Source organism: Spea bombifrons, chromosome 7 (assembly GCF_027358695.1).
Source record: "Spea bombifrons isolate aSpeBom1 chromosome 7, aSpeBom1.2.pri, whole genome shotgun sequence".
Taxonomy (NCBI): domain Eukaryota; kingdom Metazoa; phylum Chordata; class Amphibia; order Anura; family Pelobatidae; genus Spea; species Spea bombifrons.
This window is the reverse complement of record NC_071093.1, coordinates 37,332,224-37,476,402: the sequence shown is the minus strand read 5'-3', so window position 1 is coordinate 37,476,402 and position 144,179 is coordinate 37,332,224. Positions and strand designations below refer to the sequence as shown.

General features: G+C 38.3%; 5 protein-coding genes across 7 annotated transcripts; 3 read left to right on the top strand and 2 right to left on the bottom strand.

The window, feature by feature from the left end:
* The first annotated feature begins 33,658 nt into the window (after positions 1-33,658).
* CCP110 (centriolar coiled-coil protein 110) lies at positions 33,659-48,968 on the top strand. Its single transcript, XM_053471762.1, has 14 exons — positions 33,659-33,775; positions 35,173-35,322; positions 38,831-38,959; positions 40,548-42,114; positions 43,352-43,476; positions 44,577-44,754; positions 45,066-45,199; positions 45,836-45,952; positions 46,092-46,193; positions 46,412-46,528; positions 46,918-46,997; positions 47,318-47,380; positions 48,000-48,059; positions 48,564-48,968. Exons 2-14 carry the CDS (start codon positions 35,185-35,187, stop codon positions 48,637-48,639), a joined length of 2,886 nt encoding a protein of 961 aa, XP_053327737.1. The 5' UTR covers positions 33,659-33,775; positions 35,173-35,184; the 3' UTR covers positions 48,640-48,968.
* A 2,950-nt stretch (positions 48,969-51,918) lies between these two features.
* Positions 51,919-78,937, top strand: VPS35L (VPS35 endosomal protein sorting factor like). Its single transcript, XM_053470770.1, has 31 exons — positions 51,919-52,001; positions 53,513-53,612; positions 54,094-54,258; positions 54,440-54,556; positions 54,654-54,678; positions 54,825-54,901; positions 55,311-55,439; positions 55,635-55,719; positions 55,908-55,967; positions 56,683-56,779; positions 57,422-57,469; positions 57,631-57,724; positions 57,814-57,891; positions 58,300-58,422; positions 59,005-59,051; positions 59,265-59,376; positions 60,098-60,214; positions 60,774-60,827; positions 61,114-61,194; positions 61,707-61,769; positions 61,862-61,947; positions 62,573-62,653; positions 63,452-63,515; positions 65,131-65,229; positions 66,113-66,190; positions 66,491-66,605; positions 70,510-70,649; positions 71,306-71,471; positions 73,496-73,614; positions 77,284-77,430; positions 78,584-78,937. The coding sequence occupies exons 1-31, from the start codon at positions 51,973-51,975 to the stop codon at positions 78,680-78,682; spliced, it is 2,895 nt and encodes a 964-aa protein (XP_053326745.1). The 5' UTR covers positions 51,919-51,972; the 3' UTR covers positions 78,683-78,937.
* A 991-nt stretch (positions 78,938-79,928) lies between these two features.
* KNOP1 (lysine rich nucleolar protein 1) lies at positions 79,929-87,380 on the bottom strand. 2 transcript variants are annotated; one of them, XM_053470773.1, is made up of 5 exons: positions 87,290-87,380; positions 84,592-86,230; positions 84,043-84,105; positions 83,806-83,859; positions 79,929-80,887 (listed from the first exon to the last, which is right to left on the bottom strand). In XM_053470773.1, exons 2-5 carry the CDS (start codon positions 86,224-86,226, stop codon positions 80,579-80,581), a joined length of 2,061 nt encoding a protein of 686 aa, XP_053326748.1. In that variant the 5' UTR covers positions 86,227-86,230; positions 87,290-87,380; the 3' UTR covers positions 79,929-80,578. The 2 variants fall into 2 exon arrangements, with proteins under 2 accessions (XP_053326748.1, XP_053326749.1); XM_053470774.1 differs by lacking the exon at positions 87,290-87,380 and adding an exon at positions 86,530-86,583.
* Positions 87,381-87,394: 14 nt separating this feature from the next.
* On the top strand, positions 87,395-120,071 carry IQCK (IQ motif containing K). Its single transcript, XM_053470786.1, has 9 exons — positions 87,395-87,495; positions 89,023-89,087; positions 90,069-90,126; positions 90,747-90,844; positions 99,568-99,620; positions 99,704-99,781; positions 103,901-103,985; positions 109,215-109,326; positions 119,870-120,071. Exons 1-9 carry the CDS (start codon positions 87,435-87,437, stop codon positions 119,974-119,976), a joined length of 717 nt encoding a protein of 238 aa, XP_053326761.1. The 5' UTR covers positions 87,395-87,434; the 3' UTR covers positions 119,977-120,071.
* On the bottom strand, positions 113,323-139,925 carry GPRC5B (G protein-coupled receptor class C group 5 member B). Of its 2 annotated transcripts, none has more exons than XM_053470782.1 (4): positions 139,673-139,925; positions 131,710-132,716; positions 127,553-127,665; positions 113,323-113,686 (listed from the first exon to the last, which is right to left on the bottom strand). In XM_053470782.1, exons 2-4 carry the CDS (start codon positions 132,710-132,712, stop codon positions 113,633-113,635), a joined length of 1,170 nt encoding a protein of 389 aa, XP_053326757.1. In that variant the 5' UTR covers positions 132,713-132,716; positions 139,673-139,925; the 3' UTR covers positions 113,323-113,632. The 2 variants fall into 2 exon arrangements, with proteins under 2 accessions (XP_053326757.1, XP_053326758.1); XM_053470783.1 differs by lacking the exon at positions 113,323-113,686 and adding an exon at positions 125,584-126,175.
* Between the last annotated feature and the right edge of the window lie 4,254 nt (positions 139,926-144,179).

The following is a 144,179-nucleotide window of genomic DNA, read 5'->3' as shown; positions in this document are numbered from 1 at the left end:
GAGATTATACAGGGTTTAAGATAAAAACAAAATCTTCAGTTTCATGAATTTGCACAGCAATCCCAATTCTCTCCCACAGATCATGTTAGCTAGAATACCTGAAAAAAGAAAAGCTTTCCATATGCAAAGAATCCAACTACCCCAACACTAACTATCAGCATTTGCTATGCTTAGAATAACTTTGGTTACACTGAGCAAAAAGGTCCACATCCTGGCTCATCTTTATAATTGAAGAGAACCCCCAATAGAACATTTACATGGACTCTAGGGGTCCATCCTTGGGGGATCTGTTCCTTCCTTGGTTTCAGCAAGGGAGGGAAGGAAGGGACTACATACACCCCTGCGGGGATCCACTGGTATTCACTATGGCACCTCACCTCAGGCTGAAGAAATAAAAAAAACAGTCACTGTTTAATTGATACACTGATTTTGTTGAATTCCTTAACATATCTAAGGTAGACCTGGTTTCCCCAAAAGATTTGGGGGGGTTTTGTGAGGGAGGCATGGAGCCCTTCGGTCGGGAAGGGAAAAAGGGGTTCATATCCCTTTAGGAGCGCGATCCCAGAAGATGAAAATGTGGTGCAAATTATGGCCACGTTTTTGTCACCTTTGCTTTTCCTTCTTGGTGAAGCACTGACCTTTGGGCTTATTTAGAAATTCTTACAATTAATAATAAGCAGAGAGTAATAAGTCTCTGGCTAAATGGTTACAAAGGTAAAATAGTTTAAGATGATTAGAGCCACCAGACTGTTTAAAGTCTCTTTATTTCAGTAGGCTGCAGTGCAAGTTGCAGTCCCCTCTTGGCCTTAAAGGAGGAGGATGAGCCGGAGGAACAGAAAGAGAACATGGGAAGGCAATTTAAGGGGAAATCGAGGCAACTCAAATTCAGGTCCAAATTGGAGAACCTTGAGAAGTGACTGAAACGCAGTCCTTCCTTTTTGGGAATTTTCATGTGCATGCCACTGACCAACAGAGGTAGCTTAGGTGTAATAAGACATGGGAAAGAAGAGGTCTAAAATATAGTCCTCATCTACTACAAGGGTCTCTGCTCCTCTAAGACAACAGATCCCTCAGCTACAGATCTAAAAATGATTTAAAGTACAAGAGGAAAGTTTATTTTAAGAGGTTTTGTTGCAGTTTCCTAATCTTGCATTGAAAAATGGGATAAGCAGTTCTATGTAATGATTTTGCTCATAGGTAGCGTGTAGCAGATGTTTAACTTCATTTGATGCATGCAAGATCCTTGGTGTGATTTGCACTTTTGTAATAGATACTGTTATGTTCTTAACATGTCAACATATGTGTCAAAAGATCAAAAATAAATTCCTATCTCTTGAAAGCATCAAACAGGTCAAACGTAAGTTAAATGGAACAATACATTGCACATCATGCTTTCTATTTTTGATCTTTTTGCAGATGCCCAGGAGGCCAGTCTGACTATACAGCGAGTGGTTTGTTATATGAATTATGACCTGCTGTGAGCCTGGGGATTTTTGGTAGTAGTAGCAGTAGTTCTATAAAATGTGTACAACTTGATTGCAACATCTACAGAATCAGTAGTTGGGTGTGTGTGTGTGTGTGGGGGGGGGGGTTATTGCATGGTATATGCATATATATTTGGGTATGTTAACCACATTTTTTCCAGTATCTGGTCATAATCAATCAAAATAAACTTGGTATCCTAACATTTTTGGAGAAAGAACAGACAATATCTTCACATGGTTGGTAAGATTAATAGATTTGGAAACAATGTTTAAAATGCATTGGTTCTACCCCTTTTTAAATCATCCAACCCCATATGCAAATTTAGGCATTCTCTGTTTCAACCATATAAGAGATGTCACAAAAAACTCCACCAACAACCTTTTTCTATCACCATATTCATTGTAATTAGGTTAATACAATAATTTTGTAAAAAAAAAATAGGCACATAACATACTGTTCAAGGTGACAGTGCCCATTAATAAATTAACTATCTCCATCCCCATCTCTTGTGCTGTGAAATGGAGGGACTTGCGTATATTACATTTTATTTAAATTATAATAAAAATAAATATTTCTACGCGTCCCTTTAACATTTCTCATAACATTATGAAGACCATCTTAAAAGAAAACCATTAACCTAGCCAGGAGTTGGCGGTGGTACATCGAAAGCAAATATATTATTCAAAGGGGTTTAAACATTGGCGATATATATATTTTTAATATTGCTTTGTGGCTTGGTATGCAAATGAACATTTTCAATAGAATTCATTTGCATATCAGGCTACTTGGTAGTCAAAAAATGGAAAAATATCACCACAATTTGAAAACTCTTGTCTAAACATATAGAATTGTGATTGTATGTCCAATGCCTACAACACTTTTATGCTATTTTTGCAATCGCAGAAAATGTCCTTCTGTTTTCTCTCTATAATGAGATCCAGGCTGTAAAAGGTGGCTCATTAACTGAGTTGTAATTAAGGATTTTTATTCCAACTACACTGCCAGGAATTTGGAACAATAAAATGTTCTTCCTCTGAGTACTGCACAGTTGGCCCCTACTTTCTGGATCTATTAACTATTTCACTGCCGAGTGTACCAAGCAGAGAACCTGTGACCTAAGCAGTTCAGAGGACCACTTTGCTAGGTGGTGCCCCCAGTTGGAAGAGGTCAGACTGGGTGGTCTCTAGAACTGGAGCCGCTGCTGCCGGTCCCACTTAGCCGAACTCCCAGGTGAGTGTGGAGCGGGTCAGACGTCCAAGGAGAGGCTTCGGGTGTCTGGAGCAGTTGAGCAGACGGAGGAAGGAGGTGGGAACGCCCAGGGCTGAGGATTCAGTGTGAGATATTCTGGAGGGGGAAGGCGCTATTGATCCTGGCAGACTGGAGGAAGACTTGGTGACATTGTTCTCCAAGTCCGTGGATGCAGATTTGCTGGACTTGGTTGAAATGGGTCTAAAGTCTGCAAAAGGTAAGATAAATTTGTTTCCACCTTTGCTGACTAACTGATGGAAGGTACTGATGTTTGTAGTGAAGGCGGTCTGTTCCCCTCCACCTGCTCGGAAGCAAAACACCTGGTAGCGATGGTTTGTCTATTGAATTCTACTGTGCGTTTTGGGAGGTGTTTTGGGAGGTGTTTTGTGAATGTCTGTATGGCTACCCTGGAAAGAAATGAGTTAGTGAAGTCGATGAGAGAAGGAACGATTGTGTTCCAGAAACGGGAGAGAATGGATTTGAAAACGTGGAGGCCAATTACAAAACCATTTCAAAATTGGTAGCTATTAAGTTGAGAGATGTGGTTTAGGAACAGGTGCATGTGGTACCTGCTACACTGATCAGCGAGAATTAAAAGTGTTTACAAGATGCGGTGTGGATTGTAAGGAGATGATGTGGCCTGTTGAGGTGGCAATGACTGATTTTAAAAAGGCATATGATAGGGTAGTGCATGAGTTTATGTTAAAGGTGACGCAACCCGGAAGGGAATGCCCGATCGGGCACTCTCAAATGTAACAGCTTACCGGCTTTCATGCCGGAAGCTGTTACGGGAGATCGGGCAGCAGAATGCCGGCGATGCCGGCTTCTGCTGCCAGGGGGGAGTCCAGGCTGTCAAACGACAGCCTGGTCTCCCGTGCAGCGGCAGGGATGTGTCCCTGACGCTGCACGAAGGGCTGGACGTACTGGGACGTCCATAGGGGTTTCTTTGTGGGCGTTTTTTGGACGTCCCGGTACGTCTATAGGGGAATGAAGGGGTTAAGGTAAATTGAAGTAAGTGTAGGGGTTTTGGATGCTGGGGGGACATGGATGCTTGCGGATGGCCAGTGGAGGTTGGTGATAATGAAGTATTGGGTGTTAAATCTCATATTGAATTAAAAAAGGTACCAGTAATCTAGAGATAATTATGTGCAGTGTTCATCAGAAAACAAGGTTGCGGTGCTTTTGTTGGGACAATATGCATTTTTTCTGCAGTATGAACATGAAGATTTTATGTATAAGCCTGTCTTAGACTTACTATGGAAGATTGAATGGTATAATAAAATCTGTTCTTAAAAATAAAAAAATCTGTTCTTCCTCTGAATGCAGGGAATGCACAATCAAACGTGAATGTAATGACTGGCTCCATCACAGCTATGATACCAACTCTTGAATATAATCCCACCATGTTTTATGGAGAAACTAGGGAAGAATATATATTGTTATGCTGTCTGTAATAAGTAATCCTCATTGGATTTACAGCAGAAAGCGTGGCTCAAGGCAAAGATGAAACCCCATGTTATATAATGTATTCCTATCACAGTATAAATTACACAAACAGCTCGGGATGAAGCCTATTTTATAAAAGAGTGGTATGGAAATTCCATTTCATTTTTGTTCTTTTTAATTATCTTCAAAATTAGACGTTTGTGCGACAGAACTAATTAGAGAAGGGACTTATACGAGATTCCTGTAATTCTCCTTTGTATTGAGGTAATTTTACTCAACATTAAAACAGTTTCATGGATGGGTAGTTTGTGAAGTTATAGGCAGCACAAGATTAGTGTTACAATATGGTCATAATCCTACACCTGCTTTAAGCTTAAAATCCATTGTGTAGGGTTATTGATAGATAAGCTAAGACACTAAAACATTTGCTAAGTGTTTACAGAGCCAGGATATTAGAAATTATGACAACCCAAGTGTGGCAACAGCCACCTTGGTCCTGCTCAATGAGTTGTACACACGGACGGAGACACACTTGCCCAAAGGACGCAGAATGTTCTTCTGAGTGTCTGGATATTTGGATAGACTCTGTCTCACACGCCTTCCCTCCTGACAAGCCGGCTTCAAACAACAGCTAAGTAGTGTTTACCTATACACAACATGGTGACAAAATGAACAATAGTGATGATCCATATTTATTACAAATAAGATCAGTATTATGTGGACACAAACAGAGGAGATGCTTGAAAAATATTATAAAAAATTTGTTTTTGAGTCTGGTTGCATAGTCCCTAATATACAGGCATAAAAGAAATCTCTATGAAACAATCTAAACTATTTGTTGAAACGCATGCACAGCTCGGTACTGTTGTGGTTGCTATGGATTCTAGCGTATGATTCCGTGTCTGCATGTTGAAAGTGAAACCCACACAGAATCGTTACACGAACAGCGTGCGGTGGGTTTTAGTACCGAAGTATAAACAAATGACTGTAGTGGTTTGGCAGGATCATAGATAATTAACGTCATTGATCTGTAATGTAGCGGCGAAGAAGAATGAAAACAAAATATGTATATATATCTATATAATTATTTTTTAGATTATTATAATTATTATATTAATCAGTTTTTACGTTTTATTTTAAGGGCTTATTGAAGATTACGCTAATGTATTTTTATACAGTACAGCATTATTGTACCATCTATAATGCAACTTTTATTTAACCCGTTCCATCATCTTTAGACATACTGTACTCTCTGATCATCTGTCCCACAATGCCAAGAATTGTGGGACCATGGAGAAGGGGGGCAGCTGCAGCGTCTACCTTAGGTAATTACTTTATTGTTTTTGCATTAAAGTACTCACAGTAATTTAATATATATTCTTTATATTTCTTCTTTAAATGGTTTTTAAAAATTAGCCTTTAAAACAAACTTGGATCAGTGAACACAACGTGCCATTGGAACACAGGAGTGATGAGAGTGATAAAGGGCCTTTGTACGCGTATGAAGATATTCCATTAAAAGTCATTTCAAGCTACAATAGTCATTTCCAGCGTTAACACCGTCTGCACTGTATTTCTGATCCATTTCATGTTTAAATTGACAAAATTAGCTTTTTCTTCCAAAAACAAGGAAATTTCAAAGTGGCTAGAACACTTTTAAACGGTGGTGTACAGAAGTCCTTACTTAGCCTTCTTACGCACATGTCAATATCGTCCTGTGTGTTTCTTAGAACTTAAGGGATGCATTACGTCTGGTTTTCCATTTTAAGGATACAGTGAATGGAACGAAGCCTGTGGTTACACACTGGAAGCATATGGCGTAACAGTATGACCCATTGATTATGAACAACGCATATGGCACAGTGTTTTCCAATAAAAACACATTTGTAGCATGTTAATTAAATTCAAATTTGTGTCATGTAGTCAGTACAATTCTGATTGTTAATGTGACATGATGCAGTCCGTGTCACGCGTTTAATGTGTAACTAATGTGATCTGATGTGCGGCTCAATGCTTATTTAAGAGCAGGTGCGAGAACACAGTGATTAACGGTGACGCGATCACCCTGCAAAGACGATGGAAGCAGCCAATCAGTGGCAGGAAAGTGCTCGCTTTGAAATCAATAGGAACGCTTGCCATGCATGCACACAGGTAGCACAGACGCACCTAATAAATGCATTAATGCGCATAAGAGTGTCCCTTTATTGCATATGATGCTGTGTCAATTAAAGTGCCAATTAAAAACCGAGTGCTGACTCAGTGAGAGCTCCAGGGAGGTATCTAATGATACCTCTGTGTATATTTGCAGAATACCCTCATATTGATCTCAACACTTTCTTGTCACTGATTTGCTGCTTCAAGCAACAACAATGACCAACAGTAAATATGTTATGTTATTGAAACAAAATATTGCAAGATAGTGTATTAATTATTCTTCCCTTTCTAAACGTTACATTATATTGCTTTAGTACAATATACCCAACTTCAATTGAAGAATGGGTGAAATTAATTAGAAAATTAAACTAATTCGTGTTTTCTGGCTTTGATGCTGGTAATATTGTTCACAAGAGCGAATACACAGCAATGCAATAAAATGTGAGCACAGTAGAGGTTAGCCAGTTCTAGCATTCAACCAAAAATTGGAACCACTGAGTTTTAGAAGTTCGTCACAAAGGGTCAAGTTAAAAAGCGTAGACCTTTAAGAACTATCATCTAACAAACTAAAACGCTAGATTCATTCTGCTTTGAACTCAGTGAAAAGTGACTTCAATGAAATGTGCATTAAAGGAGACCTGACACAGACATTGGTTGCTGAGCCACAAGGTCCTCAGATTGAACAGAAGCACAGGAGAACTTTATATTCTCCTGTGAATAGCGAATTTGCAGAATGCTCTCATACTATGTCCATATAATTTGATAATTTATAGTATATGACACAATATTCTTTTCTCTAGCAGGTGTAGTGTACTTGCAGCAAGTCAAATATATCATTTACAATTTATAATCCATTGAAAATCTGGTGAAACTATAATTTTTATAATGCAGAAAGAATTGTAACATTTGTTTTAGAATGGCTGACATTTATCTTGGGCACAAAATGAGGCTACGTTGGAATTAATTGAAGTACACTTAATTCATTTCGGACATCATGATCATGAGTTATGGCTAATAAAATACATCCTACTGGGCCCTTAAAACATAACAGAAACATCTGTACAATGCAAAATCATGTTTATGATTAAAGGGAAAAGATTATTAAGCAGCTTTATTATACTCTATTCCCAGACCTGATATAAACCAAGCTTACTGTTTAAAAAAACAAAACTCTAGTGAAGTCAAATATCCTTAAAGGCAAATTGCCACTTATTAATATTTAGTTTAAAAGTTTGAAACTTGTGTCCATTATTTAATCTCCTGTCCTTAATTATGCCTTTCCATGAAAAGATCATAATACAAATTTAACAAAATTGGATGGAAATACACTAATGGTGAGGAATAATCTTGCAGATCCTGACAATGCAATGGGGATGCGACCACACCTTCCTATCTCCCCATGTCAGACCAAAATTGGTTAGAAACGGCCCTTTCTGAACAATTTTGAAGTGGCATGAGGAAAGAGGAACAAGTGGTCGCAGGGGTCGCCCAGGGGCCCGTAGAGAGACGGGCTGCGCCGCAGTTGCAACCCCTGCTGTTACACCACTGAGTGTATAAATACCAAAGCGATCACAGTTCTGGAATGCTAGACTATTTCTGAGTTACTAACCTAGATAATCACATCTGTAGACCAAATATTAGCCCCTCAATCTTTATTCTTCCCTGAAAACACACAAATGTTTTCAACAAAAATGTGTAGCTGTACCCAATGTTTGGCGTGTAAAAGACATCATTCCGATTTATCATTAGTAGTTCACTGGTACGTGGCACATAACTTATCAAATATTTTCTGTCTTATTGTTTATTACATAATAGTACATCAAAACACTATCTCTTATTTCTGTGCTTCTCGCAGAGGTTGACCATGATAAATAAGCAGATCATTGTTTTCAGAGAACATGTTGCTATACAGCAAAGATCTCATTATTTCTAGTTTCTGGATAAATATCAAGTCCTATACTGTCAATGGTGTTGCTTTGAAATCTTGGTGCTTTGTAAGAACACAAACAGCTTTTAGACAGGGTTTTGACTATTAATTTCGGAGAGTTCACTTTGTATGTCATGGCACACTTACCTTTTTAAAGTTCATGTTGGCTTGATAGTGACATTAAACTTCCATGTTAAATGATTTTGTTTCATCAATTATATCTGCAAAAATACGATCATATATAAGTTTAATTTCCCTAAGTAAAGTGGCACAGAATGTACTTGTACAGTGTCCAGGGTCCGTTTGCTTTGCTCACTCCTTATGAATCTTTTCCATAACAATGGCTGTGGTCAGAAGCTACAAATTCTTCTAAAGGGTTATTCAGCATGGTTCTTTTGAGTAAGAAGAACATTTTTGGGTAAGGAAAAGATTCCCACCGGAGCCTTAAGGTTTAGTTGTTAATGATTATTTATGGCTGTGCCAATATCATTAAGAATAGGCATTTTCTTTTATGTACGTTATTTCATGCAAATAAAGACAAGCGTTGTCGCATTTGAATCATAAAAGCTATTTAAAATCAATCCAATAATGTTTATTTTCAGAGGTGACCCAATGCTCTTCCTGGCCTATTTCTATTAATCTACAGACCAGTATAAAATAGAATGTATCATTGTTAGAAGTATATTGTATGTGTTGGATATCAGAAGATTCAATTAGTAAGGATAGTCCAAATGAGTGACCCCCTGACGTGTCTAGATGCCATTTATGTGACGCATAACCTTTAGACAGCAGGTTGGAGCTTTATTAAAGCAGCTGGATCTGCACTGACAGCTAGTTCCCCTGGGCAGCACAGGATGTATGGAACTAATATGTTCTGCTAATTGCAGATGCTCATCTTACTGTGAGAGCTGATGTCTTCAAGGAATCAAGTCATCTCCGAGCAGACAGCTCACAAGATAATACAAGCCTACACCAGCAGCAGGGGACCCCACATGAATAAATAAACATCACTTATTTATCTTCATTTTAGGAACACAGTGATGAGGTTTGGCTAAAGGATAGCCACATATAGGCACTATATCTATCTAAGATAATATAAAAACATGATTGTGTGCAGGTGGAACCATTATCACTGCTCCTGTTCTCTGGAACCCGACAATCTGCAAGCTTCATCCCTATACAACCTCAGAACCAAGTTAGGAGGAGAGCCATCGCACTACTGTAATATAAACACCAGACTTAACGGGGGAAGTGTCACCATCACAGCTTTCGGCATAACTGAATTCATAGATTTGGGAAAATACCTACGGTTTATACTCAATGTAATTATTGTGAAGGTGTTGAGTTTTCCTTAATAAAGTGAAGAGGGTTAAAGTAGCCAGACACACACATATATAATATAATGTCTTGACTATTAGTTGTTTTATATAGTGTCATTTTCTGTAGCGCTGTACTATGGGTAGACAGGACATTTATAGAAATGGATCTGCTATACCCGTCACAAATTGGATTTACTCTTTGCATTTTCCTATATGTGTCCACAGCACACACAGCTTTAAAAACTTTTTATGCTATTTTCCATAGTAAAATATGTAATTTCATCAAGAAACATTTGTATCTCCTAGAGATCTATTTTAAAATAAATCTGGACGGTCTTTTGAGGATCTCTAAAAATTTCACTGTATACTACGTATTAAATAATTAAAGCTACCTGAAGTAGGTTTGTATTTCATGTGATAAATGTAAGGCGTGTTTTATTGCGAACATTTTCTATAAAGAACAATAGTATATTTCGATATAAATAACAGGAATAAACATTTCACAGGTTGCATTATTCTCCTGTTGTGCTTCTTCACAGTTCAAATATCAGCTGGTTGCATTGATGCATTTGATTAAATCCAAAACTTGTTTAATATACTAAGGCTAAAAAGTGTTTCAGCATAACTTTGTTTGACGCTGCAGAACTTTACCATTTAAAGTTGGGCAATTAAATTATTTGAAGTTAACATTGTAAGAAAGTTACAACCACTGTGTTCATCATTTTAAGTTCCAAGCTTTCTGAGTGTTTGTTGTATAGAAGCTGTTTTCCTAGGCTACCAAATCAAATTGTTAGAAAATGATTGAAGTACTGTCTCTAAAAGCCGGTATGTGTGGAACAGGGCCAATTGTATGGCTGGGAGAGGCAGAATTGGTTTCAAGCTCCATACCTGTGTCAGCCAGGCTCAACAATTGTAGAAGAGGGTAAATATGGTTGAGGCATCTCAAATTCCTCCCCCCCGTTGAATATTTTGGTTCTCGCAAGCGGCTAGACACTTTAAGGCCATTGGACACATGTTTATGCTATTGTAGAGTGCTACCAGGCATTTCCAGCCGCTGGCCATGTGCTGCAATACCCGAGCTCGAGCAGCAGATCTGATAAGTGACACTGTCGGCCACTGGCCAACCGGCAAGTGCCAGATGGTCAGCCCAGTCCTGCTTGTAATGAATGTTGTAAGGCTGCATGCAAACCTCTAGTCAAATGCAAGAAAGATAGTGGTGTTTAGCAAAGACTGGTATGTGGTGCATCGTGACCCCGTACATATACAGGCCTTGTCGTGAAGGGGTTAAAATAATAATACAAACTCCTTCCCTTGTACTCAGCATAGCTGCGGCGAAGTAAGGGCATCAGATGGGTTAATCGTCTAAAAAACCTCAGAGAAACACATCTAACAAGTTTAATAAATTATTTTCACTGAAATTATCGTACGGCTGCATGTTTTTTCCCAATGGGAAAACACCATTTAATTTGTGTGATCTTGGTGGTTGTTTTGATGCTTTTATAAAAATGAAAGATTGGTGGCTACAAGAATAGGCATCATTTGGCCATGCATTTGCTTTGGGTTACAACTTCCATAAAGTATACTTGGAACTAAAATAATTAAAATTTCCAGTACTTAATGACTTATATTCAAGAATGAATGGTATCAGAACAGAATGTAAATCTGCACATTTATCCTGAGACCTTTGTCAGCAATTGGTGATGAAACGACACAGGGAAGTGTCAAAACGGTCCTGGTCAAGTACCCTGGGATGTCTATGTTTTAGCAACATATGGTTCTATGGGGTGGTTTTGATATCTGTGACCTCTACTGCAGATAGAGGCCCACCATGCCAAATCTGAAAAAAATGAGAGTTTGCAAAATGTAACGAGCACCTTTCCCCTATAACAGCCAGAATATGTGTATATATGTGAATATGTGGGTATTAAGGATTGTTTCCAAATCAGGGCAAGTTCATGAATATTTCTTGGGGATTGGTTCTAGCTGTGTACAATTTATATCCGTTACGAAAAAATTACTGCATTTTTTCTGAAGTAATACTTCAGTTTTTTGGACATGAAAAAACTGCAATACTGCACTTACTACACAATTACTGCAGTATTACAAAAATATTTGTATTTGTCTCTTCAAAACTATAACCAGGGGATCAACCAATTGGTTGATGCTAGAGGAGGCCCCTGCCAGCAACCAATAGAGTCGTTCTTATGGACCTTTAACTTCTGTTTTCCTCCCCAGGCCAAGTTACGGCATCAGGAGTCAAAGGTCGATGCAAGCGACTCTATTGGTCGCTGGCAGGAAGCTCCCCTGACATTAACCAATTAAGGAGCTCCCTGCCAGCGACCAATAGAGTCGCTCTTAAAGACCTTTAACTCCTGACGCTGAAACTAGGCCTGGGGAGGCCATAGGTCTGCCTGCTCCAGGAGTTAAAGGTCCGTACAAACGACCAATAGAGTCACTCGTACAGACTTAACTCCTGACAGCGGAACTGGGCCTTCAGAGGTTTCAGGAGTTAAAGGTCCGTGCGAGCGACTCTATTGGTCACTGACAGGAAGCTCCTCTGGCATCAACCAGTGAAGGTTTAACTGCTGGAACCTCCCCAGGCCGAGTTTCGCCATCTGGAGTTAATGGACTGTACAAGCGACTATTGGTTGCTCGTACAGACCATTAACTCCCCGAGCGTGGAGACCAGTCTCCCCAGGCCGAGTTTTGGCTCCAGGATTTTAGAAGTCCGAACGAGCGAATCTATTGGTCGCCGGCAGGGGGCTTGTCTCACATCAACCAATGAAGAGCAGCTAAACTTCACTGGTTGATGGCAGAGGAGGCCCCTGCCAGCGACCAATAGAGTTGCTTGTACGACCTTTAAAATCCTGGCGCCAAAGCTGCTGCATACCGTGTTAACCCTGTATTAACTCCTTCGGAAAAAAAACGAACACGAAGAATGTACATGAATAAAGGCAGAAGAAGAAGATCCCCCCCAAAGACAGACACAAAGAGTTGGCCGGCACCCAAGTCTAGTTTATACCCACTATCCTTGATGATGGTTTAGTGTAAAGAGAGTAGTTCCAACCACCTACTCCTTAATTCCAAGAAGTTGAAGAATATTCGTAAGTGGTATTCATTTGTCTTCATGATTCCAAATATAATCCGCTGCAACAAGTGTCCTTTTTTGTCTACTAAGATTCATGGGAGTTTCAATTCAACAGTTGTATAGCTGTTGATTGCAATAAAAGGCCTAATTTTCTCTACAACGTGATTATCACCTGTGCTACCAACAGTCTAACTGCAGGGCTTATGTTATGAAGTTTCTCCATTAGTAAGGGATGATCTGGTCCTGTACAATTTAACTATGCATTATGTAAGGTCAACTGGAGCAGAAAGCCAGTAGTGTTTGCCCTTCCTCATACAGAATGCATTTAGGGAGGTATAGAATTTTGGAGCAATTTACCAACTAATCAACTAATGGTTACCGAAAAAAAAAAATTGGTATGACAAACACTGAAACCCATCCCATTATACAGGGCTATGGAATATGATGGTACCTAAAAAGCGTAGACAGAGGAGGGTTTTCTGGGACAGCATACAGCAACTAAGATTTTTTAAGAAAGGGTATTAGATCCTTTGAATTGTGACCCAAATCTGATGTTAACAATATATGTAACAAAGGACTCTTTTAATCAGACCAGATACTCTGCAAGTCCCACTAATAGTAGTTTGAATAGTTACCTATTAAAGCAGCCAAGTTACATTCAACACTTCATGGGGTATATAGTATTTATCATTAGTTTGATCACTGGTCAAAATTGCCCTTCCAACATATCCCCTTAGGCAGTCATGTAACATCTATTTCAATCCACTCCGAGACATTTACTAATTTAGACGGGGAATCAGCTCACTGAACATGTCCTAATGGCTGTTACCATGGATATCTATGATTAAATTTACTGTAACTACATCGCTAAAAAATGTGTTTGACCTTTAAACCAGAAAAAGGGTGGTAGGTGTAATGTATCAAAGGCTTCTACCTAGATGCTGGCTGTCACTGCCAATAACGTCTCCTTTAATTAGCACTTAGTAAATACGAGGTGAAAAAGGGGAACATTAAATGTCTACCCTCAGAAAACAAGTAGAAATATTATGTAGGGGATAGAGAGTACTATGGAACATCAAGTAAAGACTCCCCAGGTTCTCTTACATTAAATACAGCTTATTTTTCCTTTGACCCTACAAATAAACTTTAACTTCACAAGCAAAAAGGTTAGTAGTTTTTTTTTGAGCTGTGATCAGCAAACAAAAATATAAATTAAACATCAATTTTTTACACCAAAATTCATTCCATAGGTAGGCCGGGGCGTGAGGACATGATGACATAACGCAGCCGGAAGAGGCAGGTAATAGGCGCCTGTCATGAGGAGATACCCGCTCCGAGGAAGAATTGGCGCGTAACGGCATGGCCGATCTATCAAAACGCCAAAAGAAAACTCCGTTCTGACGGTCAATTGGTGATTACTACGACTGCCGCTGCTGCTGACGTCCCCCCTACTCCTATTGTCTTGCCGATGCCGACTGTCACGGAAACTTGCTGCATCGGGCGCTGTGACCACCACTAGACATTGAAGCCCTCTGTGACGCAGAAGTAATAAACCTCTGAAAAAACGTTTGAACGCTAAGCCAAGGATCTCTCTCCTTTCCCTCTATGCAAGAATGAAGAAATCAGATAACTGAATGTGGAGAAGCACAATTGAAGACAACTATGAGATAAGTCTCATTTATTCATTCCGTTTTTAGAAAGCATTTCTGGTGTTCTGTGCTATACCTAAGGATTGAACCTTGGCTTATCAGATCTAACCAAAACTTTGTGCTCTTTAAAACCTCGTAATAACTAATGTACACGTATTCGAACTAAAAGCATTGCTTATAAACACTTATATTTATATGTATATCAACCTCCAACTAAGATCCAAATTCTACACAAACACAGAGACAAAGTGATCTAGTTCCTGATAAATTTATGGTCGACTTCTGGAACAATTTCTCAAAATACCACTAATATATGTTTTTATATATAAAGTTTTTTTTTTTTGGCACATATAACCAATTACTGTATACAAACTTGTATCTGTGGAATTACTAAGAATACAGAGGGTTGGAGGTCCTGATGAAATCTAGAATGACCTAAAGAACTGCTAATAACTCTTGAACACATTATTTGTCTATAGTTTGATACTGCAGCTGAACTGCTTTCAAAATCAATGTTGATGATTCTTGCGTATACACAGCTCTTTCTATTCTCCGAAATTAAGACCTAAAATATAAGGAATCCCTAGACAGTAGGAGAGGCGGGCACAAAGAAATAAGAGGGAAGGAGAGAGAAGGGAAGGAGAGAGAAGAAGAGGAGAGGGGAAGAAAAACAATAATAAAAGGGAGACAATAAGAAAAGAAAGCAGGGAAGAATTCCGGTTATTATTAAAGTGCAGCCGAGCTCAAAATCAATTTCTAACACAGATGGAGAAATCTAAGATTTTTTTTTATAAAGTTTTTTAATTTTTTTTTATTCTCTCGCTCTACATATAAATATACATAAGGAATATGGCAAGTAAAAGAGAACAGGCAAAAGAACAGGCCAGAAGGGATACGAGAGAAGAAAAAAAGGGAGACAAACAACTCAAGAGGGTCTCGGGTTTTTTCTCACCGATCCCGAACAAAGAATCAAGAGACAAAACTATAACAGACCTTAATGGTTCTATTCACCAAGACTTATATTTTTCTCAAGACGCCTCGGAGGAATCGAATGTTAGCAGAGACACAATTACACAAGATTTTCTGACTAGTAAATTAGATTCTCTGCTAAAAATCATTAAAGAAGAAATAAATAATAGCTCAGAGATAATTAGTGGAGAGATTAAAAATCTTTCTACTAAAATTACAATAATAGAAAAAAAGTGACAGAAATCGAGTCACTTTGTGTAACGTTTCACCCTTCGCTGGCTGGACTTCAAACTTTGTGTTGCTCATTTCCGTTTCCAACCACTAGTGGCCACTCTTGTCACTCTGAACCACTCAGACTGATTATCAGGTCCAGTTGCACCTTATTACCTGATTTAGCCAGCCTTTATTAACCTGCCCAGCCTTGACATTGACGTTATAGGATCTGTTCCTGCGTTGCGACCAGCACAACACAAGTAGACTCCCAAGCTGAGTACCCTGCAAGTGGGCTATCTGCCGTGTGCCCTGCAAGTGGGCTTCCTGCCGTGTGCCCCATTCAGAGGGCTTCCTGCCGTGTGTGCCCCATCCAGAGGGCTTCCTGCCGTGTGTGCCCCATCCAGAGGGCTTCCTGTCGTGTGTGCCCCATCCAGAGGGCTTCCTGTCGTGTGTGCCCCATCCAGAGGGCTTCCTGTCGTGTGTGCCCCATCCAGAGGGCTTCCTGCCGTGTGCGCCCCATCCAGAGGGCTTCCTGCCAAGAGACTTTCTATAATTTTATGTTGTTGTACCATTTGCAATACAACTCTTATCAGCATCTTCTGTCTGTGGTTTATTTCCTGCGCCTGTCTGTAACAACCCCAAGCCATCATGCATCATGGGGTACAGACAGAGCCCCTCGTATCCCCTGCACCTGGGCTCCTATTAGACCTGCTCACCCGGTCTGTGACACTTTGTTCCACCCTTGATGTAAAACAAGAAACTACTAAGAGAACGGAACATCTGGAGTTAAAATTGAGAGAATTGGAGGACAGATCCAGGAGGAGCAACATGAGATTTAGAAATATACCAGAGGAAACATCCCAAGAGACGCTTGGAGAATATATACTGGACTATCAAACGGAATGGGGTCTAGATGTTAAATCCCTAGAAAATGTAATTGAAAGATACCACCGTATCCCAAAACCAAGAAGAAGTATAGAAACCTATCCAAGAGAAGTAATTGTGAAGTTCCACTCACTCCAAGTCAAGGATAATTTAATGAGAGTCAAGGATAATTTAATCGGTTACTCAGAGGCACAACTAAAATAATTTATCATTAGTCACCAAGAGAAAACCAAGCGTCTGAATAATTTGATACCTTTTGAGGCGAAGGGAACGAAAAACAAAACAAAGATATTTTATCACTTAAATACACATTTTGCTAAAAAATATTTCAGTACTTGGTATTAAGAGAAAAAGAGTGGTTTGAATAATTTAATACCTTATCAATGCACAGGAAAATACTCACACACAACGGGGTTCAATTAATTAGTGCTTGTATATCTTGACACTTAATATTATATAAACACTTGCACGTAATAATACCTCTCTCTAATTCTTTCTAAGACATTTGTTACTATTTACAATGATCTTCTAATATAGGGAGAGTTGAAATGAAAAAAGGAAGCCAATAACATTTTTGCATAACAAATAAGCGGCTGTTTAGAGGTGAAACGAAATTTTCTAATAATTCACATTAAGTGCAATATGTGAATTCCTAAGCAACATACAAAGTAACACTTACACATACTAATTATATATATATATATATATATATATTTTTTTTTTTTTTCCACTCTTGTTTAATGAATCCCCAAATAGTGGCTTTTCCTCATGACGGGAGGACGCCTCCTGCCTTATGTCTTAATATGACAGCTTTCGGATTAACTCTGTAGATGCGAAAGATGACTGAGGTTTACCAGAGTTTACCTAGGGTTTGGGAGGGGTAAATGGGCCACAAACTATGTGACCATGTTGTTATTTGTTGTTTGTACCATGGCTTGGGTTACGGATAGGGAAAACTATTGCGGAAATAATGGTTAAAATCATCTCGTTGAATGCACAAGGGATAAACACTACTTTTAAAAGATCACTAATATATAATTTCTTATGTAAGGAAAAACTTGATATTTGTTTTAGTCGGTAGTCGGTAATTTATTTCCCAGAATTTTTCATTCCTCAGATAAGACTAAAAAGAAAAAAGGTGTGGCCATAATGTTTTCCAATAGGATACAAGTCAAAATCGATCATCAAGTACTAGACTCAGACAGTAGATATATAATATTGATCTGCGAAATTAACAATGAAAAATATACCCTTATTAATATTTACCTCCCAAATATCTTACCTACAGCTTTATTAAATACAATTTTAGGTGAAGTGGAAAACATTAAGATGTGTCTTAGATACTTATATGGACAAAAAAAACGATCAAAGAGTAATAATGCACACAGTGTAATAGTAAAACAAGCTAAAGCTCTAAATAAGATTTTAAATCATAATAACCTCTTTGACATTTGGAGGACTTTCAATCCACAAGAAATAGCTTTCACTCATTTGTCACGAGTCCACTCTTCCTACTCAAGGATAGATATGATTTGGGGAGACGCAGATCTCCTTCATAAAGTAGAAAGAATCAACAAAGTATAACACATGGTCTGACCATAGTATTGTGTGTTTGATATTAAAAGATAGCCAGTCTCTTAAGACAAGAACTACTTGGAGAATTAATGATTTCATCTTGAAAAGTCAAAAAGAAAAAACTGCCCTTTCTAATTTAATAACTGATTATTTAAAAGAAAATGTCCTAATAGATACTTCCAGCAGAAATAACTGGTGCGCGTTTAAGGCTGTTATTAGAGGACAACTTATTAAAATAAATTCCAGCCTAAGAAGAGCCCAGGGGAAAAGCTTATCTGAACTCTATTGCCAATTGAGTAAAATTGTTAGAGAAAATATGTCTGCACCGACACAAATATTAGCCCAAAAAACGAAAGATATACAAGATCAGATTAATCAGAAATTGAAAAAATAACTAAAAATATGAAAAGATTAAAAATTAAATTCTATGCGAAAAGCCAAGATTCTTACTAATAAACTGAAAAAATAAAGAGCAAGTAATAGAATCACAAAATTAGTAGACGGCAGCCGAATATTAACTACGCCTAAAGATATAGGCAATTTCTTTAACAGTTTTTATGGCGAACTTTATAATCTCCCAAGAGTAAATACAGAGGAAGAGATAATTAACTACTTAGCTAAAACAGAACTTCCCCATATCTCTAGTGAACAAAGAGATATCTTGAATAAACAAATAACTGAGGAAGAAGTAGATAAAGAAATTACTAAACTTGTGAATTATAAGACACCAGGACCAGGTGGTTTTAGTAATTTATTTTATAAAGCATTCAGACTACAATTAGTACCACAGTTAACCTTTTTGTTTAATGATACGGTGGAGAAAGGGGCTTTTCCGAGAGAAATGACGCAAGCTAATATTCTACCAATATTAAAAGAAGGCAAATCCCCTACGATGATTACAAATTATCGCCCGATATCCTTAATTAATGTGGATGTTAAAATATTCGCCTCTATTTTAGCCTTGAGGATGAAGTCTATTTTAAATACAATACCAAATTGATTTCGTCCCAGGTAGATCATCCACCTATAATAATAGATGTTATGGACGCAGCTACTAGATTAAAAACTCCCTTACTTACTATTGCAGTAGATGCAGAAAAGGCGTTTGACCGGGTCAGTTGGAAATTTTTGGATTTGGTATTACAAAGAAATGAAATCCATGGATGGATGCACAGAGCTATTTTTTCTATGTACTCAGACCCTTCAGCTAGAATAATAGGCCCAAACCTGTGCTCCCCATGGTTCCAATTGAGAAATGGCACCCGTCAGGGATGCCCTTTATCACCTTTACTTTACATTATTTCAATAGAACCTCTAGCTATAAATATTAGAGGTAACGACAAGATAAAAGGATTCCAATCCAAAACTAAAAGTTAAAAATTAAATAAGTACGCAGATGATGTACTAATCACACTAACTGACCTGGTCGAATCCCTTAAATATTTGATTAACGAAATTAATAATTATAGTAGGGTTTCAATACATCTAAGACCGTCCTCCTGGGAAAAAACTTAAAGATATTTAGGAAATAATAAACAATCGATATGATTTTACTCGGGCAAAACGGGACTTTAGATATTTGGGTATTTCTATTTCTCTGGATATTAAAAGACTTATGGAAATTAATTTCCTAAATTTGATGAAAAATACAACTAAACAACGGAAAGAATGGCAGGGTATAGAACTATCGCGGTGGGGTAGGATTAATTTAATCAATGCTTATATTCTACCAAAGTGGTCATATTTGTTCCAAATGCTACCTTTAAAAGTTTCTGACCAATGGCTCTCCTTGATCCAAAGAAGTTTTTCAAATTTTATATGGAGGGGTAAAAGACCTAGAATAAAACAAAGTACATTAACTCAAAAACCCCATTTAGGAGGTATTTCTTTCCCTCAGCCAACATGATTGTACATATATATAGGATGCAATTAACCCAAGCTAAAGAAGAAGGCTGGTATGAGATAGAAGAACCTCTAGGCGGGGGGGATCGCGCTAGATTCCCTTCTTTGGAACATTCGAGGTTTAAAATATATAAAAGGATATATCGAAGGTAGTTTAATTCTAGATCATTTGATCCCCTTTTGGGAGAACCAAAAGAAATATTGGAAAATAGATAAAAAACTATTTAATTTCCATCGGTTAGAAGTTTCGATATTTAATATTGAAGACCTGCATATAAAAAGATGGAAACAACATGGATTAACACATATTGACCACTTGCTTATAGATGGCACAATTAAACCTTTTCCCAATCTACAAAATGAATATTAATTTCCACCAGCAGAGATACTTAAATATTTAAGAATAAAGAATGCTCTTAGCAGTTCTAGAATGAAAAATACCCTGCAGATAGATAAACTCAGTGAAATTTTTAATTCAAATAAAGTAGACCGAGTCACCGCTAAAGTCCTTAAACTAATACGAGAATGGGACCTAACATCAGACCCCCCCAGGTATAAAAATCTGGGAAAAGGAACTAAATTGTAAAATTAGTCGTCCGGATTGGTTCCATGCACAGCTAAGTATCAGTAAAGCTGTACATTGCATCACTCTTTTAGACTCAATACAAGGTCGCCAATAGGTGGTATTTAGTTCCTTCTACATTAAAGAAAATGTATTCTTACTGTTCTTCTATATGTTGGAGGTGTAACAAAATAGAGGGTACCTACCGCCATATATGGTGAAAATGTGAAGAGATCAGTTGTGTATGGACCAGACTCTTTGACTTATTGGAATCTCTAATAAAAATCTAATTAAGAATAACTCCAGAATTGGCACTTCTTCGTCTAAACTAAAACATTTAGTACAAGTGAGGTTTGCATCATCATTTTCTTAAGATTAAACAAAAGCCCAGATGCTCATGGTCAAACCCCCAGGTTTGTTAACTCTATTTCTCGCAAAGAGACATAAGATATAGGACTATAACATTTTTCTGTGGAGCTTTTAGAAAGGTTCTTAAAAACCTACATAATTAGCTTTCTTGGTTCAAACATTTTTCTTGCTTTGTCATCAGACAAAACTCCATCAGGCTGTCAGCTGCAGTCTTACTCAATTACATTTGCTGTATAATTTGATCTATGTATTCATCTTCACACTGCTATGATAGCTGTCAGCATACATTTCACACCGAGAGGAAACTGGTGAATTAGCTATCCTCAGCAGATTCATGGATGAGGAAAGCCCTGGTAACAGTGAGATATTACTGCAAGCTGTAGATTAAATTGAGTATACATGTTTTTTGTTCTAATACAGTTTGAGAACATGTTTCTTAAGAGTAACTGACATTTAGAAGAATAGTGTCAAAAGAATGTGTGGCTCTTATGAAAAAAATGTGCAGTGATAACCGTTCTTGATTTTTTAAAATTTTCACCTTGCGAAACCGGTCATTATTTTTTTCCCCTTAGTTTTACTACATAATATTAACAAATTTACACTATACCAAGGAAAACACACACAATTCAGGACAACTTAATATATTCAGATATCTTGTTTAAGGCAACCTGAGCATCTGATCACATCACCCAAAAAAAAAACCCGTACTTACTGGCAGGTGCCAATGAATTCTAAACCAATCGTAAAAGTAATGGCATCAAGATCATTTTCATACAAGCCCCTATCATTTTAGTAAAATTATCCAATAGGTGAGGTCGAACAAACATGAAGATTGCACGTGCTGCCCACAAAGGTCATCGTACATAAGTGGCAAAGAAGAAAATACATATGCCTGTAAGCATGACAATCATTTGCTGTTTAGGACTTCAACTCCAATTTCCTTTTTATCATTCTAGCTGACCGATTGGAGTTGTAGTCCACTAAAGCACAGAGATGTATTTTATTTACAAAATAAGTTGCATTTTTAAAGTATTTTCTCATTTTATTTTATTTACTTACGTATAAATTATTTCTGATGAGCAGGGGGTATAAAGTGGGGCTGGCACCAGCAACATGGTAGCAAGGATCAGGCTTTTTTTGTCAGGATAAAAAAGAAACAGATTCCTAGGCTTCCAAAGTTCAGATTCCATTATGTACACAAAAACAGTTTATTTCCACATTGGACCTCTCCTTACTGAATTCATGTTATTTTAAGTTGGATAGATAAAAAACAAAGACCCAACAAGAATAGGATACCTGTTTACGAGCAATATCACATCACTATGACGAGGGCATCTAAGAACAGTATAGTCCACAGTTTGGATTCACATAGAAAAGTACAGAACTTTAAGAGGGATGGCCACCACCAACAGTTGAATTTAAAAGTATGTAACAGCGTGCATTAATGTGTATCCAAACAAGTCTCCTACCCCAAAATAATTGCACACAGATAATATATCTACATTTTCAATGATACAATGGCTTTGAACTTTGTAAATCCACAAAATAGATATTTTGCCAACTACCCTTAGGTAGTTAAGTTGTTTGTAATGCAGTGATTTTAATCTCTTTGATCTTGTTTCATGTACCTGAATAGCCAGTGTAATTTATGGCCCATATTGTAATATTTAATACCAAGTAATATTGATTATCTTGTACTGATAGCATTAGAAGACTTGCAAACAAAGAATGTCACAATGGAAAAAAACAAAACAAAAAGTAATTTTTTCTTATAAAAACTCGATTTATAAGAGTGTAATGCCACCAAGTGGCTAAAGGGGAGGGAAAGCAACCCATTCATACTATCCAGTGATTCTAAATAAAACTCAACAAAATGAGCTGTAGGGAGAAATCCTGGTGACCATAGAGAATTACCCCTTTTGCAAACATTTCTTGTTATCATGGTCTAGTTAGGGCTACTCTAGTAAGTGATAGCAGGACAGTAGTATGATAAGTCCTCCAATAAACGTGATTAGAGCAAACACAAAATTGTTTGCATGGCCCCAGTTACAATACTGTTAACTAGGCTACTAAAGAAGAAAAGATAATTGGAAACAACTCATTTGTTAACTTTGTTTACAAAATCTATACAGCAGATGTAAAAATGCTGGCACGTTCGTAAAGTCAGTCAAAAAAGTTCTGAATAATTACAAGCTGATTTTACAAACACATGAAGAATTTGCAAATTCCAGAGGTAGTGGAGACACATTCACATGCACGTGGTCTACTTCAACAATTTTAGGCACAGGAAAATCCTGTTAGGGCTTCAAATCTCTCGTAACATCATGGAGAACTTAGAATGTCTGAATTAAGACTTGCAAGGCAAACAGCAAAGCATTTCAGCACATCTGTTCAGCGGACCCATCATGCTATAGAAATGTTACGCTGTGGCACGTCTTTTGAAATATTTCTTACTACCAATATACATTAAGTTGGAAAATACCAGCTAAAATAGTTTACTGTACCAAGGCAACGCAAAATTCCGAATAATCTTTAACATGGGCCAACTGAACAATTTCATGTAAAATCTGTCAAGGAATACTATTGTCCTCAGTATTTCCAACTAATTGATGCTATTTTAACTCAGTTAATGCAGCGCTTTGACCAAGAAGGCTTACTTGTATATGAAAAAAATGGAACTTTTGACAAGACAAGCTAGTGAAGGTCTTCACCAGTATTCAGAGACTGAATGTCATCTTCTCTCTGACCAGATAACCACCTTATCTAGTGTTTACAAGTACACTTCAGACTAAGAGGTTGTGGAAAAAATCTGGTTGAGGTCCACAACAACACAGAAAAGATCAAACCATGTTGCTATATGCAACATCCATAAAAGACATAATGGATGAACTAGACGTAGATGCTATAGCAAAGGAAAACAAACTCCACTTTAGCTTCCATATGGCCAATTTATGACACTGAATGGTGTATGATGGCTATTCAGGTAAGACGGGAGGACTTATCCATGACCCAACCCATTTTCTGTACAATTCGAAACTACACCACCACTACTTACACTTATCTATACCTCTCACCCTACTTATTCAACTTGTTCGCAAAACACATCATGCAATGTGCTGGGCTAGTCTAATCCAAGGCTGGAGTTAAAAAGATATGCAGATGATACGACTTTCGTAACTGAAAGCGAGGAGCAGAAGAACCTTATGACAAAAGGTGAAAGAAGAAAGTGCTAAAATTCACTGTGAAGATTAATATCCTGCCGAAATTGCTGTATTTCTTCTGGGCTTTGCGTATAGCTATTCATACCCCCGACATTGACGCCTTCCAAAACTGTATCTAGCGATTACGATACCTCCAGATACGACATTTCATCAACTCTCAGCTCCGGATAGCGGCTGTCTCTCCCCTTACCCGCTTTGAAAATCGGTTTCTGACCCGAAAGAGGCTGAAAAAATCTATTTCTTCGCACTATACTCACCTTCTAGCCGCTGCCTACAGTGCACCCCCATCATACCGAGCACGCTGGCATGACGACCTCAAGGAGGTATGGTTCAGATGAGTCGTGGGATAAGGCGTCGACCAACACGCATCGAATCACTACCAACACGATCAAGGAACTCTCCTATAAGGTTATGGCACATTGGTACCTCTCCCGTGCGCCTCTCTCGCCTTCACTCTGGCTGCGACGCCACTTGCTTCCGTGGCTGCGGTGATATTGGCACCTACCTGCATGCTTGGTGGTCCTGTTCGCTGGTTCACCCTCTATGGGATGAGCTCTTCCGCGATCTCTCCACTGCCCTAGGTGTCTCGCTACCTGCCACTCCCCAAATAGCTTTGCTGAATATGGACATACAGACACCTCGCTGAGCGGCTCATGGCCAGAAGTTGGTCTACAGAGTGTGTGCTGCTGTCAAGCAAGCTTTAGCTAGGAGATGGAAGGGCGCCCCTCCCACTCGCTCTGAAATTCTATCCAACATCTGGTCGGTCATTACGATGGAGAAAATCACAGCTAAACTACATGACGAAATGAGTAAATTTGAGAATATCTGGGGCCCCTGGCTCGACACCCTCTCAGGTCCTGCTGCTTTACCGCTGGTCCTTCTATGATTGAGCTTTTCTGGCTTCCTGGCTTTTCCTTTCCCTTCTCCCTCCTTTTTTTTCTCTTCTCTCTCTCTATCTCCCTCTCTTCACCTCCCATGTGGGTCTATGTTGTCCTCCCCCCTTCCTCTCCCCGTCAAAAAAAACACGAAAACCATGTGGTATACTTTCGGGCTTCATTGCTTTATATCCTTGACAGTGCACCGTGTTTTCCACGTACATTTGTACTTTGCCTATATGTGATGAAACTGTCAATATCTCGACGTATCTTCATACTGGCATGTCTACATTGACTCTATTGGCACTGCATATTACTCGGTGTTCTATTCTCCTGTTGTTCTACTTTTATGCAACTGTCAAACAGATTTAAAGAAAAAAAAATTCCAAAAGATCTCAAAAAAAGTTTTAAATTTTCAACACACCTTATATTTAACCTTTAGGTTAAATTCAATTGAACACCGCAGTTATACAGTAAAAGATGGTGAGAATCTTCTGTTTTTGGCAGATGCTCCAATGTGAAAGATACAACGCTGCAGTGGACTGGTGGGCATTTGGTATCATCTTATATGAAATGTTTACTGCAGAAGAACCATTTTACTACCGTGACACAAGGGAGGTTGTGGTCAGGTGAACACTGCAGGATATTTCATGTTATCCTAAGTAGCTAAGCTCTGCCACTTAAAAAAATGTGCTAGTAAGTATAACCCCCCCCCCCCCCCCAAAAAGTATGTTTTGTATAATCTTAACATAAAAAAAAACATTGTATTGTGGCATTTTAATGCTTAAGGTCTTGTGTTTGATAAATGTTCTGATCTCTGGTAGATTCTTTGCTGCGGAGATGATATGGAGGCTGCAATGTCTCCATGTATGAGGGATTATCCATCATTAAGCAATAGTGTACCTTGTTTCTACATGACAATGTTTATTTTGGTCCATCTAGCAATACAATTTATAACGGACAATCATATAAAATCTAAAAGCTAGCTTCTTATTCAGGAGCTAGAAATGATCAAATATCCTTTACATCAGAGGGCACTTTTACAGAAAGATCAGCGAGCAGTTATGCTGGAACCCTGGTCTCCATTGCATCTGAAGCGAGAAACAGACAATGGATAAAATGCCTTAATATCACCAACTCACGGCTGTCATGTATAATGTGACAGTAACTACATTTGTGATAAACGGTAAAGTAAAAAAAAAAGAACACTTCATGGCATATCAATTTTTATACGATATGTAATTTTTTATTGATATGTAATATCAATTACATTTGCTAAAATCTCAAGTTTTAAATTTTCAACACACCTTATATTTAACCTTCGTGTTAAATGAAACTGAACAACTCAGTTATACAGTGAAAAGATGGTGAAAATCTTACATATTTTATCCATTTTGGGCAGATGCTTCAGGGTGAAAGATACAACACCGCAGTGGACTGGTGGTCATTTGGTGTCATTTTATATGAAATATCTACTGCAGAAGAACCATTTTACTGCCATGACAGAAGGGAATTTGTGGTCAGGTAAACCCGGCACGATATATCACGCTAACCTGAGTATCTGAGATCAGCCACTAATGAAAAAGCGGGTGTAATACGGCTCTGCAGAATGATATATGGCGTTATGGAGTTTTACTGTTAAAGATTTGTTTAGCAAATGTTACCATGGTATAACAGCAGTTGGGGCAACCAGTCACATTCAATCCACCCCTTTTTTCCAGTCTCTTGACTGGGAAAAGCTGGAGGCTGGGATCCAGAAAATCGCTTTTTTAATATTTCCAAATGCTCTAAGAATGGAAACCCAAGTCATAAACGTGGTGTAGTCTCCTGTAATTGTAGAGAGGATAAACAAAATTTGTGAACTCAATACACTCAATTTGCTTCTGCTTCGTGAAATGGTTCATCGCCTTCCTGGTGTATTTCAGGCAAGGGAAGAAAGTCTGTAGAGACCAAAACAGGATTTCCCCCCCCACAGTTCATGAACCTTTACGATAGTTTGCCCTGTAACAATAGTCTTGGTAAACCTTGCCCTGATATTCGTCAAATGCCGGCGCTCAGCAGTGAGAGAGAGTGGCACCACAGGCCTTCAGCACGGTAAGTGAACTACAATGCGGGGTAGGAGAGGATAGATAGTGAGAAGGGATAAAATATCAAAAACGGGAGTTTAAGTATTCTTGTCTTCTGAATTTCAGGGTATTCTTCCTAATGAGCCATGCTTACACAGCAACAAACTAAACTCTTTCTAGAGACTTTAAACTGGAAAATATGTTGAATAACATGGGCCATCTAAAGATTGCAGATTTTGGTCAGGCATTAAAGGGTATCTTCATCAAAAGATCAGCGAGTAGTTATGCAGGAACCCTAGGCTTCATAACATCTGAGGCGATAGACAGTGAGGTGATATGCAGTAATGTTACCAACTCGCAGGCTGTCATATCTTGTGACAGTAACTACATTTGTAATAAACAGTAACGTAAAAAAAGTTATACAAATTGGTTGACATACTGTCCTCATTACGCTCCTGTTCAGCTATACGGATTAACTCTAATTTGATCATTTGGATTAAAGCTACATATTTATTAAAATTCCAAAAGATCTGAAAAATTTTACATTTTCAACACACCTTATATTTAAGCTTTAGGTTAAATTAAATTGAACACCGCAGTTGTACAGTAAAAGATGGTGAAAATCTTCTGTTTTTGGCAAATGCTCCAAGGTGAAAGATACAACGCTACAGTGGACTGGTGGGCGTTTGGTATCATCTTATATGAAATGTGATCAGTTATGCTGGAACCCTGCATCTGAAGCGAGAAACAGACAATGGATAATATGCCGTAATATCACCAACTCACGGCCCACTGACCCCCATGAAATTAAAAAAATATGGGCCCTGACCCTTATGATGGGTATTGTGAAAAGGCCACTATTTGGTCATATTGGAGCATAGATCCCATATTATCCACCCCTGCTTTTCCCCAAATAATGCCCCGGAACAGGTACTTTGAGCTCCTAAAATGTTTACATTTTAGTGACAATTCCCAATGACCCCGTAGAGAGCACCTGCAATTTGACCGTTTATATAAATTGAGGTCCATTATTATTTTTCCAGGAAATTCCTTGAAATGTATACCCCCAATAAAAATGTTGCTATAGATGAGTCCCTGGTCCTGTGCAAGGGCAGACTTAACTTCAAACAGTATATCCCGTCCAAGTACTCAAGGTACGGTGTAAAGTTATATAAACTTTGCGAGAGTGGTACGGGATATACTGTTTCCTTCAGAATCTACGAAGGGAAGAACAGTCACCTTGATACACCCCTGGCTGCCCACAATCTGTGGGTACTAGTGGGAAGATAGGGGGACAGCAGGTCTCACACTATTTGAATAAGGGCTAACACCTCTGGGTGGATAACTTTTATACCAGCCCAGATTTATTTCATTTTTTATTTTTGGAGCAGACCCCAGGATGTGGCACTGTTAGGCCAGCACTACCAGTGCTCTGCGCAGTCAGGAGCTGTTGCCCCTCAGATACACTGACAGGAAGGATGTCTATATTCTCTCCACTATACACAACGAGAAGGTGGTACCTGTCGATGTATGTAGGGAAGGTGATGCACAGGTGCTCAAGCCTCAGTGCATCACCGATTACAACAGGAACATGGGGGGTGTAGATCTTTCTGAGCAGTGTCTGCAGCCCTACCTGGTGCTGTGTAAGACGAAAACATGGTACAAAAAGGTGGCCATTTACCTCACCCAGGTTGCCATGTACAACACATATGTCATGCGTCTTACCTGCAGGCATTTTCCTTGTACAATCCCTCCCCCAACTGGTGCCAAATAGAAGCCTCAGAAAAGATGCAGAGTCTGCAGTGGACTGGTGGGCATTTGGTATCATCTTATATGAAATGTCTACTGCAGAAGAACCATTTTACTACCGTGACACAAGGGAACTTGTGGTCAGGTAAACACTGCAGGATATATCACGCTAACCTGAGTATCTGAGATCAGCCGCTAAAGAAAAAGTGGGTATAATCCGACTCTGCAGAACGATATATGGAGCTATGGAATTTTACAGTTTAAGATTTGTTTAGCAAAGGTTACCGTGGTATAACAGTCACAAAAACTCAGATTAAAGCTGCAGTATAAGAAGCTGTCCAAGCAGTTGGGGCAACTAGTCACATTCGATTCATCCCTATTTTCCAGTCTCTTGACTGGGAAAAGCGGGAGGCAGGGACAATGCATTCCCCCTTCTTGCTAAGCACAGCAACCGTAGTGTGTTTGCCGCCTGCTTGGGTAGATGACACTGGCTTTTGTACAATATAGATAATATCAATTTGTCAAAAAGGAAGATCAAAAAAGAGCTTACAGTTAATATGTTGAATGACTATAAATTGGACTCATTTCCCCATGTTTCTCAAAATTGGTTCTCCCAACAAAAACAAAACTGAAACAAAAATATTCCCTCCAGATGAAGGTAATCCCTCGATAAAAAATTGCTTGCAACAAAAATTATAATTGCCAGACATTGGAAACAGACTCCCTAACTTTCAAACTAAAAAAAAACTTGGATGTATTAACTTGCGGCAAAAAGGATAAAGATTTTAGACATCTGTGAAAGTAAACTAAAAGATACACAGATAGAAAGTAGATCTCTACGCAATGACATTCGGTTACTTGTTTGTTTGTTATGGACAGAAGTTCATAGAAATACTAGTAAACACAAATTAAGAATACGCATTCTCCGCTATTTTACTATGTTATATGTTTGTGTATTTCCTTTTCTTCTATTTGGCCCCGCCCCTTTTCTTATAGCATTCACATGGCCCAGAAACTCATCTAACAGTAAGTATAAGATTAATATTAGGGCTGCTGAACGTTAGGGGAGGTGAGGGTTAATTTAGGGGCAGTTTTGGTTAATGGGGTGTTTAGGGTAAATTTAAGGCAGCTATGGTTGATGGGGTCTTTAGGGTTAATTTAGGGGCAGTTAATAGATGGGAGTGATGAGGATGATGAGTATGAGTATGAATTTTATGATAATTAAACTTGAGTTCAATAACTATGTAACACATTTTTTTTCCAAATTTCGTGCCCCAAAATTAAGGTGCGTCTTATACATGGGGAAATGCGGGTACATTTGTAAATATAAACAGCGGTAGTGCCCACATTTATAGAAATATAGACAAGTTTTTGAGCAGCTCATGTCAACATAGTTAGTCATAATACCTGCACAGATCCTATTTTTGCATTAACATTACATGAGTGTCAGACTCCAAGGAAGTCCATGATTGACTTAGGGCAAAACATGTTAGTGTGATAGCATATATCGATGGCTTTGTTGTACTCCCAATTAGAGACTTTTTAAATACACTTACTATTCCCAGCATTTCCTGTTGGATCCCAGCGGCTCTACTACAGAGGTGGTCTCCTTATGCTGGAGCTGGGTGACTATTACTACTTACTCGAATGCAAGATACTTATGTATATTGTAATAAATGTTATATATATTTAATTTATATATTTGCCTTTATATATCTGTATATACTTCGGTCCATGCTACTATTATCTGAGAGGATTGCCAGTGTTCTGTACACCTCCTACTGACCAATTACCATTGAGCATTGGTTTGCGCTGAATACTGGCTTTTTAAATATCATTTACATATATGTACACGGTTTTGTTTTAGGTAGTATACGATATCAGTCTTTACATATACTTTTTATTTTTTTGCTACCTGCTTCTCTGTTTAACTGGAATTTTAGGATGTTTTTTTCTATTATTGCGGTGAGAAACTCTTTCCATTCTTCCACACAATGGAAAAGGTGGTTTACAAATACATGCAGTTTCTAGATAAAGTTATTACAAGAAATAGATCATATCTGGCTCACAATTACAGAGACACTGTGGAGAGTCTTAAGACCAGATCTTGTTCTCCTCTCTTCCATCCCATGTACAATTAAAGTGGAATACCAAAATCCCAACTCCATTCATACCCCCTTAAAAGATAAAGGGTTTGGGATTTCTGGGTATTAACCATATGTATCTACCTTAAATTATCTCTCAGTAAATTAAAGTGCCTCACCGGTTTCTAAAACAAAAATTACACTTTGTCTTATATAGTCTTAGGTTCATTTAGATAAATTGGTTTAAATAAGAAAACAGTTATGAAATCTTATCTTTGATTTTTATTATTAAGATCTTAAAATAATCAAGTTTCAGAATTCCCCGATTAACCTCAACAAACTTTTTATGACCTCAAATACCATATTTTTCTGCCGTTTCTACCATATGTGGGTAGACTACTATTTTTGGTGTTTGATGGACCCACACAAATACATCTTTTTTCCAGAAAAAAATTGTGTTATCACTTGAAACCATAGACACTTGCAAAGATTATTAGTACTAGTATGTAAAAAAAAAAAATCAAACTCATTCCAATTTTCTCACAATTTCTTCTACACAGTAGGTGCCACTGATGAACAATGTATGTTCTGCAACATCCCAATTACAGGACATATACCCCATAGATATTTTTATGATCAAGAGCAGGGGTCCCCAAAGTGTGGCCCTCCAGCTGCTGCACATATACAGTCTGGCCGATGCGGTTGCACTGGAATATATAGATTCTCATGAAAAAGTCACTAAGAGAGCTAAATCATATTTAAAGTATTACTAACAAGGAGGCCCTGGGGATTTTGCCCCAAACTCCCTACTTAGTTATACTAAACACATTTAGACCACTTTCATTGTTACAAGCCCATCTGACAAAATTAAACAATATTTGTAGACCTCAAACCACCACAGATTCTTTAGATTCTACCATTCTATAGAAATAAGAACTAATGCATTAAAGACCCCTGAACCTCACTTAAGCTTAAGTCACTAAATATAATTCAAATTATTTACTAAAAGTCTATATTATTGGCAAACTATGTACCAATTATTTCACATTGAATATATTTCTTAAATAATATGCGATAAAAAAAATCGTACAAATTCTACATTAAGTGTAAACTGCCACTGGATTAAATTTCAAAAGTCTGGTCAGCTCATTTTTAATGTTAAGAAAATGGAAAGAGCTACAAGATAATGCAAGAAAGGCAGAATTCTAATGACGTTAATTATTGTTTTATAGAGTATGCTCAAAAAGGTGAACTATGGTAATTTGATCACAGAATTCCGATGTCAACAATGCAAGAGTGTTTATTCTACATAAAGCAGATGCAAAGATTTTTAAGCTTTTTTTACTTTTTAACTTACAAATTGTTTCATATATATACATTTTTATTAAAATGGGCCTAACAATTTAAGGTTACCCTTTTACTAGAAGTTACTAGAAGAAATCAAAAATATCTGAACATTGCCACAGGGTTGATGGACAACATCCAGCCTTGATTTTACCACAATTAAACAGAAAAAAATTGCCCTTTCTCATTGCTAATAGGTATTATACAATCATTTGAGGTACTCTCATTAGGTAAGACTTTAGTCAAAAAAGTGATCCACTGATGAAAATCCCTGAGGAAAAAATATTCAAAGCCCCTTGTCACATATGACAATGGCTGCTGCTGCGTGGGGTCTATCACAAATTCCCTGGCTTCAACTAATAACCAACATGTGTTGAGTTATATAATATGGTGCCAGTTAGAGAGAACATTAAAATAAGGCCCATCTTAACCTCTGAGACATAACATCCACCTCCATTATGTTTCTCAGTTAGATCAATTTCCCTTACACTACTTTGCTGCTGCCCAGGTTGTAAACTACATATTCTGCCTACTTCTCCTTTCATATTTTATCCTTTCTCTAGTATTAAATCCTAACAAATATTCCACTAATTTTCAGACTTTTTCCTATTACAGAAGGTACTCCGCAGCTTACAGAGTAAAACTAAACGAAGGACTGCATCATACAAAATGGCTTCTTCGAATTTATTCTAACCACTCCCTCAGTCCCAAACAGGGGCTGTACCGTGCTTCTTAGCTAAATTACTGAAGAGAGTGACACCTACTGTTCTCCAGTGCACATTACACTAATGTTTCTCAACACATCCCACGCATGCTCACTTACTTGTGATAGGGTACGGGAGGGGGGAATCTAATATGCTAGCAAAGCATCTTCATACATTAGGGGCATGTATACACTTATATATATAATATATATATACACACTAGGTATAGTTTATGTATGTTTAAGAAATGCCCCGTATAATCTCTTGACTGTCATGACATTCACTGATTTAACCGTTTAAGGGCCAAACACATGACTGGTTCCTAAGGTTCAACGAATAAGTGTCTCATAAAAGCGATGTCTCATAAAAAGATAGTACATCAAAAATATTAATAAACATATGTTCTGCTTCGGCAGAACACTGTCACACACACCGATACCCGGCAAACATCCAGACAAACAAACAAAACAAGGACATCACGGGAGAAAAGAGGGAAGAGACTTGGGTCCCCAAAACAAACTTTTTATTTTGGCAGGATAATATAAATGTGTCATATATAAATTACCTACAATACATTGTGTATCACAGCACGGTGATAAATTGATCAAATAAAAATGTCTCGTATCACCGCCTATTCTCGAGAACGCGTCTGACCCGTACACCCGGAAGGGCTTGCTAAAGAAGACAGATCGGTTCATAGAACCCGCGATCGATCTCCTGGCTCCGCCTCTGGGGTGTGGCTTACATCGACCGTTGCCAGGCGCTGTGTTTGCCGCCGAAGGCCTGAAGTATGGCGGGGAGGAGGAGGGACTGAGCTGTCAGCAGCCGCCGCAGTCCTTCTCTTGCATTGTTTGTAATTAACGGCCGGAAGGTGGTCGGGAGTTCCGTGTGACGACCGGGAGACGGCATGTATCTGTGAGTGCCGGGTGTAATTTCCTCCGGTGAGTGAAGTGAGTATATACTGTGCCTCAGTGGTCGTTGTGAAGCTTATTTTACTCACACAGCATCTTCACTCCGTCATATGTTAAGTTTGTATACATGCTGCATGCCTGCTTCCTATTTGTACAGATGTTATGCAGTTGTATTTATTACAGTAGACAAAGTTAGCTGACCATAAGCTATATCCAACCTTACAATAAATGGCACACGTTTGGGAATAGCTCATTTGTTTTTTGGCTTTTATTTTTTCTAAGAATTGTGGTGATTTTTTTTTTTTGATGATGGAATGTTACCCAAAATATTATTTTCTTTATTTTGCCTGATCCCTATTAAAGCCATGTGGCTGGATAACATTATTTCTCTACAACTAGAATTCATTAGCGTAATATCTATTATATTTTTTTTTATGAATACAGGCAGGCAACGCATTTTCTCAGCAATGTATGGAGCAAAGTGCTGTCAATTTAGTGATCATCAAAGTGAACATTTACGATCCAACAGCTGCATATCGCTGGTATACAAGTCATTATATTTCCATGATAAATGCCATCTAGATATATTTTGATCCATGCATTTGCAAACATCAGGCTAGTGCATGTAGAGATCAACCATATTTACTCTTGAGCACAGCAATGAGATATTAGCGTTTTATTAAGAGTAGATTTTTTTTCATTCAGTAACATTTATTGTGTATTCTCGTCCAAGCAAGATGAATTTATTCAGTGCCCCGGGTTTGAATGTGAACATTTTCATTGTTATGGTAATTCGTATGTTACTGTTGCTAGACAAGGGCCATTGAGATCATATTTTGCTTTTGAGCCATGCCTAGCCCTGGGACATAACAGCGATTCCAAAGATTCACACTGGCCGTTAAATTACATTTGACAAAGGACGCGTGGCTGAACCGCTAAATGGTGGCTGAGCATGATGAGAATGCGAATGAGAAAAAAATATATAAAAAAAAAAATCAACTTTATGTCTCCGGGAATTAAAATATGCTATAAAGAATTTGTTCAAAATTAGTTTGTATGAAATATTTTGTGTTTCCCCCCCCATACTTTAACTGCATTTTTTCAGAAGCATCACTTGACCTGTTGCTTAATGACATGTAACTGTTGTATGTGATTATCCTGCCATTGTGATGGATATGCTGTTAAATTGGTTTATTTACGTCGTGTTTCCAGTAGAGGTTTCTATAACGCTTGAAAAAACAATCACCGCGTGTGAATGCATCAATGAACATCATTTAGTCTAATTTAATCAGTAATAGTTGTACAGTTTAAAACCTGTTTAAAGTCTAAAATTTTATTTTGGAATGTTAAAAGGCAATTTTATTTATCACATGAGTAAATAACTGGGCCTGTTGATTTAACATCCTGTAAATGTTCTTATTGTTCAGAGTTATAGCGCAATGGAGGCGTACGAAGAATTTTGCAGAAAGCAGTTTGCCAGAATTCAGGGAGAGGCAATTTGCAGCGATTCTGTGAAATCCGGAGAACATGGAGTATCTGTTATACAGTTTCATGGTGTGGCTGTCCTTTCTCCACTGGTAAGTGTTTTTTTTTTTTTTGTTTTGGGTCTTATAGCATTTATGACAAGCACCCAAACATTATTCAAAATCTGCTAGTGATTACAGACCTGTTAGTTCAGCTGCTTTGGACAGTTAGTCACATTTCCGTATGTAATTCAGTGTTGGTGTCTTTTCCCCCTCTTTGATATAGTGTGGCAAAACTATAATGACCCTTTCAGTGCCCTGGGTGTACAGTGCAAGCATTACATTCTGTCCACAAAAAACCTTAATTGGCTTAAATGATCAGATAGAATAAGGCGCCTTAAATTGCAAAGATCAATTGTTTCTCTAGACCTTGAGATCTTTATCTCAGGTGTTGGATAGGAGATTACACAGGTGAGACTAAGACTGTAATTGGTAAGATTATGCAGTTCTTATTACTTTTGATTGGTGCTGAAATAGAGCACCGTGGACAGGATTGTCAGATAACTAAGTAGGGGTAATGAAGATGCCTACAAAGAGGATCATGAAAATTGTAGCTAGCCAGCCGCCTGAAGGCTTTGTCGCTGTCTAACCCAGGGCTCGACAAATATGTTTTGGATCTAGGAGCCAGCCAAAAAATGAATGAGCCCTTAGGTCATGAGCCCTGATCTAACTATTGGCCCAATAGTGTTTGAGCTCCAAATACTTTGACAACACCATGTTTGAAGGCACCCAGTTTTCGAATTTCTATGTTTTTGATTTGGATTTTGTATGGACTCCAGTGAAGTTTATGGCACGTAACTATCTGCTGGTGTTAATAAATACAATCATGAAGAAAAAAAACAACTATTACTGACTGGCCTACAAAAAATTATACTTCTCTTTCCTTTCTTCCTTTTCCTGCATCTGCTAAACAACTTAAGTATGCTCCCCGTGCATGCGCAGCAGCTTGTGCTAGCTCAAATCGCAAACTTGTGCCAAGTGGCTGCAGCCTCCAGGTATACAGGTTGAACACTCATTGGCGTCGATTATACACCGTACTAAAATGTGGAGCTAGAGTGTTAATTACAGTCTGAAAAGTGCATCGGTAATGTTTTTAAAATGTCACACAGGACAGCATTCCTTCATGACATGAAGGCTTTTATAACCATTCCATGTCTTAAATAACTGGCTCCTTTTTAAGAGATATATCGTCTGGATTCTATGCAGGCAACTATTTTGCCACAAGTAATTGAAGAGCAATTCTCTAGTAGATTTCATGACAAAAAGGAGATAAAACAGAAATATCGGCACAGACTTAGTAGCTGAAATAAACAGTTTTTACTCATCTAGTTTGTCCATTGCCAGAATATTGATTAAATATTTCAAGTTTATGAATAGCAAAGTAGGGTCAATATACAAAAGCTTTCGGACCTCATACGTCTCTTCTTTAGTAGCTGGAGGGGGGGGGACTTCTTGTGGTGAACACAGTGTGCCGGGTCTGACCCCAGGGGGCATGTGTACAGCCTTTCCATTGATTTTAATGGGAGAGACTTAAGAAGTCTAAACATGGCTATACCTACGATATTTACAGTTAGGGTTAAGGTCTACTTACAGATTGCTTTAATGTGCATTTTTATAGTAGGGGTGTTGGGGACACTATGCTGCCCTTGTATTGTTCGCTGCCTTTCTAATACAGCTGCATATTCCTAATTCTGTGAGCTAGAATAACAGGTCTATTGCCATATCAAAATATCTTCTATTTGCAAATCTTCAGTGGAGCAGTAACCGTCTAAACAGTGTTGGTTTATCCCTAAAGCATGCACATATTTGACGGTACATTTTGAATGAATGTGTCCTTTGTGACTGCCTTTGCGCAGTGAACTGTACCTGTTCACATGAAACATGACGTTAAAGGGAAAAAAATGTTTAGGGTTATTGGCCGTTTGAACGTACTGGGAGTATTGCAAACCCAATGATACGTCTTCTTTTTAGAGGGTCTGTTGAATCTCTCTGCGGTGCTGCTTACCTCCATCTCCATTCAGGTATTATGCTTGCTAGCTTGCCAAAGACACAATCAGATCACAAGTCCCAACATCTAGGGGAATACATTAGGAGAGCATAGTGAGCGCCTATCCATATAGTGAAAAAATCAGGAATCCGTAAAGGAAACCCTGCCAGTAGTAATAAGATCAAGCACAAAAGGCCAATGAAATCTTTTAAATTATTATTCTTTGTTTGTCTGATACTGAGCGATTCACATCATAGCCTCTATGGGCTTTAGAACATCAGACAACCTGTTTTCTGTGCCAGTGAACATATATAATACATTTTACACAGACTAAACATTTAACCTGTATAATAACCGTTTGACCTTTAGCTTTTCCCCATAGAGCACATTATCTGTTAGCAGGTACTTATCCTAAATAGACTGTTTACCAAAGTAATGGTTGTCTCACCCTGAGCTCTGCCCCGAGGCAAGGTTTTGATTATACTGCAGTGATAAAAAAACAGGTTTTAGCACACCGGTTGGGAGAACGTTTAAACACTTGTTTCTCTGGGATATGTAGACCAAACCACTTTTTTAGCTCTTCATAAAATGAGGTAGACCTGACCTATATCAAAAGTAAGGTCTGCATGATTTGTTCCTTTAACACCCATGAAGTTACCTGCTGATGCTTCCTTCTACCGTCACGCTTACTTGTGTACAGTACAGGAGCAGGCAGTGCCCATAAGGTGTTGGATCCTCGCTTAGCTTCAAGGCTCTGGCCGGGCACGGCTGGCTCCTGTGGGGTAGATTGGCTTCAGCAGAAGAGGACTGGAAGGAGGTGGCAGGTAAAACATAGTTTACTCCTTAACTCTTATGGAAACAATTGAGCAAACCTTACTTTTTAATATAAGAAAAGTCTCCTTAATCGTTTTCTTAAGGGTGTAAAGAAAAGTTTATTGGCACTTTTGTCTGATTCTTGGCTGTCACAGGAGCACTTCAGTGATCATTTAATGATAGGATAATTGGCAGGTCATGTTTTCGGAACAAGCATGTTTTTACTACCGTGTGAGGAGGCGTACAAGTCCCTGGCAATGCATAAACAAAGCGTCACTTGTTTTCTAAGGCATAGCGGTGTTGCCTTGTCACCTAGCATTCTTACCCTCGCTGTGGTTGATTCTACATCACAACAGTATGAGTTTGATATTGCTGGGGAAATGAGGAGCTAATCCTAGAACTTCAGTCTGCGATGCAGTGATTCCTTACAAGGTGAGTTATTAGGAGTAATTCTAAATATGAACAAGCCTATTTCCTATTAGAAAACACATTTTCCCTTTATGTTGTGTTTTCCCCTTTGTTCACTATCTTCAAATAAGTACAGTTCTTTTAACCGCTGTACTTTGAATACCCACAAATTGAATCTGTTTTGTCAGATAAGTATTTTGTAATGAAACAATGTGATTGACAGACTAATTAATTGTGATATATAAAATATCTTTGTTGGTAAATGAAACAAATATCTATAGCTGATATTTGGCAGTGATGTATTTACCCTTTTGCTTCCTGAACAGTGTTGTGATTTTATTTATTTATTTATAGCTGACAGTGGAAAAAAGGCAAGAAATGCAACAATATAAGATAAAAGCTATCGAGCTGGATGAGAAGAGGCAGAACTGCAGAAAGACATTCTTGCTTAACAGAGTCCAGGAGATTTTGGAGACAGTCCAGGTAAAAGTTGCATACTCTCTAACAACTGATTTAATCATTAGGGGCTCCGTTGATCCATCAGAAATCAAGCTATTACTGTCTGATTTAATGTTTGCGCAGTGAAAACATGATTTGTGTAGCTCCACCATATCTCACAGTGCTGTACAGTGGGTAAAAAGAGCATAACTTGTAGAGCCTCGTATAGCACTTTGGACTTGTAGAAACAAAAGTTGCTCACCAGAGCTTACCCATGTAGAAATATCAATATCTAGTGTTTTAATAGATAAACTTTTGTGGTTGATTTCAACTGAAAGACTGCATAGTACTTTATGAAGGGTCTTTCCTCCAGGAAGGATGATCTTCTAGATAATGCATTGTTTAATTGTTGCAGCAAACTCCCAATTTAGTGAATAAACCCCTTATTGGGATTAAGATTAAATCAATCATCCTTTGACGTTTTTATGGATTTATACCCTCACTGTTGTTTAGTCCAGCCTTAGACGCACATTAAATGTTGTCCCTTTAGATCACTGACTAGCTTATCAGACATTAGTTTACATTAGCCCCTTTGAAAGAAATTTGTGTAATATTGGCAAAAGTTTCAAACTGTCTGCTTCAACTGTTTTTATAAAATACATATTCTAGACATAGAAGTGTGTTCTCTAACCTGGGAGTTTTTTTAGGGATTTGAAAGTTTCTGCTCCCTGATTTCAATATGCATTTTGCGGGGCTAAGATCATTGAGGTTGGCCCTTTTATAAAGCATAGTAATAATTGCTACCATAATTTTTACCCACTGGAAATATATTTCCCAATATTTAACATGCTGAATATGATTAAATGTATTCGAGCACTTAGCCTATTTTTACCACATTGTGTGTTCAAAACATAATCCTTTCCATTTAAATCCTCTCGAGATCAATTACAGATTAGTATACTCCCACGTTAATGTACTATAATATAATCAGTCTTATATTAGTAACAGTAGAAAGAGAAAAGAGCTATGCGCCAGTTTACATATTTTACATCTAAAAACAATTTAAAATTTTTTTTATAACCTCTCAATTTAGTTATACGAATTTCATATACTGTTTTTTTGTGCTTGTCTTGGGCAATTATTCTTTAGAATGGCACACAACAAAGAGGTGGTAAAATACATAAAAACATATCTGTGTCTCAGTGAACCATTTTTTGTTTCAATAAGAGTTAAAGTCCTTAATACCTGTATTTTGCTTCTGAATTGACTTGTGGAGTTCATGATCTCGTGCACTCAATAGAAAACAATGGGGAGTCTCACTCTTGTTTACTACCAATCACTAGGTTACCACTGCACGGTTTGGGAATTCTTAGACCATATAGACAGGACACAAGACTATAACAAAGAGCTATGTATGCCCCCAGCAGCTAAAGGGCTGGCCCTAATGCGTTATCCAGCTCACCTGTCTTAAACCTGCTCAATGACAGCATGGCTGGGGTATAATTATACCTTTTGTTGTTTGGATTTTTTTTGTCCCTCTAGTCATGTTATACAATGTGTAAGATATCTGAATAATTTCCCTATGAATATGTTTTTGAATGTACTTCTGACTCTTCGTTTGCATGCACTGTAGGTAAAAAAGACCACAGGTATGAATGCTGTTCCTACTACTACAGAAGAGTTTACAGATCAGGCTACAAAAGCCAAGAACATGAATGGGTTTGCACTTCTGCCTAATGTTATTAACGTACCAATCAAGTCAGCAAAACACGGACCCGCAAAATTTGAAAAGTCATTGGAAGACTCAAAGGCAAACACAGAGGTTCTCAAAGAAGACTGTTTGGCTTTAAGACCAACAAAGAGCCCTATGATAAATCATGAGAATGACGTACCCACTGAAGCTTCACAGCATGACGGAACGGACCCATTTGAAGCACCACCTCCCACTAAAGGAGCTCCTGATCCGTACGTGATGAGTCTTCAAAACCTTCTGAAAAAGTCCAGAGAGTACATTGAAAAAGAGCAAAGCAGGCGTAACATGAAGAGCTATTCAAAGGGTAATTGTAATGAAAGCCACTCGGACAAAGAAAATGATACCATTAAGATAAGTGACTCTTTAAAAGAGAAAGCACGGATTATGAACAGAAGCCGAAGTTGTAGCCCTTTAATGGTTGATAAGCCTGCCCTTAACAAATCCAATACACTTCTTCAAGCTGCCTCTTGCCAAGGTGAGAGCATGGGTTCTGCTGCTCTGTCAAGACCACCGGGAATGGACATCCCTTTAAAATCAGGGACGATTTCAAGTGTTGATACCGAATCTGATGAAGAATTAAAAAAGTCATGTGTCATCGAGTGTGAAAGCAGCTTTGTCAAAAGCCTCACCGGCTCTTATGCTAAACTGCCCAGTCCAGAGCCAAGCTTAAGCCCTCAAATGCATCGAAGACGTCCTAGGCCCTTGTCAGCAGGACATATACTCATTAATAATCCAATAAATGCCTATGAGCTAAGCCCTAAAGGAAAAGATGAAATAGTGGTTTTGCCGGAGACAAATGTGAAATCGTATTTGTCTGATCCTATGCCAACAATTAATGGACATAAGAAAGACAATTGTTCCATCACAGGACGTTCCTTAAGTAAGAATGAAATTGTTGGCAGTCCAGATTTGAGTAAAAGTTTTGAAATTAGTGCTTTAATCTGGAATAACAAAGCTACCAGTTTTACAACTGTGACAGATGTTTCACAGACTGAAATCTGTAAAGAGACCCATCTAAACAATAGTGTTTGTGCTACAAATAGAACATCATCTAATCCTGACATAGGGAGTCAGAATGTGGACACTCCCGTTTTAAAAACAGAACATGAACTTAAATCATCTGGGTCACCAGAAATGGTTAAGCGGGTTTCGCCAGCGCAGCTTAATAAATCCTATGATGTAGAAACGCCTTCTCCAATTTTAATGCAAAGCCAAAGCACGACCCAAACCACAGACACCCCTTCCTCTTCGTTGATAAGAGAGCAATCTTATGAGAATAACTTTGACGTTAAACGCAGGCTTGAGCTGGATTTGGACAGCACCCGAAAAGATGTCTATGTGCCTCCACCTTCAAGTGATCAAGAGAAGAAGCTGCCTCAGGAAGAGAGGAACCACCTTGAGTCTTTCCACATAAGGAAGAACGATGCATTGTCCAACAGTACCTTAGGTATGGAAGGGTTTTCCTTAAATGCATTTCTATACAATTATAGTCTATTTTCTTGACATATGTATGTCGGTGATGTTCAGTTCAACATCTGTGATCCAGGTGCAAAGATTGAGGCTTGGAAGGGTCCTAGCTCCTGCTGTATTAAATCACTGGCATCAAATTCGTGGGTAGTTCCACTGGCCTATACTTTTTACCTGTTCGTTGTAGAATTCATGACTGCTTGATAATAAACAGTTGTGTTTACTGGATTTCCCAACTGGAAAACATCTATTAAAATATAGGAGGACACCACATGTTAAACATTACAATAGAAAGTATATTTTGTATATTTTTGTTTTTATTAATGTTAAAAATATTTTTTAATGACGTATATTAGCCATTTCTTAGTTCACGTTGGTCTTATATAATGTGAGAAGATACTTCTGTAGTAACTGCCCAGACTTGTCCTATAAGTTGAAGATTTGAGTTTCAAGTGACCTTTTAATGAGGACAACCTTCTATCCAGGGAATAGGAATAATGGCACAAAGCGCATCTGTGTCTCTGTATATTCATTTGAGGATTGCATAACATACATACACCGCATCACACACAACCTGGCCTGTCATGGCGGCTCCAGACTGTTTCTGTATCGTAGTATTAAGCACAGGAGCTGTAACATGGGTCTTTGGGGGCTATACCTGGCGTGTGCTTCTTATTTTTTACTTATTTTAGGTGAGTTTCCTAGGCGCGTTATGTCCGTGAGAAGTACAAACCGCACATAATGGTCCCTGTACATTGAGTACTGCCAAGCTGATCTCTGAGAGGCATTGATCAAGGGCATTTAATTATATATACTCATCGTATTCTATTGCATTCTTTTCTCTAAATGCACATAATTAACCCTTGCTTAGTAGCGCTGGCGCATTTATATTCCCATGAACGGAATAGAAAGCAGTGATTACACAACTAGTAATGGCTAAGCAGCACGACGCAACACAATTCAAGCCTTTGTGAACAGACTCCTTGGGAAACTAAACATGCGTTGTTACCAGCCGGTCGGTAGTCTATAATCACACCATCTAATGCATTCATCTACGGACGTGTTTAAGTTTCCAAAGTGCCAGATTGTTCTAGGCATCAATCCTAAATGTCAATCCTGCCAGCGTTCAAGCCCTTTCACTACTAGGTATCATACAATATTAACAATTCATGAAGTGGATAATTTTTCATATAAATATAATTTTATTATTTATTTAGATGACAACTTGAAAAAGAAAATGCTGGCTTTTGAGCAAATGAGAAAGAAACTTGAGGAGCAACATGCACAGCAACTATCTCTACTGATTGCCGAACAGGAAAGAGAGCAAGAAAGATTACAAAGGGTAATACCGCGAATAGATCATGTAGGGATCACAGCCGGTTAGAAAGTAAAGAAACAATTGGCAACTTCTGACACAGTATGTGTGTAAGTGTGGCATTGAACTATATGAACTGGGTGGACTGGTACGATTTATAGTGATTGCTAAAGCTTAGCTATATTGACATATATAGATGTAGATTTTATAAAGAAACAAAAAACCAAGACATAGTCTAGCACTAAATCAAGATAAAAAGATTTAATATTTGTATCAGGTACAGGGGTAATATATAATTTTTGATTTAGAAATTGGCACCATAGCATCCAACCAAATGATCCAGCGAGGTAAAACATTTCATTGGCTACTGTAATAAGAGAAGAAATGTAAATCTTGGTGTTTGTCTTGTTTTAACCCGATAAATTCTTTCCTGTGTTATCAGGAAATTAATAGGTGGTGGGTGAAAGCTTCTACAAAGGATGAATGGATTGCATAGCTTTGATAAACACATCACATTAGTAATTCATGGCGCCTAAAGAAACGCTCTGCAAAAAGTCTTTCAACATACAGCCTGTCAAATCATCCCAAAATCGCACACTGGGTAAAAAGTGCCAGTTTTAGTTTATGAAAATAAATGTAGAGACCTGAGAAAATAACCTACTAGGAGAAGTGAAAAATGTAAGGAAGGGCTTGCTGTTTGCTAGGTTGACATGGCGACTAGGAATTGACTCCTGGTACGTTGCGCTTCACCTCCTGGATATACTAACTGGCTCTATGCGTTCATACTTTCATGTATTGTGAAACCATCTCTATGCACACTTGGCATTTTATTTCCGTGTGCTGCCGGGAGGCAGGTGCTCAGCGGGCTCACATGACCCACGGGCAGCTCTTGCCTTTTTTTTGCGTGTGCGGGAATAATTGGAGCTCCGGGGTAAGGGAATGTAAGAGGTTATGACTCTATGGTGAAGTTCTGAAAACAACTGAAAATTGAACTACAGGTTTTGCTGTTGTGCGTGATTTCAGACACATCATCATCATCTCTGTATTATAGCAAGAAAAACAATCATATTAAAAACAACCTGCTTGTTTCTTATTTATTTATTTATTTTTTTTTGTATTTTTTCCAGGAGTTTGAGGAAGAACGGAAAAGATTAAGGTTCAAGAAAATTGATGTGCCTGGTTCGCCAGGAATGCTTGATGACAGTAAACAGAGACCTGATAAGACAAACCGAGACGAAAGCAATATGTCAGAAATTGAAACAAGCCACGTGGAACCATATCACGTTTACTCTTCTTATAACACAAGTAAGCATGTGGGAGCATTTACATTTGTAGGCACTCATATCATTTTGCATCACTGGATTTGCTTAACACCATGCAGTATCATAAAAAAAAAGTGGTCAGTTTAGGACAAAAAACATTGTGAAGAGGCCGAAAGGAGGTGTGTGTCGGGGCTATGGTTAATTGACATGACAAAGCTTGATCTTAAATCTAGTTACAAATCAAGCACTGCACTGGTATTTTAAGGAGCATCATGTTCATAGCTGTGTCTTCATAACGGTTAAGTATCTCTCTAAGGATTTGTAATGACTGTTAATATCTTACAGTTGGGTCAGTGGCTGCCCCATCACAACAAAGCTGTGGATCGGCAAATGAGCCCTCGGTTTCTCTGTGGAGACCATCGCCAAGTGGAGCTCTGAAAATCTCAACCCAGAGGTCTCTCAGCAGAGCAAGAACCAGATGGTCCCAGGTAGCTTGTTTATTGGAATGTTCTTGTAAACATTTTCCACGCACAACAGAGGTTCTTCACCCACCTGCTGGTTACCGAGTGAACTGGCTGCCTTCTTGATTCATTTGTCAACATGAAATGTTTAAGATTGATTGGTACGGTGTCCGTAAAAATCACTATCTCTTGTAATATGTGGAGATCCTCTTAACTAATGCATTTTACAAGGGATGTTGAGCTAACATTGTATAACAAACAAACATGACTTTCAAGATATTTGTAAAAACCATACAAATTCTTTAGTTGGATACTGTGAGTTCTGCCTCATTTCTCACCCCCTCAGCTGCTTCTACTGAATGCAGGGGGTATGTTGCTCATTCTCAGTAGAACTCCCATTCTAGTCAATGGGTCTTTCAACAGCCAAGCATGTGTATGCTATTTGAACACTGGTACTTTGCTTCAGTATTTTGTTAATTAGAGTGCTACTGACCATGAGCAAGGAGCTTGCATTGCAAAATGTCCTCCAATATGCATAAAAATTAAAATACAATTTCTGTACTAGACTGTAGAGTATAACTACAGCTATTAAATCCCAGAGATGTGGTTTCCGTTCATGATTTTCCCTAATCCAATCATTTTATACAATCTTGCCCCCCAAAGGTTTACAGTCCAGCAATGCAGATAAAATTAAACAAAGTCACAGCGCTAGCCAAGGGCTTTCTTACTCGGAGACTTATGCAGACAGAGAAGCTCAAGAATTTAAAGCAAACTGTAAAGGTAAGACTACAATGCTGTCGTTGGCAGGGACCCCAGGCTTCATTGAGCACTGTGTGTTAACTGTTGTTTCCAGCATTCCCTATTGTTACAATCTTTTCTTACATGTAATTATATGTTTTTATTTTGCTATGACTCTTAGGACACTGCAGAATTTATGAGGACCTTCCAAGCAGATGGTCCAGTAAAAAGAGGGATAGTGTCAGCCCAAGACGCCTTGTTGCGGGAAAGGGTCCTGGCACAGGTAAGGGTGCTTCTGGCATAACGTGTATGCAACTTGTAGTTAAAGATCAGTGATGTTTTCTCACGGTTTTGGAATATTTTTAAAAGTCTTTAAAATTGGATGCATTTGTCAGTCAAAATAAAACTTGGCAAAAGTCTGGTAAAGAGCTAGTATGTCAAAAATTGGAGCCCAAATTTTGAATAATGTGTGGTAACCCCTTCTTTTTCCCCCCTGTACAGCTGCGAGCAGCATTGTACGAAATACATGATGTTTTCTTTGAAATGGACATTACAGAAAGAATGAATATTCTTGCTCATGACCGTGAATTGAGGCGTGAGAAGCTGATCAGGCAAATGGTGAGTTCAGTTTTTTTTTTTTTTTAAATGTTTTTAGTGTTGTAAGTAATATCAGAAATCGTTTATTATATAAGACATGTTCCGCAGAATGATGACTTGATTTCTGTTTGATCGTTGCTCTGTTTGTGACCAAGTAGGAGCTGATTGCATGTTCTAAAGTTGTACAGCTGGTACAAATTTATAAAATTCATTTGAATTACAATTCTAGCATATCAAGCTGTAATTATGAGATTTTAGATTTTTCAATATTTTTGATTATATGTTGGAAAAGTCATTAAATCTTCTGAATGCTCCTGGAAAGGAGCAACATGACAGTTATCGGAAAATCGGCGGTTTGCAATGTCGTCTTGCTGGCTGTTTTAATTACCATGTCGTATATTGTTCTACAGGAAAAGCTTAAGAGTCCTCGAGACCGGGTGACCCTTTCATCGGCAACACAAAAATCCTTGGATAGGAAGAAGCTTACAAGGTAGAAGGTGTTAGAAGTCTAGTGCTTTTCCGATGTAAAATAGCACTATATTAAGAAACGTTTCTTAATAAATATTTAAAATTCACACAGTGGTGTAATGCAATTATTTTCCTTTTTTCAAAACCAATGTCTACATAAAAAAAAATGCTAAAATGAATATTTAATAGTGGAATTTGGATACCACAGTGTATAGATTATTCCTGGTGATCTTTTCCAAAGAAAAATGAGTAATTTGTTTTCATAAATGGTTTAGAAATAATGCAATCGTTCTCTGGATCCGTGAAGTAGGAAATAAATGTATGTATTTTCCTTGTTTTTAGGGTAGGTGAAACTGGGATTTCAAATAAAAAACTCCAATCAAAGCCAAAGGCCTTGGAAACCAGGTAAGTCTCCGTAATGTGTGGGCTTGATGGGGAAGGTTATGTGTAGTGATAAATATACACACATGTATACATATGTATATACATACACCCCCTAAATGAAAGATTAAGTGTGGTGTTTTATGGTAGTTCTACATTCTATTTGAGGAAAAGTCCTTATTTCTTAATTTATTGAAAAGGAGTGCCTTAGAGGCAATTTGAAATAGTTCTTCTGTGATATAATCCCTGCCTGTTTTCCTTGGGTGCAACCAGATGGTAATAGTAAGGAAGAGCTGTGCTCCAAAAGACTATTAATCATGCTGTGGCAACCCAAGCAAAAGTCCGGCACCTCAAGAAATCATAGGTTTATTTGGAATTCTCCGCCAAATGAGCAAAGTGAGGGAAATAGAGCAACATGCAGTAACAAAATGTCACCTTTCCTCCCATTTCTAAATCAAAAACATTGTCCCGCTGATTTGGCCATTCCGTTGGTTGCTGTACATTGGTTGCTGCTGTACCATTGCGGTTACAACTGAACTATGAATTTCCAACCCATCCTTCTAGAGAGAGAAAATGCTCGTTTTTGTTCTTATTCTTCACAAAGCAAATACGTTTTTTTTTTTTGTTATTTCATTTTGACTAGAATCCTTCAGCCAAATCAAGGACAAAATGCACCCATCAATAAGCTTCTTTGCAGACAGGGGTAAGCCATTTTTTAAAATTTTTAGACAGTTCATCCAAAGAAAGATAAATGTCATGCTTAATGTAAAACTGATTTTATGCACAACAAAGTTCATCAGAATTGGGAATATTAAGGGATTTACAGTGAGGTCCGTCTCTGACTTGATGATAACACAGATTTTGCTTGGTGGCAAAACTAACATAACAAATAGTTGTCTGTCCTAAAATCCTTTCCATTCTGCTCGCCCACCCGACTGATCTCTGATTCCACCAAACAGCGGCAGTAACTTTAAAAACAAAAAATCGCTCAGTGATGTAATATAGGGATTGGGAACAATCGTGCAAATCCCACGAAATGTAAGATGATTGCCCCCACAGGAAAGTGAGTGATTTACTTTAACAAAGTCACAGATTGTCAAAACATGCTACCTCTCACCTGTTACATTACGCAATGAAAATTGGTGGTAAGGCCTGAATGGAATACCTTACTTTAATCTAATAATATATTTTGCCCTATTCATTACAGGAGCATCTGCAAGAAGAATCCAAAGAAAGAAGCCAAATGTTGTGACAATTTAAGAAGACAGCACTCTTTGGGATAGAAAGATGAAGCTATATTCTTCTTTTTGTATTGTTATTTAAATATGCCTTTTGCACTCCTTTGCACTGAATGTGAAGTCACACATTAGCATGCAGCTAATATTCTGATTTCTTGATATTTAATTTTTGCATGCTGGAAAACACCAATTGAAACATTTTCCCACATATTCCACATCCTTCTACCAGTTTACAGTAACACAAATAACTTTGTATAGGGATGGAGTCTGAATACAATATTACTTTTGCATGAAAATACGTGCTGAGCGTTTATCAGGATGTTTCTGTTTTCTCTCTCCGTTGTCATAGTTTGTACAGTCCTGAAATATGACAGTTTACAGATACATAGGTAAATATTTTGCAAAAGGGACTTATCTCAGCTTAATGTACGGAGGTATCTGAATGCATCTGCACATTTTAACAGAATAGGCCATGTACGTATACTAGATGTTGTAAGACTACAGTGCATTGATTAACCCCCCTCCCCCCCAAAAAAATGGATAAAAGCATAAAAAAGCTTTAAATTCTGGCTATTTTGATATCGGGATGGTATATTCTGTTATCTGAGAGGGTAAATAAAACTATATGGCGGTAAACCACACAATGCCTTCCCTTACTGAGGAATATCTTATAAAGTGATGTATATTACATGTCTCCATGGGATTGCTGGTGATGGTTCAGGTTATTTTTCAGATTTAAATGTTTGATATTACTGCTGGGCTGGAGGGACAGCAGCGGCTGTTTATGTTTTGCAGAATTTTTCTGAAATGTGTAAAAGACATGGTTCTCCAAGTTGGTTAGTAATAGCTCTCAGGATATTAAGAAGGTGTGTTATTTTCTTATCTCTCCCATTTAAGCCGTCCATGCACAGAATGTGTATATGGTGAGGCCGGAAGGGTTAAGGATCCACTTTGATCCGACTCTTATATGAACACCATTAACAAGAAGCTCTCTAGTTTCTATGTTTACAAAGTAAAAATGACCTTTTTCCCCATTTTATTTATACTTTACCAATTCAAAGTTACATTTTAAATTTGTGATTGTTAACAAATCGAAGACAAATTTAGAAGTATAAACAAAAAGCGTTAACATTTATTTTACGTTCTTGATGTACACTTGTAAAGCATCCTGAAATTGTTTTCTTTCCATAGCTGCAAAGTAGCTCATAATTGATTACAGGACAAAAATAGTTTTTTCAGAGCCTCGGGATTACTCTAAAGTAAGATTTTCTGTTGGTAGATACTTCGGTAGACAATATAGGATTTTGTTCACTAAAGCTGGAAGGGGAGTTTCATCAACCTCAGTTTATTTTACGGTGGGCCAACCCCATTGAGCTGCTGCTGCAAAAATAATTAGACTGGCCCTGCACAATGCATAGTTAAATCAGTGAGATTGACTGTGAGTTGCATCGCTGATTAATCTATGCATTGTGCAGGGTCAGCCCAGCCTTCTTTGCAGGAGACGCTCGCCAAGGATGGTCCTTCATAACACGTAATGCAAATCCATGTGTTTGTAATATCTCGCAGTGCTGTCTATTGTAAACGTGCCCACCGAAGTTAATTTTCAAAATCCTGCGCTTCTCATGGCCTTCTTATCCAAAAGTGCCAGATTTTTTGTACGTTGTATTTATTTATACATATTTAACTTTTTGTTTTGTTGAACTGTATTTAATTTTGTACTTTATTGTTCTTGTTGTGCCTTGTATGTTTTCTTATTGTTAATAAACTTTTTCAAATGTTCACTTTTAAGTAAAATTTGTTTATTTTTGGGTATTTGGCTTGATATATACCAGAAAAGAATGGGGAGTTGGTTTGGTATGTGGGGAAATAATGGAGGGTATCACCCATGGGGGTAATTCGCTAAAGGGAGTTTGCAGGAGAGCTGCAGTTTTAATGCTCTCCCATTTCATTATAAAAGGGCCAACACTAGCAACTTTCTCAAATGACAAAAGCTAAGCTGGCATGTATAATGTATAATTCAATGTAAGATAAGGCTGCAGAAGCATCACTGATTTCAATATACATTATACAGGGCCAGCTAAGCTCTTCCTGCAACAAATATCATATGATGCATCAACAAGAGCTTAACCATTTCTGGAAACGAAATATAGATTTCTGTAGGTAAAACGTAACTTGGAGCGTATTCAATTTAGTTGTTAAAGCCCATAATATCTAGTCCCTTTACTGGATATTTGCTAATGATAAATGCACCTGGTGCCAAATGTAAATTGAATGCGAGGATTGTATACGGTGAATGTGTGCACGGCCTGCGAAGCACTGGTATAAATGTCGTATATGAGGATATTGAAGACTGATCTGTGCTGGATACTGCAAACCTTTACTCTTCCAGCCCTTCTCTAAGAGCAGAGGGGGAAACACAGTCCAACCCATTGTACAGCACTACGGAATTTGATGGCGCTATACAAAACAAAACATAATAATCAGTCGGTGCAAAAGGTAATGAAGTCGACGCAGAGGTAGAGTAACTACCGGGATACAACAGATGATCCCGGCGGTAACCATGCTGAATCCCACCATGGCACCAAAAACATTGGGTGTTACCCACAGAAAGAAAAACAGCTAATTTGGTACCTTTTATTGGCTAACTTAAGTATAATGGATGCTAAGCATTCAGGACTATCTAGGTCTCTTCTTCAGGCATATTATACATTTGAAGCCAAAATGACCCTCAGAACTCCTGACAACTCCCAAGAAGCTCAGCAAAGCCTAGCTCAGGAGCTCCTGCATAGATTAAACCATCTACAAACTCTGGTAACACCACACAAGACCAGGAGCCTCCTGCACCGGAGTCTTTGTATAACACATCCCTGCCAACCATCCCGAATTTCGGTTCTGTCCCAGCATAAACACAGCCTAAACCCTTCTAAGTGAGCTCCAAACTACCCAGTATCTGTATTAGGTAGCCTAGATCTTAATGCTGTAGGGTCACAGAGTGTGTGCCCCGCCCCCTTTTGCCAGGGATGCAGGAAAGTTGGTGAGTATGATAAGACATGTAGCAGGTAAACCGTGGTGTTTATAAGAGGAGGTCTCTCACAGACAAGACACTAATTCCTAACACACACCATGGAGATCCTATCATGTACAGATCAAAGAGGCAAATCTTTATTCTGACCAGATCATTCTTCTTCACACATATCATTGGCTTTAAGTCCCGGTAATTGACGTGGTTGGAAAGTTTAAGATGACAGCAGACCACTCGAATTCCTGATCTACGAGCATGCGCACAAACAACCAGCAGCTAGCCTTTGAGTAGTTTTACGTTCCGCCATCCATAAGATGGCGGAAGGTGAGAGGTGAAAGTTGACGGGGAGAAATCACATGATATTGAAGATGGCTTCAATACAGTGGTGAGAGACATCATCTTTTCTGATTGTTTTATTAGTGCGATTAGTTACGTAAGATCACTAACTTTCATATTTAAGATGTCTCCGATTTGTTTAATAGGCGACTAGTAGCGGCAGACCGAAAATCCGCCTGATGAGTGTGATGTCAGGGTCTGGATAGCGGAAGCTGATACCGAGGAGCTAGCTTGCATAGTAATTCTGGATTTCTGATTGTATTGTAGCAAAGGGCGGGAGGGTGGAAAGGGGTGATGGTGGCTGGATTGGAAAGCGTCCCTATAAAGTTGTCTCCATAGGAGGGACAGTCCTAAATCCCTCTGCCCATCTTTCCTTCCCTGATGTCCCTCATTTACAGGAGCTCTGAGATTAATGCCACAATAATATGTCTGCAAGAAATAAATCATGTAAATAACATGCATTATTCTCAACACCTTGATCAGTTCCATAAATATCTATACATGCAGAAAAATTTAACAAATGAAGAAATCCTGTACCCTACCTACGCCTTGATCCGCACGCTAAAGGAAAGTGTTCATCTTTGGGTATTTAAATATTGGGATACGTATGTATAGTAGCATTACCGCTTACGAAATGTAAATCGGAAATAATGTGCTATAGAAGCGTAGCTTTAAGGGGTTAAATAATGGAGGGGAAGAAGTAAAGGGAGAAGGAGAGATAAAAGGCTGGAGGTTACATAGAGAAGTAAAATGTCTGGTTAACAAGAGAGGGTATTTTCAAAATGTGATTTTTAAGATGTTACTTATTGGCATCCCTGTTCTATGTGGTTCATCTGGGACACCCGGAGTGTTTTTGTGTGACGCACTATATGGAGCAGCGTGGCTTCTCCCATTACCATATTATAGCCCGCTGCTGTTTTTGACTAGAAATCCAGTGGCACAGACAGGTCCGTCTGGAATCGGTCTACTGAAAGCATGTGAATCCTCACAAAACAGCTGAACGCCAGGAGTAGACTAGCGTATCTAAGAGAAACACCACTGGTTTAATGGAGACACTGCGTAGCAAACAGTTCACGTCATGCTGGAAGAATATGACCATGAACGGCCCTTTTTAGTGAGTTCAACGTTCACACTTATGTACCCCCGTAGCGATGGAGCAACAGGGCCTGTAAAGGACATTGCGTTAAATATCCTTGTCGTAGATACTGGCGTCCTTGAAGCACCCGGGGCTGTCCCTCTCAGCTTCCCGCTCCTATCTGGGTCCATCAGGAAACGCAGCAAGAAAAGCTTTGGTTAAGTGGTTTCAGAAACTCAATTCGCCTCCAGGCCCGGTAACCGAGAGAAAACCGCTGAAAAGCATTTCTTGCTGCCTTTGCCCGCCAGAAGTTGTTATCTTAGATTCTGTAGCCCTTATGGAAGGCCTTGAAGGCACTCCCGGTGTACTCATGAGAACAGCATTTGATTACATTAATTACAGTAAATTCCACATACATGGAAGCAGTGCCCGGGTGATGTGATGTGACTTTCTAAATGACATTTGATGTCTCTCCTCCTTTCCAGGCACTCCCGAGAGAGAAATTACACCACTGAAATAGAATCATGCAGGCTGGAGAGAGTGGCTGTGGAATATGGGGACTATCATCCTTTGAAACCCATAACGGTGAGTTCACTGTCTCCTTTCTGAACTTTGGAGGCAAAGACTTGGATTCTGAATTTGAGTTCAGAAACCTAGCAACCATATAAGAGATGATTTCCTAGGGACCAAGAATGGGTCTGTTTGTAAACATGTTGTGCCACCATTAATGTTTTAGAAGCCATGGCTCCTGGTTAAAGAAAAGTCTCACATTTTAGTTCGACATTGGTAGTTGTCAGCACAGTAAGAAATATTTAAGATGTGCTTTTAGTTGGAAGAGGATACCTTTGGCCAGCATGGAAAAAAATAAGCTTTCAGGACATCACAGGTCTTCTTGTATCAGATGACAAACTAGTACTGGGAACATTTAGAGCTAACTTTACGATGGTTCTAAATATTTTGGTCATTTTTGAAAAACTGAAAAATCTATTAAATATGATTTATAAACAATTAATCTGCGGGTAAGTCTTCAGTCCATTGTGATTTCTTATTTTCTTGTTCTGTACAGGTCACAGAATCTAAAACCAAGAAATTAGGTCGAAAAGAAAGCACCTCCTCGAATTCTTCATCCTGCTCCTCTAATTCATTTATAGATCCATTGAGTACAGTCCTGGATGGAACGGACCCTCTTTCTATGTTTGCAGCTACAGCTGAGCCCGTCATGGCAGCCATGGTAAAAAACAATTACTCTGTAAATGCAATAGATATTTGTGAGATACCTTGAGTATCGGTTTCTGTACCGTTCTATGTCCTACACCGTAATGCTTAGTTTTAGCAACAGAAAACAGTTTCCTAGCAAATACTATAAATACTTGACATTAAACTTGGGCTATAAAATATTTTTGTTTATTCAGGAGGGCAGCAGAAAGAAGCACGAGAACGAAGAGTTTGTTGGTAGTGACTTTGAGCCGTGGTCGAGTAAACGCGGTGAGATCCTGGCCAAGTACACCACCACTGAAAAGCTCTCCATAGTGAGTCAATGTGTGATGTCCAGCTTGTCCTACTTGGTTCCATATTAACAAATGTATGATACCTTTATAATCTGGATTTTTTCCCCCTTGCTTCTAGAATCTCTTCATGGGATCAGATAAAGGTAAGAACCAGCAATGAACACAATACAGCCGCATGGACACGTTAAAGGCTTCATTAGCATTGCCGTAAAGAATCCACTCAGTGTGGTGAAACCAGTAACAGCAAACAGGGGGTTGTGAAAACTGAAATGCATCTTATATCTTTTAGCTAAAGCCAGTACACCAGGCTCCGCAGTGTCCGAAAAAGTGAGAACTCGGCTAGAGGAGTTGGATGACCTGGAGGAGGTGAGTACAAAGCACTTTTTGGGGTAACTACATTCTGTCAGTGGATAGGTTACATGGTTTACCAAATGTTAGTTTGTTTTCCTAGTCACTTAATGTGTGTCAGCACCCTTCATAGAGTTAAACTATATGAAAATGCTACTTCTTTAATGGGGTTGTTTATATTTTTCTGGTCCAGACTGGTAGATGATCAGCAGGATCTGTCTAACTAGTTTGTGGAGTAGTTACAAAACATTTATCACTTTACATAAGATTTGTTCAATTGTTTTTTTTTTTTGTTTCAGGCAATTCAACATAAAAACTGTCCTTATGAAAAGGGTCCTTGTAAATAGAGTATATTTAGTTTACCGTTTTGTTATATGATATATATAATATATCAATGAACATATTCTGTATTTAAATCTTTTTCCAGGGATCACAGAAGGAACTCTTGAATCTAACCCAGCAAGATTACATCAGCCGCATTGAGGAGCTAAACCAGTCCCTAAAGGATGCCTGGGCCTCTGATCAGAAAGTCAAAGCGTTAAAAATAGTTATCCAGGTAAAAATATAGTAAATGTGTTTATAGATCATCCCGATAACACTGGGGTGTAAGCTTTTTATTGAGGTAAAGTCCCTGAAGGTTGAAGCTATGATATGTGTTATTTTTATTTAAAATCATGGTGTTTTCTTAAACATTTCTCAAAGAGTGGGAATGGGTCTGTTTGTTTTAATACAAACCTTCTATACCTTTCAGTGCTCAAAGCTACTATCAGACACCACAGTGATCCAGTTCTACCCAAGCAAGTTTGTGTTGATAACCGATATTCTTGATACATTTGGTAAGTTTTGGAAATATGGCTGATAAGGATGCATTGCATTGGAGTAATATATCTCAGTGATCAAATACTAACACACTGTACTAATACTAACTAATATTGTGCCTTTTGAAACCCGGCATTTACATATAATTAGTCCTTTTAAAATTAAGGATTTATTTTGTTTAAGAAATTGTGTCCTTATTTTACAGGGAAACTTGTATACGAGCGGATATTGTCCATGTGCACGGAAAATCGCACCTCCTTGCCTGGTAATGAAAATCTAAAACATATTATTCATTTTTGGTGTATTGCATTTTATAAGTAAAATTTAGTAGCAGATAATGCATGTTTTGTGAAGCAAGTCTAATGTCCATTCTATGAGAGTAAATATTAAGTAAATAGGTCCGATAGATTACATCTCGTAGTCTAAAGAAACCCTGTTAGGTATTACAGATGAGTGTCTGGGGGGCCTAGCTGATGTTTTTCCACTTTCTATAACTAAGTGCAATGTTAACGACAACACCACTAGTTCTGTTGAATGTCTGAAACCATAGAATGTTGCCATAGAAACTGTAAACTTTTCTTGTAAGTATCTGAATTGGTTTTATATGATCAATTCTTCAAAGCAAAGAATGCAATGTTAGATCTGCTAAGGGTTATTTGCTTAACATACAAGAGAATGCAATTAATGATTTGTTTAAATGGAACGAGTGACAAGTCAGGCGGGCAGGTTGTGATTGATGACCTTTGTAGATATGTAAAATTTCAATTATTATATGTTCCTAATGGACTGTAAGCTCCCATGAGCAGGGTCCCCTTTTTCTGTTCCGTTATGCCTTATGTGTGTTCATGTTATTGTTACTTTTGTATATTGTTAATTTTAACAATATTTTATTTTGAATATTCTCCTATTGTGGTGACGCTAAAGAGTCTGCTTGTTCTCTACAAGTAAAGTTTAATAATAAAATAGTAATGTTTCAACAGCAAAGTTCTCACCAGACAATGTGAATGACACTGCAAAGGAGACCTGCTTAAATTGGTTCTTCAAGATTGCGTCCATCAGGGAGCTTGTTCCTAGATTGTATCCTTCTGTGAGAATTACTGCTTTACATTTTCCTTTTTACTCGTTATCAGGGCCGGGCTGGCGAGGGGGACAATTGCCCCGCAGGCCAGTCTAAAACTCTTCAAAAAACTTTGAATGTGGTGGGGTCACACAAAGCAATGTTACAGTGTGTGCGAGCATCTAGAAAGAAGGCCCTGTAAGGGCAAAGTAAGAGAATGAGGGAGCGAGTAAAAGAGTGGCAGTATATATGTTAGTGATTGTGTATGTGTTAGCATGAGTGTGTATGTGTAAATGTGTGTTAGATGGAGTATGTTGGCATAAGTGTGTGTGTATGCTAGCATCAGTGTGTAAGTGCCAGTTTGTATGTTTGTCACTGAGGAGGGAATCAAGGAACTGATGGGGCCACTTGGGTTTTTAAAAAAAATATCATGCCTGAAGAAGAGACCTAAGTGGTCCCAAAAGCTTTCAGTGCAAAGCATTTCAATTAGCCCAATGTGTTATCTTTACCATATTTATTTTCTGTCCGTGACTCATATGGTACAAGTCACTCTAAGTTAGAATTTGTTTTGCTGCTTGCACCAAAGCCTAGGTTTTTTTCTTGACAAAAATGGTCTACATCTGATGCTCATCTTTGCCTACATCCTTAACAATTTCCATCAGTTATGTGGAAGCAGCAATCCTAAAATGCAACAAGTTTCTGACTAAAACGTAAGGAGCAGGTTGTAAGATTCTAATGGTGCCTATACTTTATTGGATTAGTCATTTTTTAATATTTGGCATCATCATTGGATTGCTAGACTTTTTGTTAGTATTCTTACTGGATTATTTTAGGGGCATAACATTGATTTTTTTACTTATTGTTTGAACAGAGGAATATCTGAGAGCCTTCCTCGTCTAACGTCCATGATTAAAGGCATCGGAGATCCTCTGGTTGCTGTTTACGCCAGAGCGTATCTCTGCAGGGTAAGGCTAGTGTGTATTAATTGCTAACGTGTATTGATTGATTAAAGCCTCATACAATGGATGTAATGTTCTGAATATTTGTTTTACAGGTTGGAATGGAGGTGGCTCCAAATGTCAAAGAAAGTCTCAACCAGAACTTTTTTGACTTCCTACTCACGTTTAAACAAGTAGGTAACATATTATGTATAATTATAAACATGTTTTTATCAGCTTGGTGTTTCAGTATAACCCCATTAAAAATAAAGGCTGTTCTGAATAAGATTCTAAGGTGCAAGAATTGCTCTTTGGGGCAGATTGGCTCCATAGATTAGGTCTTTGGATAACAAGGTGCAAATCATGCCACGATGTGGGGCATATTATATATATATATTTGTGCCCAGAAAGACTGACTAAATTTAAAGGGACACTTCCTCCATCATATCCACTTTAGAATCCCTTTAAATGAATGTGGTGCCCCACCCCACTCTTACAAAATGGGGGGATTCTGAAAAATAAGTATTTCTGTATTATAGCTCTTTGTGTCTTATTTAATTTGATGGCTGTGCATCTGATGTGAATTAATGTCACCTGTTTAGATTCACAGTGACACGGTACAGAACCAACTGGCAGTACAAGGGGTGGAGATCCCAGTCTACCTGACTTTATACTCTCCGGCGATAGACTGGATATTGCAATGTATCGCTTATCGAGCTCCCGAGGTAAAGTTGAACTTACTTCGGAAACGCAATCCAGAGATGCGGTGTGAGAGAATGATGATGGGTGTGGGAATGATTCTTCTGGTTGGTTACACAAACAACATATTAGTACATTATCTAATGTCTTCACCAGCTATATGAGTGTACACACATCTGTTTAACAGGTTAAAATCTACATGCCATTTACCTCCACAAGTGTTCACCAGGATCCATCCAGTGTTTCTTGCTGATGCATTTCATAGTGGTTATGATTCCTTTATGCTAAAGGAAACAAATCATATGGTGTGTGTATATGATATATATAAATAATTGAAAAACCAGTAGCCATCTTTGGAATGTCATAATCTATCACCTGGATACATGCCTAGATTTTTTTTCACCTTTTTTCCAGATTCATACACAGTATCAATATCTGGCTTTATAATAATCACATTTCTTTCTTTATTTTTCTGAAGTGATTTCTTATCAATAAAATAAGAAGTAATTTTGTATTCCTCAACATCCACCACTCCTGGTATAAATCGGTATATTATACGTTCTTCCAGTCATGCTGCTATTCGCTAATCTACATCGTTGATGTTCTAGGTTCTGCTGACAGAGATGATGGAACGGTGCAAGAAGCTCGGAAACAAGTAAGTGTCACAGCATCGTAAAGGGGTTATTCAGCCAGGTGGCCACGCCTCCAACACCGCCTACTTCTGGGGCAGCCCCACCTCTTGTCACACCTCCCTAACACAAGTGCCTTGGTTTGGTCACCTGAAATGTTGGGGGGTTATTTGGTGTTCTTCTTAAATACAGTTTTTTTTGTTGTTTAATGTGAATATGCACTTTATTTCCATCCACAGCGCTTTGCTGCTCAATTCCGTGATGTCTGCATTCAGGGCAGAGTTCATTGCTGCAAGATCGATGGATTTTATCGCCATGATTAAAGAATGCGATGAGTCTGGCTTCCCTAAGGTATATCTTTTTCTCTGACGCAGTGGACTATGACTCACATAAATCCCTGTTATGTGAAACAGCCAAGTATTCCCTTGGATGACTAATAATCTCCTTTCTTGCCAGAATGTCACATATGTATTTAATTACCGCAAGACCATGTCCACTCGTAATACTGGAGAAAGCCTAATCTTTGAGTGAGGCACAGCATTACATTGTTTAAAGGGAGACTCCAGTCATTGTATGCACTTTAACCCCTTAAATACTAGTGACACACCAGATACGCCATGAAAAGATAACCCTAAAGGATGAAGCTGTGATCATGGGGCAGTCGGTCTATGGCAGATCCCCTGCCCTTCCTTGCCTGTGATCACCTCTACATCCAATCACATCCACTGATACAGTCAGATGACAAAAGCAGTGCTTGTAAGCACTTAGTCTCTCTTCGCTGCTTCTCTCGTCGCTATGATCGGGAGCTGGAGAGAGACAGAACAGTGAGAAACAGTGTTTTCCGCTGATTTGCTGCTTCATGCCATATGATGGCATAATATAAAATAATAAAAAATACATGCAAATAAAATGCAAGAAAAGCATGTTATATTAATGTTATTCTGTGCAGGCCTGCTGGCGATGATGTCGATCAGAATGGCATCATCCACGTTGAAACAAACCAGCCATAGATGATGTGTTATGATGTTTGTGTGAACATTTGCATTTCACTAGTGTTTTCTATTCCTTGTAGCATCTACTTTTCCGCTCTCTGGGATTAAATGTCGCCTTGGCTGATCCTCCTGAGAATGACAGACTTCAGATTTTAAATGAAGCGTGGAAGGTGATCACCAAATTGAGAAACCCACAGGTATTTGTTCTATGAAATAAGTCAATCATCAGGGTTAGTGGGAGGATTTGCTATATAAACTCCGCAGCTTCTGAGTTTTCTGTCTTTCTGCAAAAAATCTTGGTTTACTTAGACTTTAAGTCTGGGGTTAATTTATCATGTGTATATTTAACACTAAATCTTTTTTATTACATTAAAATGGTATTTTTCTTAAAGAAAGCATTGGAATAATAAATATGTCCATTATCTATAACGCATATAATATTTGCTATATCTGCCATGCAATGAGTTTGTCGAGAATACTAGGTGACTATACTGTAGGATGTTTCTACATGCAATGCTCAACTAAAACCCGCACATAGACCAGTTTCTAATAGGAGAGTGTATTGGAGGGCCGCTTCATAAAGACTAAGAAGACCACCCTGTACACAGTTGTATACAAAGGACTATCATTGATATGGGAATCCTTTTTAGGTTTACATATTTTTCTGTGATGTTCATCCTGGCCGTGTTAATTTTTTTTTTTAGGAAAATAAAGTATTGTCTTGCTGAAATATTTCATTTTTTATTTTTTTTTAAGGATTACATTAACTGCGCAGAAGTGTGGGTTGAGTATACATGCAGGCATTTCACGGTAAGGACGCTGTGCGCTGGGGTAACTACATTGGGGTTTATTCACTAAAGCAGTCATTGCAGTGTATTTATATTAAATAACTCACTGTGTTCACTAAAGGGCCACCTTTGGCAAATGTATCTGCTAGAATGGCTGAGCTGGCCCTGCATAATGTATAGTGTTAGTGAGGTGACTTTCAAGAGCACCCAATGATTTAAATAATAAGAGCATACAGGCTGATGTACTAGTCAAAGCAGTTTCTTTTTGTTCAAAAAACCTTGAGAGTTTGACCATTGTTATTTTGTAGAAGCGAGAAGTGAACACAATTCTAGCTGATGTCATCAAACACATGACTCCTGATCGAGCGTTTGAAGATGCATATCCCCAGGTAACAACAAATATGGAATAATTATCAGGCAAAAAAGCCAATGATGAGGTCTTGATTCTGTCTTATTTAGTTTATTTAGTAAGTAATAGATTGTAGTGGACCAGCATGAAAATCAATGTGGCCGTTGTGAGCAGCTCAGTGCACAGTACATTTGATGAATGCAAATAAAAAGATCACATCCACTTTTACCAGTGTCTGAACAAACACATAAGTGATCTTCTACTACAAATTGTCATCTGAAGGAAATTACATAGTCTCAGTCTTTCCAAATAGCCCCCGTTTCAGATGAGAAGTCTTCTACTCTTTTTAAAGGTTGGATCTGCAAAGAGAAATGAGAAAAGAGCTGAGCAAAAATGAGATGAGAATGTGGATCTGTGCACTAATGCTACGACCTGGAGGCTTGGTCTTCTCCAGGCTTAAAATTATTTTCGATGTCCGTAACGGCCATAGCCAGGTATAAACTCTTCTGCAATGTACAGCCAGTATGATAGATTTTCATTTTTCTATTCCAGTTACAGTCTGTAATTACAAAAGTAATCTCTCATTTCCACGACTTCTCGATCCTTTTCTCTGTGGTAAGTTAATTTTTCCATTTTTTAAGTGTATTAATAAAAAAAAATATATATATATTTTTTTTTTCATTAAAAACATTCTATTGGTGTTTCAGGAGAAATTTCTGCCATTTTTGGATATGTTCCAGAAAGAGAGTGTTAGAGTGGAAGTCTGCAAGTGTATAATGGAAGCTTTTATTAAGTAAGTCTGAACTTTTAGGTGTTCTAATAAGTGAAAGGTATTCGTAGGTCTATCTGGGGTTACCCACAGCACCTTTAGGCTTCAGATGCACCGATTGGAATTGTAGGTGTTGGGTAGAGTTGTTCCCTCTTCAGCTTGGCCATTGAGAGGCCATACGATGTTTGATGGAACAGTAGTCGTTGAATCCCCACACTTCTCAGTCCTGTTTCAGCCAGCAAAATGATGCAACATGTTGGCAAACTCTGATTTAGACTCTAGTAGCACATGGTCCTAGCAGCTCGTACACCATATGTCTCCCTTGCTGCCTACTCAGTCTATAACCTGCCAAACTTCTGTCGAGGTCTTGGTTTGCGAATAAGAAATGCAAAGCTTAAAAGTGAGCAATTTATTTTGTCTAATTCCCTTAAAAATACATTGTTTTGTAAGTTACCATATACCCAATGACCTCTCAAACTTAGTGATGATTACCGTGCCACTTTAAGTAGCAATGCATTTTACAGTTTGCTATAGGCCGCTGGACCTCTTGATAATTTGAGTCTGACTTGTCTTGTGATTCCTAGAACAATTTTAATAGACCTAAATATTACCAATTTCTATTATTTTGTAACCGTTTTTGCTTTACTAGGCACCAGCAAGAGGTGACGAAGGATCCTGTTATACTCAATGCTCTGCTTCACGTGTGTAAAACGATGCATGACTCTGTAAAGTAAGTTAACACGTTCTACTATTGGGTTCTGGGGTGATTAGACCAAATGTGAAATTTCATTATGCGTATTTACAGAAGGTGACTACACGGCATTTACAGGAGTTAGGAGTAGATTTTGGACATTCAATGCCGGATGTTAAGCCCAGCCAAGTGGCATGGAGTAACGCAGTTGTTAAAAAGGCACGCATTTGGTAAACATGGGCTACTTGGCTACACTAACCACGGCTTTATAAATGTATGTATGTATACCAACAGCGGATTAGGAAGCGCTATTGCATTAGGGGGCCAGTGAAAGAATTACTGTAAGGAACTACATATATAGCCAGCAGAGCACAGAAAATATCAAGGCAGAAGAAACAAAAATCACCGCATCTCATCCACATAGCCATATATCAAACTACAGGTTTTCAGAAGAGTGCACTGGGCTGAACTGTCCAGGACATCTTCTTCAGCTTTGGTTTCTCACTACTTGGTCTACAAGAAACAACTTTATTTTTCACCAACTGTTGGAGCATCTAAGAGATAGTCGAAGAACAACGTCTATGTTTCTCGGCAGGTTTTAGGCCAATTAAAGGATGTTTGAGGATCATAGATATTCTAGTTCAACATCAACTCGAGCCATTTAGTAACGCTTCTGTAGGCAGTCATGACATTGGTGCACAGGTTTTAATGGAGAAGTTGTATATCTTCATAATGTAGTTTGTTGCAATGTGTATATTGTATATCAATGATGCTGTGACAGAATGAGAGAATATAGCTTGTGTAAGAATGAACACTTATGTTTCTTTTTCTTTACAGTGCGTTGACTCTTGAAGATGAAAAGAGAATGCTATCCCATCTCATCAATGGCTTCATACGAATGGTGAACCTATTTACATCTTCTGTTTTCTACTTCACAGATAAACTAATTTACAATAAAATATCTTGCAGTTAAAGGTGCTGTTCCACTTATAAAAGAAATTGGCAAGATATCTGCCATTGCATTATTTTTTTAATACATCAAGAACACTAAAAAATTTTAAAGAATCTTTTTTTTTTATGGCAACAACCTATCAGTGCTTGCTTATATGTTTCATAAGAATTAAGTGCTTCCAGCCATGGCTTTCAATGAAGTTAAATGTTTAATTTAAAAAAAAAAAACTTTGGGGGAAAGTTTTGTACATTCAGCAGTATTTGGAATGTTGTTTCTAATGCTGCATTTTTACACTTTTAAATACAACATATTGTAATGTATTGTGAGCCCGTACCGTGTACGGGCTTTGTCATGAGGGGGTTAAGAACAGTTTTTTGTGTGTTTACGCTGTTGTGTACACATAATACTATTTCTGAAAGTAAATTTTGTTTCCCATAAGTAGACTTATGCTCAATGTTATAGATAAAATAAGAAATTTGTACGAATGCAACAATTTTTTTTTATCGGATACCTGCATGTATCTGTTACTGGAGATAAACGGCCCTTTTTTGAGGTTATTCTAACTTCTATAGAATTGGGTAGTCATGCAGCTCCGCAGTATGTCAGTAGGGGGCAGTATGGTAACAGAAACCTTACTGTAGCTTAATATCCCATCACACGAGCATCAGTCTTACACCCTCAATCTGCCTTCTCTAGTTTAATTCCCTACAGCAGTTCTATGTGCCTGTCTGTTATTATCTCCGAATAGTTTTAAAATCTGCTTTTTGGTGCATTTTTGGTTCCCAGTGGAGTGGGTTAAAGTGGAACTGTCACAGCAGAATCAAGTTTATTTAGTAAATAATAGATTGTTGTTCTTTATTCCACCATTAATGTAATAGTTACAGAGATAATTGTGGTTTAAAGGTAAGGGGCTGTTTTAACTTATGAAAGCTGATCTAACACATTAGTTTTCTTTCTCCTTCCTACCTTTTACAAAGACCGTCGAAATCAATTATATGCAATCAAACAGGAATAGCAACATAAAAAAAGTGGAGAAATAAGTTAATGCGAGGGGGGAATAATACGTAATCTTGGATAAAATACTATTTATAAAACATGTTATTAGAACTACATGGTTTTTGTTCTTCCAAATACTGAGAACTGGAAGGTAAGAAGACTACTCCTAGTAGTTGTGTGTGTGTATGTGTATATATATATATATATATATATATATATATATATATATATATATATATATATATATATATATATATATTTAAATGTGCACACCATTACATAGGCTTACTTAGTATATTGAACGAAGCATTAAAATATTTGGAAAAATGTCAGATTTAAGATTCTACCAAACTTTGATCCATAAGCATTTTTTTTGAGTATTAGGTCGTAGCTGACTGACTGCTTCTTTTACATCATATTTGGAAATCCTCTGGGATTTGCTAAGTCTTTTGGACGCGGTATGTTTAGGAAGCATCCTGGAGAACAGCGTCGTTTATTTTTTTGGTTACAGATCATAGACCGCCGAGACCTGATAACCTAATTGCTTTTCCTTGCTTTGTATCTCAAGGTCTCCTTTGGGCGTGACTTTGAGCAGCAACTGAGTTTTTATGTGGAGGCCAGATCGATGTTCTGTAATCTGGAGCCTGTTCTGGTTCAATTAATTCATGTGAGTAATGGTTTTATCCACTGGGGTATTACCCTGTTCTATAAGCAATTTACTGATCCATGTGCTGTAAGGTAATAAATATATATATTTTTTACTCTGGTGAATTACATGTGTCAGTGATATTATCCAGTCGCAATTATTTTTGGCGTCGGCTTTTCTCAAAATATATCTTAAGCGATACACAGAACCTCTCGGGCACTGGAGTCAGCAAAGTTATAAAATGTAAGAACCACTTTAAACCCCCCCTTCTTCTTTCAATATAAAGATGAATATAAAGATGTCACCCCAGATCTGTTCACAAAATGTGTAGTCTACTTTTAACGTATATATGACGTATATAGTATAAAATAATATATCATTTGAAATCTGAGGGCATTTCTTCTGGATTTGGAATTTGCATATGTAGTATCTCTCAATAGGTGGAACTGTGCCACAATCAAATCACTGCTCAATGCACAGGGGAACTTGGCCAAGATATTATGGGCTTGGCAAGATGTAAATTATATTATCATGGTTTATATTCTTGTGGACTGCCATTAGATTTAGATGGTTGGAGGAATTAGAGGTTAAACATTAGGATTTAAAATTACATTTTTTTTTTTTATATAATTTAAAAAAACAAAAAAAACTTGTTTGGCTTTATTCCCAAATTGTTGCCATTCCGGGGGAAAAGTATTTGGCCTTTCTGTAATTCCTCAGCAATAATTTTTCCTTCCCTTTTTGTGCATAATTTCTATACTTTTAACAAATATAGGTTTTTGTTATGTATTTGTTTGTAGGCGTGAAATAAAAATGCTAATAAAATGGTAACTGAAATGCAAGCTGATGATTTTTTTAAATCGCTCTTAAATTCCCTCTGATTTCCACCATCTTGCATTTTCAGAGTGTGAACAGACTAGCCATGGAAACCAAAAAGGTTATGAAAGGGAATCATTCCAGAAAAACTGCTTCCTTTGTCAGGGTAAGTGGGATCTCTTGAATGTATGTTCAAATAGCCCTGCCACGTGGTCTTCTTAATGATTGTTGGGAGTAGGAGTGCCACCTAGTATGAGACACGTTATTGGACCTTGATCTAGGCCCAGTTTTGACAACCATGTTTTGCATACATGGTTGGCACTTTAAGGGTTAAAACAACAACAACAAAAAAACAACAAAAGCGGAAATTGTAGTTAATTTTAAGAAGGGAAGTTCCGTTCTGCTAAAATCATGTTGGTCATGCAGGTAATATGTATCTTTAGCGTGTTCTTCTGTTTTAACGTAGGCCTGTGTTGCCTTCTGCTTCATCACCATTCCATCCCTGACCAGTATCTTCACGCGGCTTAATCTGTATCTCCACTCCGGCCAGGTGGCTCTAGCAAACCAGTGTCTTTCGCAAGGTGAGCATTGCTTTAGATGTCTGTTCCCAACAAAAATTACAGACCGCTTATGTCCACAATGGTCCACCATTTTTGTCCACAGCCGCCTCCTGTATTAATTTAATACGTGGACTGAGATTAGTTTTTTACTGGCTTTGGGAGAGATCAGAGGAGACTCCTCAAAGCGCCAGTTATCTCGGTGTTTGAAGTTGGAAAGAAGTGACCTATTAAGGTTAGGGCCTAATTCAGCTTTTCAAGTATTGAAATTATTAACCTAGAGCAGCACTAAAATAGGTATTTCTCTACCTTAAAAATATAAACCTGTTCATAGACATTTTACAAACGCACATCAGAGTAATTGTTATTACTTTAATGGTCCTACACACCGCCCAACATTTCAGAAGTTCAAGGAGTGTGACCTATTACTAAAGCATTTAGAAGAAAAGACTAATATATTTTATTCACACGGCTTAATTTATAAATGCATTTTCTGTTCCCCTGTACACATTATTGTGTCATTTAGACACACTATACAAGCAAATATTCCAAGCTACTGGAAAAGCTGGTGATTAGAGTAAAAAACGGGCCTTTAGGACACTTGGGAGGTATGCCTCCATATCACGGGTTCTGAAATACACCATGGAAGGAATGACACGAGGGGCTGATGTGGCCGAGTGTTGTGAGCAACACCCTCTGGAAGGCTAACCAGGCTGTAAATATATATAACAGAGCAAGATAAGTGACCAAGCGGAATTGAGGGGAAAAGGCCAATGCTTTTGGAAGAACACCATGGAAATTTAAAGGACCGCTGAGCTCTTGCATACATACGGAGCATATGATGGCTGGGGTGTCCCTTTAAGTGCACCTTTTTGCATGCAGTTGACACAATTCTAACTTCTTTGAAAAAGGAATTGAGAATAATGAGGCTCTTAACTTGGCACACCACTTAGTGTCTGATATATACAAAGTGGCAGCCAATGGTCTTATCATCGTGCCATCCAACTGGGATGTTGTTGATGATTAGACCTTTGCATCAGTTGCTATAGTAACATTTTTTTAACTGTGCCCCAGTCCATAAATGCATTTATATATTACTATGCTCCAGTCTCTGATCAAGAACATAAATTGCTCTGTGATTTATATGATTTTCTCTTTACTGATTGTAGTTGCGATGTTCCTCTCTGGTTCAGTACATTCCAGTTCCCAGTGTCATTTTGCTGATTCAGGGAGCTGACGCTGTCGTTTTTGTGAAATAAGACCTCTGTTTGCAGGTTTCTTTGTGTTTGGACACTGTGACACGGGCAGAGAGGACAAAAGAAGTCCCTGCAAAGCACGGATATTTTGCCCATACATCAGGAACAAAATAAATTGCTGTAAAATCAGATGTGTGTTCCAATTCTTCCCATGTTGGATGATTAAAAGTCAGAATAGGCCTTGAGGACCATGACCTGGCCAGGATTTTTAGGATATCCCAGCCTGAGCACTAGCGGCTCAGTAAAGCTGCTTGGAACTGATTGAAATCACATGTGTTCAAAGCAAGGAGTTACTGAGATCCTGGCCAGCTTGCGTCCTTCGGGGCCTGGATCTCAACACCCTTGTTTTGGAGAAAGCCTCTAACGTACTCCTCAATCTTCTGGCACTCAAGGAGTTAAAACAAAATATTAATGTTTAAGATTGGGTGTACGTATTTTCTCTTTATATGAGAAGGGTCCCTTGACTACATGTCTGTCCCATTGAACTCCTTGTGTATATATATGTCATATATATGTCTTAATGTTCTTATGTCTACGGACCTTTGAGCAGAATACGCAATCCGGGATTTCTATTGGGATTAGACTAATTCTTTAACATGGAGTCTAAATTATCCAGATCGCTTGTGTGCTGCGTTTGAGGTGGGTGTTACCGAGATCCATTTCACTGAGATCATTTCATATTGTAGTTAATATTTTGTGCCTGACGTATGTTAAAGACACCAGAAGACTATCATCAATGCTAAAGTCTTAAATATTTTAGTAATCTCTCTCTACCTCCGGTGTCCAGTGATTTAGCATTTAAGGAGAAGGAGGGGGATCTTTATTGAAGTTCCCTAATTTAAGGGTATTATGATTGATACCTGGGTTGGATTGTGACAATGTCTGCTTTATATTTAATCACCACATGGACCATCAGTTATTCTCCCACTCTTTAAAAGTGGATAGTGTGAATGATCATATAGCTTCATGCTTATCCCATGAATGGTTAAATTCCCTCTGGTTTTTGGCCTTTAACAATTCCAACCCTCTAGTCAATTTGACCCCTCGTTCTAACATTTCTCTTCACTTGTTTGGGTCGGAACGTCTCAGTGTCTTCAGTGTTAGTGGCTTCCACTAACCTACAATGTTTGTATCCAGGATCCCACACACAAACTGCGTTCGAAAGTTTAGGAAGCTCAGAGAGGTGTCAGAATTTGACAGTACTAATAATTATATTTCCAGTGCAACACTTGGTTGCTAAACTATTGAATTGAGTGTGTGTGTGTGTATATATGTATATATATATATGTATATATATATATATATATATATATATATATATTTCATGTATAGAAATTAATCTCTGTGACTTCTTATGTGTATTACAGCATAAATTGCCAACTTGGAGGATGTAAATTTGGGGCAATGTTTTTCATGAGTGACTGGCGCTCTGATTGAATGGGTGATTTACACCGCAATCTAGTTGGGTGTAGAATTTTGTATTTTTGTATACAGTGAAAAGTCTAGGTTACCCGATTTATCCTGTAATGCATACTCTCATATAAAGAAATATTATAATTTACATTTAGTGCTGGAAAAAAAAAAGTGTTAACATTTTATTTTTTTCCTCTGACCTACTTGTTAAGCGAGTTTTTCTAATTGGTTTGGCTTCTGCAAAGCTTTTACACAGAGGTCATCGAATCAGTCTTTTAAATATGATATCAGTGCTTTCTTCTATTTCTGCAATTTGAGTCAAATCATTAATACCAGCAACTTGTAGAGAGTACATAATATAAAAATGATAGTTTTGGGAAATAGTTCGAAGCCTTTATTTTAAGATGAATTAAATATTTATAGCATAATTATAGCAACGTGGAAGTGCATGACAAGAAAGAAAAGAAATGAAAATAGCAGTTCTCTAATGGTTTTGAGATTCTTCTCTTTGGCACTATGTTTAGGTCCCTTGGTATTTGTTCTATTTATAATGCATGAAATATTCATTTCTATCACATGGGTTGTTTTCATTACATAAATATAGAGCGTCTCGCAGAGACAGCTGCCGGATCACCCACACTTAATCCTTGTGATGATCATTTGATATCAGAAATCTTTGCGGCCTTTAAATTCCATGCTAAATGATTGATTCCGTAATGGAACGCGCGTTTCCTTACGCAGGGGCGAGAGTGGGAGACTTGTACCGCCCGGGGTTTTGCCCACAGCAATGCCCCTGCAGTGTGTTTGAGTTTGAAAACTGTAAAAGATAGAGAGTCTAAAAGAGAAGTGAATGAGGATGGAAGGAGAGGATGGAAAGGCTTGCTTTGGTATTGGATTTGGCCCGTAGAAAATGTCTGACTCCGTGAAAGGTTCTTATTCTGTTTGTATAAAGGTTTTAATATTTTTATTCTCCATGGTCACATAACACTTTCCGAATTCTGACCCTCAATGGGTTGGTTCCTAAAGGCTCCTATGATCTGTGTCCTGTAAATGTATACCGGTAAGTGACTTCCAAAGATGACCATCCCTTACATGTGCAATACATTGTATGATATTCATGATACGTGTTATTTCACATTGGAGTGGCTCTAGAGGTTGCATACAGGATATATTTTAAATGAATCACTTCATTTGAAGGTGAGAAATCTTTGGTTTTGGCCAATTCACTGAATTTCTTATGTTTCTATATTGGTCTGCAGCCGATGCCTTCTTCAGAGCTGCTGTGAGCCTTGTCCCAGAAGTGCCAAAGACTATTAACGTGGATGGAAAAATGAAATCTTCTGAAGCCTTTCTCCTTGAGTTCCTCAGTAACTTATTCTCCACATTACTGGTTGTTCCTGTAAGTAACCAAGTTACAGTTAAGTCTAGTTCACAGAGGCACCTGCTTTCTTTGTTTGTAAACCAAGAGATGTTTGGACTCTTTTCATATGAAGAACATGAGATGTTTAGAGTACCACATTTCTCTGTTGCACAAAAAAGACCTAGGTTTAACTTCGTATTTAGAGAATAAATCACCTGCAACTTGTAGTTTTGAAAGAAAATGGTTTAAGTGAAAAGAAAGATCATAAAAGTTGTGTAGGTGTCGGTTCCTCTCTAGGTTTCTATTGGTACTTTCTTGAGAACCACAAGGACTCTCCAATAGACCTTCATCAGTCAGATGGTCCTCTGACATATTACGACGCCAAAGCAGTGCAGTGGTGTGGTTTGTCCAGAAGTCTGAAATAAAGTAATACTGAAATCTAGTTAAATGAAGTTTGTAGGATAATCTAATAGAAATAAAATATTATAGAAGGACTTCTAATTTAAAAAGCACTTACAGAGCATACCACAAACAATTTAGTATTAAAACGCTAAGTGTTTAACGAAGGGAACATGCCGATCTTCTTAACAGTAAATGATTATTGAACTACACCCTCTAAGGTCACCGAATGATTCTATGTATTCTAACCATTTTAAAGTTAGATTTTTACACCACGTTTCATATTCTCCCTGTAGGATCATCCAGAACAAGGGGTTCTGTTTCTCGTCCGAGGACTTTTAAATGTGATTGAGGATTATACCTGGGAAGATAACAGTGATGATAAAATCCGCATCTACACCAATGTTTTACATCTGCTTGCAGGGCTCAGTCAAGAGAGCTACCTCTACCATGTGGACAAAGGTACTGTGCAACTTGCAGAGGTGTTATCTATACATTAATGGGTTTAATAAATAAACTGTACGAGGCAGGTACAATCGATGAGTCGAGTTGGTCCTGGGAGGTACACAGGTGAGATGACATTTAAGAAATCCCTCTGCAAGACCCGTGAAGAGATTCTTGTCTGACCTTTTCAAAGTTAGAGTTAAAGGAGAAGGCCCATGGAAAACATTTTTCTCCTTGTAGAAAAATTTAGTGCTAGGTTAGCAATGACGAAAAACTGGATTCATCTCATTTTGTTTGAATAAATGTGTACAGTCGTGGCGGCTGCCATTGTTGTCAGTCATGTGATATTTTGGGGGACATTCCCTGCCCGAATAACAGTTAATTCTTCATGGCAGTGCTAATGACCCTTATTGTTCCATAGACTCTCATTTGTCCATCTGACTGAGCAATTCTATTATTTACCATACACAGTATGATAAGGGGTCGAGGTGTTTGTCTAGTAGATTGGGCAAACAGAACAGAACAAGCATACAAATGGCTAATATACAGCCGACTGAAAACCTTATACGACGCATAAACTAGAACTGTTTTAGATAAAAAAACACTATTTTTGAAAACTTTTTAAAATTGGTGAGCTTAAATATTCAGTTTCAGCTACAGCTCCAGGTTTGGTGGGCAAACCTCTGCCATAGTGAAGGACTTGCATGTAACAAGCCGTGATTTGCCTTATTTCTTATATCAATGAAAATAAGGTAATACATATTATATATTAAAAATGAAGAAAAAAAAAAGTATGCAACTGCCAAAACGTTCAATAGCAGTAACAAACTGGCACGTATAGGATTATTGTTCTACGAATAGCCTTCCGTTTTCAACCTTCATCAGTCACTGGGATGTTTCTGCTTGGAAGAATCAAACTTGGCAAGACCTTCTAACAGCTGGTGCTTAATGTTGGCGTATCAGTAATGCAGGGAAAAATAAAATGCTTTGTAGTTATCTAATCTCCCGATAACATAACACAACATCAGTGTGCTCGGCTAATCCTGACTTTGTGTTCATTGCGGTACCTATTGTACTCATCTGGAAAATCCTAAATCTAGGAACAATAGCCGACTTATTTACCAATCCATAGAACAGTCAACAAGGTTGTTAGAACAGCTTTTTACTGTCGGTAAACTGAACTGTACACAAACATGTTGGCTTTCCCGGATAACATGATGTCGTTTGTTCTATAGAGAAGGGTTTTAGCCTTTTGAGAATTGTATGTCTGTGCAGTGGGAGATGCTTATATTCACCTATCGGACAAGCTTTGGCTAAGAGGGATTCCCGTGTGACTGTTATTCACGAAGAAAAACAAATTTAATAAAGAATTCTGCTATATGACATCATTTTTTAATACCCTTGCAACTCCCCCTATGTTCTCATCTCTGAAGTAGTTCGCATCCAGATATGAAACTAAAGGCTGTCCTCACACTTGTATCAGGTTGCAAAACAATGAAAGTTGGTTGTGATTTTTTTTCTAAATAAATTAAATTCTAAATGTATTAATTGGAAATGAATTAACTGTGCAGACAGAGTTTAATGAACTTTGTTAAACGCATTATGGAAGGGCATCAGAAGACAGATCAGCATGGCGGAATCGTATCCATAATAAAACAATGTGGCGAGGTTGTTGAAATGGAAGGGAACATGGGGCGGCTTTTAGTGATGGAAAACCCTTGTAATGAGACGGTGGCATGATTTAATGTCATGTCCTAAGTGGAGACTGGTGAACCACTGCAGGTTGAGATAATTGCCAATCAAGAAGCGGTGGTTTGGTGCAGGTTGATAGATATTACTGGATGAGAGACCGGTATGATACATGTAAATGACTTTCAGTAATGTTTAAACTGAGGGGGAATCTCATCAAATACAAATTATTTCAGGATTATGAAACGTGCCTAGTGTTGCTTTTAAAATGTTATTTTATGTATATTTTCCGTTGACAAAGTTGACTATGTGGAAGGCTTTGCTGATCTCTCTTCTCCATCTCTTCCCCACAGTTGACTCCAATGATGCTCTCTATGGTGGAGATGCCAAATTCCTGTCTGAAATTAACAGACTGTGCGACACTCTCATCGGGCAAATTCTGGAGCATCTGAAGGCACTTGGGAAGGAAAAGGTATAAATATTTCAGACAATTTGCTTGCTTATCCACAACAGTTCAACCCAATATGTGCCTAATGGGACACCTTTGTAAGGCGTTGGATAGAGGTGTAGTTGGAGGCATGGCTGGTGACGGACTACCTGCATACCTTACCCTTGTGGGTGCCTTTTGGCATTGAGTTTATGTGTGCCGCAAGGTTGCTAAGTGGGGGCAGAAATAGCACAGATGTCTTTCCATTCCCCAGCATGGTGAGACAATCAGGGGGGAGATCAGAGCCCCCCAAACTGTCCATGATCCCCAAAGCCTACAAAGCCTGAATATTGGGACTGTCTCTAGAAAAATTGGGCAGTTTGGAGGCATGCATATGACTGCTTCTTAGTTAGTATGCAATCAAGTAGCATCCAGCCTTTAAAGGTGTTTCAGTTAAACAATATTAGTTCCCCTAAGTAGTGTGTTAACAATTTCACAGATCTTTTATTTTATTCTTACCTTAGGTTAACCCTCTATTAATGTTTAACCCTACTTTGCAATACTTTTATCATATATTGTCTCGTATCTTGTGTCAAACTAAAGCATCCAACGTATTTATCTTGAATTATTATAAAATGCTGTTTAACCGCACAAAGGTTTCAAGCTCTTCCAAACCGTAATGACCACTCTGGTGTTTCCTAAAGTATTTAGAAACATCTCTTGTGATTTTGGATATGGACACATGAGCTTTACTTTTGTAAACATGATGGCAGCGGAGGGAATGTGTAACGCAAGTCATCGTGAGGCGTTCCCGTTCCATCTAAATCTGTTCTCCTTATGATCAGCGTCTGCAGGAGAAGTGAAAAAGGCGTAGATCCGTGGTCTTAAAAAACGTGAACATTCGGTTATATTGATCATCGCTTCCTCTTTAAGCTGCAGAGAGGATAATCGGTTATTTCAGCTACCTAATGTTTTTTTTTATATAAATCATTTAATCTGGAAAACCATAAATATTTTTTAGTACTCTAAATGCTGATTTTTTACACACTGTAGACTCGTTTGTCTTTTTCTGACCTCTCTACAGCCCACGTGGACTTCTGTCAAAGTTTCCTAGTAAAAGAAAAGCTTACTATGTCTACATGATGTGTGTGTAGTTTATATATTAAAGGAACAGTTGGATGTTCCTGCCATTCCGCTAAAGAAGAATGCATATTAAGATACTCACAGAGTACCTTACTACACGTTCTTCCTGACGTGAGGAAGAAGCTGCAGCTGCTTTTTTTCTCCGTGGTATGACGGTTTAATGGCAGCGCTTTGGGTACGTCACGTGCATGGAGATCTGTTCAGCTGAGCATTTCTTCCACACGAATAATAGCTGAAACTTGGGGAAAGACGCAAATGCGTATGGGGGATTCTGCAGTAGCCGCCCTATACATTTGCAATTAAAACTTAATTGTATATATTAAAATAGCTTTAGTATCACTTTTAAATATGTTTAGCATGTACGCTATTTAACTTGATCTTTAATAGTGTAAGGTCAACTTGCATGGTGTTGTTGTGTACCCATGTGGCACACGGGGAGATAATGTTCAATCTCCGCATGGAGTCCTCTGGTGAAATTCAGTCCTGCGCAGAGTCCCTCGCAGTCGTTCAATGTACAGCTGGGGTAATCGGTTATGATACTACAAACCGGGCTAAGAAAACAATGCACGTGCAGCTGTGTTTTCCAGCTCATGACCTAATGGGATAATCGGAAACAGATTGTCCTCTGACGCCCAGAGTGAGCTGAACATAACGTGAACCATGACCGTCCGTCCCTGCTAGGGGCTCCTTTTATGTCTCGGCTCCCTTAGGACTGAATATGAGCTAGTTTCGGTGTTCCCTCTATGCACAGCCGCGTTTAAGTAGTTAAGATGTCAAATATTGCATTGCAGAAAGGTTATTCCATTCGATCCCAGTTAACTACTTTGTTCCTGGAGCAAAGTTATTTAGGAACAAGTACAACCAACATATCGCGAGCTACAAAATGCGTCGTATTACTTAGTCCTTCACATCGGAAGTGTTAATATTCCATGTTTATCTCAACTGAGAGTGTTTGGGGATGTTTACTATACTAAAAGTTTTGAAGCACTTATCCTGTCCATTTAGCAAAGGAGAGTGGTTACAAATATTTTTGTAATTCGCCAGCCATGTGTGCCCGCTCTTTCCAGCATCCTTTCCAGTACCCACCATTAGGGAATGATTGACCATATCTGACCAAGTATGCTCCAGGAGTATGAAGGTGGTACTCTGTAATCTAGAACATTAGTATCTTCTGTTAGACGTGGATTGAGGTTTAAACTTGTGGTCTCTTTGAGCAGTAATGGGGTTTACGAGGTTCGTAGCTTTCCTGCTTCTGAATGATCTACACAGATCTTTCATCTTGGATAGAGTTTGTAAACAGGACACGCCACTTAACATTCTGTCACCATCTCCAGGGGTGGAGAACCAAACCTGGTCCTACTTATTTCCATGCGGGTTCAATGAAAGTTCAGCAGCCGTCTATATAGTTTATGTATTTGTTATGCTCTAGAGTTTTGCCTTAACGGTGCCAATCAGTTTGTATATTGTCCAGATAACCTGAGGTTGTGCTGAAAATATCATTACCCTAAACGTGTTTGTGTCCAATAGTTTACACCTTCCACAATCCCTTTTTATTGCGTAACGCCTGTGATTTGTTTCTACGCCTCACTATTTGTGCTTCCAATACTTTCCTAGTTATGGGGGTACAGGGCCACCTATCTACCTTTTGGGTGCCAGTAAAATGAATTGGGCACCTTTCTGGCAACCAAAGGTTGCTGCAAAAACTTCAATTAATTGAAGAAAGAAACCCATCTAAATATAATAAACCATAACAGATCCTGTGGGAGTCTAATTTATAGGGAAAAGAATTATGAAAACCTAACCCACTAACTTGCACTCGTTGTGTAGACAAGCTTTTTTATTTGTGCTCCCTGAGTTTTAATATTCGTCACATCTGATTCTCCAATTAATGAGTTAATGATCCAGATCTAGTTATTCATTGTGTTGCCCTCGGGCTCTTGTTGTATCAGGTCAGCTCCTATGGCACTTAGCCATTATATTCCGGTGGATAGACACTGCATACTTAAATTGAACCTGAATCGAGCGGACCACCTCCTTTCCAGCACCAGCTTGTGAAGGCCTGCGTATAGATTTAGTTTTGCTGGCGGTGATGAGTATTCCCATTTTCTTTGCCTTGTCAGTGCTAACGCTTATTACCGGCTGCGGTGAATGCCTCTCGGACTGCGACATGTAAGCCGAGTCTGAAATAAGATCATGTAGGATTCTTGCAGTGACTACATAGGCTTTCCAAAGGCTTTTACACTGATTGCATTCTAAGTAATACTCCAGCTTGCATATTTGAACCCAGACTCATAAGTAAAGACTACATTTAAAGGCAATCATGTATTTATTCACTTAGCTGGTTTATTTATTAATGGGATAAATACTCCCAAATTATCTAGCCGGTTAAGGCACTGGGGGTTAACAGCCTTGCCGCAAGTTAATAATAACTGATTGGCTATAAATATTTAATAAGGTGCAACATTCAATTCAATAATAATCTAGCCCTGATTAACTTGTGTTAACATACATCCGACAAAAACGCTGATTATACCCAATTTTAGTGAATATCTGCTTTTATGTCCTTTCTAGACCCTAAAGCGCCAGAGCTCACTGGCCTTGCTGTTTTTCAATAGTATCCTTGCCCACGGAGATCTCCGAAACAATAAGCTGAATCAGCTGGCTGTAAACCTTTGGAATCTGGCTCAGAAACACGGATATGCCGAAACCAAAACTATGGTAAGAAGTACACCGGGCTTTGTCGTTTAAACAGTATTTCTTGGTGATACAAGAAGAAAGTGGGCTAAAGAAATGTAAGAATCCAGGACAGAAAAAACTTTCTTTGAAATGTTGAAACATGAATTGGTGAGGGGATTATGTTATTTGGGGAAAACTGGTAAATATTTCATAATACACTTAATTCCTAGATTTTTGATGGGAAGATCTGTTTTTTAATATATTTTTCCTTAGACTGCGACTTAATACCGAGACGAGTACAAAAAGATTTAGAAAAACCTTAAGGGATCTCAAAATAAGGGGCAGCTGCCCTGGGGCAACCACACTCAAGTACTTACTTTAGATGAGCACTCAGGCCAACTAAAGCTCTCTATATAGATTTCAAGAATCTCAGGTGAACTTCACATTTACATAATCATTTTAATATAGTAATTTAGGTTGAAGAAAGACCTGAGTTCATCAGGTCCAACCCTTCTACCTATCCTTCGTGCCTTTGGTCCAAAAGAAGGCAAAAAAACCCCCAGCTATTATTTTGCCACATTGGGGGGGATCCTTCTTGATTGCAAAAGCCAATCAGTTTTCTCCTTAGATCAAGAAGCTCTAAAATATTCATGTTATATTCTATGATTTATAGCCCTAATTAAAATTAGCTTATGGTAATTGTACATAGGGGTGACATTCTACAGATGTGACATCTTACATAGATGACCTAAGCCATGTTTAATGCATACGTTTGAGGTGTCCCTTTTAAATGCATGTAAGAATTCTTTAATTAACATGATCAGCTTGGAATAATCAGATATGGTGGGATGATTGCAGTTTTAGTATGTTGAATATTCTTCACCATCAATGTAGTTTTAATAATCATGGTCTTAAAATACACAGCTAAATAAAAAATAATAATAATAATAATTAAAAAAAAAACAGTGCTGTGTATATTTTTTATTAGTAGATTATTTGAGTTTATAAATGGTAACCTAGTTATGAGTTTTGGATCACGTGACCTTACTTTCTGAAAACCTTTTGTAAGTGTTCTTTAGATCAAGTAAAGTACAATTTACAGAATATTCCACACTACTGTAATATTAATACATTGTATCCCTAAATGTATGGATGTTTATGGTTTTACATAAAGTTCTTTTTTTTTGTAAATCAGGTTAAAACCTTGGAGTACATCAAGGGTAGAAGTAAACAGCCTGAATCAAGTCATTTGAATGACCTGGTCATCAGACTTCCACTACAGTCTCGAACATAAAGCCTGGGATCAGGACTGTCAAACATCCACCTCATGAAGCCACTCACTGGTGTTTGTTTGATCCAAACCCCTCCATTTTTTTAGTATTGCATGAAGACAAAGACCGTTTATGTCAGCGATCTCATCAATGTACTTAAAATGGACCCAAACGAAAAGTGTACTTTTCACGCATCAACTGCTATCAAGAGGACACATTCTAGGGCGCTTTCAGTCCTCTTAATCATCTGTGCCTTTCTTCACATTCTGTCTAAAAAAGATTGTGCCATTGTGTATGCTTTTTCTGCCTTCAATTTGATCAATGTTTATGAACCACGGTGATCCTTACGCTCCCTACGAGCCGCTGAACCTGGCGCTGATATTTTGACCATGTAGTCAAACCGATATGATGTACAGAAGGTGCACGTACCAGCTTCTAGAACCTTTATCTAATAAAAGAAATCCATTATAGCTTAAGCCACTTTATTGGGACATAAAATCTGGTACACATTTTAGTATCTTTAACCCCTTAGCATCCAAGAGTTGTTGACAAATCCAAATAAATTGTAGTTCTCCTGCTGTGTGGTCCATGACGCATTTCCGCTGTATTGTTTGACGTTCCCTAATAATGTACCCCTGAGATAGAGACCCCTCACTAAATAACTCTCCCAACCGAGTAAGAAAACAACACGCTGCACTTATAACACATGTATACTGATTAGAACGGATCAGATTATTCTAGGGGGTTTAATGTATTTGGGGGATAATTTTTATTATTTTTGTAAACGCATACTGGAGGAGTCCTCACATGTGAACGTAAAGGGACCTTAAAGCACATATGATGGCTGTTGTGTCCCTTTAAGTCCATTAAGGAAGTCATTTGGGTAAATGTTTGTCGGAAATCACGATGTCCTTATCGCACTTTCCATTTCCTTCGCTGGATTTCAATGTAACGGCGTAATTTTTTTTACATGCTACTAAGTGTTTACGTGTAGTTTGCGTGTTGTGTTAAATAACCAGTTCTCGTCAGTTCTTTAACGACGTAACGCACTTAATGCAAAACTGGTCGCGGTGTCTGTTTCACTAGAAGTGTAACTTTTCAGGGTCGGCCCACATAATCAGAGTTGGATCACTTCGTGAAATTTGGGAAAAGTGTCTTACGGACGTCTGAATGCAAAAAGTTTTGTGTATGTTATCTTTTTTTTTTTTTTTAAGCCAATAATATATCCGAGACACAGAAAGAGAGTAAATTAGAGTAAAATGGCAACTTTTAGCCTTTTTTTTATTGTTTACAAACAAAATATACGGTGGAACATTTACATAAAACCGTTTTCAATGTTGTACTATGAGCAATATCTTGTAGTGCTGTATCAATGGACCTGTTTTCACACAGGAACAGACCGTACAAATCTGTAACGGAAGTAAACAATTTAAGATTCTTTGATTGTTATGATGTATAAATTCTCAATCTTCCAGTTTGGAATAATTCTGGATATAGACAAATTAGCGTGCTTCGGCCAGAAAAGGGTCCATTCACTAAAAAGAAGAGCCCACGGGGAATTGCGGTTTTCAGTCCATGGTTTCACTATACTTTATGAAGGTCCGACCCCAGCATAGGTGAATCAATGTAATCTTATTGCCTGCTGCATTATGCATCATGCAGGGCCAGCTCAGCCCTTCTCGCTAAAGAAGTCTGCCAGCATTGTCCCTTCATGATTAATAGTTGAGAGGGAGTTGAAACTAAAACTAAAACTGTCCAACTTCCCCTTTAGTGAATAACCCACTTGAGACCCTTCGACGCAATCAGTACCTCTCTAGTTAACCACATTAGCCTGAAGAAACTGAAGTCCGGGCACAAACGTTTTTAGAAGGCATATAACAAACATCTTTGGTATTGAACTTTGTCTGGCATCGGACCCATCACTCAAACTTCACCGATCTGGATATACTTTTGTCTATGTGAAATGTCTTCTTCTGCACTGGCTGGAATCCCAATCCAATTCCTCTATTCTGCTTCCACGAAAGAGCTTTGTCAAACTCCGACTGAAGGTTCCTCTCTAGCACCTGCTCTCCCGCCTTTCCCAGGGCCATGTTTGCTTTTTCATGGTCTGCAGGTGATGTCAAAGCAGCTTCACTGCCCTTTTTAAACCCACCCATGAGTCTCAGAAACTTTGACTTCTGATCATTACTTTGAAATACAGCGGTGTCCCATTGGCCAAATTTTGTAGCCTGTTGAAGAAAATGACACAATTTAGCATTTTCTGCAGAATATAAAAAACCATCATGTCTTTGTTCAAAATCACCAATAATGTTCCTTAGTGTTTCTAACAGATTGTGTCTACAACTTACAAGCGGCCTAAATGGATCAGCACAAAAATACGTTGATTTTAGGGTATGTAGATGTTATGGGACTTGACCGTTCCACCTTTTATTATTGTTCGGGTTTTTTTGTGTTCCCAGCAAATAAAAACTGCCCTAGATTTGAAATCCTGGTTGCTGACCAGAAAATGTCCAGATCTGTTATCTAATGACTTAATAAAAATAGAATACAAATAAAAATGGCCCAAGGTATGTAGCTTTTTACATGAATACTCTAGGTGTACGCTTTAAACGTGATCTTCCATGCATTCGAAATTTATGTTGATGCATTACTATAATTACGTAAGCTAAACTATACATAAAACTGGCCAAAAAAGTGAATGTTGTTCCTTTAAGATGCATTCCTCGTTCACGGAGCCACATGTTTGGGGCAAAAAGTAGCACTTGATTAATCTATGTGAATTTTTTGCCCACCTGGAAATAGAGGTTACCAAGCACGGTGGAGAAGAGACATTACACGATCAGGGGCTATATATAAAAAGAAGGGCAGTGGTCTTTTCACTGGTTGCTATGGCGATAAGACCATTTGCTCATTAGTCAGGTCCTTACATAACACAACGGCATCTCATAGACGTATTTTGAGGTCTTGGTGGCAAACTGTGGCGAGACTACCGTAATGTGTGTCTAGATGTTTGTTAAGCCTGGATCTAATGCATGAGGAACAACTGCTTCAGATTTCAGCTCAATATTAATTAAAATCTTCTACTATAATTACAGTAGATAGATCTAGACACCCACAGAATCACCCCTACGGACGGGCATCGGGTCCAGAGTCAGTCTGCAGTCCAGATTTGCATACTAGGTTAAAAAAAATGTAAAAACCCGACTTGCTCATGTTTAAACATTTTCCATGAAGTTCTTTTCTTACCACATCTGCTGTTTAAGACAATTTTGTACTTTAAATGCTACAAATTCCCCGTGATGTGATATTCCTTTTAGGGACTATATTCCCGAGCTGTAATTTAAACCTTTGTAGATAGCTGGCATCCTGACCCCTCCCGAGCGCCCGCTTCGGGGGTATTCACTGACTGGTGCCATTGGGGTTCCTTCAGTGCTGAACTTTGTGAGGTCGAAGAAGCTGTTATTAACTCCTTGTCGCTCTAAGACACGTAATTGTCACTTTTCAACGTCTGCCTTTTCAAGATAACAGCGCGCAATTATCGGTGCCGCAAAACATAGCAGCCTAAATAATTACCCCCGCCTGGCTTCAATCTGCACTTTGCTAATAATCAGCTTCAAATCATGTTAAAATTGCCACAATTTTTCAGCGTCTTGTCGCTTTTTAATACATTTTAAAGCAAAAACGAAATTTACATTCGCAATGATAGTATTAGACTAGAGGAAGATTATTTAGTGCTTCATTTGCATTGAAATGACTTTTTTGGTGAATTAAGGGTAATTTGCTGCAATAACCAAGTTTCTGCACAGCAGCAAAGAAGCTTCTTATAAAACATGATGGCAGGAGCCAAATTATACCGCATTGACTGCGTATCCGTAAAGAAGCAATGTGACCGAGAGGTAGAAGGTATATTAGCCGATCAGCACTAAGGCACTTGTGCCTCTTAAAAGGATTGAGGCAAAATGTATCAATCAGCTGTTATTTAAGAGACAAAACAAATCTTCCTCTTAATGAATAGTACTTATGCTAACAAAATATTTATATAATGTATATATTATTTTTTGCTATTTTATTGTGTTTTTTTTTTCCCCAACATGCCTCTCGTCTTCATGGCAGCTCGCTCAACAACCAACTATATAAATTCTGGAAGAGATTGGACGTTTGCTAACGGTGCCCAGAAGACAACATGTTTTTCCGATTAGTAGACAGAAATATGTAACCAAAAAGATCTTAAAAGAATTGGAATAATTTAGAAGAATACATCACGTGTCAGAGCACGGCTTAGATGCCTACTGCAAATTTGATCTATACATTCAGAGATGAACTGGAAGTATCTAATTATTATTTTAAGGGAAAAAGGGTTTGAAATCTGGTAGCTGAGCTCTTGATGACACTGCTATACTTTGCACCATATGCAATTTATACTATAACTTCCTAGTATATAGTATATACTATAACTTCCTATGTGTAATTTACTATGCTCTCCAGTCTGCTAATATAACAAAAAATAAATCTCAAACTTTCTACTTGTGAAGGCTGCTAATTCAGTTTAGACATCACATTACACGCCACAAGCACACTTTAAAGCATTGTGTTACTGTATGTTAAGATGGAAGTCAATGTAAAGTCTACGGACACAAGAATACGACCGTTTCAGGCAATAATCTATTTATTCGCTGAGAGGAGATATCCGCACATTAATATAAGGGTCCGCTTTGATATCTAAGCTTGCTAGCCGGGCTCTCTTAAGCCTAATGGTTATAACCAAGTAGGGTTATATAACAGTATAAACGTTAAAGAAACAAAATAATAAAGTTAAGGGAGACTTAGGTTGTAGACTGCATTTTATTTAAAGAAATTCAGTCTAGTGAGTGCATGGATTCATGGAAAGAAATCAACCTAGAGTACAAAAAATGTACATGCGGACAAAACATGCATTGCCCCGGCAGTTGCGCACAACTAACTTAACAAAAGGGGGCAGAGTGTTTTATAAATGCCTAAAGTACACAAATAGTGAAAAACAATCCAAAACCTAATATTATTACTCACAATTCCACTTCCAATGATGTTATTAGAACTGTCCTGCCAAGCTACATAGAAAAAAAATGTCCATGTTATTTTATTACATAGAAAACAGAATTCACGTGACCTTAACGCTTCCTGATTCTCTGTCGATCTCTTCTTGCAAGGCTTTTCTTCTGGCCTTAAAGAGATGGCAAATAATACAAATCAACGTCTATATTAAAAAGGAAGAATCACCGCATTGTTTGGTTATAGGACTGATAGTTTAACTCTAATGGCCACCCCACCAACCCCAAATACAACGCATCGTCGGCAGAGAACAGAGTTAATCAAGTCAACAACATCAATCTGGGGTTATACTTACCGTATCAATAAGTACTTCATCAGCATTGCCTTTGGTCGTTGTCGTCATATCCTGGTGAGCTGACTATCATGTAATTAAAAATAAAAAGAGGCATAGAGCATTGGTACGTAAATAATCTCTAACGACTGTTACTTAAAATTACATCTAAAACATTAATAAGTCAATGTTGGGTTAATCATGCATCTTAAAGGGCCCACTAGGCTCTTCTTAAAGGAAAAACCCTTCAAGGTGGGCACTCCATAACACCCTGATAAAGGAAGCAGCCATTGCTACTGGAAAAATCGCACATTAGAGAGCATTTTGCCGCATGGAAATACTTGAATGGTTTCATTTTTTTTCCCCTCTCGCCTGCTTGGCCACTCAATGAAGTCAATAGGAGTTTCAATTGAGACTTGTGGCTTGTGCTTCAGTAACTGTCAAGGTTTCAAGTACAGCTCCTTTTTGGGGTGAAATATTTTAACTTGTGGTTTGGAACAAACTGAACATACAGTATCTGTGTTTCATAGTAACAAGGTTTTGTGTTTTTGTTTTGACCAGCCATTTACTTACATTTTCTGCTGAGCTTCCAAGTGCCTCTTCCTCATACTTTTTCTTCTTCTTGGGAATAGCATTCTCCTGCTCTCCCCCGACTTTCTTTTTCTTCTTTTTGCATTTTTCTTTCATATCAGATGTTTCACTTTGAAGTTCATCCTGACCTGACAGTGATTTTTTGTCTCCATCTTTCTTAAGCTGCCTTTTGTTCTTAGATGAACGTATTTCTGATGCAGTTTCTCTGCCAGTCAACGCTCCTTCACCAACATCATGTCCAGCTGGGCAGCAATCAGATGCAGTTTCCGTGTTGTATTCTGAACTCTCTATCTCTCCAAGAAATGACAGTTTTCGTTTTTTCTTCTTCTTTTTCTTTGAAGATCCTACATCAACATCCGCTTGGTGTAAATGAGTGGATGGGGTGTCATCTTCGCACAAGTCTTCAGCTCCATGGCTAGAATCACTTTTTGTTTTTGACTTGGATACAATACAGGTCTCATCCTGTGGCTCCTGCTCATCAGTCATAACATCTTCTGCAAGAAAAGAAACAGTTTTTGCTGTCTTTTTCTTCTTCTTTGGTGTAGTAGATCCAGACTTTGTCTGGCTGTCAAATGCCTGCTCATCTTCTGGCACATCCGAAACTTTTTTTTTACCTTTTACCCCCTTTTTAGACTCTGATGTACTTTCAGCACCGGTTACATTTCCTTCCTCATTAACAACATCTGTATTACCAATTTCAGACTTGGGCTCCTTTTTTTTGTTCTTTTTCTTGTCTATTACTTTGTGATCTGTCTTACTGCCACTCACTACAGCAGCTTCAGTCTCAGTTTTGTCTTGGCCTTCAAATGTTACTGCTTTATCCTTTTTCTTCTTTTTGGTGATAACTGAGGCAGTGTCCACCACGTGTGATGGAGAGTCATCTTCCTCAGGCATCATTTTCTTTTTTTTCTTCTTGGTGACAATCTGGTTACTCTCATCTACAACCGGAGAAGCGTCATCTTCATTCAACACAATTTTCCTTTTTTTCTTTTTGGTGGTCTTCTCTTCAGAGTCTGGAACAGGTTCATCTGGCATTTTCTCTTTCATTTTAGCTCCACTTTGGTTCGCTTCTGACTCCGGGGTAGGAACACTATTTTCCTCTTCCATAATCTTTTTTTTCTTCTTTTTGGTAACAATTTGGCTATCCTCGGAGGCAGCTGAATAAACAGTGTTTGCCCCGTTTTGCGTTTTTTGGGTGGCCCTTTCTTTACTTTCAGGTTTGTCTACAGAAGTACCATTTTCCTCTGCTATAATTGTTTTTTTCTTCTTTTTGGTGCCTGTTTGGTTACTCTCAGGCTCATTGTGAGAAGTGGCCTTTTCTTCTGCTATAATTTGCTTTTTCTTCTTTTTGGTGAAAGCTTGGTTATTCTCTGGATCAGCTGGCGCAGGAACATCACATTCTTCTGTAATCATTTTCTGTTTCTTCTTTTTGACAATGGCTTGACGAGTTTCCGGCACAGTTTCAGAAATGCAATCATTCTCTGGCACAATTTCCTTTTTTTTCTTCTTTTTTGTTTGTAAATGTGCTTGCTCAGGTATGCTTTCATGTGCTGTGTAATCAGTCTTCATTTTCTTTTTCTTCCTTTTTCCCTTGGATTCCTCAGCGTCAGAAGCCATTGTTCTGGGAAAAAAATTTACATTTTTTTGTAGCGGAAAGGAAAAATAAGCTTAATATTTTGCATACTGTGTTCTTAACAAATAAACAATATTTCAGAGCTATTTTCAGATAAGTGATTGTTTTATTACTGATCATTCCATTGAAAACTATTACTAAAACTTTAATTCATTCACCCATTATATTCTGCCCTAACAATGAAGATACTAAACTCTCAAAGACTAAAACACAATATCTTAAAGTTGGCCATTAGTCCCTTAATAATGAAGCTCTCAAATATGTCTCATTTCCAAATATATCTTCACCTCTCGTCTTTACAATCTTTTCATTGAGACATCTTTCAGGACAACTCCTGTCTTTGTTCTGTTGCATCAAATATTAAATCATATATTTTTTTTTATTTTAGAGTTGAACATTCCTTAAAAAATCCTTGCAAATGCTATGTATTATTCAACAAACAAAATTAGACTGATCGCATATCAACCATTTATCTCCTCCTAAACTTTCACAAGGGATGTCATTGCTTTTTGATCTTGTGAAAACCCAATGATTAGCAATGCCCCTGGAATTCCAAACTTAAGGCATCTTATCAAGTAGCTCAAGTTCCCATGGAAAGAAGAAGCTACGTTCTATCACATATGAGGCAACCACATGCCATATGGTGACCTAACAAATGATTAGGGGGGATACTGGATGCTCTGGTCTGGTAAGCTTCTATTGATGACAAAACACATATCAGCCTACAGACAAGGCACATGTGAGTCTTCTAACTGGAAAATGGATTAGTATTCATAGCCTTCAGTATTTAACCTGTATACAAGCAGACGTGAGGTCATAAGTGGCAGGGATGATTATGGAGTATAACTGGCCTACATTTTCTCCAAAGATATAAGAACGCAACTTAAATGTGTACATCATGCATTTATATGATCAGATCTGGGGTAGTTATAATCAATCACCATGGAAACAAACTGAATGTGCTGCTGTGGAGTAAACATGTTCACTCTGTAAACACTACTCAATGTAACTCGGCTTTATTATCATGTAGTTAAAGTTTCTTAATACCTTCTCTCTGACCGGCGACTCAGATCTACAACACGTGCGTCTCCATCTGCCTAACCCGGAAGTCAAGCACTGCACACGCTCCCGAGGAATGCTGGGTAGCGGTGTGTGTTGTGTACGTGTTGTTATAGCAACCAGCACCCTGACCATGGCTGTAGCCAGCACCGGAGAGAAATTATCTGGGAGTTTATGGGACCAAATATGTCAAGGTATTTCCCTGCCGCCCGCAGGGTGATCTTAATGCCAAAGCCCTTCGGAATGAATTGAGTTTAATTACTGTATAATAACTGTAATGCTATTAATATATTATTAATATTAATAGCTATATACTGTACACAGTACCTCATGTAGTCAGAATTCCGAAAAGGGTCATTTATTTATTTAATGTCAGGGGGTCTGCTGAGATCAGGCATGCAATCACCATGTGTATATTAACCCTGCGTTGTTATTATTATTATTATTATTATATCTGCAGATTTTAAGGGATAATACCAGATTCTGGGTCACCACCCGCATATTGTGATATATATACATTAAGTGGTACTTCACTGAGTATTCACTATGTCATTGTTTGGATAGGAAGGCTAGAAAAAAATATAAAAAATGTACCTGGACAACAGTAATTTTATTCTATACATTTTCTATAAACAGCAACAGTAAAATCAGATCTGATGACAATATTGAAAGAACCCTAACTATTGTGGACAAGCGATACGTTATGATTTACTGTACTCTTGATCTTGGTAATAATACTGTCGGTGTTCTCTGGAGACATTGTCTTTCCACCCTCCTTAGCCTTACTAGTTCCGTTCACTCAGTAAGTGAAATTTCCAAGAGGCAAGGTGTTCCTCAAATCATTTGCACGATGTTGGCAAACTATCCTATTTGTGGTTTCGTGATGGATGCAATTTGTTTTAATTATAAGCCCCCTGAGACTTGAACCGATTATTATCCTCCTTAGCCAATGGCTCGGTGCGGTCTCGCGTTCCCCATGCTGATACAATGAACGCACACAGCTTAGATGTTTACAGATCTTTTGCAGCTGCAATATGGGTTCATTGTTAGCCCCTGAAGATGCGTGCAGCTGGATGTCTCTGAATAAATACATGGCAGGTTCTGAATGACACTGTTTATTTAATGATTTGCTTTTTGGCCTTAAACCTGTTTTTGTGATCTGCAGTCTAAATAGATTCTGGATTGTGCTCAATACAAGAGTCGTGTTTTAAGGTTCTTAAACCACGACTCGTATACTGTTCGCCTTTTCCTCCAGTTGGAAGATTGTGAGAAGTCAGAGAAAGATCTTAGGGAGAAAATATGTGACTACGATATGTTGGGCGGCTGTGGAGGAAGATTATGGAAAATGAGCTAATTTTGATGAATTTTGGGATGTCTTCCAATGAACAAAAACATTGTTGTGGCGTCTCAAACACAAGAAATAAGTTATTACGTAGACTAGGAAATACTATACATATATTCAATTGTTTGAAAAGATGCATACGGACAAAGTGCATTATGACAATTCGTTACCACTTGGATGTGGGTCTTCTCTACAACTTCAGATGAAGGCCTCCAAAGATGCATGGAGGTCTTTAACTGGCCCTTGACCTGTTTATACGGTAGTGTCACCTGTACTGGAGACAGACAGCAGTGTTAACTGGCATGTCTTTAACTGTAATGTAATGCTGTATATAAAACTCTGGTGTGTATATCTAATTCATTTTTCTTTTACATCGTAGAATATGAACAAGAGCAGCCTTCACCTCCACCAGGTCTTTATTCTAAAGCGAAGCCATTTCTTTCAGTAAGTACAAACATTAATGTGCGACTGTCAATAATTAGACTGTCTATTACAGTAACACTGGTGTGAGTGACACACTGGGGGGGGTATATGTAAAAATAGATTCTACATAGTTTTAAAAGAGTGTTTATTAGTGGAATGGTCCAATTAGCAGAATGGAAAACACTTTGCATCAGAATATGTTCCACCCTTGCAAATGCATGAAAGAATTCATCAGAAACCCCCACTATGCATTTGACTTCTTCCTTTGCCTCAGTGATGTACCCAGGTCTAGAACGGCTAAGGCCCAAATGGGCAGCAGTCCCCCTGCTACAAAACCGCGTCACTATGGGCCACTTACGGGGGAGAGTCACCTACTGACGGTAAGGAAGCTGTGGCGGCTCAGCATTTCCCAGCACACCATGTATTAAAAGTACACATTGCCTGGCTCGGGCCTAGGACAGCGGCAACGCCCAATGTGAATACACCACTGCCCCTAGCTACTTGGTACACTTCTCCGGCTTGTGTGTGTGTCTGCGTGTGCTTTACTAGTTGTTGCTTTAAGTAGTGTTATAACTTAATGCTTTATGTGCTTCTGTCATAAGTATTATTGGCTGAAAGATGAGTATTGGGTTGGTATAGCATGGGCCCGCTTAGGTGGGCAAGTCCTCTGAGCCCAAATGCTCTGGAGCTTCCCCCACATAAAGGGATAGAGTTCATTAATCAGGGACGCTACAATTGAAATTAGAATCCCCAGGTGGTTTCCTGTGGGTTCACTGCTATTTACGGACTGCGTAAAGATTTGGCCCACATCTGATGATGCTAATGTTTAAGAATGACCTTTATAGGATGTTACACCCAAAATGTATGGAATTTTATGATAAATTGAAAAAGAATCTCCTACACAGCTGCTGTATATTTCCCCAACAATCCTGGCTCCTTAGTCGTGCAAAATTCTGGTTATTATGAATACATTGAAGCCATTTTGTATTTTTTTAAATACAGATCAATGATTTTGACGGATGTGTTAGCGGTGGCATAAAACTGCCTGACCCAAAAACATGTAAGTAGATTAACATATGGCTTACATAAAGATATTTGCATGTATGTATGTATACTTTTCACTTTTGTGATATTTCTTGCAATGCCTATACTGAGGGCTAAGCAAGCCTATGTATAATCTTGGAGAACTCGAAAAGAAGTCTTTGCTATGGCTTTACTGGAGATCCCTGTTCTCCATGTTTTAGCTCATAATACTCAATGCTATGCCTCCCATTACGGTCACGTTGGTAGCAACAGTTACTTAATAAAGAGATAAAGAGCTTTCAGTCAACTCTAAAAAACTTTGGCTTACATGAAGCCAGTTATGTGCTGATGATGTCACATCATGTCTCGGCCAACCAGCTGGGAATCAATGCTAACAGGGCGTTCTTTTGCTGCAAAAAAATGCTCTTTTCAGCTCCCAAACAGTAGAGGGGATCTTAAGCCTACTTTGATATGTGCTTCGATAGAGTTGACACTCAATGAGTGTTGAGATCTCATCAGCATGTATTTAAACAACTAGCTGTCCAGTTATTGAAGAAATATAATGATATCATTGTGTATTTTGTATTGTGTGTTTTGATCTTTAAATATTCCTTAAAAACATCTTGTAATATATTGTCTTATCTGCCCGTAATGTAGGTTCTCCAAGAAAATATTTGGAAAACTACATATTTCCCGTGTTACTGCCAGGATTGGCTGAATTGCTGATTGAAGCAAAAAAGCAGAAGTGCTTCGAAGTAAGTTTTTTATGGTTTGTGATATATTTTTAGTGGTGAGCGCTAGTCCACCAGAGGTGGCTCTACCACATAAGCATATTAAGCATGTGCCTAGAACTGAGTCTCTTGGGCTAGTCTAGACAGTTCTGTTGAACAGTATCGAACCAGACATGACAGATGGTATTTGAACACAAAAGAGTGAAGACCAAACACTAGGACTTACAGCAGACAGTTGGTTTCATGGATGGAATAGTCAAGTGAGGCCAGGATCGTGCAAGTTCCTAAACTTGAACCTGGACAAATGATCTGATCAACATTGATAACAGACTTAATCAGTGAAGGAAATGCAGAGCCAGTGGAAGACAATATTGAGAGCTAAATAGGTATCAAAAAGTGTGAGGAGATACACAGGGATTGGGAAAGGCGGACACCAGGAGATTAAAGGCCATCCTGAACATGACAAGAGCAAACAAGGTTTAAGGTTTATACAGCAGACTGCATAGTCCACATGGATATGTTTTATTCCTGTAATTGGTAAATTGTGGTTGTATCAAAGGACCTTGGTGGATTATGCTTTTTGTATAATTTATTAGCCTACTCATTTTACAAATTCTTTTAAACTCTAAAGACTTAAAACAGTTCTTTAGAGCCAATAGAGGAACATATGTAAAGCTACATAAGCTTTTTGGGAACTCAGAGGTCCCTTTTGTATCCCATTATTTTTCCCATTTACTGACATAATAATGATTGACAGGCCATAGCGGTGCAGCTGCCACCTCCACCAGATAAATGCTTTAGATGATCTGTATGGTTAGGTCAACCCTGAGTAGAGCATTAGCAAAGAAGCAGTTTGGAGGCCGTGATTGTAAACAATAAAGATTCAACGGTACAAAGTAAAACATTATAATACATATTTATTATATAAGGAAGTTACAAATGCGCAAAATAGAAACATGGAATTTGACGGCAGATTAGAAAACATTTGGCCCATTTTCCTTCTGTAACTTTAATCAGTGCTTGATCTTGTCGTAGATTCCGGATAGCTTTATCCTGTCCCATGCATTTTTAAATTATCTCACCAGCTCTTCTGCTTGGAGGCTGTTCCACTTATGTGCCACCAAATCATACACAATAAAGCCAATATACCGTAGATTTTACGTGTAACAATTGTGTAAGCTATTGTTTTCCTTACAATAAGCTGCAGAGTAATTTTCTCAACAGGAGATGGCAGTCAAATGAAAACCAAAAAAACTGTAATAATAAAAAGAAACATTTATCCAGACGCTAAGAATAAAAAAACAGTCATTACTGATGACCGCTTTTAAAATTAAAATATTCAGTCCTTATTATAGCGTGAAGGATGTATTCATTTTGGACCAAGTATCTCACAATCTGTCGCCATAAGTAATTTAAATGTAAGCGAAGATTGAAAGACAGAAAGACATTCCATGACCATCGCATTGAGCCGAAGGGGACACGCACGTGAGACTCGCATAATAAGAGCAGCAGCTAGTAGACAATAGCAGATGCCCGGGCAGACGGTCCAGCGCCGAGTACGACAACAATGGTAATCAGATGCACAATGGGCTGACACACAGCAGATCTTTTCAAATAACACACTTTGAAAGGACATCACGAAACTGGTAGCAGAATCCATATGATTAAAGCAAAGAAAAGCATACATTTAAATAATAGGCAGATGGTTTAGGGATTTTACGGACTCAGCCCTGCCTCTTTTTATGCATTTTCCCATGCATTAAAAATAGGATAGGGGTGGGAAAGTAATATATTTGAGACTGTTGTATCTCATGCCTTAAAACCCCCTTAACAAAAATACTGTGTATGAGAATAAAAATAGTACAGTCGTCTCTTTAGATAGATAGAGAAATAAAATAAAATTATACCCAATTCCTGCGAGAAGTGGGTGAAATTAAATGGAATTGGGTATAATTTTATATTATTTCTCTGTAAATCTAATGAGGCGCCTGCACTATTTTTGTTTACAACCAGACAAGGGGTCTCGTCATTGATGTTCATAGCAGCCATTGGTTGAAATACGGAGAGAAATGATCTCATAGTTAGGTATGAAAATAGGCTCAACACTTGGGATATTTAGGTTGGAACAAGTATAATGTTTAAATATTAAAGTTTGGTTTTCCATGGTATATTTGTAAATTGGGTTTGTGATATGTATATATTTCTTATTTTAACCATGTAACAACAGTACATATGTTTATTTACGGTACTGTCACATGTAGGATGCAGGTAACTGACAGGGGTTAAAAAATCTTACTGGTGCCTTAGAAATACTGTAGACTACTAAAAATAAAAAAAATGTGCCTCTTCAAGCCGTCTGAATGGAAACCATCCTGATCAGTAAAAATTGGCAGATTAGATGAGGCGAATGTTTTCTATAAATGACTCCTGAATTCTATAGGATCGTGTCTAATTGGGTTAGATTTAGTTACCTTAAATAGTTAAAAGCTGTTTGTGATGCCTTTTAGTGGACCAGCATTTATACAGCCAGATGTTATGTCACATAGGCTTTCAAGGCCTCAGAGGTCCCCTGTACAGATGTAGTCCTACCTCCTTCATCCTTGTATATTATGCATTAATAGTATGCTGCTTGACAATGACTGGTTTGTATGATTGACAGCCGTAATAACCACTTAAGAGGTTTGAAATATAAGACATTGCTTACCCCAGTAGCACGGGGGGGTTAGTAATTCTTGGTTCTTTATTTCTAACATGTGGCGGTGCACTAGGTACATGTTTGGCATTAATCGTATCAAATGAGTTATAAGTGCTGTTCTAGTATGTCCACCAGGGATGGTGGCCTCATTTCATTGCAGTTCCTGTCCATGTTCAGGACACATCTGTATGCGAGACATGGTGAGCATGACTGTGACAGTTCACCAATTCTTCAACAAATTACGGGTAAACTCGTACTCGTTCCAGAAGAAAAATGTTTTCACGAATTTGGAGACTGGCCAACTCTCATGTTCTCCGGCATGTCTGGTACAGCTGTGCCATTCTTATAGCAACCATCCAATTACAGAGCAGATAATTGGAATCCTGAAAGACCTAATGATACGTATTATGAGCAACTATCATACTTCCAAGTACCTCTTGTCACTGAGTAGTCTGCTCATTTTCCAGCGGTTTGACTTCTTATTTAGCATTATCTTAGCTACAGGGGTACAGTGGAACCAGGATTACATAGGGGAACATAGGGACTTGGCTTTAAGGTTATCTATAATTGTACACATCTGCAGCTATACTTTTACACCCCTGTTATCTATACATTTTGAGAAAAAAATATCCCTGGTTTCTTAGTTTTATAAATATTTGTTCATAAATGGTTAATGGCTAAGTGTAAGCTGGTTCCAGGTTTTGACGTGTTTGTCTTGGCAGATGACAGTAAGGAGTTATTGACCTTTTAAAGACTCTCAATGAATGGCATTTCACTTGTTTATTGGTCAATTAGAGAGCAGCATCTCAAAAAGTAATGGATATTTGGTGTTTCTATAATACACATGGCAGGGTTTACCTATTAAACGTTAACCGTGTACATTGCATATCGGGGCAGATCTTAAGTGTCCTTGGAAACAGGGTCTAGAGATATTATGTCGTGATCTAGTATGTTTTAAGTGTGACATAAATGGAATGTTTATCTAAGGAAAACATCCAACCGTCTACACCCTTTCCTGGAACGAGCAGGGGATCCTATAATTGGAGGGGAAGCCTATTATGTTGAAGAGATGTAAGTAAAACAGATTCACTTTTTATATTCTCACCAATTCAGCAGAAGTGGTACAGAGGCTAATACAGCGAGGGAATTCAAACATGCATGGTGCTGGGCTATTCTGAATTAAGATTAGACTAAGGATTCACCAAGAAAAAAGGACAGACTAAATGAGCTAAATGGTCCTTATGTCCTGCCAAATGTAGTGTTTCTACAGTAAAATGCTCAAACCATTCACAGCAATGATTTTTATCATAATTTTTGTGTGAGCACTTTTTATATGACATAAAAACAGGCACACTTAGGTAGCTGCCATAAAAATATAAATAGTATATAGAGATGTGATTCATCTTTCAGCAAGGGTATATTCTGTTAGGCCGTTACGCCTAGGGCCACAGTTCCACGGAGGCAGCAGCCCCTCTGCCACATTACTGATGGTCCTTTTGTGGGACCATGCTCCCTGGGGGCTACTGATCCATGGACTGCTTGGGCTTATCCACACCATATACTCATATAGCCCAAATACACTATTGTGAACTGTGCCTTGCTCCATAGATCACAGCCTCCTTAGCAAACGTACTCGTCCCTAGGTGTGCTTAAAATGCATGTCATTTCCCGGCACTCCGCAAAAGGAGATGCCAGACGCAGAGGTGAGAGATGGTAGAAGCTGGTGGGCTACCCTTGGTCAGCCCTAAGGCAGCACTCAGCCAAAATATGCCACTGGCATTTAGAGGAAAGAATCATTTACTATGCCTTCGAGAGAGTACAGCTAAGTGGAACAGCAACTTTAAATGTCCTGTTCAGTGAACATAATGTTTTAGAATAACAGATAACCTCAATAAATGACCACAGCATAGCCAGCAGACAATGGATTCACATTTCCTCTGGCCATAATTGCTTTATTAATGTAATCCAACGGTGAGACATTGAAATAAATGCATTTGTACAGCAATTTACTCATATATCCTAGACTCAGACCAAATCAGCTGTTTTGATAGTACCGCTGGGAATTGATTGTCTCATGAGATGTAAAAAATAAATAGACATTTCATTTCCCCCGTAGCAGAGATAACTCGTTGACATCAGTCTTTCAATATATTTTCCCATTTAAAGTCTTGACTGTGGTTTTTTCTCTGCAATCTCCTTCAAATACATTTTCATATTCCTTCTCATAATATATTGATGTAGTTAATCACAACCACATACAGCCCAGTGATTAAGGTCTGAGTCTTCATTGGGTAAAATGGGCAGACTAGATGGGCCCAATGGTTTTGATCTGGCATCAAATTCTATGTTTCTAGGATTACCTTGGAACATCCCATGGTTGGCTAGCCGGAGCTCTCCCTTTTCTGGGGTAGCAGCTTTGTGATGGGACAGAGCTAGCTGCACATGGTGAAAAGTCTAACTTCAGACAGTCTTTAAAGGGAGTGAAGTGGGTTGGGAGCGGGCATGGCCAAACACCACTCCTCTGCCCAGAGAAAGACGAAACTGGCCCGTAGACCCAGGTAAGCAAGGCTTCACCTGGAGTATTCCCGCGTATGTTTATCACAGCAATTACAGTGTCTACAGGCCCATGGTAGATTAAATAAACAATAATGTTGAATTTGTTGAGCAGGTAGGAATACAGAACAGATCAGCCAGAGTTGGGTTTGGTTCACTAAGCAGGTAGTCAGGCATGCCGTTCCTCTGAAACGCCTTTAAGCCTGTATGTAAAATATTTCAGAAATAGATGAGCCTTTTGCAATGAGGGCAAAGTATGATGCAACATGATGCCTTATTTATATTTGTTCAGACCAGAACTGTTTGTTGGCCGTTGTGTTATTTATAAATGGCTGAAGAAGAATGTTCTATGATTTTGCTTTAAAAATTGGTTTACTTTATTTTACATTTTCTTACCAAATTTCATTACTTGCAAATGACTATATAAGTAGGTAATGAGACTGTATGTGCGCACGTTTCTTTTCAGAGAAGACCAATATGAAATATGTTTAAAAAGATCCTTAACAGATCACGTTCCATTCCTAATTTACCGTTTTAGTGGACATTATTGAATTTGCGTAAATAAAAGTGATTATGTAATTATGTAGCATAAAAAACATACAGAGACTTTATATATCGCAATGTGTCTCATTTATATTTCTTTAAAATTTTTTATATTTCTAATGGAATTTAAGCTTAACAAGGACTCTTCTTCAAATACTACATTTTTGCTTTCAACGATACTTCATGATAAGTTGTTTTGCAACTGACATTTTATTTGCCATTTCTGATATATCTTAATTGGCAAACACTGATAGGAACTCACATGATATAAAAACAATGAAAACAAGGGATATTTACTTAGCAACTAAGCCAACACGCCACTTTTATCCTCTTTGAGGTTTTATTCTGGAAAGTTAAGTAATCTTATCATAGGATAATTTCCTCCTTAGTCACTGTTCTTCAGAAGCAAACAAACCCAAATCTTCTTAAATATTCTATCTGATATTTAAAGAGGAACCGTCACGTTCACCGCATTTTAACTAAAATTAAATTCCTGGTTTTTTTTTTTACTGGGTAACTAAAATGATAGACCAGGGAGGAGCAGTAAGGATTTCGGTAAGACTCTCCCAGTCATGGAAGAATTCCATTTGGTCTTGGATGTTCAAATAATTGAAAGGATAAAGGGATGTGGATGAATGAGATCACCATAAGTCCCTGGGACACTGACTTTAAGTCTTTCATTCTTGCAATGACAAACCAAGTAACAAAAGTATAACCTTTGTAACCCGTACTGCACCATACGTTCCTTGGGGTGCTTGCATGGAAGGTGTTTTTGAAGAAAATCAGAACAAGCAACAATGAATGATACAAATACCTTTTATTAGGTACCACAAGATAAGTCACGGGATATATAATCATACAGTATTATTAGTGATACAACTGCTCTATTACTTTAAGTTATAAGATATTATGTGTTTCCAGATCCCTGCTGTGCAAGCAATTTGCTCATCTTCTCTCTTGACAATGTGGGCTGTGATATTAGACTGGGAACATACAGCTACATCTGTACCTCACAAAATATACACCTACTTCGTAGCAGAGCTTTCATTTTATTCCTTTAACTAATTGCATTGTCCCCGGAAACAGTAGTTATTGTGCTGAGCTGTCACATTTAAGATGTGCGTAGGAGGCAAAATGACGCACTCAAGCACAATGTTACGTACCCCTGTTGTCAAGATGTCAAGAATTTCCTATGTAGATGATGCCATATTAAAGATCCCAACCAACATATGCAGATGATACTGTTATTTGTGTTTTTTCGTGTCTTGCCATAATCATGTATTAGCTACTGGATGTGCAGTATTTAAAGGACAACCCTAGTGAGAAAAAATTAAATAAATAACATTAAAAACAGTAACAATTTAATGAAAGGGCATAGGTAATACCACACTCCCCATACCAAAGATGCACATCCTCGTTTGTATGTGATATTTCACGTGACAGCAATTTTAGTTACCGGTGTGGGCATTACAATAAATACCGGCGGCCATTTTATGAATTGGAGGCAGCGAGTTTTACAAATATTATAAATATTACCAAAGCTCAATGTTACAAAGCAACAATGGAAACTGAGTGTTTTAAGATTGTAAATGACTCGGTCTGCGCCTTTTTTCGCAAATAAATCATTTATGTCCAAATGTTGATCAGCTTCGCCTTTCTAAACACAATAACACAATGCTTTAAGGCTTGGTTTCAGAGTTGACCTTTGGTGGTCCATGGAGACTTATTGTTGTACAAGAGCTGGATTACTGCTGCGAGATAGAGATAAAATCAAGTATCAAAAGGTTCATAATAGATATGGGTAACAAACGAAGTAATCAAGACAGGGTAAACAATGAGAAACAATGCACCCGGTACACATTTGGATTGTTTCGCGCAACAACGGGTATACAATGATTTAGCAAGTTGACAATATGGAGGTTTAATAAGGTTTACTAATGTATGTAGGCTGAACTGACATGTTCGCTCAGACGGCAGTAAAGGTTTAGGAGTATCCGGAGTATCCTTGACTTATACAGGCCTAAACTAATATTACCATTGTATACAGATAGACTCTTAGAACAAATCAAAGTACCACATCAGAGACATCATGAAAATAATGAGGAAAAAAAACTATAGGTCATTAGTTCATGGCCAAAGGGTAGAATCAGTTGACTTGGAGAGCTACATGTTGTTTGGAATATTTTGACATGTAAGCTGACCTACATTCACATATTTCTGGCACAGCAAGTGTCCGTTTTTGACATTCGGAAACACGCAGGAAACGTTCACAATGTGAATTGTTTGTCCTGCCATATATTGTATAAACCAGGACATATTTATGTGCAGGCATCCGGGACCTGGACGCTGAAATATTATTAAATGGCAGGTGACACCGCAGTTATGTTTTGGCGTAAAGGAAGCTTTTATTTTTCATTAATAGAATCAATTCATATACAATGTTTTAACACTATCTTGCTTTTTTAATAGTTTTCACAAAAATGTAACTATATATTTGCTTATGTTTGTGCTTTAGAGCTCCTGAACTTTTAATCTTATCCAAATCTTTTAGAAAACCACAAAAGTCCTTATCAAACTGCTTCGAGATAAACTCTCACCCAACAGGAACTTTCATGACGGGTCTATGGGGAATAGACGTGGAAAAAATGGCCCTATCCACGTATATAGAATGGCCCTGCCGATGGGGCTGCTCTGTTGGCTGCTGTGGTATAAGACACCTTAATAGATAACCTCTATTTAATGAGTCATTCAATATTGTGACCATACCAACAATATGACCAGCTCTGTGAAACCAAACTCTAGAGGCCTTTCGCAAATGGGGTGGCCCAGGGGTTCTTTGTCTCATCAGTAATAATCGCTTATTTATAAATGTTATAGGAACTGAGCAAATGGCTTTTGCTTTCTGGGTAGAGTAAAATACATTATTATTACATAAGAAATTTCTGCTTGTTTTTAGAGGAAAAGAACGAAATTCGTCGCTTGTGACTTTCTCACCCAGTGGCTTTACAAGTAAGGAAATATTTCAAATATTACAAATAAACGATGCATCACAACATAATCATTGATAATATACTTTTTTGTTTTAATTACAGTCACAATCCAAAAAGAAACGGTCAGCAGTTTACTGGCTTTTTTGACATCCCGTTTGTTGAAGAATGGTTGAAAGATCAGTAAGTACAAGCCAAAATATAGTTAACTAAAAATCTCAGACATGCTGGATATTATAACCACGGTAATAGGATTACCCATTTCCTAAACGCTATTGCAGTTTGTGATCCAAATGACTGAATACTAAATAACCAAACTTGGCACAGTCATGAAACACAACACCCAGGTACTTTATACAGAGTACAGATTCTGTAATCAAATGTTGGAGACACATCCTGCGTCTATTGGTTCATTAATTAAGTGTTAATTTGTGCTCCAGTGCTAGGCGTAAAGGTATAAAACTGTTGTGCGAGTGTGCTCTTGGAAATTGAGTTCTAAAATAAACTAGAACAATATGTTACTCAAATGATATCTGCCTTACTGGACATGGACAAACCAGCGTGATGAGCCAGAATCATTTGTATGTTTTTGGGAAACTTGTTGCGTGGGCCAAGGAACATTTTGGTTGGATCAGGTCTGTCTTGCATTTCTCCATCCTTGACTAGCTGGACCCATTGTTACGTTGGATCTAGCTCATGCTGGCTCAACCACAATGATGGTTACTCGAGATATCTTGGATTTAGGCAACAACAAAAATGATTACAGCCTGAGCACCATAGTCAGATTTGCCTCCTAGGCTCCCCTGGGCACAAGTAGGGTTTATGAATAATAAACTGGTCTTCTGCTAAGTGGTTTAATTGGTATAGTCAGGAATATTCCTGCTGACTGCACCACTTTTGCCACTTTCCACCGGAGTTGCCATTAATGCATAACCCAGTGTCTCCAGTAATTGTACGGGTCTGTGTGTAAATTACGCTGTTTCTGTGATGTCATCACATTTCAGTAGCTGGCACCTTCGTAATTGGCTGAAGAAAACACTCTTTCACATGGTTTTTACACTAATTCACTTTTAATACACTTCTAAATAAAAGGGAATATATTATGTACTGTGACATCCTTACTCATCTTCTTCTGTCTCTGTGATAGGAGTACAATTTACAACCCGTCCTTCTCAGCTAGAGAAACATGGATCAGTTGACTTGGTAGTGCAGCTGGAGGTTGGTAATTAGAGCAGTATTTTGCTCGGTAAAAGCAGTACTTAATTCTACAAAAGGCTTTGGTGCTTAAGCACTCATTACTCATCAATCTGACATGTGCTTTATCAGCAGTTTCCTCACCTGCTATTTTACATCAGGAATAAAACCCTGTAATGTTAAAGTGAACATGCCATGATTTGGATCATAAGAAAACAAAACACATTAAACTAACAGAGATCTAAGCAAGACTTTAGGATACAGATTGTATTCAACCTGCAAGCACACTAAAGAGGTAAAACACAACACTCAGAAGCTTGCTCCATACACTTATGGTATACAAAGCGTTATTACATAGAAACATGGAGTCCGACGACAGATCAAAACCATTCGGCCCATGAAGTCTTCCCATTTCCCCTTAATCAGCCCTTGGTTTTGTCTTAGATTCAGGATAGCCTCGTGCTTATACCATGTATGTTTTAAATCATTTTCGACATGGTTAATGCCTACAGGTGCTTCATTAGCCCTTTTGTTATGTGTCTTGATTGTTTCATTGGTGTGATCATTTAAATGAAACTATGTAACGGGTAGTTATGCTTTGTGATTAAGGCCCTGTAGGCATGAAATTCATCAGCCATGTTTTTTCTTCCCCATCTACCTCTAACAATAAATTTGTATTTACCCGATTTAAATTTATAGAATGTAAAATTCCATTCCGATCATTCTCAAATTTACAGTACTCTGATATTAAAGTGCATGACATCCATATAATCCACAAGAGGCTTTTAGATCAATGTAGATCGATCTGACATATCCAAAGAACACAATTTGTTAAGGAACTCATTTGTTAAGGTACAGAATGTTCCTGCCAGATAACAATTGCTTGCCGTTATGCATTTGGATATGATTTCAATTAGTCTTGGTTTAATGACACAGTGATGGCCTGAATGATAAGGATGTTTGGAAATAAAAAATGGCCAACCATCCATGACAGAACATGTTTGCAAAATCGTTATTTTGTAAACAAAGTATGATAATTGGATGGATTTCATGCTCCAAAGCTTTGGCAGTATTTGAAATATTTAGTATATCGCAATGATAGATGAAACCACCATGAAAATTAAAAAAATATCTTCCTTAATAAATGAATCACCCAAATGTTACTTATTTAGTCATTCACATCCTAAATTGTTTGGGTTGATCAAACATCCTTTGAGCGACAATACAGCAATTGGGTTGAATCGCAAATAACATTACTGTGGCTTTCACTGAATTTTGACAAGATGATTAGGTCCATCTTGTTGACTTTACATTTTTGGAACATGGCATTGTTTGCAACAAGCATATTCTAGAAATGCCCTCATTAAGGAAATATGCTGGTGGACTATCAGATAATGTGTCTGGACCCAGTGACTACCCACAATGCTCCCTCATTTCTTGCCATTTAAGGGTACACAAAGGTTGATGTCATTTCTGAATGGGCAGCATCCTTGGCTAAATCACACCAAGGTATCATTTAGACCAAAGGTGACCATAGTAACAAAAACTTTAAAAAAATTAACTACATGTTTTTTAGATAAGCCTTCTGATCCGAAGGCTCTGTGGATTGGTACTACATAAGCCTTATCCTAAGGAAGAGGGACAATTATATGTCCAGTAGTCATGCATGGGGCTGGTTGGCTTGTTCAGCATACGTTTTGCCAAGCTAGATATAGGATAAGGGCAAGTACTAAAGGAGAGTACTCAGAGGTTGGGCAGACTGGATGGGCCTTCTGGCTCTTATCTGCCGTCACTTTCCATGTTTTCCTAATTAAGATCAAGGTCCTACATTAACTGTAACTATTTCTAGAATCCTAGCAGAGTCTGTTCCAGTGGCGTTTCCCAGAAAGCAAACTTTGGAGATACAGTTCTTTTCACAATACTGTGTCGTAGGGATGACAAATTCCCTTCTCTCCTCGTTTTCTCTTTGATGGCTGAAGTCTCACACCTGCCATTTATTTTTAAATGACCTGCAGCCCGTAGCAGATTTTTTTTTAAATAGGCAGTATGATATTGGCATGTTATCTAATCCCAACAGCAGACGTGATAAAGTCATTGATATGTCCCTGTGATAATATGGTCTCTGGATTAACAGTCTGTGACCTAGAGCTACTTTGGTGTACGCTTAAACACTTCCGTTATTTGCAAAGTACATCCCAGCTATGGGACTCCTGCATTTTATGTTTAATAGGTTAGAAAAATTATTGATTTTACATAAAACCATCCTAAAATATTGTAATTTTGATATCTCCACATTTATATTGGGGTTTCAATGCAATTAAAATAAAAAAATGAACCCGACTGGCTCTAGTGTAGTAAAACCCCATGCTGTTTTCTGAAATAACACAATACTATTACATTCTCAGACTACAACATGTCCAGCTTTCCTCTGGGAATTTAACAATTTTTAGCTTTAGTCAACCGGTAACAGTTTCATTTTGGAACCAGTGTGATTTCTCTATTTTTTTAATACTTCCCATGGAGCTCAAACAATTGCCACGGCAATACATTTCACAGAATAAGGTCAACAAGCTTTTTTCAATGAAAATCCAATACTAAAGTCAATAGTCTTCTTTTGGTGTCATCTGGAAACTTTAGCCAAAATGTGTCAGTCATGAACATAAGTTGATTTATCGAACTGTTTTCTTACTTTTTTTCTGTCTGCAACGGTCATTATATTTATTATCTGACAACCTAATGATTTAAGGCATTTCCTAGGAACAGACCTGCCAATAAAATAGTCTGTGACACTTTTGGCCAAACCCATCTCCTGCATGGAAAAAAACTGAGACATTCAAAGGGGCAATAAATATTGGGGTGGTTATGCAGAATCCACCACCACCACCACCACTACCACCTGCTGAAATTCTCTACTGCCATGGATATCAATCGCGGGACATCTTCAGCCTCTGACACTACATGCAGGAAGGGAGTATTGAGCCGCAGGGGCACCAAGACATTGTGAAAATGTCTCCTGCCCCACGAGTGATGTCTTGTTATAGGAGATTTCAGAAATGTTTACTGGATTTTACTCAACAAGAAATGTAATATGTAATATTTCTTTTGCAGCCCAAGACCTCCTATTCCTCTATCACTACTGCTTTCTGAGGAAGAGGCAGCTAAGATTATACAGTCATTCTGGAGAGGATATCAGGTAAGACCTCTATCTTAGAGTAGAAAACTCGTCCACATGTATGGACAGAGTCTCGTTATGGTAATAGTAGAGACAAGACTCAAAAAAGTACAACGTGTAGCCTAAAGCGTGCAAAGCAATGATCAGACAACTGCACACCACAATATCGTCTTCATAAAACAATTCGTATCTTTGAAGTATTTAGTTAACGTTTTATAAAATGATTGATCAGTTTAAAAAATACCAACGCAGCATATAAAGTATTCTTGATCTACTGAATAATGTAATGTTGTAATGTATGATGGTTCTAGCTCTTGTCATCTGACCAAAGAATGGGGAAGGAGAGGGGTGTGAATAAAAAGCGTCCCCTTACTTGTGTAATTTTTATACTATTTACGTTTAGAAATTATTGTTATTATTAACGCTGTATTTGGGGAATGTAGAAAAGTTTATCATCTTATGCTGTGAAGCTTTTACATACATTTTTGTTTTGTATGGGTTTGTTTGAACATATTGAAGACAGGAGGACTGCATTTAATTTGATTATTTCTGTATGTATTAGGAAGAAATTGTAATAATAATACTATTAATAGTAGACAGTGGGAGAAGGAAGACTAGGAGGGCAAGATGATAGATAATGGTGTATACAGTATTGGGATATGAAAGAGAGAGGATAGGCGAAAGGATAACTGTGAAGTAAATGATCATGACTGTGGGAAAGGAGAGAGGGTGTTCATCTGATATTAGCTTAGGAAAAAATAATATATGTGTGCCCTAAATTATTTCTGGAAAAACAGAAAAAAACTATTTTTACCACGTAGAGGAATATAAGGGTTCTCTGAATAAATCCCACAGTCTTTACATTATTATAAGGTAACAACACAGATTTATTAGTGGAAGGAAAGATTATTTCATACATCATTGCCACACTGATGAGTTGATTTGAAGACTGGGGCAATAAAAATAAAACAAAAATATGAAATATTTTGCAAGGACAAAAAAAAAAATATTACTCTGTATCTTATGGGTTGTTTTAGTTTATTGGTAAATATGTATACTGGTATTAGCAGCATAAAATAATGTGTTCCAAAAATGTGTACATATCTCTCCCATTCCCAAGGTTTTTCTGGTTTCTTTTAAGCTGACACTAATGCCCTTGGTGACAATAATTAACAGTGACAATATCACTTCAGGCTTCAACATTTCCGAGACCTACAAGGCTAATCTTTATCAAGTAGAGCAGAATGTGTTCTATCATGGCAGCACAAGGCCACAGTAATATTTACGACACACATAAAATATTCTATTATGAACTGTTTTCTGGTTTCTACATTAAAAGGGAACGGTCACTTTTAAGATTACTCCCAATCCTAATTACGATGCCTATATTCAACATATTTACAAATATACTTTACTTTATCAACTAAAATGATGTAAAGGAGCTGCACTGAAACGCACAACAAGCAAAACATAATCTAAAAAGCAAAGCTTTTATTACAGCATGTAACTAAAAATATATAATACACTTAAAAAGAGCAAAAATCTGATTGACAGAAGACCGCCCGAGACCCCTAATGTTTCTCAAGGGGGATTTGTCAGTATTATTTCACCTGTTGGGCACAGGTGGGAGCTTTGTGGATCATTCATATTACTCTTATATAACTTTCTACAGGTGTGCCAATACAATTTTATTTTTTTGATACTTTATCAACTAAAAACCCAGTAACTCAGAAAAGCACCCAAGACTCTGGGTGAGACCTGGAATGTTCCCCGGTATGGCCTTCATATAGTCATACGAATAGTTCTACCGAAGGACGAAGACACGTGTGCACAGATCAAACAATACACTGTACGAACACAGTACTCATCTTTATAGAAAGGCTGTGGGAAGTAGATGGATAGTTTGTAGGTAATGTTGTGTCTTTGACAGAGGCAGATGTGATGGAAACTATACACCAGAGTGATCTCACATTTAACTTCAGTTAAAAATAATGAATAATTCAAGTTATAATTATTTCACTGCATCCCCACACAATCTTCTTCTTCATCATTCCTTGTGCTTTTCCCCTTTCCTGCCCTCCCACAAACCTATATAGCATAGGTATTGTTTTTACATGTAGTATGGCTTTTACATGTAGAACATGTTTAGAATCGTTTTTTGATATATACTCAATACTTTTTTGGTGTCTGATTTTATATATTGTGGTATCAGAGAATAAGCTGAGATTTAAAATTGCGTATATATAAAAGAATCAATGAGCTAAAGGCTATTAGCAAAATAACTCTTCTGGGTGCAGAATGAAATCACAGCAGATATTTTAAATCATTCATCTACTTAACCTCTATGCAAATATTGATTTAAGAAATGTTCTTGTCAATGCCCTGCTTCTCGCTCTGGAAATCCGTTGTCTGTCTTTACTGGCTGATGAATACTTGCATCAATAACAGGACACCTAGGTTTTTGTTTTAATCTACTTGTTTTAATTTGTTTGTAGAATGTTAACCCAAAGTTGCCGTTAACCATGTGAACTTTTAACAAATATACCTTAATAGTTTGGATCTCCAGATCCTGTTGAAATACCGGGCCAGTCAGAAGCAGCTAATGTAGTAGTAATACTAATAGCAAACATGCTTATAAATTTGTGGTTCATGCTTACATTGAATGGTGGCAGCAGCAAATAGATATCTATGGCAAACACTGTGCTTCCTCCCGCCAAATAAAATGATATATGTATTCGGGTTGAGCCACCAGACTCACTTGTAACTCAAGACCCGGTTGCAACTTCACTACATTGTGCTGTTAGCTTGGATTTATTGCTTTTACCACTTAGCTTTCTTACATTGGCAATAATATCAGCATCTTGTTCTAGCAAAAAAAAATCCGTCAGCCTATTCCTTAATATGTTATGCACCAACAAGCATTTCTTCTAAGCTGTTCATGCATGTCTTCACCAATATGTGTCTTATTCTGTCAAGAGACACTTAGTGTAGTTAGCATATAATATCATACCCCTTCCATTGGTCTTCTGTAAAGATGTTAAGCATAACGGATTCAGTGTTATATAAATGTTGACAATCATATTTATTAAGTAGAAGCTGGATTACTATTAGTGAAGCAGACACGAAGCACTGAGTGCCGGTGGAATTAATGGACCTTCTGCTGACTTGAGTTGGTAAAACATCAATACAGTACAATGTAAATACTTACAGCCATACCTGGGAACCTCTCTGATATGATGCCTTAAGTTCTCCATCTCCGTCTACTTATAGAAGCTGCTAGCCACTCTTTGGGATAAATAAGGGGCAAAACTGTCAGAACGTGTAGAGATGGGTAAATAAGAGATGTCAGATCGGGGAGAGGGGTAGAGCTTGCTCCCCATGTGTAAAAAGCACAGCTCTTGAGTAATTCAAGTTGAAAGTGCTGAATTAGGATCAGATGAGGCCGGATCCCATATTTGCCACCGCCTCATCTCCCCCTTGCCCCCCGGTAACTCCCCTACACATTGGCACACATTTTTACACACCCTCTCACATTTGCACAGACTTACACATTTAGGCCAGCACTCATGCTCGCACACAGTTATATATATATACATTCATGCTCACACACACACTTACACATACACGTCCATGCTCATACACGAACATTTACAAATACATTTTCACACACACGGTGTGGGTAAGGCTAGTCCCCACACTCATATGGAGTCTGAACGTTGAGCGGAGCCACTGAACTTTGGGGCTTCAGTAAAAGAAACATTTTGTTTTAGTGCATTTGCACTTTGGATATTTTTTGTTCCATCATGATCCTTGGGCTCCTGGATGCAATAAATAAAAAATAGGACAGAAATCAGAGAAAGTTACATAATTAGCATTCGTCTGTAACATGCAAATCTATTTCCTCTCAGGGATGTTACATTCAGTTCGTTATGTTGCGTAGTTTGTCTAGCAGAGCATTGATAATGAAATGTTGTCAGGTCACTGACTTATTCATGACTGCCAGAGTTATATAACGCTACTCAGCATGCCTGATGTATTTCCCGTTTTTCATTGCGATACCCTACACAGCTCTAAGGGTACAAATTAACGAAGGAATAGCCTCTGCCTCATCTGCCACTGAGAATATCTTTTGCCAAATCAGCCTGTAAGTGAACTAAACAGCCATTAGTATGTAACAGACTTTTAAAAAAATATTTCAGTGCCGGGATTTCTCCTCAAAGGGTACAGATCTCCAACCTTCAGGACCTTCTCAGTATTCTTATTAGTCCTCAGCTCATTGCATATTATAGAAATCTAAAAGGTTTGCCCCTCCCAGGCATTCTGATGCTAAGATAATTTTTCTTCATGAAAAAGTGATCTTTTTCACACAAAGTATTGGGTAAATAATTACTGATGCAGCCTGCAGAGCTAGCCCTACATTGTGTTATCATTTTATATCTTCAAGTGAGGTTTCCATTACTGCAAGTGCATTCCTTATAACACCGGTGTTATTCAGAACAGGGTAATACTGTTCTTGGAACAGGTGAACATTGTTAGAATTCCATCTTTAGGCACCGCAGGCAAAAAAATATAATATACTTGACTTGCTCTTAGAATTCCACATATGTGTCGTCAGGCTTCCAAGACAAACACCCTTCCTTTGCAAAGTAACGATATTGTGGTCAACACAAAGGAACCAACAGCCCCATATGTAGGTTTCATTTGCTTTTTGTCCTTTATGAAGCTTAAGGTGTCAAGACCACAGAGGACCACAAGGACCCTAATCTTTCTCTTCTGGGTCTGCACTACATAATTACTTTGTTTGCCTAATCCACTAATATTTTCTTTTTTAACAGAACAAAATGCGTAACAAAGGGATAAGTCATACTGGTACAATCAAATCAAATGAGTGAAGGCATCTGCCTGGCCTTTTTCCTTACCATAGCGCTGGCACCGTTACCAACTTCACCAGCATGGTTAAAGCACAACAATTTAGAGGATACCCAGCAAAAACAAGTCAAATAGGCATGAACAATTAGATAGGACTTGCCAAAGTTGGGGTACTTTGACATAGTGGTGGGTTAAGCAATATATGGCCATATATTTATACTTTTGATATGTGTTTTTAATTCTATTCACTGCATTTTTGCTCTATTTTGTGTATCTTTGTTTTCTGAAAGGTGTGCTTGTATCAACAGCATCCTTTAAGTTGTGTTTTCTGTTTGGACACTGCATGCATTCTTGACATTTTTACTTCCGTTTCTTCTCCAGGTACGCTGTGATCCTGAAGTTCAAGAATTACGCCAGTGGCAAAAAGATTTAAGGGAGGCCAAAGACATAAATAAAAAAATCCAGGAGTTTTGGGCTACACAGGAATCAAAAGGTAAAACAAAATTCATGGGCAAATATTTTACTCGTTCATAAAAGTATTATTAAAAGTGCTGTTGTTGAGCATGTGAACAACAGTATCTACTAACAGATACATGTATAAAATCTTTATTGTTTGTAATGTCACAGAATCACCTTTATAACGAGTCCATATAAAATGCATTCTCCAATAGGAACATACCATCCAAATACAGTAAGTCCAACATTTCAGTGAAATTCAGATATACTGATCATATATCTAAAAGATCCAATGATACAGTGCAAGAATGTATACCATGCATAAGCATCATAACATTTGAGATACCACATTGTGCAGACTCTGAAGGCAATATGGAAGATAGAGGAGTTTTCCTTTGTCTTGCAGTACTTTGGCAGTAGGTTTTAGAAATACACCTTGTACATCTCTTCTGATACCTGTTTTTAGTGAGATGTGGAAAATGAGAAGCAGCACTAGCCACTGTAAGCTACAACCCCAAGGGTGTTCAGTCAATCTCCAACTGCCTGAACAATCTGGAGATGTAGTCCATTAACAAAGTACTGGAATTTGACCATAACAGAACAAATTGTGCAGCTTAAGGACAACTGCCTAGTTCAGTTAGCCAAAGGGTCTGATGGCTGTTTTATAGAAATTGTATATTGCAGGGCTGCATTAAAATCAGTGCGACACACTTTTTATAAAAACCCTGTTAAACGAGTTATCTGGCTACCTCAGCCAAGGCCTAATTAATCAGCATGGTAGTTCAGACCTATGGGAACTGGACTGGCAGGAGTTGTGTCCTTGCGGCTTGGTGGTACAGAATTAGCCAAGATAACAGTACATTTCACATGCTATCCCCCCACTCCATTACAATGTTATACATCTCACATACTGCAGGACAAGCCTTACATGTGCAGATCAATGACATGTGAAATGTGAAAGTGCCAAGGCAGTAATTTGTATCATTACTAGCAAAGTCACAATGGTGATTTCTTTTCTTTGGGTGATAAGGTCACAAAAGGAAGGACAAGTGCTCTGGAATGTCATGCATTATAATATAGCCAATAAATGCAGCTAAGCATTCCCTTAATTAGCTGTATCGTCTTTATTTTGGTTCACACTATGCACGTTAAAATAACATTTTACAGCTTGATATTCTGATCATACCTGTGATACGCATCCTGGTAGAGTAGCAGGCTGGTGGTCAAGCACAAGCCAAGCTTCAACCAAGGCAGACATAGGGTTCAGTTTGTTGAGGTCCTTGTATACACCAGTACCAAAATACCACAAAAAGGGGATGAAATGTTTAGTCTGACTGGCCTCCAACTTGCACTCCTGTATTTCTGATGAGCTGGGGCACGTGTCTAACAAAACTACTGTAAACCTTCATGCTAAATCCTTTTCTTGGCCCCATTGTGTCACTTACAGTCTTACTCTACTAGCGCATACACTTTGATACAGGAGACACTAGTGATGAAGAGAAGGTTCACCTAAAGGCCTATCTCAGAAATACCATGCTACCTCTGTTGCTACACCATAATTTCATTATTATGAATCTTGGTATTTGCAGAAAGGTTAAATGTACTTTAAAACTACTATACATAGATATGTACAGTTAGTTTTGGCTTAATATATGTGTCAGCACAAGATAAAATGGCACATTATATATTTAGATGTAAAAGCAAAATAATCTAAATTGTGCTTGCCATTTACTAAGGCATAAGTGTCATAAAACATGCAAACCTGTGTGAGACATGTGTATGAGACATATAGCTGGTGTGCACACCAAAGTAATTAAAATGTACTGGAAAATAGCACAAATAGCACAATTAGCCATATACAAGGGCACTCCACTATGTTTTTTAGGGGAGGGGGGAAAGCAAGAAAAGGGAATTTGGGTCCCAAAGAGGAACTCATTAAAAGGGACACTTGGCAGGTAAGTTACACCAGCACGCCCTAACGCGGGTGCTGCAGCTGGATGGTACCCAACACACATTACTACTCTGTGGTAGTAGCATTAGTTCATACAGACACTGTAACCAGCAGTGAAGACAGAGCTAAAAGAGGTAAGGAGGAAGGAGAACAAGCGAGGTGTTCTGCGTATGGGAGAGAAAAAGGTGGAGAGGGTGAGAGAGGAAGATGAGAGGGGTAGAGCATGTGTGTATATACCAGTATAAGTGTGTGGTGTGTACATGAGTGTATGGTGTTAATATGCGTATAAGCATATGGTGTTAAGAGTGTGTTTCGGCGTATGGCATTAGGAATGAGCCTAGGGTTAGTGGAATGTGTGTGTGTCAGTATATGTTGTTAGAGCAAGTTTGCATGTTAGTATGTGTGTGGTTTTTGAGGGGGGGGACAGAAATACTAAGCCTAACAGCCGCTAACCCTAGACTCACAACTAAGTTACACCAAGTAAGGGAAGATTACAGAAATAGCTAATCATCATAGTTCATATACCAGAATTCTAAATTGTATGGTATATTTCTCCTCAACTGAATTCTCACTGGAGGCAAGAAAATGTGCCATTGTATCATATTTGTCGTAAGATTTACGTTGGCTGTCTGGTTCATAGTTAATCTACATGGATTGTGGCTCTTACAATACATTAAATGCTTCCGTTATTATACAGTACGTATAGCACTGCCGTATAGAGAGAATTTAGTCACCCTTCCATAGACTACTGCAAGGTACTCTTTTTGCTTTTATTCCATTGCAGTGGGGTTTTTTTTTAATTATGGCAAAACAGCTATAACACACTGTTACAATTGTATTGCCGCACCATGCTATGGTACTAAAAGGGGCATTCTAACTAGGGGGCTATTCTATACCACCCACTGTAAGGTAAGGACTATTCTATTATGTTACATCAGAGATCATCGTACCACTGGCAACTATAAATTCCTTGACCCACCACATAAAAGGTTGGACAGCACAGATGAACAACATTGGTACAACTGGTCTCAAAACTGCAATTAATATGAATGTTCTATTATATACATCTTTAAATTAATATATATCTCCTTCAACGTGTTATATATTAGAAAGAAAGTGCTAACTAAATGAAGCTGCTACATTCTAAAAAAGATAACTTGAAATGTTATAAATTGTATTCTACATATTGCTGTTTCGAAGAAAATATACAGGAGTTAACAAAACTGTGAAAAATGATATAAAAATACATGAAATGTGTTATCTTTTGAAACCTTGCAGAGGATTCACTGAAATGGTTGCTAAAGTGCAAATGCAGGAATTTAGGATTCATGTAAAAAAATCAGCAATTCTAGTATATATAGCCCAAAGAGACATTGAGGAACAGAACAATATTGTCTTTTTTCATACCTTTTAGTTAGTTGTCCTGGCCTCCAGACAACCTCAGAAGTTATCTGTGGCATCTGCTTATAGTTGGACCAGATGCCTGTCTAGTTGTGTGTGGTTTGCTGTCCACTTGGCCCTGGGAGCAATAGATTACTCAAACTAAAACAGAGTGCACATCAGGCAATGACGTAGGTTGGCCTCCCAATGTGACAGGCGTAGGGCACCCAAGGATACTTTTTCTGATAGCGTGGAATTTACCAGGTTTCAACTGGAGTCTCCAAGTGAAAAGCTGTTTAGCAGGAGCTCCAGGTGTCGGCAATCTCTGGGCAGGGGAGTAATGTTTGGTCGTGCCCACTAGCCACCCATTATGCAACCCGTCAAATGTTAACTGGGGCTAGCCTTGCCCTTTATCTACCATATGCATCTTATAAGAAGAGATGGCTAGCTCTGGGAAGTTCTCAGATATTCCTTTTCTCTGTTAACTGTCAATGTTTCTTGACTGTGAACTATTAAGTACAAAAAGCATTGTGGTGCAATTGTTTGGTCATCATTTTGGCCCTCAGAGTTCTAATTAAAAATATTCATATGAACTAATTACAATGAGTTGAAGGGTGTTATTTTCATGCTACTTCATGTTGAGGGCATAATCCCATATGACACACATATAAACCTTAATTGTGCTTTCCTTTTTATGTGGTCCTAAAGTCCTCATTTTGATATCCGTTTTTATTTTTTCGGGCAGTTGCATAAAATGCTTTGCAGAATGAACTTTAGATGTACAGATGACATCATATTAAATGTATCATCATATATATGTTTGTGCTTCACAAGACATATTAATAGGAACATGCTCAATTGCATTACCCAAAACACATTTGAAAAAATCTCCTAAAAGCAGTTTAGTATGTTTTCATTCCTTAATACGGTTGTCGAATAGTTCATTTGGGGCACTGCTATTCATGTGCATGGTTTCTGTGCCATTGAAGAATAGAATGAAAGTGGCCAAACTTCAGACCTGGCTTTTTACTCCGTCCTTCTGATTCAGGATGAGCTGCAGGATATCCTGTTGGGTAAAACAGGAAATAACAAAACAAACTAATTAATGGTTTAACAAACCTGCTGATAAGTAAAGACATTCATCATGTTATTTAAATAACATTAATATCATGAAATATTAAATGCATTTAATGAGACAGAACATAGAAATAGGCAATACAATGTATAGGTTATATCAGTGTAATGTAGATGATTATAAGCTGCCTAAATCATCATATCTTGTTTTCTCCGGGCTTCCGGGAATGACAGCAGATTGAAGGGTCCTTCAGAGAAGTGTTGCTATTGGGAAACTGCCCTGACCCTACATGACTGGTCATGTCTAACCAAACTCAGCCCTAACCTACCTACTCTGGTATGATGCCTAATCTTGGGGTGGTGGTTAAAGGGTACTGTAGTCAAGGAGAGCTGCCTCAATATTCTGTTTAAAATGCCAACACTGGTACACTTCACCTTACATTTTCTCCATTTGGGTAAAGTAGCAGATACTGCTGTCCACAGGCAGCCCAGGATTCAAGCAAACTTTCCCGCATGTGCTTTACCCAGTGCTCCACTCTTCATCATCTTACCTCCTGCTTGTACACCAGTGGCTGCACAGACACTGGAGAGTCATGCTCAATGTATCACGTGGAGCTCTCCCTCTGCCGGGGGAGTGGGCGTGTTTGGGGATGGGGCCGGCCCCAGACAGTATTAAATGGGAGGGAGCCCTAGCGCATGTGGGTGTGGCCAAACTCTGCTCCGCGAAAAAAAGAGAAGTGACCCGAAGACTCTAGGTTTAACCATAGCAACAAACTGAATTTTCCAATGAGCAGAATCATTCAATTTGATGCTGCATAATATGTTCACCAAAAACACACACACACATTTGAGGAAACACAAAACATCATCATATGAAAAAGCATCTTGGAACTTACCATGGTATTACCTGGCACGCTGGGATTTCAGCCGACAAGTACTGAAAGTGGAGAACCCAAATGATGCAGACTACCACACTTACAATGTTATTTGGGTAAAATTAGAGTGGATTGTAGATTTGAGAAAAGGAATTGTTGAACAGAACAAGACAAGTGATTTATTTTAGCACATTGAAAGCTGTGATCTGAAGGTTCACTCAAACGCTGGACCATGTACACACATCTATATTTAGCAGTCCTCGTGACCTTCTGTAATAACATTTTATACAACAGCCTCGATACATGCTTTCAGACTGGAGCTACGAATTGAGAGACGTAAATCTGCTGCTGCGTTAGGGTTCGAGCTTATGTTACAGAGATAGTCTCTTCCTAAATAAGACAGCAATCAAAACGGGTTTGTAATGTATCTTTGTACAAATGCAGTAGAGGTCATCACTTTGGTCAGTAGGTTGGATTAGGTGCAAGAATCAATGGAGTTCCACCATGCACTGGGTTGGAAGGGACTTTTGTTTCCAGGGCTGACTTGATTTGATAATTCTCATGTATAGGCACATGGAGCCTATAGTTTGTGCTGAGTAAATTGCCTAAATTATTAAGGGCATATTATAAGGACATTTGGGTTGCCTTAGCCACCAGGTGCAGTAAATCAGCAGCTCCTTCTTACCATAACCTTAACTGGTGGCACACAGTCTTGATTTTTAGGACTGTCCCTTTGAGCACTCTCACTGTCCCACTCTTGCAGGTAGTGGGGATCATGGGAAAGTTAGGAAGAATAGATCTCCACTAACCATCCCATTGAGCTGTGAAATCAACCTCAATCACAGCTCCCACATGGATTCCTGGTGATGCACTGAAGCTGAAGGATGCAATATGATGTCATATCCTGAATTTCTGTTTCCAGAGACACAGCATATCAGTGAAGTGTGTTTAGGTTTGACCTTTTTTCGTGCTATTGTGATACAACACTCACAATGTTTCAAATTAATGGTTTTCAGGTAATACTACACTTTTATCAATGCCTTGTAATTTAGTGAGACCCCTCCACAAAACACATCCATTTCAGATGTGTGATATCTGGACTTTCCTACCGTCTTGTCAGACTTTCCCCTACTTAGTCGAATTGCTAAATGCTCACACAGAAGCTTACAATTCATAATACTCGTAATACTCTGTCTCAACCTACATTGTTAAAGCAACCATCTGTCCTCCCTTCATTCCTTCAGGCCACTGATTTCTCCCGCTACAACTTTTCTGTTTTACTCCCGCACACCCGCTGTAAACTCGCAAGAGCAGAGCCCTCTTCTCAATCTGCACCAGCATGTCTGAAGATGTGTATATTTTACCAATTACTTCCATGATTTGAACTCTTTGTACCTGTTGTATACTAAAAAGCAGTTGGAACTTTGTATTTCCTTAACATAACTATTGACCAAAAGTATTACTTAATGGTAGTATGAGACTATTTTACTTAGAAAAAAGTTCAGTAAACTTAACTAATTGGTCCTATATTCGAGCTCTCAAAGGAGCTTCTAGTTTCTGAAAAAAGCCAACATCACCAGAGCTGTTATTTAACGAGTATATTATTCTGTTGATCCTACTGTGAATTTACACTTCAAAGTTAAAAATTCACTGCTAACAGAATGCCCAAGAGGCAGCTGGAGTCCCAGACTATGTGAAGCTCTGATGTTCATAACCAAGAGCACAGTATACACACTGATACATTTTTTTTTGGACCAAATTACAGGTTTTTCTCACCAAAATGAGTTGGCCTATTTAATTCAGCCTGATAAATGCTGCATTGTGGTTATCATTACTTCTCTTGGGTATCATGTGGTGTTTTTTCGCTCTATGCATTGTGTCAGGCTCCTCGTTTCAAGACTTGTTGATTCTGTCGAGGTGTTAATGAGCCAAGTTTCAAAAGAAAGTCTGCACAATTTAATAATGAACACATTACATAAACAAGTTTAATAGACTTTTAGCTGTCAAGCATTGTAAAATAGTATGACAAATATGTAGGAATTTATCTATTCTATCAAATCATGTGTGCAGGTTCAGGACAGCTGTGGTGGGGTAAAACCCTTCTAGGGTACGCTAGGCCCAACAACCTCCTTTGGTGGCCACTCTTTTAGTTAACATCTATTTGTTCTTAGGAATATTTATATTATGTCCTACTAGTAAAGACATATTCCTGTGGCATTGGTTGTAACGGCAGAGATTTATTAGCTTGGCCCTGGTAGCCGGTAATAAGTGGCTACAGATAGTAAAGCAGCAATAAATATTTTCTTGTAAGCAGAAAGCACATCTCCTTGCTACTATGTCTTTAACTATACAGTATCACTCATCAGCACACCTAGCAGCCATAGCTCCTTGCTGATCCTTGTTAAATACGGTGTGTCTTCATTAAACATAATCTACTGGATTTTTGTATTTTAGGTTCCAACTAAAAAATGTAACCACATTTACTTCCTGGAAGTGAAGAATTTATAATTTTACTACTGTAGCTCTGTCACGCATTCATACCTTAATGGTAGATACTGGGCAGTGGAATCAGCATATTCGTTTTTAAATGTGTATTAACTGATGCCCAAATCTAGCCACATGATCCATATATACAAGCAAAATAAAATGTATTCTTTCAATGTAAATGTGTTCAATGTAAACTAAAGCCTAGAGAGGGAAAACAGTAAGGATCGGGTATTGGGTGTAATGTTGTCCTAAAATGTGTGGTCACATAGTAAGCGGTGGAATTGGACCATTCCTCGGCTGGGAATATCAACCCACTTTTTAAAAATTCCCCTCGTTGTAGACAGAATCAAAGTAAGATAAAGTAAGTCCCATTCCTACCCATTTGGTTCTTGCATTGTTTAAAACTGTTTGGAATATGAGCCTGATGGGACTTGATGGATTTATTACAAGCTCTTCAGATCTGAGTAGCACAGGGAATTGTTCTCCTGCACAATGGATAGGGTGATGAGATTATGTTCTACTAATAAATGTTGCGTACATGTATGTAACACCAGAACATGCTACCCTATTATCCTAATAACATCCTAAAATTAACATTTAGTTATAGAGTGTAAGTATAAAGAGACTATATAATAAAGCTGCTAAGCCACATTGATATAAATACATCCATGTACCAACCAATATCTAATAAGGCCAGGGGCCACTTACTTTGGGGGGTATTTAAATTGTTGCAGGGTTGGGGGTTTCATCAAGAACTTTTATGGTGCATTGTGACCTGTTGGTAGATATTTACGCAAATGAGCAATGCATTAAGAAAAATATATTTAATTATTATTATTAAAAAATGTATTTCCCGCCGTTTATACATATTATTGTGATACACTCATGCCCAGCAAATATTTTTAGGTCATAGAAAAAAGGGGTCTGGGGGAGGGAAGAGGGACAGAGTTATCTGGGTTTCATGGAAGCACGGATCTTCCGAAACGGAGAGACTTTGGGAGCTGTCCATCCATTAAGTATTTATTATTCATAAGTTTCTGTTAAGTTAAATATAAAACCGGTTCACATATGGTGGTTGTAAAATCCCTTCACGTGTAAAAACTCTTGTGAGTGTAGACTCAAATGGCCTCATCAATACCCTTAACGTGTACGCCGTCTCACCATAAATGTCTAAGATAGTTTTAGTGCCAAATGACAGCAACAGCTGAGAATGCTGTGATAAAAAGGTCACAAGATGCTGTATTAATAAACACAGTGGTTAACGCCAAAGGTCATAGCATATCTGGAGCCTGTAGATGTAAAAGTAGTTTCTCTCTGTCTGCCATGGAAATAATGAATTGTTTTATTGTATGGTACACTTTTTCTAGACCCTTGCTTCCATATGCATTTCGTGCTTGTGGCTGATTGGTAGGTGGGTATTTATCCTGCTGTAAATAATGGGGAGGGGGGTTCCATACCAAAAAGTAGGTTGTCCAATCACTAAAGATATATTTTCTTAAACAATACAAAAAGGGAAGCATGGCCTAACAAGTATATAAATATATATATATATATATATATATAAATATAAAAATATAAATATAAAAAAGTATAAATATACTTAGCAGATCAGAGCAAATTTAGGACTAAATGCAAGGTCATATAACAAAAAGGCTTAGAACAACTTAACAGACAAATAGACACTTAATAGACTGGCCTACAGACGCTTTCCCACTCAAGAGTGTCTTGGGCTTTAGCTCACATATGCTATTACAAAGAAAAATAAATCTGATCGTGCCCACACAGAAAGTCCAGAACCAACAACCCCCGATGTATTTTTCAGCCTTCATAGACCTCATCATAGGCATGTGGTTGGTATCACTCTAGGCCCTAGTGAGTAAGGACCCCAAGAGATCCACAAAACGGTAAAATCATATACAGCTCAACATCAATCAACATATCAGTGTGACAACGGTAGTTTTTTCTTCCTTCATGGAGAGAATTCGCTTAGCATTTTGGTTCTGGACCCTCTTTGAAGGGTAGGGTCAGACTGATATTTCAATGAAAAATGTTGGTGGCACAAGGGAGCTCAAACCTAAACACACACGTTTGAGCAAGATTGGTTGTGCCAAGAGCAATAAATATGTAATTGTTTTCTGCAATGTTCTGTTAGATGAGTCTATTAAATGAATCGGACACCTGATCAGAAGTTTTATATTAACAAAGCTCATTTGTTTATTACTTTTGTCTATTATGTTTGCTCTATTTGTAGAGATATTTTGTTTGAAGGTTTTGCTATTGATTTAATTCAACCATGACTTGATTTTTCTTACTTCCATTAGTCCTTAGAATAGACACATCTGCTCAGCTGGATATCAGGCAGCTCTCTGGCTATTTGAGGACAACGTGTTAACTAATTAGTGTATCTCAGGGACAGAATGTTCCATTAGCTGTTTATTTTGCATTTTAACCAGTGTCTAAAAAACAAGTTCTCCATAGTTGACATCAGAAAATTTAGGGGGGCTTGGGGAACCATTTTCCTACAGTCCTTTTGAGACTTGTCCACCAAGTTCTCCACCTAGTGTCCTTATCCCTTACTGTTTCCATCACCTTTGTTTCCCTTTTCTTCTTCATTGTCGGGATAACAAGCAAGCAGCTTGGAAGTACAATGCTTTACATTATTAGGAACCTGTCTGGGCTTGCTTGAATGCTAGGTTTCATACAGCTATATTGCCCATACCCCCCGATGAACAGTCTTGTACAAGTAACTGTCAAAATGGAAGAAAACTGCATAGACTGCTTTTGGTAATCTTTTTTCCCCCTATTTTTTCTAGTTGAAAAAGAGCTGAAGGAGATGCAAGGCGGAGAAACAGCTGCAAACAATCCAGAGGTGTCCACCAGAGCGTCCTCACTGTCTCCAGAGAATATACATATGAGCTGAATAGTGAAACACTGGTACAACATGTACCATCCTATGACATTTTACCATATCTTACATTCAGATATTCTGGCAATGCACTTGTTTATATTTTCAAAACACATCACAAAGCCCAAAAGTATTGTTAATTGTTTGTTGCAGTTATTTGGTGCAGCCCATTTTTGGTAAACAAGTGAAGAGGCATAATAACCGCTTTGTATCCATCATTACGCTCCATGTCATCATGATTTTCACGTTACCTCATAATGAACTATGGAAATAGTCTCCAGGGACCGGGTCACATGGTGGCTGTATTTAGGGAATCACAGCAACCATAGTGTTTATATGCAGTAGGAATAACCTTTTTGAGTTTTGCTTCTACCCCTTTCATTATCATACCTGTTAACTTCCCAGGTTAGTCTACTGTGAGCTCTCCCTCTTCTGGGAGAGTGGCTTCATGAAGGCATGGAGCATGTCGGACCCGTGGGTGGAGCTAGACCTGCATTTGGAGGGTTAGCCCCTGACAGTTTTAAGTAGGAGCAAAGTGGGTAGGGAGTGAGCATGAGAAAGTGACCCAGAGATCTGGAGAAGCTCTTTGCCTGGAGACTCCAGGTCAAACCCTAAAGGTTCCCAGGCATGTACATCCCATTACTTCAGCTACAGCAGCTGTACGCTGGCATAACTAAGGCCTACACAACTCGTTAGTGTCTGTATCGCATCTGCAACTAAAATATCTATAAAGACTAGTAATTCAGTATAAAGTAAAACTATGCCGCAAACACAATTTTAGGGGTTCACTTATTAATCACCCTATGAAGTTGGTTTCTATGTGTGTAATGATCTGTAAAGATGATTCCAAGTTTATAAGATATGCTGAACAACGTAGGCTTTAGGAAGGTAAAAGATCAGCTTTCGCATAACTTATCCAGTCACCCAGACATTCATATACTGAGCTCTATGCAATCGCACCTTATCATTCATATTTCTGAGTAATTTACTACCAAAAGTCTGAATAGTAAAGATTTTATTTTGTTTTAACAGCATATAGAAAATAAATTATTTCCCATGCCTTTTCATGTTTCCAGTTGTTATATACAGGTACTATGGTACAGGAATACATTTGATTGTCTGGAAAATCATTCAACGATGTTTAATCTATAGCAGAGATGTAACAATCAGCATCAAAAATACAATATAAAATGCGCAGTTGTGCAAGTAATAAATACAAATCTGTTAATAATAATCCGTAATCCATTATCATTAACAAAAAAAAAGTAATCAATGTAAAGAAACTGGACTGCTTAGAAATCCACTTTTGGCTGAAGTGCAGAATACATTCTGGAGGATTGGTATTAATTAGGAGGGGATTAACACACACACTCCTATATTTGTAATTATTAAGGAAAAGATGAACTGTGAGGACACTGTATTGCTACCTTCCATTTCCTTAAGCGGACATGATTTATAACATCATCCTGGAGAAGGACCTCCAACCCTGCCCTAGTTGCCAAGAGCCCTAGTTATGGTGGTCACTGCCCTACTAAATGGCACTAAGGGGAATATTTAATAAGTATTCTTTTGTCAAGTTATTAGCAAAATACTTGCTAGTGTCCTTGCCTTCCGAGAATTCATATGTATTCATCTATAGACAACTTTCCATGAATCAGTAAGTAATACAATAGTCTGCATATTTGGTTAATATTTTTAAACCGTTCAGCAAAAATTGTTATGACTTTCCTAACTCAGATGCTTACCAACATGAGTTATATATTGTTGTAGCAAGTGTGAGATTAGGGATTAAGTCAACTGCGGTACCATCTATGTCACTAGACTAATGGACTTGCTGAAAAAAACAGCTCATGTAGCTTGACTCCTACCAATATAATTTTATGTTTGTGAATATTGCAGAATGCATCCACATGAACACCTAAGCATGTCTAAATAAAACTCTTTAATTCACTCTCAATGGAGTGGCATACTACAGATACTCATCCTTTAATTATACATGCATGTACACACATACGCACACATCCTACGTACTGGCACACGTATGTTTGTATTATATACAAAATATACCACTCTAAAATTATTGCTAAGAAATCTGCAACCTAGGTAAGCAAGCTTCTGATCTCAGATTCAATATAAAGATTAATCAAGTCTCAGCTAGAACGCTCACCTAAAAATAAACATCTAAGAAGAATCACTAGAACCTCCATAATCCAGGACTTATTACACCTTAAAGTGCACTTAGATCATATAACAATACAACATTCATTGGTTTTAATAGTATTAGATTAATGTGCCAAGCCATGAATAACAATAAAGGACTACCATGTTTGCAATAATTTGGGATTTTAGGTGATTGTGTATTATCTTAAATAGGAGAATTGCTCTTCTGACCTTATTTTTAAAGAAGTCCTATCTGTCTCTGTAGATACAGTTATCAGGATCATTGCTTTAAAGAGATGAAAGTCACGAGTGGCAATTTGCCAAGCTCCCTTACAGCTAAATTGACAGATCTCTTCTTCTGGCCAAAAATACCAGATGCCAAATGCTTGTTTAGTAAACTGAACACTATATCCAACCATGACAGCTCGTCCTCCTTAGCTGTCTGCAGCAGGAATCAGTGCATTTTATTTTACCGGAGATATCCCATCACTTTGGGTACAGCTTTATTAGAGTAGAAAGACTGCATTCATATCGCAACCTTTACCATAGGCCATGGCATTTAGGAAAAGTTTAGAGAACATGTTTACTGTATTATTATACATTAATAAATGTATAATACATCTTTTAAATAAAGATTGTAGTAATCATAACTATAACAGATCCATAATCGGTTTATGTGCCATTATTATATATTATCAAATCATTTAATATTTAAGCACAGAATTCTAACACTAGTTAAGATCTCATGACATGCTAATAAAATTTACTAAACAGCATTGGGTATACCAACTCCTTTCTTCAATATTTCAAGATGTTTGTTCTTCAGATGTAAGGGCAATGTTAAGGAATGGAAAGTGTTAATACATAGAACATGGATAGGACCATAGTAAATAAATGGGGTTGGGAGGATAACACATGGTGGAGCTGGGCCATAGTAAATAGGCGTCAGTTCAATAGACAACTGGGAACACAAGGTTGTAATACAACATGTAAATTGGAAAAGAACGAGCTAAGGGAGGTAGAAAGCAGAATAATTACCGATTTTCAGTATGAGCAACATTCTATTATCATTGTTAAGATATTTAATGCAAATAATTTGGTTTTGTATATTTTTTACAGCCTCATTTTCATTTTGGAGAGCTATTGCCTCTAGATATAAAGTATTACAGGACTGAACCTGTGCTTGGCTTGTCTGGGGAAGGATTGTGAGCTGGACCTACTTACAAACCTCCTGTCTTTTGGTCATAAGGATAAAAGATGACCTGTATATGTAGGGGCAAGTCTGGGTCACTGCATATGCTGGTTCTGCAAGCCATGCTGGGGTAGCTTCAGCTCATGCCTCGCATTGGCCAGCTCTCCGGGTCTAACTCCACGCACCACCTCATTAAATTAAATTTAATGTTACTTAAATTCAGCTGTGTTTTTATTAGTTCAACTGGGAATTTAATATTTAACAATTAGTATTTCTAAGAAACAGAGAATTTCACGGCAGACAAAGTACTTTTTTTGCCCATGTACTCTGCTCATTTTTTTCCTGCCTTTAAGACTAAAACCTTATTTTACCTTGATATAATTCAAGCAATATTTAGATTTCCAGTCTTCCAGGCCCCCGTATCTTAGTAAGGCACCAGTCTGCCAACAGGTACCTGGATACTCATTGCCAGGCCTATTCATTAAGGGCAAATCTAAAATCTCATGTAGTATACAATGTAATGCCTGCATTGCTCAATAATACACATTTGTTTGAATACATGTAAGTAAAATACAATATTTCTTCTTGAATCATGAGTCCTGTAACGTCTATAGATGTTCTCTAAATTAATATCACACCTTATACTCCGCGACAGTGGCATTTACCTGGTTGGTGGAGTTAGTAGAGTTTTTACACTATACATCATCATAAGCACTATAATAATATATCAGTAGTAAGTTCACACTTACTTTACCTTATTGGTGAATCTTGCGTCCCAAAGAAATACTCTTTCAGGATCCAGCCTTCTGAAGTACATCTTCTTGGGTGGCTTCACTACTACTTTTTTTTTTTGCAGTTGGAGACTCTCTACAACCCAACGTAGGGGACAGAAGCTCATACATCCTATATGTGCTGCTCGGCTGAGTCTCTCTTGTTATAAGTCTCAACATAGTTACCCTTTAACTCCTACCTTGCACACTATAGACAGTCATTTCCAATGCCATAAACACGAAGAAAGAGACCGACCCGCTAAACCTTACGTATCTGTCAACCCTGTTAAAATTAAGGCTGCACTTTCCTCTAATTAATAGTATCTATCGTAGGACTTTCATAATAGTCAATAAATAAGAAAAGCTGATGCACTAAATCAAGTTACAGTCTTAAATCCTCTGTATTTCTATAGTGATGCTTATAAAATGTGTTTGTTTACAGACAATTTGGCCACATAGAGTTATGAAAAGAGATGAAAGTGCTTTCTCGTATTATAGTTGGTATGTTCAAATTTCCTATTTCCACTTTGATGGCAGTTCTACCCGTGACCTTCGACGTCTCCTAGAATATCATTAACTATCCAAAACATGAATATAATTTCACAATCTTGTTTGCTTTTTTAAGTCAAATGGTAACCATTCAGGAAATGTAACCGATTGATGTCATCTCACAGGAAAACAGGAAAGTGAGTGAATGTGGAAAAATATAATGAATTGTAGAACAATGGGAGATGCGGTGAAAGTATGGTTTATAAAGGTTATGGACTGCAGGTTGCTTTTCAGATTGTAAATGACGTGACATGGACTTTTACAAATATTTATTATCAGCCTTTATTTCTGTAAACCCACTCCCTGATAACATCTAGGTATCCTGGGAACACACGTTGGATTTGCACATTTAAAGGGAATCAGGTTTACAGGTTTATTGATAATTATTAAATGTCATCACGACATATTCAGTAAAATCAATGTTACTTCACTGCTTGCAAGCTAGCTGGATTAGAAATATGCACTTTTTGATAAAGCAGAACTTATCTGCACTTTTCTGGCAAAGCTCTGTCAGTAGAACTCTATGGTCTCTGGAACGTCTGAGATGTCTTTCCACCAAGAACAGGGTCTTTAGTTCCTGGGGTACTATATGGCACCTCGTCAAAAAAAAGCAGTGTGTATGGTTGTGGTTAGAGCACAGAATTCTGAACATCTTCGATCATTGGAAAGGCCTGGGTCTACAATGACCGATTATTCCTCAAATAACACGAGTTCCATTAAAGATACCACAAGAAGGAAAAAAAAACATCATATGGATCTTTTTAGGATTTAAAGACTTTTTTTTTTTAAGAGAGTCCCTTTAATTTTGCAAATCGTTTGATAAAGTAAAAATATTCGACTCATCTAAATTAAAAGCACTATGTCCTATGTTTTGCTGATCTGAAAATAAATGTAATTTAGCTTAATTCTAAAAGGAACCGTACTATAAAATGACTTAGTGGTCGAGAACCTCATATACGAAATGACAGCTATAATAAATTATACAGAACACAATTGTTCAGTAATGAACCATATTTAACCTATAAGTACCAGCTGGGTATGTATGCCATCTCCCATGTCACATTTTGATTTCAGTAAGCCAATGCAATTATTTAATTATGATATTTTTGGGAAGTGACCTATACACATATTTCTAATTTCATTCTTGGGTAATAAAAGGGCCATCAAGTTTTCAACCGGCAAGAAATATCCTTATGTTGGTAAATGTCATTTTGTAATGCAGTGCACAACCTCTTCCATTAAAAGCGATAAAGCAGGGGGATGCTCCATAAAGCTAACGTTTATAGAACCAAGTTTGTTGTAACAATGTCCATTTTTTGATGTTATCTTAAGAGTTCACAGCTGTCCACATTCAGATAAGCTCTATGAGACAGGATTACCCGACCTCTTGAATGTTCTGCGGCTGTGATCAGCTATCGTTACTGATTCCTCCCTCACAAAGACTGGACCACTGCGTAAAAAAACATGTTTCAGAGACTCCCTGGAATCTCTATGATTTTCACCAAAGATGTCTTCCAGTGTAACTTGGTGGAGCAGTAGGGATCTGGAAACAAGGACAACAAATGGACATCTGAGAATCCCATGTTTTTTTGGTAGTTTTGCAGACTGAACAAATTATACTTTCCATCAGGGCCACAAAATGCATCTCAGATACCACAAAGCTCTCATACTACAAAGGATCCTAACCTTCAAAGCTAGTTAGTATTTAAAGCACGTTCCGGGTAGGGCTAATAAGTGCATGGGTCAAGATTATCTCAGCATCATATGTGGGATCTCTCTGGGGTTGACTCGGAGTCTGCGGGTGAAGCCCTGTAAAAGATGGCTAAGCAACTAGCTAATACGAAGAATGGGAAATATGGCCCCTTTTCTCTCCTCCATGTGTGCACTGATGGATTTACATGTCAGGCACCACTAAGCAAAATACCTAGGGGCATCACCAAGTCTCTTGGAGTAGGGCTCTGACAAGGTGGGGCAGGAGCAGATATGACTTATTTTAATATACGTTTACGGTAAGAAGAAATTACTGTTAAACGTCTCCCCTAAAAATGTTGACCCGTAGGCATGAGCCTAGCCTGCTCTATATCAGGGACTAACTAGCTGCTTTTATAACTCTAATGCAAATATACATCCGTAATAGGTGCATGGGTTGATTGATGGTGATTTAAAATGAAATGTCCATGACAGCATTGTGTTAATATTGTCACAATGAAAGATATCAATGGGAATACAAAATGTCAAAAATGACCACATACAGGAAGATCTCATTAAAGGCTTGAGAGGAAGACCAATTGTAATCTCTCACAAGAGAGGGAGAATAATGATTAATAAATCTTGTACAAATCACTTTGCCAAAAGCCATATAATGAATCTTTTCCCAAAGGAAGCAAACCCGCAGTTCAGTGAAATATGATTTATCTATTCTGGTAATGAACGGAGTGTAAATGGAAAAACGTAATATTTTGTTTTCCTGTCTCCCACTTAAAATGGGACTTTTTAAATGTAACAGAGTGAGTGAATTTCAAGTTCAAGAGTGAAAACTGACATTTCATTCAACTTGTTCCCCCTATGTATACATTTGGTTGTGATTGTGTTTGTATAAAATATAGAACGGTAGTGTTCCACACAGTAAATTTATAAATCTTATAATTTCACATAAACAACACGGAAACTTAAAGAAGAGTGTTCTGTTTCTACGGCAACAACCTGCCTGCTTTTTGCCATATGACAAGTAATGTATCATTTAGGTCATCTCTGTGCACACCGGGTACTCCTTGCATTGCATAAAGCTACAGTGCATGTACAGCTTGGTATCACAGAATTATTTGTCGCTATAAATGATTAGATTTAATAACTATAAAATATATGCTTTCTCAAAACAAAGACTTATTGAAATAAATCAACACGTCAGAAAAATACTTACTGTCCCACCGTTAAGTACCACGGCCATCTCGGTAGGCTGGAACACACCACTTCGTAACGGGGCACTTAGTCGATTTCCCATACTACCAGTGCGGAGCACACCGGGTCTCATGGCTGGGCAGAGAAAAAAACATAACATAGCATCATTTCTCTTTAACAGCAAATAAGGCATCTGAATGAGAAGTCTTGTTGTCATTCATGTATTTTTTTAACCAAAAACTATTTTTGGCATTCTCAGTTTGGGAAAAAAAAACAAAGCCATAGAGGCTTTGATGGTGGCCATGCTCAACACTCACGTCATTTCCTCGGCCCTCAAGAGGCAGCATGTGAGGACTGCAAGGTAGCAGTAGATCAGACGCAGGCAGTGTTGCAGACATGGTTTAATTCCCCCCAGAAAGTACTCGGGTATAATATGCACCCCCTTTTCAGCACCATTGCCCAACTGTGCACGTTATACCTGAAAGTTTACGGCATACCACCAACATTTCAGCGATCCAAACCGGGACAGATCTCAATCACAGCTCCCCAACTCACGGGACACTTGGAAGGTATGCCTTTGGTTATTTAAAATGTTGACATGTATACATTGGTGAAAACAAAAAAAACCTGATAAATTTGACAAAGATAAATTCCTAAGCTTCCAAGTACCGCCATGAAAGAAATGGCAGCTACAATGTATGCAATTCTAGCACCGGGGTCACATTCAGATTATTATCTCAGAGTGGGCTCCTGCTGTCTGCACCTATCACAGTGGGGCTTATAACACCTCAAACACAGCAAAAACTTCCATCTATTTAAAGGCTCATCTCTAATTGGTCCACAGATAATGCTATTGGGGGAGGCTCTTCATTAAGGGGACGCAGCTCATAGAGGTTATTTACTTCTGATGACTGGATGGATTAGTAACTAGGCACAGGCAGAGTGTGATATAAAAATATAGGTCGCTGCTTTGCTTAGTTCTCTGGATATATAAAGGGAGTTGCCTATAGTTACTCCCCATACCTTTGCACCTTTTGCCATGGGGCTGGAGTGCCTTTGTCATTATTCTGAAATGAGTCATGTCTTTTAGTTTAGCTATTAATTTGTTACCAGACTGATCATGGCTTGTGAGCAATGAAGCATGTCTAAAATCTGAAAACACTACCAGTACCAGCTTTTGCTGGCTGCTAGTCCTGACCTGTGCGTCACTACTGTAAGGAACTGCTAGGCAGGTCATGAACCAGGCCATACTAATCATTCACAAAGCTTCGCTTTCTGTCCCAGGTTCCATACCTTAAAACTTCGTCGCACTGGCTCAACATAATAGACATCACGGCAACTCCCATCACGGCATTAAGATTCTGGCTCAAAATTATAGTACACATTGGTTGCCTTGTTGCACCTCAACCATGGTTTGCAACCTTTAACCACATCTCACCTATGTAACCAGCCCCAGGGCAAGTGCCAGAGGCAGCGATTCCAAAAGACGCTACTGTCCAGAGAAAAACTGGGACTGGTGGGAGGTCTGCATGTAATATTAAACCTTTAATTTCTTGAATTGGTCTAAAGAATTCTTTACATGTAAACTGACATGAAAACTGACATTGCGTTATAAAAATGTAATTGTCAAACCAGGATTATTTGAGAGGGACTTTTTTTGTAAATGTGTAACCTTTTCATAGTTGTTTATATTATAAAGGCATTTAGAAAAAAGTAAATGTAACACTAATTTACAAACATTTTCTGATGATGAACAAACTCAATCTGCTTTGACTTAACACAAATTATTGTATTGTTTCTGTCCATATTGGATACATCATTCAAACATTCACAGTGTGGGTTGAAAAAAGTATGTGAACCCCTAGGCTGATCACTTCAACAAAAGCTAATTGGAGTCAGGAATTAGCAAACCTGGAGTCCAACCAATAAAACAGGATTGGGCGTGTGTTTTAAAGATACTTTGACACTTTGCTATTCTCAAGAAGCATCTGCTGAAAAAGAAATCTCAAAAGACTTACAATCACAAATTGTTGATTTGTATAAAACTGGAAAGGGCTACAAAGAAATCTTAAAGAGTTTACACATTTATCAGTCCACAGTTAGTAAAATTGTTTATAAGTGGAGGCAATTTAGTACTGTGGCTTTCCTCCCTAGAAGTGAGAGCCCAGACAAGTTGACTCCAAGGGCACAACACAGAATGTTCAATGAGGTAAAAAAGAACCCTAGAGTAAAAGCTAAAGGCTTGATAGGATTATTGGAACTGGTTAACATCTCTGTTCATGAGTCTACCATATGCAAACAGGCAGGGAGTCCATGGCAGGAAACCGCTGCTCTACAAAAAAACATTGCTACGTGCATAAAGCTTGCCAAAGAGTACCTTGACACTCCACAACACTACCGGGAAAATGTTTTGTGTACTGATGAAACTAAGGTTGAATTGAAAAACACACAGCACTATGTATGGTGTAAAAAGGGCACAGCATACCAACATGAAAACATCATCCCAATTAGTAAAGTATGGCGAAGGGAGGCATCATGAATTGGGTCTGCTTTGCTGGCTTGGGACCAGGACAGTACGCCATTACCAAGAGGATAATGAATTCCCAAGTTTACAAAGGTATCATACAGGATAATGTCAGGATGGCTGTCTGCCAGCTGAAGCTCATTAGTAGTTGGGTGATGCAGCAGGACGATGGCTCTAAACATCAAAATAAATCTACTACAGAATGGCTTACAAAAAAAAAAAATCTGCCTTTTTTCAGTGGCCAGACCTTAACCCATTAGAGTTGCTGTGGAATGAGCTCCAGAGAGCTGTTCAGACATTTTAGGAATATGGCTGAGCTTAAGCAGTTTTGTAAGGAAGAATAGTCTAAAATTCCTCCTGAATGTTGTGCAGGTCTGATCTGCAGCTCCCGGCAGAGGTTATTGCTGCCAAAGAAGGTTCAACCAGTTACTTACTTTTTCTATCAGCAAAAGTGAAAGATTATCATTGTTTGTGTATTATTAGCTTAAGCATATCATGTTTGTCTATACTTGTGACGGTTTATGAACAGTTAATGCAGAAAACCAGGTAATTCAGTCCAAGGGGACTGTTCTTCCTGAAGAGGAACACTTTGGAGGTTGTATAATGGGCTTTAAATAAATGATACATTCAGCAATATTCCTGAATGGGACTTTTTTTTTTTACAAAGTACTTTCATATGCATTCATTGTTGGCGGCTGCTAAAGGGCCCCATTAATGCTCCTACAGGAAACATTACAATTTCCACCTAAATCGACAGAGGGAATTTGAACTAGAACCCCCCAAAAAAGCATCCACAACTAAAGGGAGAACAAGGCTGGCATGCCGTTTCTGCTGAATGTCCAAGATAGATGCTGACAACATTAACCTTTTGTGTTGCCTTTGTCTGCTGGTTACAGAAAACAGGCTGTATCTCATTTTCTCAGAATTTCAAATTAAAAAAATAACAAGTTATTTTTAACATTTTAGGAAAGTATCTAGACTAGAGGATTTAGGATTTTCTGAGTTTATAAATCTAGAAACTAGTTAAACTTTTCTACCTTTAAGTAGTGCATCCATTAAAAATAGAATACTCTTAAAAATAGAGTTAATACCATAGGAAAGCTGTTTAACAGTATGTCCTGCAGTGCATCTCCTAAGCAGAGATGCAACCAGACCCCACTGACCATACCTGGGAACTTCTGGGCTCCGGCTACCTGGTGCCTACCTTTGCGGGACGCAGCCAGAACTGCCCAATGACAGCAGAAGGCGGTACCACTGACGTCGATGGGCAGTCCTGCTGACATCAAGGGCAGTCATGCTGACATCAGTGGGATGGCCCCCTGACATTAGGGGCGTTCCCGCTGACGTCAGGAGGCATTCCTGCTGACATTGCAGGAAACACCCCCATTTAAAGAGGAAATGGGCGGGGAGCGGGCCCTGTCAAGCCCCCTCCTGCTGTGATCAGGAGAATTCGGGTGTTGACCCGGAGAACTGGTGCTTCTCCCGTTGGTTACCTTGTGCAGAGGAAATTTGCCTTGTATCACGGATCTGGACTCCTCTCTGCTGTGGAAACATCAGTAGAGTATCCTAGCGGATTAAATATATGTGTGTATATATCTATATACACACACACACATACAGACATCAAGATCTGAAATAAGAACTCCTTTCCTTACCGCCATGTTCATCCATAGAAAAGGCCTTATTCTCCATATAGCTACGTGGAAGCTGGATATCCTCCTCAAAGGGAGTTTCTCGCATTCGTGGCTGTGATGTATCAAAATAGTTTGTTGTATTCTCTTGTGGGGCTGGTAGAATAGTGCAGTGGACCTCTATGATGGCGTGGAAGATAAGGAATACCCAGCCACTAGATACCAGTGCAATTGCCAAAGTCGGATCGTTCCACTCATCTTTTTTACTTAGTTCACTGTTACCAAATAAGTACATAGTCATCCAAGCTACCCAAATTAAAACGGAAAGAAAAGTTGTAATAATAAGGCATATTCCATTTTTTTTCCACTTCTGAAACTTCCCACACAGAGTAAAAAACGATAGGACCAATGTAGCCACCATTAGAACCATGATGTAAATCAAAACCATGACAAAATCCATGGGCTCATAATTACAGGCCATCTTCTTCTCTCTGACAACAGTCAGGATAATCCATTCTACTGCAATGATCACTTGCACCAGCATGAGGCATATAACCATTCCGAACAGGTGCCAGCCAGATGGACTCTTGCCATGTTGGACAAGCTTACGGATCCTCCAGGCTTGTGCCAGTAAGCATGAAAAACAAAGAGAAAATAGCACACCCCACAAAAATCTCCTGGTGGAACAGATAGCTTCATCTTCTTGTATAATAAATGCAAAGGCCAATCCAAACAATCCAAGAGTCCCTAGAAGAAAGAGGAAATGTATTCCTAGTGGGCTTTTCTTTTCTTGTTCTGTGATGAACGGGAGTCTCACTAGCAAAATTAACATCAGCAGTAAGGTGGTTAGCACTCCAGCTCCAGCAACAGCCTCCACCACTATTCCCCAAATGGCATCCAGGTCACAAAGGTACACGTAGCGTGGGAATATACCAAGCCCACAGCCTCTAGAAGTGGTTGACTGCTCTGAAGAACCATATCCAACCAGAAAGAAGAGAAGTAAGAACACAGCAGGTTGAACTTTCATTTTTCTAGAGGGATCAAGAACAAGAAAAAACGATATCAGACATATGATCAACAAGACATTGAAATTATATGTAAGTTGCATTCGGGGTGTCTGGTTTTAGATGTATCTAATTAATACAAGTTTTTAAAATACCTGGTATGTCAATTAAACTGTACCAGGTAGACACTCTACGTACAGGAATGTGGAGGTTAAAACATGAATGTCAGATCAGCAACATACTCATTGTATACATGCATGTATATCAGTGATACAGTGATCACTATAAAAGGACAGTAAAACGCCGATGTGCATTGTTCTTTTTCTTTCTGAAATATATATTTATTGTGTATATATGACCCATGCATAGGCACATCATTTGTGGATAACGTTTAAAAGCTTACAAAATATATATTTTATTTATTTAGGTACAAGTTGAATTTTTAATACACACAACGCCGATGGGGAGCAAACATTTCAGCTTTATTGCTAAAAGAGCAGTGCTAGAAGGATCTGAGTGACTCTCAAAACCAGATGAAGGCCAGCATCAGCCAGTAAACGGGTAATTAAATCGACTGCACACTAGAATGAGGACCTTGACACATCATCACCCTGAGACAGCTGTCCCTTTACTATTAATCCACTCTGGATGTAGTCAGGAATCAACAAATACCAGAAGCCAGCCACCCACCCATGGGTTTTAGATTTTCAGATCTGTCTCCTACCTTTCTGTGGCATATGATATTGATCTTGATGAGGGATGGAACCTCTTTTTTGGCTTAAAAAAAAACTGGCTCCAAGCTCTGTCTGTTTGGATCCTAACATCTTTACAAATATATCGAGTCATGTTCTAGGTTAATTATTGCCTGGGGCATTATGTGTTTGACAGCCTTCTCTGAATGGTTTGGCAAATACTTGTTAGAACGCCACAGACCTACTTTAATAAATAAAACCATGTCTTTAAATATGTCTTGCTAGTTTTTATGCTTTAACTGCTTCCATTTCAGTCTCAATTTCCAGACACTTTTACAGATATCTGGCCCTCTGCCCCACAGCAGGTATAATGAGCCAGTTGGGGAGATTTTTACACTGTAGCTCCCGCATGTCCTCCTTGTTACGCTCTATAGCTGAACATAGCAAGGTTACCCTTGGAGTAAGGAATGTGGCTGTCCTGCCCATCGACCATTTACATTGAGCCCCACCCATCCCACACCAGGCTCCACCCCCACCCAACTCCACCCAACTCCAGCCACACCCTCAACAAAGCTCACGTGGACACCTTAAATGTGGGAGGTATGCAACAAGAAGAATGGTTGCAGTGAGATATACTCCCAGGAGTACCCAATTGCACTGGCCTACAATGTGTCTTTGGCAGCTTTAACAAGTATATTTATGGACAAGTATCCCTCAATTGTCTTTTGGAGCTATTGTGCCTTTATCAGGATTTTTCCACTGCTGCTAAGGGAGGGGGGTTCATCAGTCGTGTGTGACCAATGTCAAAATCAACACCGCGTAATATAAAATTAAGTTCATTGACCTCGTCCCAACCACGGAATGATGGAAGTAACTCTACTTCCTGGAAAACTGCAGATGCTTTAAGCTAATTACAAGAGATTGCTATACCAAAAATATAAACTTAGAAAAAGGATTTAATACACATAAAGTACCAACACACTGTAAACTGAGGGACTTTTCCCAGTCTTGCAGTTTGCATCACATTTGGTTAGGAAAGTTGAATTGTGCATGCCCCAAATGGGTTAAAGGGCACAGCTAAACGAAATGGCTTTATACAAAAGGCTAATGAAGCCCTTCAACCATGGGTCTCCAGACCAGTTTCTTCTTTTTCTGGACGAGGAACGTATGCGGTCTCACCAACTCCTCCATGTTCCTTCTAATCCCTGCTCCCGCCAATTTCCTCTCACTAAGGGCTGTCTGGGCCCATCACTGACCCTACATAAAGCCGCTCCCCAGAAGAGGGAGAGCTCCACAGAGCCTGCCATGGGAAGTTCCCACATATGTAATGTGATCTTACGACCTGATGATCAGCTTTATGCTTTATATGCAACTGAGTAATGAATCTAGAGCAATACAGTGAAACCCACCAAACACCTTCTAGAAAAGAGCGACATCAGGCTAGTACAAAGGGTTGGTACCCTTTCGAAAGAGAGATGATTCTGAGGTATGTTGAGTAGTTGAGTGCAAGTGTCCATAACTGCGTATAAATATTAGCAAGCCCTGCTTCAACAAAGGTAGCACAAAGCAAGTGCCTTGTAGGAGTTTCCATAGCCCCGCTACAGATAAGGCTTCGGTACTTTTTCTGTACTCTGGGGAAAGAACTGCAATCTTTTCCAGTTTTACAATTATCTTATTCAACACACAAACTCTCCTTGTGACTCAACTATTTTGTGGTTGCCATGGAAATCAATAACAAAATTGAAACAGTCAGATCTTGCTGATTTCAAGGTTGGCTTCCTTTTCATAAGATGAATATTTGCTTTAAGAAGCCTTTGCTTTGAATGGGAAAACTAGTAAGATACATCTTATCAGATGAAGTTCAGCCACAACACCATAAGACCATTTACCAAGGAATGAGTTTCTCAGCTCTGTTCTGTATTATATGGGAGACTCTATAGGGACATATTGTAATCAATTATAATATATCATTATATCTAGTGTATGTATCTTGTCAATTCCAACTAGTACAGGAAATTTTTCTGGTATGGAAATATTTGATGGCACGTAGGAACCATTTGGTCCTTCTAGTCTGCCCATTTTTCCTCATGTAGAAAATCAAATCAGTCCTTGGTCTTGTCTTAGATCCATGATAGATTTATGCCTATCCCATGCATGTCTAAATTCCCTCACTGTAGTAGTCTCTACCGCTTCCACTGGAAGTCTCTTCCATTTATTTAACCCCCTATTGGTAAAGTAAAACTTTCTTGTATTACATCTAAACCTCTGACCCTCCAGTTTTAGACTAACTGTTCTAACATTTTTCATCTGGAATAAACTTCCTTCCTGTACTCTGTTAAATCCCTTTAAGTATTTAAATGTTTCCATCACATTCCCTTTCCTGATAACTTTTAACCATTTACTATTTTAGTAGTCCTCCTCTGAACTCCCTCCAATATGCCCATAGCTTTCTGGAACATGGGGTCTCTAGAACGGTCATCAAGACTGGAGGAGTCAGGGCCGAGATGTTACAATATCCTCCTCACATACTTTATTTAGGGTCCATGCACTGTTGTATCCGTTTCTTTAAAAACCATTACTAAGGCATTGACACCAATATGCCTCAGATAGGTGTTCTTCTTTCATTGTGCTCACATCACAGACATCTGTTTCTCCAATGAGGAATGCTAGAATATCTGCTTAGTATGCAGAGGAAGGGGTGATTTTCTCTCGCTTCGCATAATAACAGTTGACAGAAATAACAGAAATTCTGACCGCGTTCGCAGACGAGAATAGTTAAGCAGAATGATCGTTCATGAGTTAATAACATGGGGATCTGACACCACTATTTACTACTTCTATGTAGGCATGGAGCACATCACTAGCTGGTTCTTTAGTGTAAAAATCCCATAGACAACCAGACACTTTGTAAATAACTTGTGTGGATTATATATATTATGTAAGGGAATGAGATCACTTATAATTACCATTACAGATGAATGTAACTAATAGGTGAAGTCACATAATGATCTGTCATTAGTGCCACTGGTTCACTACGAACCCAAAAGTCCTATGCATGTGTTACCATTTAAGTCTACAACCAGGGAATAGATGGTACTAACATATCAACAGATTACACTTTTGTTGTAGGTATGGCTTAACCTTGTGCTTATATATATATATATATATATATATATATATATAATTTTTTTAAGGAGAGAACCCCATGGTATCGCCTTATGAGACAGCATTTATAAACAGTACATTTTAAAATAATTATACGCATGTTTGGAACTTCCAGTGCTGGATGACCTAAATATTTTCCCCTCCTGCTCAATACAAGATCAAGATGGGTGGTGTGATGGGCCAAGTAGTAGGCATGCGGAAGACATTATTTTAAACCAATTAATAAATTAAAAGTAAACATGCTTTATAAAAAAATTATAAAGAAACATAGAATTTCTACTCTTTTGTTCCCCCTTTTTTTATTGAATTATGTTACACAATATGCATGTTAATTTACACCATCAAGTGGCATTTAAAGTCAAGAAAGACTAGGATGTAAGCACTTGCTAGCCACCTACAATAATCATTACAATTGTTTACTATCAAAAAAACAGAAATATATGGCTGCTGGAATTTCGCAAATACCTGGGTTTGAATGCCAGGGTAAGTATGTCCACACTAAGTACAGCGCTACAGAATCTGCGGGCACTATATAAATAAATGTAATGTAAGCGCCACTTTATATCAGACACTAGCATGTCATCTCCCAACAAAGCATGTCTAGGATAAAAGGAAAAAATCAGATCCAGCTCAGGTTCTACTCCAGTCAAGTCTTAACTTGACATTATTTGGACCAGCATTAAAATACCACATCTGATGGCTTTGTTTATATCCTAAATATGTGGTTTATTGTGTTAGATAAAACTAAGGTAATGAAACTGTACATAGACTAACTTGTACCAGGGATACCACTGAGCCCCACCATTCAAGTGAGCTTCAAAAAGAATGCTACATAATGGCAGGGACCCGAGATTTAATGAAGTTTCTTATCAATACATCTGATACGGCATAGACCACCAATGGTTTTTCACCTCACTAGGCGAGTCAGGGTGATCAGAAGATCTCCCCAAGAGCCCCATGCTCACCATGGTCCTTTTTTGCAAATGGCAGGAGATGTTATACAACACACCCAAGTACGAAAAAAAGTAGCAAAATTTCCAACATCAGTGTAATGTTAAAGCAGTCCTGAACACTTCATTATGTTTACAGAATCAAATAATACATTTGATTTGATGTGAACACATATACATTTTTAAACCCAATCCCAGCTTCCATAAATTAAATCTTGATACTAAATATCTACATCCAACTACACTGAATTAAAAAAACTAAAAGCAGAAGCTCTAGGTAGTTTCCGTAAATGAGTTTGGTTATGCTGAGAGCTCATCCCCTGCTGACAAAGTTTAACCCCCATCATAAGTCAACGAACAGGGATGAAAGTTAGATCTGGACTTGGGTAAACTTATTGGGAGAGTTGTGTTTAAGCTCCTTGATTTAACTAGGAACAACCAATCCCAGTGGGCTCCTACAAGAGGGAGAGCTTGGGTGGCCCTGTATCATGTATTGTTAAACCAGTGAGAGCGCTTCAGAGTCCAACAAACGATACATTACACAGGACCAGCTCAGACATTCTTGTTGGAGAAATTGTTGGCCCTTCATAATGAATTGTGAAATGAAGGAACTGAAACTGTTCCTTTAGTGAATAACCCCCCCTTTGTCTACCATCAGGGACAGCAACGTGTTGAGTTCTGTTCTGATACTAAAAGGATTAAGACTAATAGAACTGTAACCCATTGTACAGCGCTACAGAATATGAAGGCGCTATATAAGACAATAAATAATTACTGCACATCTCCTGTTATAACATGTCTCCATCGTGTGTTCTAGGAAGGGCTTGCTATGGTCAGCGTGAACCAGTCGGTCAATCACTGCTGCAGCCGAGTTATCTATTCAGTGCAGTCAGCTGTATATTGACCAACGTGAAATACATCTTCTAGACATCTCCATTTATTATACCACGGGGTCTTTAGTCTTCACAGACAATGCCTGGGGGATCCCGTGATCACACTGAACAAAGGGGGGTCTTTACTGGATGAATTACTTTATTAACACCCTCCGTGGCCCTAATCTGTAAAAAACAAAATACAAAATTCCAAAATTAAAAGGCACTGCCTACCAAATAGTGAAAGGGTTAAATAAGTAAATGCATAAGAAACAGTGTAGTCCTTATAAGTAAATCTTATTAACAAAACACAAACATGTTTATGGGCTGGTGAAATCAGTGTATATTTTACTGTTATATGTATTTTTTCTAATTAGATTGTAAGCTCAGTGGGGAAGGTGTTATTGTAAAACGCTTTCTCGTGGCAGGTAGTGGCACTGATTAAATATCATGAAGGGTCTGCTGACTGTACTGTTTATTCCACTGTTGATTTCCAAATGTATACATGGCTCTTATGTAACCTACAGATAAGCCACAGATGTACTCAGATCACAGGGAACAGGCGATTTAATCCCCCATTATATTCAGAACATTGCCTGGGTGTTATGGGAGTTATTGTCCTTGGCAGCTCTGGTATTAGAATGTATCACTCCTTAATCACTAAGATCTAGCATTGCCACGCTTGGGCTACCCTGCAAAACAAACATTCATTAGAATGCAATACAGCACCGCATATAGATTTTAACCCTTTCCATGAAAGATGGCTCTACTGGCTATTAAAGAATTGTTTTCTATACATTATACTATGCAAACACAAATTTGACATGTTCAGCTGGTAGAAGTCAATATGATTATAGCAGCAACATATATGTTCTCTTACCCAACATAAAGCCAACTACATGCATAGAGTCTCAACTTAATACATATGATAATCCTAGTCCTTATATGTATTCAATATCTAAGTATACATATTAAATGTACATGCATATACACATCATGTGAGTTATACATGTATGTATCTGTCTGCAATATGCATGTTCTGTCTCATAATATCTCAACCTTGGATGTTTTAAGGATCTGCTCCTCATTTACAAGGCTGCTTGGAGATCTGCTAGTATCATACAGTATGTGAATGCTGATGGCATGCTGGCAGAGAACTGGTTAAGTAACATGCATGCATGTATGTTCCATGGAAGCTGCGTTACATGTTGAATGTTTTTTTTTCTGTAGTGAGCCGATCTCCCATGATCTATGGACAGACAGCCAGACAGGACATATGCTGGGTGTCTGAAGTCATAACTTACAATTAGGATGTGTGATTGCAGGCTGTGCAGGGAGCTGATGGTCACAGGAGCAGTGAGCAGTCACATCTCTGCATGATCTGCCCGGGACCCCAGTGCACAGATGTCGCAGGCAATCCAGTGGGGGTAATCCTTGTGAGTGACTCTGCCGTGGATCTGCTGTCCTGCGTGTTCTCCTATAGCCTTGTTAGTGAGAGATTCCAATATCGGGAGCTGCGCGAATCCTCTTACTGCTGACACCTCTACAGTTTACTGCAGTACCACTGCTGCCGCAAGCCCCTCCCACCCAGGCTCGAAACACGCCCCTTCGCATGACGTCCGTGCCCCCCCTGTCTCCTGCCCAACCATGTGAAACATGCACTGGGTTCTCTTTGTTGTTGGGGTTGCAAAGGGTAGACGGAAAAATACTACCCTTTCTAAGAATAGGGTGCAGGGGCTGGCTAAGCCTGATGGGAGTTGTATTACAATGTGTAGCTGCATAGCCTGTGTTTTGTATATCTGCAGATTTTGTCCTAAAGCTCAGCTTATAAACCCAATAGTGTCTGTCTTTATTCACTAAATGGAGAGTTTGCAGGAGAGATGCAGTTTAAACTCACTGACTTCACTATACATTGTGAAGGTCCAGTCCTAGCGATATTCTGCTACAGGATGAGCTTGGCTGGCCCTGTATAATGTATTGATTGTGTTGATTTATACATTATGCACGGTCAGCTCAACCCATCTTGCTAGAGAAACATGCCAGTGGTGGTCCATAATGAAGCGAGGGACCAGAAACTGCAACTCTGCTGCCAACTCTTCAGTTAGCGAATAGAGCCCATTGTGTCAGATACAAAAGTTACGAAGCTATATAATGTTAGATCTGAACTGTTAAAAAGAAGTGAAAATGAATAAAGTACATTGTAACGATTCGTATTATTGTTATGAAAACATGTTGCAAACTTAAGCTTCTCTATTGGGATTTTATTTTCAGATTTACAAAAGCCGGGTCACACAAAGCGATCTCATACTCGTTACCTGCACTGTCTATTAGAAATCAGGACTTTCTGCTCCTTATGAAGGTTATTGGTAATTGGAAATGTATTAACTAAAAGCCAAGCATTTCTAAACTTTGTTTCACCCCCCTGCTTGCAGTGGCATATTTACCTCCAGCGCTGCCCGCCATAGTGCCAGCGGCAGCAGCAACGTATTCTGGCCTAGGACGGCAACTCCAGGGGGCTGCAAAGCTGAGGGGGCCAGATAGCCGCCAGGCCCCCACCCGATGTCCTGGGTTTGTTCTCCCCAACTGGCATGTGATATCATATTCTGGTGCAGCAAAGGCAACAGCCTAGGCAGGGGTGGATAGGGGCACTGCCCTGGGTCAGGACTCGGCATCCGGGGTAAATACAGTGCTAAGTGTGCCATCCTAGGCTTAGCTCTCCTAGGCCACATTACGTCGCTGAATTCATTTACTGCGTTTGTGAAACTGTACATTTCTGGTCTATACTTTGTAAAACAACTAATTTTTAAATGTTCAGGAGAAATGGCAAAAAAAATTACTTTTCCCTGGGAGCTGACCTGGAGGGTCTAATAACCCAAAAACGGGGGACGGCATTTTCTTTCCATGATAAATTATTAAGCATCTATTAAAATTGGGACAGACAATGTTACATAACCACCCTTTCCCTTTAGACTGACATTCTAGGATACTGCGAAGAAATAAGGCTACTATAGCAATGTAATTAAAATAAAACAAAACTATTAAAGCTAGCTTTAACAAGCTACATTCAGTCCCTGGATTTCTGACTTGCTTTGATTAAAATCCTATCATTCAATTTCATGTTGAATATAACCGTCTCTTAATTAAAATAAGAACGGAATGGCTTCACGGATATGATGTACCACAACGCGCTCTGTCTCTTAAAACATTTTTCTATCAATATATAATGACTGCTTTAATAGCTGGCTAGAAAGACATTTAATCAGACTACCTGAATAAGACTTCTCTAAATTAATATTTAATTTGCCAATGTTTAGAAATGTACATTAACAAAGCTTCGATCTATAGAGGCCGTTAGGTAACAATGTGTTAAATAAAATATAATTTAATATTAAAATCATTTATTGACTTTCTGATAAAACATAATATCTATAAGAAAAAATACTTTTTTTTGCCTGGGAACTGCAGAAAATGATATTAATTCCCAGTGGTATCAGGCCAGCTGGTGCGTTAATATAGTCTTGTAGTATCCAGTGTACCAGAGCCTGTTTTATAAACCATTCAGCGTACGGTACACGGTACGTGTTTTGTGGCATATACAGTATAATGCACAGGTCTAAGTTTTACAGATAGTATTTATATATTTAGTGTGTACCTCCCTAGTGTCCACCCAACTATCCCAGGTTGTCTCCCCAACATCTCCCTTCTCCCCAAGGTCTCTCCTTGCGCCCTTGACGTTGCCACTTTTCCAGGAACTCAAAATATTCCGTTGCAAGTGCATAAAAAAATTGAAAATCACAATAATTTGTATGGTTGTGGTTATGAATTAAATTGTGTACATACACTATCCCTCTTCTAACTGATTTATATGTTACAGAAATAGCTTGGTAGATCACAAAGCCACATAAAAAGCCCTGCCTTCTATCTACCCCTCGAACTACACACTTTAAACAAAGTGTCTGTTTTTGGCCCCGAGGCATATTTATCTTCTGTACACCCGGCTATGACATCATTGCCCAGCACACCTCCTGTTAAGCACATGGGGTGACTTGGAACAGCATGCTATGGAGGCTGCGCCGATTCAGAACAGTTCTCCGTTTGGTATGGTGGTGGAGATCAGAGATCTCCTTTGTAACCAGCAGGCTGGGTGGAGAAGCACACCCTGGGCCTGCCATCCTAGGACAAGATGGTCTAGGCCAGAATTCCCAGCTGTTTTGTCCATTTGGAGGTATAGTATACTATAGTATACTATGCAGTATTACATAATGTCCTGCATAATAAATTCCTAAATCAAAAAGACGAGTTTTAAGAACATATTAGTTTTAAAAATGAAAAAAGGAGACCGTAGTATGTTCACCTTGAATAGAACAGTTATGTCACACTATTCATTGTAACACGACTACTCTAGACCGGTCATTTAAAGGTGAATAGGGCAGTTTAAATGTTCTGCCAGTATCCCTTTAAAGCGGGTGTTTGTCGGCTACAGAGCAGCTAGGTAGATATTTTTGGGATGTCTCACCTCAGCAGCTGCCGGTAGTAATTCAGAAGTAATCCCTTGTCTTTGGTTCAGAGTGCCCTGAGAGCTGGGTATTGGCCAAGGGAAGCCTGGCGTCTCATTCACACACCTAAATATAGCAATCTGGGATTAGTCTGTTGCTTTTTACAACTCATTGCTACTCTTGCTGTTAGTAAACTATACATAGGATCACACTTTGAGGATGTAATATATACTGTACAAAGAGGCTACGAAGGTCTGGTTTCAGTGAAAGAGCATGAGGTGACTTACTATGAGTAAAGTCTGAGTTACAATAATGAATTGCATATTCCATTAACTTAACCTAAAGTGTTAGGCGGGTACTCATGTGAAATATAAAGATAAGTAAAGTTAAGGTTTAAAACGGTGTAAGATAGTATGTATTACTAAGATGTATTTAATGTTTTATTCAAAAAATATATTGGCCATGGTGGTGGAGGTTCCCATTTAAACACACAAGCGTAGCAATATAAAAATGACCTTTTCTGACTCTCAGAGTTCATTTCTCTCCTACCTAATATTGTAACTCCAATGGCCAAAGAGGCTTTTTATGCAAATTTCTGATTTATTTAATTTATTCAACTAAATTTAAATACATATATATATATATTTAATTTATACTTTAGACTTTGGGCCTCCAGAACACTGTGAACACTTATGCCCACTAAACATTAGGACTTCAACGGGAAAAGAGGGACAGAATGTTGCTCTGCCCCTTTTTAGAGGGAATATTTGCAGGGCTACAGGAGTACCACAGGTGCAATATCTCGACCATTTCTGTGAGGTTCTTAAGAACTTTTTTGGGTAATATAACAAAGTAACTTTCAGTTTGACTGTGCTTCTGTTACACTTAAAATCAAAACATTTTGAATAACTATCAATAAGCGCAACCAAAAATTGTTTAGTGCACATGGTTTGCTTAAATGTTGAATTCTTAGAAGGGCTAAAACTTAAAAAAAGAAATGTTTCATTCATTACGTATACTGGGATGCCCCCTGGTGGAAATTTTGAGACAACTCAAGACAGACTTTTTCTTATGACATTCTGCTTTTTTTTACAAAGAAAATTACATACTTGGGTTAATATTTTATAGCCTTGACCTAGGTATTAATATTGGAAGACAGCATATGTTTAACTCTTCATTCACTCTATATTTGTGGTTGGCACATATCAGGTGGTGGCACTCTAAGATCCCCTGCACATTTCTGTAGTATTGACTGGCATCCTTCTCCTTAGCTACTGTAAGACAGTTTGGTAATTTAAGCTCTATTTATTCAAAA

Bases quoted from the DNA above. Each gene is read 5' to 3' on its own strand.
- VPS35L (XM_053470770.1), top strand. From the start codon at position 51,973: ATGATATTGAAGATGGCTTCAATACAGTG. The intron at 60,215-60,773 runs GTATTTGTTCTA...TTTTTTTTTAAG, and splicing joins CCAAATTGAGAAACCCACAG to GATTACATTAACTGCGCAGA. The intron at 61,195-61,706 runs GTAACAACAAAT...TTTCTATTCCAG, and splicing joins TTGAAGATGCATATCCCCAG to TTACAGTCTGTAATTACAAA.
- KNOP1 (XM_053470773.1), bottom strand. From the start codon at position 86,226: ATGGCTTCTGACGCTGAGGAATCCAAGGGAAAAAGGAAGAAAAAGAAA. The intron at 84,106-84,591 runs GTAAGTAAATGG...ATTACATGATAG, and splicing joins TTGGAAGCTCAGCAGAAAAT to TCAGCTCACCAGGATATGAC. The intron at 80,888-83,805 runs GTCACGTGAATT...TTTCTTCAACAG, and splicing joins GAGAATCAGGAAGCGTTAAG to GCTACAAAATTTGGCCAATG.
- IQCK (XM_053470786.1), top strand. From the start codon at position 87,435: ATGGCTGTAGCCAGCACCGGAGAGAAATTATCTGGGAGTTTATGGGAC. The intron at 90,845-99,567 runs GTAAGTTTTTTA...GCTTGTTTTTAG, and splicing joins AAAAGCAGAAGTGCTTCGAA to AGGAAAAGAACGAAATTCGT. The intron at 99,782-103,900 runs GTAAGTACAAGC...TTTCTTTTGCAG, and splicing joins GAAGAATGGTTGAAAGATCA to CCCAAGACCTCCTATTCCTC.
- CCP110 (XM_053471762.1), top strand. From the start codon at position 35,185: ATGGAGGCGTACGAAGAATTTTGCAGAAAGCAGTTTGCCAGAATTCAG. The intron at 38,960-40,547 runs GTAAAAGTTGCA...CATGCACTGTAG, and splicing joins AGATTTTGGAGACAGTCCAG to GTAAAAAAGACCACAGGTAT. The intron at 46,194-46,411 runs GTAAGGGTGCTT...CCCCCTGTACAG, and splicing joins GGGAAAGGGTCCTGGCACAG to CTGCGAGCAGCATTGTACGA.
- GPRC5B (XM_053470782.1), bottom strand. From the start codon at position 132,712: ATGAAAGTTCAACCTGCTGTGTTCTTACTTCTCTTCTTTCTGGTTGGA. The intron at 127,666-131,709 runs GTAAGGAAAGGA...TTCTCTGCCCAG, and splicing joins TTCTATGGATGAACATGGCG to CCATGAGACCCGGTGTGCTC. The intron at 113,687-127,552 runs GTAAGTATTTTT...TTTACCCAACAG, and splicing joins TGGTACTTAACGGTGGGACA to GATATCCTGCAGCTCATCCT.